This window comes from Notolepis coatsorum, assembly GCF_963971535.1.
Source record: "Notolepis coatsorum genome assembly, chromosome: 9".
NCBI lineage: Eukaryota > Metazoa > Chordata > Actinopteri > Aulopiformes > Paralepididae > Notolepis > Notolepis coatsorum.
Genome location: NC_140173.1, coordinates 132,407,808 through 132,551,986, shown reverse-complemented (window position 1 = coordinate 132,551,986; position 144,179 = coordinate 132,407,808). Strand labels below are relative to the sequence as shown.

The 144,179-nt window shown below is 43.3% G+C and overlaps 3 protein-coding genes across 3 annotated transcripts; 2 read left to right on the top strand and 1 right to left on the bottom strand.

The window, feature by feature from the left end:
* Positions 1 to 56,750: 56,750 nt before the first annotated feature.
* LOC311234874 (glutathione S-transferase P-like) lies at positions 56,751 to 65,563 on the top strand. Its single transcript, XM_084322129.1, has 7 exons — positions 56,751 to 56,970; positions 60,527 to 60,562; positions 61,444 to 61,550; positions 61,988 to 62,075; positions 63,460 to 63,563; positions 64,892 to 64,993; positions 65,209 to 65,563. Coding segments are annotated over exons 1-7 (627 nt in total). The 5' UTR covers positions 56,751 to 56,969; the 3' UTR covers positions 65,398 to 65,563.
* A 4,516-nt stretch (positions 65,564 to 70,079) lies between these two features.
* Positions 70,080 to 96,468, bottom strand: ctu2 (cytosolic thiouridylase subunit 2 homolog (S. pombe)). The gene is made up of 18 exons (XM_084322127.1): positions 96,422 to 96,468; positions 95,326 to 95,394; positions 93,773 to 93,847; positions 92,306 to 92,384; positions 92,018 to 92,077; positions 91,573 to 91,633; positions 91,248 to 91,357; positions 85,968 to 86,128; positions 84,079 to 84,237; positions 82,755 to 82,890; positions 82,108 to 82,239; positions 81,048 to 81,139; positions 78,936 to 79,036; positions 77,664 to 77,762; positions 74,814 to 74,934; positions 74,529 to 74,595; positions 73,554 to 73,612; positions 70,080 to 72,474 (listed from the first exon to the last, which is right to left on the bottom strand). The coding sequence occupies exons 2-18, from the start codon at positions 95,379 to 95,381 to the stop codon at positions 72,402 to 72,404; spliced, it is 1,641 nt and encodes a 546-aa protein (XP_084178253.1). The 5' UTR covers positions 95,382 to 95,394; positions 96,422 to 96,468; the 3' UTR covers positions 70,080 to 72,401.
* Positions 96,469 to 96,930: 462 nt separating this feature from the next.
* rnf166 (ring finger protein 166) lies at positions 96,931 to 133,038 on the top strand. The gene is made up of 6 exons (XM_084322128.1): positions 96,931 to 97,439; positions 116,307 to 116,463; positions 119,164 to 119,276; positions 127,419 to 127,533; positions 127,788 to 127,895; positions 129,478 to 133,038. The coding sequence occupies exons 1-6, from the start codon at positions 97,240 to 97,242 to the stop codon at positions 129,541 to 129,543; spliced, it is 759 nt and encodes a 252-aa protein (XP_084178254.1). The 5' UTR covers positions 96,931 to 97,239; the 3' UTR covers positions 129,544 to 133,038.
* Positions 133,039 to 144,179: the final 11,141 nt, after the last annotated feature.

Here is a 144,179-nt window from a genome sequence, read left to right as displayed (position 1 = left end):
CTGCTTTGTTGTTGAATCAATTCAAATCCTAGGTAAGCATATATTGTGCGTGTGAACGTTGACATGAAAAGAAAAAAGTTAAAAAAAAAAAAGTACAAAAAAAAAGATTTTTTTTTTCTCACTTGATTCGATACTCGGTAGTACCGACGTGTTTCGGTTCGGTGCCTCAAAAGTACAGAATTCGGTACCCATCCCTAACCGTGACTCGTGACTGGAGTCTAGTTCTGCTAGCACACATAGCCTACTGTGCACAGACGGTTTCAAACTGTATTTTAAATTAGAAAGCAAACAAAATAAATGGACAAGAGAAAAATAAATCTCAATTTGGTCAGTATTGTCATTTGGACAAGCAAAGCCATTACTTTAAGTTGCAGGCAAGAAAGACAAGTCTGTCCACTGTCTCTGGTTTTAAAACTGCCCTGTTGCAGGTCAAAAAAAAAAAAAAAAAAAAATATATATATATATATATAAAAAAACGATTTTTCGATTTTTTTTTATTTCGATATTCGATATCGATTATTCAAATATATCGCAAAATATATCGCGATATTTATCGTTATCGTTATATCGCCCAGCCCTAGGTCGCGGCCTGAAAAGTTTGGGAACCCCTGATCTAATCCAAAGTTATACAGTGGCAATCAGTTCAGTCAGAGCTTGCAAGAACAGAACAGCGCAGAACAGCAAAAAGAAACACAGATTCGCAAATGGCTCAAATTAATGGATAATAAAGCAACCCATAACAATCCTAAACAGTTGAATCCAGTGAAAACAAGCACACGATGCAGCCCAAACGTCATCTTGTCAGCACACAGGGTGCCGTGGATGACAGCTCACTAGCCGTGCAGCCAGCTGGAACCGCCCTGACAGCAGCAACCAGAATGTCTGCAGCTGTTCAATTCGACTGGCCGGTAGTAACAGGCAAGGGTGAAGGTGGTGTAACACTAGGGCTGTCTTAAATACTTCGAAGCTTCGTTCGATGGGCATGGGATTCGAATATGAAAATAAAATTCGATTATTAACACTTTGACACAATATCACTCATTAGAGTACACTGAATGCAAACACATTCAGTCGGAAAGGAGTAGGACAGCCACGAACAAGAACCATTGAAGTTCGTGCTGCGCCTGCAACAACTGCAAGTACCTCGCAGCAACAAACGCTAGTGTCTGCTTTTACTCTTTCACGACAAAAAAACGAAAAGGCACAAAGACATTACAAATGCAATAGGTTATTTTATCGCAAAAAAACATGATGCCAATTAGCACAGTAGAAAATATGGGATTCAAGAAGCTAATGAAAGTTATTGACCACAGATACTGTAACTGAGGGGTACAATTCCCTGACTGTATTACTAGATATGATACTTACTACCACTACCTTTGTACTTTATATTCGGCCACCCAGTACTCGGCATAAATATATTATGATAAACACTCTCACGTAGATGAAACGGATCCAACACAAATGTACGAATTAGAAGTAGGTCTTTATTTCTACACAGCGATGGTGTGTAGAGCAAGCACTTAATCACTTAATTACATTTATGAATTGAAATAGTATGCACTTTTATGGCAAAGAGTATTCGTCGGTATATCAATAGAGAATGTCCAATCTCTGATGGCGCAGGCGGTAAATATACGACCTGGAATAGTTAAGGAATAACAGCAATGATACTTTAATGATTATAAGACTGGATACACTAGGGGGGTTAATCCGGTCGCTTGTAAGACAACAGGAGTAGGAGGGGGGGGGGGTAGAGTCTGGCTGCCTCGTCCGGCTAAGGGTATCCTGGGTGAACCCACAGTAGTGCAGTTCAATGCGCCAGCGATCCTTGGACCACAGATGAAAGCAGCTGGACTCTCTGTGGGCCGGCTCTCTCCGGTCCACGGGGGAGAGACGTGAAGCGACCTCGTCTTGCAGAGCGTCTCCTCACCTTGCGTCCTCTCCAGGGGGGGGGGTTCCAACACACGGCAGTGTCGGGGGTCTTTATCCATGGAATAATCACTGTACACAAAGCATAATCCGTGCCTGGGAAGGCGGGCTGTCGTCGGTAGAATAATCCGGTATACAGGTCCACTCGCTCGTCGGCTCTGGGGCTCCTCGGGTGCAGTCTCACATGGGGTCGACCATCCTGGATAAGCAGCCAGTTCTCTGCCCGAAACGATGGGGTACTGACTACGATAGTATTCTCACCGCACGAAGCACTACATATGAATAGACTATTATTAGCTTAATAGACTACGTCCAACTCGACGATATAGTGCCAAATATGACTATTCAAATATTAATATACACGATGTCTCAATACCGATGGTAGGCCGAACTTGGCCTTACTCCCACACGTGGCGTCGCGGGGAGGCTTTACGTCTGTGACTCTCTTGGAGGGTAAGAAACTGGACTGAAAAAGGAAGTCCTACTTTAGTAGCGCAGTATATATACGCACTATGAACAAATAGTACCGTTAGTGGTGCGGTAGCCAGATTCCTACGCGGAACTAGGACTTGTTCGTACATGTTGAGCGGTACGTTTGAACTGGGTCTGGGGGGTATGGCAGCCTGGCACCAAGGTCTCGACCAATAGTAGAATGGAGACTATTATGGGATGTTCAGTAGGCTAGAATGGATATTCAATGCATATTGTTCAAGGAATACACAAGGGAATATTAGAGAATATACAAATACAATTAAATATATATATATAATAAATATATATATTCGGTTTAATCTGGCCCTTCACAACAGCCACCCCCTGATTGGTCCCAGACCTAATCAGTTAAGCAGAGACAGATTAATCGCGTTGTCTATTTACACATAAGGGTTTGCTGTAGGGGTCAGTCAACTTCACAAAGTCATAGGGTTATAGGGTCATGGTCATCATCGATTGTGTCTGGGAGTCGGGGCAGTTCTATGAGCCTCGCCACGGGACGGGTGTAAGTGCGACCCTGGACAAGCACTTCAGCTGCTCGGACCTTGCCGTCGGCACCGGTGATCACTTTGCTTACGCGGCCGGCCGGCCACATAGCTCTGGGCAGTGATTGATCAATAATCATGACGACCGTTCCTTCTGTCAAATTGTCTCTCTCCTTTACCCACTTCTGGCGGGTCTGTAGAGACGGTAGGTAGTGCAGTAGGAAACTGCTCCAAAACTTGTCGGCTAATACTTGGCTGTACCTCCACATTCGTCGGCCGTTCGCTTCTTCAGGCCGGTACATTGTCTGGGGTAACGCGGGATCTAGCCGCCCCATCAGGAGTGTGTTGGGGGTTGAATTGGATCGATATCCGCCACATCGCTGGAGACGTAGCCGAGGGGCTTAGAGTTCAATACTCCCTCAATCTCCATGAGGACTGTCATTTGTTGTGCACTCTCTATGGTAGTGCAATCATCTATGTTGGGGTCTGCGGAGATAACAGTGCTCAATCCACAGAACACAGGCTTCTTATTCTCAGCCTCCTCCTGACTGGCTTCCCTCGGGATAGGCGTGGGCCACTCTCCTTCCGGGAGCTTTAGGAATGTTGGGCCGTCACTGTAGACATTGCGACGGGTGAGGTCATCTAGGGGCATTCCCCGGGTGATGACGTCAGCTGGGTTCTGTTTTGTATCAACGTAGCGCCACTCTGTTTCTCCGGTTAACTCTTCGGTTAAGTCTTGAATCTCGGTGACTCTGACTCCCACGAAGACTTTGTACTTGCATGAGTCCGATTTGATCCAGGCGAGTACTGTCGTGGAATCTGACCACAGGATTGTTCTAGACACCGGTATGGTGAGCTCACGTTGGATGAGCGTGGCTAGGTGCGCTCCGGCTAGGGCTGCGCAGAGCTCTAGGCGTGGGATAGATTGTTGCTTGCGTGGGGCTATTCTCGAGCGGGCGAGGACAAATGCTGTGTAGATCTCTCCCCCCTCTTCTTGGGCCCGCAAGTAGGCTACTGATCCGTATGCGACCTCTGAGGCGTCACTGAAGACGTGTAAGTCCATTTTACATGTCTCTGGCCTCACCGTGGGTGGGAAGTAGCTTCGGCGCATATTAACGCCTGGGAGTGAGTGGAGTTCCATCTCCCACTCTCTCCAGGTGGATGCAAGGTGTGCGGGAATGGGGTCGTCCCAGCCCTGGTCCTTGTCCCACAATGCTCGTACAATCATTTTTGCCCTGGTGGTGTACGGTAGAATACATCCTAGCGGGTCATATTGTCGGGCGAGTGTTGTGTACACACTCCGTCTGGTGGTCGGCGCCGCCGCCGGCCTTCCCTGCTCCGTAGTCAGGGGCTTGTGTCTGTAGTGAAGCGAATCTGTTTTGAATCGCCACACCAATCCCAGGGTCATCTCCTGGGCTTCTCCCGGGATTGTAGCCATCCAGGTCTCGCTGCTGGCTGCCTTGTCCTCGGAGGAGAGGCTGCGCAGTACTTGCGGATCGCTGCTGGCCCACTGCCTGAGATCAAAGCCGCCTTTGATCAATGAGGCGCGGAGTTTAATCAGGAGAGCCTCGGCTTCTTCCTGGGTTGAAAGGCTTTGTAGACAGTTGTCTACGTAGAAGCTGTTCTTTACGCTGTGTCGGACCTCTTCGTCCGCTGCTGGGTCCTCTGCTACATGTTTCTGTAGTGCAAATGTAGCACAGCAGGGGCTGCACGTCGTTCCGAAGGGGAGGACTTCCCATTGGTAGATGGCTGGGTGCTCATCGCCTGGCTTCTCTCTCCATAGGAACCGTAACAGGGGCTTGTCCTCCTCTACTAATCTCACCTGCAGGAACATTCCTTTAATGTCCCCGCTGATGGCCACCTTTTCCTGGCGGAAGCGGAGTAGAACGCCGAGTAGGGAGGGGCCGAGTGTGGGACCGGGCAGTAACTCTTTATTCAGATTTTGGGATCCGATCTGGTAGCTGCAGTTAAATACTATGCGGTCTTTACCGTTGTGATGGACCTTGTGGTGAGGCACGTACCACGATTCAGTGGTCTGGTCAGCCTCTTTAATGTCCATCTTTGTGACGTGTCCCGCTGTGATGAGCTTCTCAATCTCAGCGCGGTATACACTCTCTTGGGCGGGGTTCTTGGCTAAGCGCCGCTCCGTGTTCAGCAGGTACCGTTCTGTGGCGTCTGTCTTGGCGTGGAAAGTAGGCATTCCTTCTCGCCGCAGGAGTGGCGTGGCGTATCTCAACACGCCGTTGACCGGGACTCTCTTGGTCCCTGTCTCGAGGAGGTGAATGGCGTAAATGTCATCTTTAGAGCGAATGTCTTTCTTTCCGTTCTTAAAGGGCATTTGTTCCAAGGTCCATAACCGCTCTACGTGTTGCAGGAGTGCGGTTTCTCCCTCTGTGACTCGGGAGTGGAGACATCTAGTGGCTGTACTTCGGTTGAGAGATTTGGCGAGCGGGCCTTGGAGAGTCCATCCCAAACGGGTCTCGACTGCTGCAGGACAGCCTCGGGGTCCGGTATGAACCCGGTCTATCGGGACAATGAGGTCTGCATGGTCGGAGCCTATCAACAGGGTCGGCATAGCATTGTCTATGAGCGGGATCGGTAACTTGCGCAGATGTGCATATTTCTCCATCAGCTTGGCGACGGGGTATGTGTACCGCGACAGTCCTATTTCTTGGCTGGTGAAAGCGTCTGTAATCTGGTACCGTCGCTCAGGCTGGCCGCTTGCTGCGATAGAGAATGAGACATTCTCGCCCTTTATCGTCTTCAAATCTCGTCTTATTGTCCGAATTGTCATTTGGGTTTCGCTTCCCCGCAGCCCTAGCTGGGCCGCAGCGGAGGCGAGCAGAAGGGTCTTCTCTGACCCGTCATCGAGGACGGCGTAAGTGTCCAGGACTTTATTCTGGTAGCTTAGTGTCACACGCACTACTTTTAGGAGTACTCGGGCTCCACTGCTGCTGGCGGGATCGATGTACATGACGCTCGCTTTGCTGCTGGATGGTGCGGGTGAAGGGCGCCGTCTGTTACTGTCGTGAAGTATGTCCAGATGGGCTCCATCGCACTTGGTGCACCTTTTCTTTAAGCGGCATTCGGCTGCCATGTGTGAGCGCGCACAGCGAAAACAGCGCTTGTTGGACTTTATCCATTGACTTGCTTCCTCCGCGTTCAGCTTGGGGAAGGAGTCACATTGCGCTAGCCAGTGTTCTTTCTCACAGTAGGGGCACACTATCTTCCACTTCTCCGTTCTGGAGGGGGTACTGTGGCTCCTGCTGCTCGGTACTGACTCCGATTGGTGCATCACAGTCACCGATCTTCTTCTATCATTTAGTCGTCTGGTTCCTTCTCTGGAGCCAGGGGTGCTCCGTCCGAATGTATCTAGCCGTAGGCTGCTGACTTCTCTCGCCAGGAAGTCTGCTAGATCGAGGAGGTTCGGTTCGGGGCCATTCGGGTCTCGGTGGTCTCTCTGCCGCCTAAAACGCTCCTGTCGAGCGGGCGGCAGCTTCTCCAAGATCCTTTCCACATTTGAGTTGGCGTAAAGTTCATGCCTCCCCTTCTCTCTCTGCGCTCCCAACATCCCTACCAGGGACTGCACTCTGATGGACAGGTCGTCCAGTGCTCGATTGTCTATTGCTGGGGGTAAGCGGTCGATGTGTCGGATCTCCTGGATCACGTAATCCCATATGCGCCCATACCTCTGGTCCAATGCTACCAGCGCTGCTGTGTATGGGGTGGTGGAAGTCGCGTAGGCGAGCGCTATATTATGTGCGCGGGGTACCTTTAAGTGCTTCAGTAGGATGGCATATTTATGGCGTTCATCCAATACATCCACCAACATGGTCTCCAGACACATGCGGAGTTCTGTATACTGGGCCCGGTTCTCTTGGGTGAAGTCGGGTACCATAGGCGTGCCAATGTATGACGCTGACTGTGGATACATCGGCGAGCGTTGGGGGAGAGGCCTCCTAGGCGAGTCTCCTCCCGCTCCTTGGTATGGGCTGGTACCGGCAGTGTACCATGGCCCGCTTGTCCAGGTGCTGTTCCTCGGTGCGGGTCGTGCGTCGTGCTCACCCGTGTATAGAGTCGGGGGTCTGTAGCGCAGCTCCGCGGGAGTATAGCCTGGGCTGTACCGGACCTCCTGGTCCGGTAGAGTACTGTGCTGTCGTCGGGCGTGGTTCTCCTCCTCTTCCTCTTCGTCTTCAGTTAGGTCATCCAGTGCTTGTAGTCTCTGGTTTAGCCTCTCCACAGGATATGCTGCTCCTTCCCGGTTGCTAGGTCTCGCTTGGACCGGTGGGGGGAGGTGGTCTGTGGGGGGTATAGACCTCGTCTGTTGGTCAAGTTCAGGGTTGTTTACTCGGCTAGGGGATGCCGCCCTGGAGGTGTGTCTAGACGAGTTCCTGGAGCCTCTGGCGGAGGGAGAGGGTGTTGTCCGTCTGATCAGCTGTTCTATTAGTTGCGCTTGCTGTCTGTCGCGCTCTGCGTCCCGTAGAGCACCAGCAGCTGCTCGCTGGCTGTCTGCTCGGTCTCGGGCCACATTCTCTTCCCTCTGAATGCGTCTTATTTCTAGACGTATATGCTCTTCTTCGCTCCGCTGCTGGATCTGCAGTCGGTCACATTCAGCAGCGGCGTTCAGGCTGATGAGGAAGGCCTGCTGTAGGGTCCTCTCTGCCTCGCTGGGAGAAGGCGATTGTGTAGGGGAGCCTTCCTTCGGGGTACTCCTTGCGGAGCCTTGGAGCTCTATCTCCACGGTGCTCTCCCCGTCTTCTTCCGTGCCGAGTTCTCTCTCGGTAGCGTTGTATTCCTCCCGGGACTCATCGGGGACTACTTCTTCAGTACTGGCGGGGTGTGAAGTCATGTCTGGTTCCCACTGGTCCCCACCGTGAACTTGGTCAGTTACATTAGAACCCGTAGGGGCCTCTATGGTCGGGGTAGTCTGGGCGTTGGGGTTAGACATACTTTTACTTTCTAGTTTTACCGCGTTTACTGTTAGTAGAAGACTAGGTTGTTGACTGACAGCGTAAGCCTCTAAGTACTGAGGGAGCCGTCGTTCGCGCTGCGGGCGTTGGTTAGGAGGATCGTTTCGTGGAGTGTTCATCATAGGCCATTTCAATATTAATAACACTATATTAATATTACACTAATTACCCTCCGGCTCGAAGGACCAATTGTAACTGAGGGGTACAATTCCCTGACTGTATTACTAGATATGATACTTACTACCACTACCTTTGTACTTTATATTCGGCCACCCAGTACTCGGCATAAATATATTATGATAAACACTCTCACGTAGATGAAACGGATCCAACACAAATGTACGAATTAGAAGTAGGTCTTTATTTCTACACAGCGATGGTGTGTAGAGCAAGCACTTAATCACTTAATTACATTTATGAATTGAAATAGTATGCACTTTTATGGCAAAGAGTATTCGTCGGTATATCAATAGAGAATGTCCAATCTCTGATGGCGCAGGCGGTAAATATACGACCTGGAATAGTTAAGGAATAACAGCAATGATACTTTAATGATTATAAGACTGGATACACTAGGGGGGTTAATCCGGTCGCTTGTAAGACAACAGGAGTAGGAGGGGGGGGGGGGGGTAGAGTCTGGCTGCCTCGTCCGGCTAAGGGTATCCTGGGTGAACCCACAGTAGTGCAGTTCAATGCGCCAGCGATCCTTGGACCACAGATGAAAGCAGCTGGACTCTCTGTGGGCCGGCTCTCTCCGGTCCACGGGGGAGAGACGTGAAGCGACCTCGTCTTGCAGAGCGTCTCCTCACCTTGCGTCCTCTCCAGGGGGGGGGGTTCCAACACACGGCAGTGTCGGGGGTCTTTATCCATGGAATAATCACTGTACACAAAGCATAATCCGTGCCTGGGAAGGCGGGCTGTCGTCGGTAGAATAATCCGGTATACAGGTCCACTCGCTCGTCGGCTCTGGGGCTCCTCGGGTGCAGTCTCACATGGGGTCGACCATCCTGGATAAGCAGCCAGTTCTCTGCCCGAAACGATGGGGTACTGACTACGATAGTATTCTCACCGCACGAAGCACTACATATGAATAGACTATTATTAGCTTAATAGACTACGTCCAACTCGACGATATAGTGCCAAATATGACTATTCAAATATTAATATACACGATGTCTCAATACCGATGGTAGGCCGAACTTGGCCTTACTCCCACACGTGGCGTCGCGGGGAGGCTTTACGTCTGTGACTCTCTTGGAGGGTAAGAAACTGGACTGAAAAAGGAAGTCCTACTTTAGTAGCGCAGTATATATACGCACTATGAACAAATAGTACCGTTAGTGGTGCGGTAGCCAGATTCCTACGCGGAACTAGGACTTGTTCGTACATGTTGAGCGGTACGTTTGAACTGGGTCTGGGGGGTATGGCAGCCTGGCACCAAGGTCTCGACCAATAGTAGAATGGAGACTATTATGGGATGTTCAGTAGGCTAGAATGGATATTCAATGCATATTGTTCAAGGAATACACAAGGGAATATTAGAGAATATACAAATACAATTAAATATATATATATAATAAATATATATATTCGGTTTAATCTGGCCCTTCACAACAGATACGATTTCCCTGGACGTATTTTTTTTCCCCAGACTGTACTCCCATGGCTGTATGCAGACTGTAGGGACATTGTCGAGAAGGAGCTGCAAACTGTATCGTATTTCGCTACGTCGGATATGTGGTCAAGTCGGACGTCTGAGCCTTATATGAGCCTGACCATCCACTTTATAGACAAAGAGTGGAATCTTCAAAGTAAATGCCTCCAAACGGCTTACTTTCCCGAAGACCATACAGGTGAAATGATTGCCATAGGACTGGTCGAAGCGCTCGACTCGTGGGGACTGAGCGAAGACCGACAAGTCTGCATCACAACAGACAGTGGGGCGAATATAGTGAAGGCAACTGGACTCAACAACTGGACACGCCTCCAGTGCTTTGGACACCGACTACATTCAGCCATTGGTCATTTTTCTTATTATTAAGATCTGATATTTGTGGTCACATATTTTGTTCCATTTCTAATTTAGTTGAATTCTGTATTAGCATGAAGTCCTGTGTATTTTTAAAGCTGTACTACTGTAGTAGCAATAATGATAATAAAATTAAAATGTTTAAAAAAATATTAGGCTAATAATAATTACAACATGTAATATTCAATATTGTAGAGGGAGAGACATGCTGTTATAATAGTACATATGCTTAACACTTTGGATGCCAGCCACGCGTTTTGTCAATAGTTCATGCCGACCATTGAGTGCCCGCCAACGACATATATCGTTTGTTTGCCGTATTTTTTTATTGGCGATTTGAATTCATATTTCATCAATCGAGCCTCGGGTTAGTGCTGCAGAGTCTCTGAGCTCAAATGGGAAGATACCGCCCCCTATCGTCTCTCCCTGTGGTACTGCACCCCATTCGTTTAAACTGATGCAGGGGGAGTGGTCAGTTTCCTCATTTTATTTTTCCCTCAAGGCATCTGAAGAATCGATTGAGCTCACCGGCCCGGAAAACGTGTGGATTATGTATTTACAGGACTCAACACTAATCAATAAGCGTGATCGATATTTGGAATGGCGATCAGGAATTGGAATAATCTTTTTGGATAACATCTGATCTCAGGTAAGGAATCTATTTTACCAGTCTTAGGATAATCAGACCTGTTTTCACGGAGATATAAGCTTTTTCCCTATGCGTGTGTGTGTGTGTGTCTGTGATCGCTGATGAGGAAATGAGAGAATCGATTTTTCAGCCCGCCTCTATAGCGTGCATAAGTACACATATACTATCGATAATCTAGCGTTTATTTGAAAACGATTCATAAATAGGCCGAAAATTACAACGTTTTTGTATATTCTAGAATATTCCAGTAAATGCCTTTTATCACGGAATCTTTATATTTTCCTTGAAAACTAGGGCTTTTCAAAATGCTATAAAACGAAAATGAACCGATAAAAAACAATCCGTTTCGACAATGTTGCCTACAAACAAGTCATTGATAAACGACGGGCAGATTAGACACATAGCCTTAAGAGAGAGAATATGCGTTCACAACGCTATCATTGAAGTGGGTGCTGGCATTTAACCACGTTTTACCATGTTCACCAGTGGTAATCAAAGTGTTAAGAACACGGTGCACACCAGTCTGTCCGATTTACCACTGCTCTTCTGTGCTTGTAAATCCTGCTCTTAGCTACGAGGGAATCCCCAAGAAGGAACCGTTCGTGAATGCCAAAGTCGGCCCAAAAAGGTCTTTCTTAAGTGGAGCTACGATTAAATTTGCTCTTAACTTTTGTATTAAGTCTGTTGGTGAATGAGACCCAATGTTTTAGCAGCAAACCTCTCTTTGCCATACAATGGAGATAATGGACAATTGCTTGCAATAATGTCATTGAGGTTGTATTATCTGTCCTTCAAACCATATATACATACTAGGCCTGTCCCCTCATTGTTAATTCATCCATTAATTGGTTGCTTTGGTCTTAACACATTGACCGCCGGGGGTTGTGCCCAGCGACGGCGCAGAGAATTGGCCTCGCGGGAGCTTTGGAGGGGCTGGATTGTTTATAGCAGGGGCTAATGAATTTTAATGCAACAAACAAAATACCGACTAATATAGGCTAGGGGTCGGCTATTAGGTTTGGCCACGGGCCATATTTTCCACAAGCCGTTTCTTGGCGGGCCAGGATCAAAAACAATGGCTAATTTAATATACTGATATTGAAAAAAAATAAAAACGTTTTTCTCTGGTCTGCATCCCCTTAACAATTGTGTGTATTGCGCCGTACTGTATTGTACCCGTTCTGCAATCTGTTTTTCATTCATTCATTCATTCATGAACAGCAGATCAGCTGTTGCAGTCAGATCACCGCGGTGGGTGACGAACAGATCAGAATGCATGCAAACACGACTCACCCTACCTTGTTTGTTGTTAAGTCCTCCAAAATCCCTGCTAATGTTTGAAACATGTCACATATCCACTCGCCGCCCTCCAATTCCAGATTGGCGTTGAATGCAGCAGCTACTTTATCTGCCAACTTGCCTCGTTGTTGTTGTTGTTGTTGTCGCCACATATTATGCAGAGAGGACGTCGGCTCGGCACGCAAGAATCACCGACCTGTTGCGATAAACCCGTATTTTATGTATGGCTCCTGTTTATTAAAAGAAGCGTTATATTTCCCCGAATCGTTCTTATTTATATCCAAAGATGTTTGTTTTGTTTTTTGAACTCGCACGCATCTCGAACGCGGAAGTGAAAGTGCGTTAGGGACTATTGGTGTAGTCCCGGTGGGACTATTCCATTGGTTCTCCCAGTCCACGTGACCATTTCTAGCATTTCAATTGGCTATAGTGACAGACATGCTTTTGATGACGTCCGGTAGATAGATACAGCTTCACAATAAAAGAGGTGGAGATACTCATCACGCAAACCCACGATAATGTTGCCGTCTCTCTGCCAAATTTCTCAGTTCTTCGCTAAAATACATTCGTAATGTATTTTATATATAAATAAAATAAAAAACATAACTGGGAGGGGGGGCTTAGAGGGGGCTAAGCCTTTTTCAGAGGGGGCTTAAGACCCTGCTAGCTCCTCCCCCCCGCCGCCCCTGGTTGTGCCCATCTCATACCCCTCTCTGCCACCGTTAAAAGCCTATGGAGATGTTTACCTTCTTTGCAGGGCTATAACTTTTAAAATTGTATTGCTATATTGACATTACTATGGCCCATTCAACATCGATTATCTATTGTTCAGGATGTGGGAACGTTATACTTTTTCATTCATACATTGTTGTTTTAATACCTTCGAGAATATAAGTATGTTTTTAATCTTTTCTGCTGTAATTCCAAAAACGCTAGTTATAGGCCCAAACGCATATGATAGATTATCGATTGGCGTTTCTTTCCCATACATGCTATTAGGGGTGGGACGGTTCACAAAACCCACGGTTCGGTACGTACCTCGGTTTTGTGGTCACGGTTTTCGGTTCGATATTGTTTTTTATTTAAAAAAAAATGTAACACTCAAAAATCTAAACATGCTTCTTACAAAGGGTCAGATTAAACCGAATATATATATTTATTGCTTGAGATCCCTTGTATAATATTTGTATATCGTTTGATATCCCTTGTATATTCTTTGTATATATACACGGAATGTCCCTTTACCTGGGTACAAACCAGACCATAATATTCGTTCTCCTATTGGACAGCGACCCCTAGGCGCCAACGACCATACCCCCAATGGCAAGTTCAAAGGCAACGCCAAGGCATGTCTCAACATGTCCAGGTTTGCGCAGTAATACGAGACAGAACTGAGGTTGGCACTAGATAATTCACCTTACGTATAAATACGGCGCAGGTGGAAACAGCAGCATTCGTTCATTACTAGTAAAGCCTTCACCACGAGACAACGTGCCGTGAAGTGGGCAACTTTGCCTCTGAATAGAGCCTTGAGAACCGCGTGCGAATAGATTGCTAAAGTGTCAGAGTTTAACGCAGTATCGTTGAGTTCGACTTATTCTAATGTGAAGTAATAGTCTATCATTTATAGTGTATCGTGCGGCTACCGTTCTTCAGTGACCAGCATTACCACCGGTTCGTCGTGTATATAGCTAGTGCACTTATCCAGGCTGGGCGGCCTAAACTCGTGCCACCACCCGAGGAGTCCTAGACGAGAACCGTTGGATATGTACACCGGAGAACCTACCCCGGCGACTGCAGAACCTTTTCTGGTTGGATTATATTGCTTTGGTACCGTGACTGCTGGAGCAGAGAACCGTCTACCCCACTATCGTGTGGGATCTACCCCAGTGAGGAGCATCCCTCGAGCCCGCCTCTAGGAGGAGGCTGGCTAGCTTTCATCCATGCTGTCGGGCATACTGGATTACAGCTGTTGCTTTACCGATCAAGGGAGTACTGCACTGGTTCCTGTATCTGGAACCTCGTTATTCCTCGTTGACCCAGACTTTGCACTAGGGATGCACGATATTGATTTTTTGACACCGATACCGATAATTTTATGCTCCTCAAGCCGATACCGATACCGATAACCGATATTTATTGTATTATAATATTTTTTTTAACTGTATATATATATATATATATATATTTTATCAATTTTTTTTTTTTTTTTAGTATTTATAAGCTCCGACGTCATCGGTACTGCTATCGGTACTCGAGAAATTATGGAGGTTTTTTTTGAGGAATTTAAACGTCGCAAACTAATCTTGTTGGCAGTTGTCTAGTATCTCTCCTGCCTGTGTGTCTGCCTGCGCGGGGATCTCTGTGCTCTCTGCCTGCTGTGCTCTCTCCTCCTCCCACACACACACACACACACACACTCACTCACTCACACACACACAGAGACGGGTGCTGCGCTGCCGAGTAGACAGCTCTGCTCTCATAATGGCGGATAGAACGAAATGTTCAAAAGTCTGGGTCTATTTTACTAAAGTCGACAAGACTTTACATTTGCCAGTAATGTATAAGCGCTGGTACTTGTCAATGTGGCTGGCGGGGAGATAACGTTAGCTCCGAGTAGAGTAATGGCTGACAATCCGGAGGTAAATAAACGAACAAGAGCTTCTGATTGGTGGTAAGAAGAAGAGGTGGGTGCAAGCCGTGGGACGTAATTGGCAGATCGACTGTCTGTCTCCGAATGTAACGTGACTACGTCACAGCCAAGACAGGGAGCGCTGGATTTGTGAAAAACTCCCTGTTCCTAAACCACACGCTATCAGTTTTACCACAGTACTGGCAAAACAGGAGGAGGCTATAATAAAAACAAGCGCCCTTCATCCAAATCCACCCACACCGGATTTCTTTTAACCAAAAAATGTATTATATGTTATCGGAGCTATCAATAACGTTATCGAGTTTATCGGGATGACGTCATAATTGCTGATATCGGCCCGATAATTATCGGCCCGATAATTATCGTGCATCCCTACTTTGCACCCGAACATTCCTCTACCCTGCCGGCTTACACCCGGAGGGAACCCCCCAGTGTCTCCAGCTGATACTAGTGTGCCTTATGTAATTGCTATGCTACAGGTGGCGTCAGTTTAGACCCATCTTACTATTCTCATTGACTTACGCTCTTGACCTACTTTACGTGTGTTCTTCGCCTTACAAGCACAAGTATAATTCTCAATCTGTAACTTAACGTTGCTTGCTCTGATAATAATAAATATCCTCTAAATAGAACTTTATGTGTCATTGCCGTATTCTTGTGTGGGTGTTCACCATATATATTCATGTACTGTATGGCCAGTAATTAAAGTACATAACTAAGTAGTGGTTTAATAATACCATACTCTCAATACAGTCAGGGAATTGTACCCCTCAGTTACACTTCTCATTTATTAAAAAAAAGGTTTACAGTGTTTACAGCCTTAAATAATGTTTGGCACACAAAGACCGAACTGACTGAAAAATATAGGCTACATTTGTCAAAGTATTAACTTAGTGCAAACAAACAGCACTCAGCCAGCACTAGACTTTCCTTTCAAAAAACAATGTCAACCATGTTTAAATTCCCTGATTGTCTGTTCTTAATGGAAAGATTCGTTTTCTGCTTGAAATTATTATGTATCTGTCTACATTTATTTAGACTAACATTATTTAAATATTGAGTGCAACTGTGGTGGATTACGTAATTCGGTGAGTTGGAACTATCTATGGGTTGGCGCCGGGTCCCCACGGACATTTTAGTGTCACGGACCGCCAGCTCAGGCAATGTTATCAACACGCTCCGCCAACGTTAGGAGGTGATGGCATGCAGTGGGAAAGCGGCAATAGTCCCGGTTGGAGTTAGTAAAACACAGTTGTATGTTAGCCTTCTTGGATGTTGAATAAACGCCTATCATTGTCTTTAAACACTCCGCCTCTCAGACTCCCATTTCCTCCTCTGCTAGCTAGTAGCTACGGTAACATTTCATTGACTCTATTAGCTAGCGGGCTACTATAGTTAAAACGTGCGTTGTGTTGTACAAACTGCTAACGCTATGGCAAGATGTGTGTAGGCCTATGTAATGTTAATGGCTATGTTTTTAAAGTCGTAATGAAGATTGATTTATATTGTGCTTGCCATTTTTACACAAACTGACTAGCACCTGGCTGCAGTGCTAGTCATTTTGTGCGAATTTGGACATACTCGATGGTGTTCTAAAAGTACCTCATATTTATTTTCCAAGCATACTCCTGCCAAAATGGTGATTTTATGTAATGGAAGATATCTTTAAAACTTTGATTCCACTCCTTATCTGGTATGTTTGTTTTCAATTCCTTCTGCCATTTATTTTTAATATAGCTTAAATCTTCAATTTTGTTTTCTTGAAGCATTCTGTAGATTTGTCCAGTTGTGTTTGAGGTTATGGCTTTGTTGAGTCTTTATCATGTATTTCAGAAGGGGGTGGAGATCTTCAAGAGTTTTAATTTGGACCTTTTCTCTTAAGTAGCTTCTTACTTGCAGGTATCGGTGAAAGTGATTACTAGGACAGGCATATTTATTAGCTACATTTTCAAAAGAATCCACTCCTTCAAGTTTCAAGTTTCAAGTTTCTTTAATAGTTGTCATACAGAAGTACAGAATACTTTTATACAAAATGCGTCTTACTGTTACGCTCCAGAGACTGTGCTAGACAAGATAAGTATCAATAACATAGTATAGCATGTAAATTAGAAGTAGAAAATGAGGTCACAGTGTTCAGTATAGACATATGTACAATGTTCGATGCAGAATAGACATAACTGAGTTACCATATAATATACAATACTATGCAGTGTACTAATATACAATACTATATAGTGCAAAGCAGAAATGGGATGAGGTACAATTTACAGTAAGGTGTACGAGTTGTAGTGCAATCCTTTATCAATAAATATAAAGTGTGGGGAGTGGGTGCTACAGTGTGTTTGTTTAAAGTGAGTGTGTGCTATAAAGTGTGGGGAGTGGGTGCTACAGTGTGTTTGTTTAAAGTGAGTGTGTGCGTGTGGATGTGTGTGCTATGTGCGTTTGATGGTTGTTGTGTAGTGTTCATTGTTCGTTGAGCAGATTCAGATTCAGATTCAGAATTTTTATTTGCCACATGGAAGCAATACAATCATAGTTTTCATACAAAATCATAAATAGAGTTCTACCATGGGCAAAAGGAGCAGGAAGAAGAATAAATCTTATGGTTACCTGCCCCCTATTTTTAAACTAAACTAAAGTATCAGTATCAGTTTCATTTTTTCATTTCAAACCATACAACCTATACAATACAAGACAACCACAAAACAACACTACAACCACCACAAAACAATAGACAACAGCAACAACAGACACCACCCATGGTCCGAAAAGTGGGATGGAAGAAGCCAATCCTGTGAACTTCCATTCCCCACACCCCGACCATCACCCTCTACATACAACATGTAACACAGCTCCGCTTCCCACATCCCCCGACATCTCAACAAGACATACATGAGTCTGACCCCGTCAATACATATTTTATATACATACTCCTTTTAATGCCAAACATCATGTTCACCCTCCTCCTTATACCTTTCCAATATTCCTTTTTTTAACTTTCTTTTAAACTGGTATATGTTTTTACTCAGTTTAACGTCCTCGTCCAATCCATTCCATAATTTTACTCCACAAACGGATATACACATAGATTTTAGAGTGGTTCTTACACCCGGTTGCTGGAGTTTCTGTTTCCCTCTAAGATTATAATTCCTGGTTCCTACCCTCTCAGTGAACCGATATTGGATGGGGGTTGGAAGAGTTATGTGAAGCTTTGAACATAATTTCGGCAGTTTTAATTTTGATCAAGTCCCATAATTTAAAAGCTGATGCTTGTAAAACAATGGGGTAGAGTGTTGGTTGTACTTAGCACTGTACACAATCCTTATGGCCTTTTTTTGCAGAATATAAAGAGGTGATATATTGGAACGATAAGTATTACCCCATACTTCCAGACAATAATTTAAATATGGGACTACAAGTGCATGGTAGAGGATGAGAAGTGACCTTTGGTTGACAAAATTCTTGGATCGATACATAATCCCCACACTTTTGGCCATCTTGGATTTTACATGACTGATGTGAGGTTTCCAGCATATCCTGTCATCTATGATTACACCCAGGAATGTGGTTTGCTTTACTCTTTCAATACATACATTGTCTATCATAACTTTCACTGTTAAATCACTATTTCGCTTTCCAAATAACATTAATTTAGTTTTACTCAAATTCAACAACAATTTATTCTCATCAAACCATTTTTTTAACTTTATCAACTCCTGTGTGATCACCTGCAAAAGATCCTGCAAATTTTGCCCTGAACAAATTATATTAGTGTCATCTGCAAAAAGGATGAATTTCATGATTGATGATACTCTACATATGTCATTAATGTATAATAAAAACAGTATCGGACCCAAAATTAACCCTTGCGGTACTCCGCAGACTATGTTCCTCAATGTTGACCTATGTTTGTCAATTTGTACAAATTGTTTCCTGTCTTCCAAATAACTTTCCAACCAATTTAGAACTGTTCCTCTAATACCACATCGATCCAGTTTTTTTAATAATATACCATGATCTATAGTATCAAACGCCTTCTTAAAATCTATAAATATTCCTACAGCAAATTTCTTATTGTCCATACATGTGGTGATTTCCTCAATTAGGTCTGTAAGCGCCAATGAAGTTGATCTATTTTTTCGGAAACCATACTGGCTGTCGGAAAGCAAGTTCTTTTTTTCAATAAAACTGAAAAGTCTTATTGAAAAGAGCTTTTCTAGAATTTTTGAGAACTGAGGTAGGAGAGAGACTGGCCGGTAATTTGTAAAAGTATGTTTATCCCCTGATTTAAATAATGGTATTACTTTTGCTATTTTCATTTTATTTGGAAATGTTCCTGTTTGAAAGGATACGTTGAAAATGTGAGTTAGTGGTTTTATAATTCCCCCAACAATTTTCTTAATCGTCTCCATATCAATATCATTATAATCTTTAGATTTTTTATTCTTACAGTTCAATACAGTGTCCATTACTTCATTTTCATCTACCGGATAAAGAAACATTGAGCTTGAATTGAAGTCTATCAGTTTATCCAGTGACCCAGTTGTGAATGTAATTTTCTCTGCCAATTCAGGTCCAATACGTACAAAGAATGTATTAAAACCATCAACCACCTCATCCATGTTGCTTATGGACTTTTCATTTACAATAAAACAGGGGTGTAAAGTACTTGAGTAATTGTACTTCGTTACAATACTTAAGTACTGTTTTGGGGGATTTGTACTTTACTCGAGTATTATTAGGTTTGTATACTTTTTACTTTTACTCCATTACATTTCAGAGAAAAAAAACATACTTTTTACTCCTTACATTTAAAATGCAGACCTACAAAGTACAAAGTACAAATCTCACAGGTCCAACCATTTTAATTAGTATATTTTAAATGTTTATCTGGCCTAACAAATGTTAACGTTATTAATCCTGCGACCGCAGGTAAACAGCCAATCAAATCCCCATCAATGGAAAATGAACCCGCCCATACCCATGCTGATCCTTGTCCAACACTAGAAAGCGGGGATCTTTGATTAAACACCTGCTATCAGAAGAATAGACACTCAAATCCGCATTATGCTGTGGTTAATATTGTGATATTATTCAGGGTACTCCAGTATTCTGTCTTTAATATTGTGATATTATTCAGGATAATCCAGTATGCTATGGTTAATATTGTGATATTATTCAGGCTGTGATGTGAATGCCGTCCATGTTAGTTTACCTTCAATGGAGAAGTGCATTAAATAATTTTTATGCAAAAAAAAGTGTCCTCTGTTCTTTCATTTCAGCATTGTCTAAACACCAGCTGATGATTTCACTAATTGGCTCACCTCTTCAACTAACTCACCTGGTGCAATGTATAGTTAAAATGTAAACTTGGCCCACGATGGAATGAGTTAGACCCCTGGTCTATCCCTTTAAAAAAAATACTTTTACTTTTTAGTACTTAAGTACATTTAAAATAAGTACTTTTTAACTTTTACTCAAGTGTGTTTTTAGAAAAGATACTTTGACTTTTACTTGAGTCATATTTTGAGACGGTACCCATACTTTCACTTAAGTATAATTTCTGGGTACTTTTTACACCCCTGCAATAAAATGATCTGGATAGTTCTCAGCCTGATGGCCTGGGGATAGAAGCTTCTTCTGAGTCTTTCTGTGCTCGCCTTGAGACTCCGGTATCGCTTGCCTGACCGCAGCAGTTCAAAGAGGCAGTTGTTCGGGTGACTGGAGTCCTTAATGATTCTCTTAGCCTTGCCCCTGCACCGCTTGTTGTAAATGTTCTGGAGGGTGGGGAGCCCCCCTCCAATTGTGCGTTCGGCTGAACGCGTCACTCTTTGTAGTCTGCTTCGGTCTTGTGCAGTGCTATTCCCAAACCAGGAGGTGATGTTGCCAGTCAGGATTCTCTCTATTGTACATGAGTAGAAGTTCTTAAGGATCTTCTGACTGACTTGGAACTTCCTTAGGCGCCTGAGGAAGTAGAGGCGTTGTCGTGTCTTCTTCACAACACTGTCAATGCGTGTGGTCCATGTCAAGTCCTCGGATATGTAGGCTCCGAGGTACTTAAAGCTGTTCACTCTCTCAACCGGTGCCCCGTCGATGCTGAGGGGGCTGTAGTCCTTGACCCCCGACCTTCTGAAGTCCACAATCATCTCCTTTGTTTTGCTGACGTTCAGGGAGAGGCTGTTTTCCTGGCATTTCATTGTACATTTGATAGAAACGTATGAGGCCCTTAGCTTCCCATGTCTTAAAAAAACCATCAATACTGTTTGGAGAAAAATCTGGGTCCCATGCTATTTGTCTTAAGCAGATCATTTCTGATCAGCACTTGGTCTGGTGCTTGCTGGCGGGTGTTTGTCAACAACACCGAAATAGAACTTTAGCTCTGCGCCCATGACGTCACCCGAGAGATAAGGTTCTAATTGATTGATTGATTGAAAACTTTATTAACAGATTGCAGAATGGGTACAGTACAGTACAGCTCAATACATACACTTGTTAAGGGAATGCAGACCAGAGAAAGACTTTCGTCTTGTTTACATCAGGGTCCCCCTGAAGCCAGGCGAGGCCCCACACACACGGACTGCAGTAATAAAAACATTACCATCATCTAACTTAACTGATAGCCAACAATAACCGCAATAGTAACTCTACTGCACAACCACAAGTAGCCAGCCAGCTGAGTGCCAGACAGGCCCACGGCGCGCGGTGTTTTCCTACTACAGCATAATAACATTGCACCACCAATAATGTAGCCTAGCTAGTTAGCCTGCTAACTTGCCATAGCATCCAATTGTTTGGTTGAAGAGAGAATAAATAGCATTTTTGTTTTAAACACCACGTCAAAACCATTGGACTCGGGGGGGGGGATCGTGTTTATTCCCGAACAAATTGCATGCAATTGTGAGCAAGTGTTGTGGCAGTTTAGAGTCCAGGCCTGCCCTCAGATGTTCCATGGGCCAGGCAACAGTACCATCACTAGCTAGCTAAGCTAAGCTAGCGGTTACATGGGCTAACGAGCGTTAGCTTTGCCGCAGAGTGTTGACAACTCAATGAAGGAAAATTACAATGAAATGAAGTCGTGTCCTCCTCCTTACCTGGTCCAAGTTATCATCACTGGCACTGTCGTCGGAATCGGAGTCTATTACGACCGACCTTTCCGTTTCTTTACGCTCACCATGATTATTAGCCAAAACCCAAAAGCTAGCTGCTTACTAGCTGCTCACTAGCTGCTGCCTCGGTGCCGTCTGCAGTGAGTGTTTGGTTGTGGACGTACTACGCACGCGTGAGACGGCGGTGTACGCCAGGCGTGTGTAGCTTATTGACAGCGGAAGAGTGCAAAAATGCTTCCGCATTCGTCACCGCACGCCAGTACGGTAAGCGTGTTGCTTATTAACAGCGGAAGAGTGCAAAAATGCTTCCGCATTCGTCACTGCACGCCACTACGGTAATGCGCCTTTCCTTTTCCTTCGCCCAGGTGCACCGGCGTGCACCGGCGTGCTCGCGAGGTGCTCGCGCCGCGCTCGCGCGCGCATGAGATCCCCGCTTGGTTCGACACATATTAACACGCTTTGGTTCAATTTAATCACGCTTTGGTTCATATTAATCACCATACACATGATGGACGCAGCAGGCGATCACTCCTACTGTTATTCAGCTGCGCCGAGGTACATGATTGATTGATTGATTGACATTTTTGTTGTTAATATTATTTATATTACTGGTAGTTCATACAAGACATTATCGCCTAAGCCAAGCTGCACTTTAACATAGGTCTGGGTTGTTTTTATTTCTGTTAGCGCTGCCACTCTGCAGTAAACAGACATCACTGATATAGAGTGTCTGGTCAGTAACATGGGTCTAGAACCCACCTCACCCCTGCCCACTTTGACAACCTAGGATGGCTTAGAGTAGACGACAGAGGCGTAGTACATTTTCCTTTTTGAAAATCATCTGACATGAAGATGGAACACATTTTTGTTGCTAATATTATTTATATTACTGGTAGTTCATACAAGACATTATCCTCTAAGCCAAGCTGCACTTTAACATAGGCCTTTCTTTGTAAAATGTGTCATAATGTAGCATTTGTGTGTAACGTACACTGTAAAAAATTAATGTTTTTTCACAGGAAATTCACTATTATTTTACAGATTACTTTTGTTTTTCTACTTTAAGTGTAAATGCCATACAAATATAGTAAATTACCTTTTATCAAAATATTAACCATTAAATAAAGGTTGTAATTCCTTCATAGTTAAAGACAGTAGAGGTTATACTTTATTATCTAAAGATGGTAAGTTAGAGTGCTGTGTTCACTCATAGTTAAATACAGTAGAGGTTGAGTACTTCATTATCTAAAGATGGTAAGTTAGAGTGTTGTGTTCACTCATAGTTAAATACAGTAGAGGTTGAGTACTTCATTATCTAAAGATAGTAAGTTAGAGTGTTGTGTTCACTCATAGTTAAATACAGTAGAGGTTGAGTACTTCATTATCTAAAGATGGTAAGTTAGAGTGTTGTGTTCACTCATAGTTAAATACAGTAGAGGTTGAGTACTTCATTATCTAAAGATGGTAAGTTAGAGTTTTGTGTTCACTCATAGTTAAATACAGTAGAGGTTGAGTACTTCATTATCTAAAGATGGTAAGTTAGAGTGTTGTGTTCACTCATAGTTAAATACAGTAGAGGTTGAGTACTTCATTATCTAAACATGGTAAGTTAGAGTGTTGTGTTCAGTCAGACAGTAGACAAGTAGAGGTTGAGTACTTTATTATCTAAACATGGTGAGTTAGAGTGTTGTGTTCATTCATAGTTAAAGACAGCCGAGGTTGAGTAGTTTCTTCTGATATCACTTTCAAACTCCAAGTGATTTAGATCCAAAACATTTTCTAACAATACATGTATATTCCATAGTAAAGTACACGTTAACGTTACAATGTGTTGTGTTCACAACACTGTTTAGTCTGTGACGACGCGTCGCGATAATATACATGTATATTCCATAGTAAAGTACACGTTAACGTTACAATGTGTTGTGTTCACAACACTGTTTAGTCTGTGACGACGCGTCGCGATAATATACATGTATATTCCATAGTAAAGTACTCGTTAACGTTACAATGTGTTTAGTCTGACGACGCGTCGCGATAATATACATGTATATTCCATAGTAAAGTACACGTTAACGTTACAATGTTGCGTTGTGTTCACTCATAGTTAAAGACAGCCGAGGTTCCAAGTGATTCGTCCATATGCATTTGTCTGAGCTGCGTGAAAGGAAAGGCGCATTACCGTAGTGGCGTGCAGTGACGAATGCGGAAGCATTTTTGCACTCTTCCGCTGTTATTAGACCACCGTAACACTTCCGGGATTCTGAAATCAGGGAGGAGATTGCGGGGGTGCATATGAATGAATGTGGACGAGAGCCGTGATGTAAGTGGTTGCCGATACGGCTGTGGGGGTGCTAGAGACATGATCGAATAGACGTTTATGCGCCTCGCTCTCCTGAACACGGCGTGACCCATAACTAATCGATCAGAACTAAATCGGCAGAGAAAAAGCCCATTTTAAAGCACCTATTCCGCTTGGACATGCGCAGAGTGCCCATGGAGTCTGGACGACGCGAGATGACGCTCGAATGAATGTGGACCGTTCTATCAGAGGGGGGAGCTTCGGTGGCCATGTAAGTGGCTACAGACCGCTGCACTTAAATATAAACATTAGTCTACCTAATTGTAGATGTCGCCATAAGACACGTCTGGCCATTTAGTGGGATCATTTTTTCATTATCCTGTTCGGCTGGCCACCGAAGCTCCCCCCTCTGATAGAACGGTCCACATTCATTCGAGCATCATCTCGCGTCGTCCAGACTCCATGGGCACTCTGCGCATGTCCAAGCGGAATAGGTGCTTTAAAATGGGCTTTTTCTCTGCCGATTTAGTTCTTATCGATTAGTTATGGGTCACGCCGTGTTCAGGAGAGCGAGGCGCATAAACGTCTATTCGATCATGTCTCTAGCACCCCCACAGCCGTATCGGCAACCACTTCCATCACGGCTCTCGTCCACATCCATTAATTTGACCCCCCCCCGCAATCTCCTCCTTGATTTCAATGTAACGCGGAAGTGTAGTGGTCTATAAGCAACACGTGGGCGGAGCTTCATCTGCAACATATATCCACTCTTGAACAATGAAAAACTCCGTTTTCTTCTATTTACAAATAAGAGCAGCTCTGAAGGCTCACGGAGATGAACGTTATTTCGATTGATATGAATAGCTAGTTACGTTAATATAGAGAGATGATAAATTAATGAAACGTAAAAAAAAAAAAAAAAAAATTAAGTGATTCGAACTTGTGACAATAGGCTCCACAGCAAGCTGGCGAACGAGTTGAGCTAAGTGCGTCGACGTTAAAACTGAGTGACGAATGTATAATTTACACTTGTGCCAATTGCGTGCGTTTGTCTAAGTATTATTATTCTACGTATTATTATTATTATTATTATTATTATCTACCGGCGTGGCGTCAAAACCTGCATTTCTAGGCGTGTTCGAGATTGATTTGGGCTCGCCTCGAAAGTAGACGAGAGTAGCACGAGTAGAAAATGGGAGAAAAGTAGATATTATGTGTCTGACTCTGGGCTGTGTGAAGTGTGCAGTGGCACAGGTTCTCGCACCTCTAAAGGGAATCGCGCTGTAATTTCAACACTTGCAAGTTGTTTTTCTGCCAGTTATCAAATGTACTGAGCAAATGTACTCCCTAGTGACTTGATTATGTTTCACACCATTGGTTGGCCTGTTATGCTGAAGTGAATCGCCTGGGCACAGGACACTCGAGTTACCTAGACGTGACACAGCTGTATTTACAGCGGGTGTAACTTTAAATAAGAAGATTACTAGCTATGACTAATGACTACTGTGTGTGAGCCATTTCTTAATCTGCCACTGCAGTGATATTTCTACACATCGATGAGGATGGAACGCAGCCTAGTGAGCCTATACTGGGGACGTTACATAGTGAGGTCAAACGTTCTGCCATAATGTGATCAAATGGGAGCTCTGCCCACAATGCTATTGAGAACGCAGTTTCGGTCCTTCCGTTTTCGGGAAAGTCATAGCCATAGACGATACTTTCAATTGGTAGAACAAACAACCACTCGAATTGTAGCCAACCCCTGTGCGTACACAATGGTGTTCGTCGGTTGATGATTTGTTGGAGAAATGCCTGTCAAAATGGCGTCTGTGTTTTTAATTAAAATGGTTACTCCCCTTAAAAAACTACAAGTTTTTTTTTATCCAAATGTTGTCCCAAATCTCGACTACAGCTGTGTGAAATCGGATTATTCTTTCTTTTTGGGACTTTTGAGTTTTTTTTATTTTTTTTTTGTTATCTTTCTTCCCCTCCTTTTTCCCGATTTTTCTCCCATCCCACCCTTCCTGGTTGTTGCATACTTTCCCCTACTGTTGGTCCGGGAGACCGGAGACTGTCACATGCTTTCCTCCGACGCATGTGCAGCCTGGGGCAGGCCAACCTGGCCGCGCAGGTTCTCACCGGGGAGAGTGTAGCGTGTGGGAGGCCACACTATCTCTCCTCAGATCCAACCCTCGCTGAGCAGGCGCCCCGACCGAACTGTAGGGGTCGCTGTCCACAACGCCCAGGACCCACCCTTCAGCTTCCCACCCCCTGATACAGCCAATTGTATCAGTGCGAGAGGACAGCCAAGCTGATAGCTTGAGTTTTTAACCAAAAGGATGATGGGTGTGCCATCACCTATTATGAATTATAGCCGGGTCAACGGTTAGATTTTTTTTATGCTGTAGAGACCATCTCACAGAGGTAGAATATGCTATATTGTCTCTATCACAGATTATCTTTTTTAATTTGGTGACTGCAGAAAAAAGTTCAGATTACTTTATTCACCATATTGTATATACAAATGGAACGTGATTCGACATTACAGTGCATGATCCCCCCCCCCCCCCCCCCCCACAAATAGGAATAACATAATAATAAATAAATAAGTGCAAAACAGGACAGAACAGTGAGACAACAATAAGACAGTAAAAGTGCAGTGGTTGGGGACATGGATACAGGAAATAATAGTGCGAAATATAGCCGCAGTCAGGCCACTTTCTAAGCGGGCCCCGGGGGGTCTGGGGGTGCCCCACCCGGAAGATTTTTGTTACAAAGACTTAATTCCCTGCATTCTGATGCAGGAATTTTAGAATTTCTACCCTTTAAATGCCAGTTTTTGTGATGGCATCACAAATTATTAAAATAAAAAATAAAAAAACACACAAATGGCAATATTTTCAATATTTTCTAAGTGGATTTTTCTGGGGGGGATTATTACAGGATAGCATACAGTATGTCAATGATTAGCAACAACACTGATTTAGATGGATTTAAAATGTTTTAGTAACGTCAGATTTAAAAAGAATACTCACACCATTACGGGACTAAAACGCCATAAAAATATATGCTGAAATTATTTCCACTTATTCTTTCATAAATCTTTTATTCAACTTCAGCCCTGATCATAACCGCCACATATTCAATTAATTTTAGAATTGTAACCCTTTAACTCAGTATACTCGTTATTTGCTCGTTATTTCTTTTATTCAATATTTCCATTCATTATCCATCCAGGGAGCCTGGTGTTATCATGGGGCTGAGTCTGGGATCGCTAAAGTGCAATACCAGCCGCATCCTACCAGGCGGCGGTATCGAGCACCATTTGAAACCTTGTGTATTGGGCTGTGCCACACGCTAAACGCTCCGGGCGCTCTTTTCTACTAACCTGAACCTAGGGCTTTACCCGATCGCATTGAATTGTTTTTTGGACCCCCGATTCATTATGCTGTGGTGGGTTATGTCGTGGGCCAAATGGACATACGATCTACTATATTTATTGGACCTCAGCGCAGCCTTTGACACAGTTGATCATGTGGTTATGGTGCGTAGGCTCAATGATGTGTTTGGGATCTCTGGGTCAGCACTGAGATGGTTCTCATCTTACCTAGCTGATAGAAGCTTTTCTGTGTCAGTGGGTCAGTTCATGTCGGACTCTACCCCACTGTCCTGTGGGGTTCCGCAGGGTTCTGTGCTAGGGTCAATGCTGTTCTCCCTATATATGTTTCCCCTAAGCCAGATTATTAAACGTTTTAATGGAATATTTTATCAATTTTATGCGGATGACATCCAATTGTATTGTTCTTTTAAGCCCAGTGAGTGTAATCGTTTTTTGCATTATTAATGAATGCATCGATGCCATCAAGAGCTGGATGGCTGATAATTTCCTTCAGCTTAATGCAAGTAAGACAGAAGCCCTCATTATTGCTCCCGACCACATCATCCCCATTATAAAAAATTCTATTGCACCCTTGGGTCAGTGTGTCAAACCTCATGTGAGGAACTTAGGTGTAATTTTTGATGACTCTGTCTTTTAACAGCCATGTCAACCAGCTCACACGGTCATGTTTTTATCAGCTCAGAAACATTGCCAAATTAAGATTTGTTGTTTCTAGAGCTGAAATGGAAATGATCATCCATGCTTTTATTTCATCACGCCTGGACTATTGCAATTCAATTTTTACCTGTCTGGATAAATCTGTGCTAAACCGCTTGCAAATCATTCAAAACGCAGCGGCAAGGCTTTTAACTGGGACAAGTAGGCGTGCCCAGTGCCCACATCACCCCTATTTTATCCACTCTACATTGGCTCCCCATTAATTATCGTGTCCATTTTAAAATTCTTGTTTTAACTTTTAAAGCCCTCCAAGGTAGATCCCCTGTGTACATTTTTAATTTACTGCGCCCCTACTCCCCCAGTCGTGCACTTAGGTCCTCCCACCAAAATTTCCTGGTTGTCCCACGGACCCGGTTAATAACAAAAGGTGACCGGTCCTTCCAATTTATGGCCCCTACCCTTTGGAACACCCTCCCCCTTTCTATGCGTTCACTTGACTCCCTATCCACTTTTAAGGAACAGTTGAAAACGTTTTTATTCAGACAGGCTTTTAAATAATTCCTGGTTGTATACGTTGTTTATTTATTTATAATTGTTGTTTTGTTTTTAGTTGCACTCATATTTAGTTATTTAATTGTAACTATGCCTATACTACAGCGGTGTTCTGTTGTGTGACTGTACTAAACTCTTCCACCACATGACCGACATTTGACATACAGTACACCTCCTATCTATGTTGGGATTATGTTTGGTCATGACAAAACAATAAAAATCGCTACTGTTAGTAATGCTGCCACCACCCACTTCAATGACAGAGCTCTCATATTTGCGAATGCATAAACTATATCTTAAATTATGGCGATGTGTCTAATATGGCTGTCGCGAAGTCATTGATAAGCGACAGCCATATTAGACACATAGCCATAATTTAAAATGTTGTCTAATCGTCACCTTGAGAGCCACTTCCGTATTCAGCGCCACCCCAAACCCATTCTAGAGATTCCCACTTTTTGCTGGGAGTGGGGCGTGGCCGTATTTGGTCCCAGACAATAAGAGTGGCTGCAATTGGTCACCGTGACGACGTCACGGTGACCAATTGCAGCCACTCTTATTGTCTGGGACCAAATACGGCCACGCCCCACTCCCGTCCAGTGGGTTCACTGGGTGCAATCTCCTGTTGTTCATGTTTCAAATAGTACGAGCCGATCCGAAGACAAGGAAGAAGAATCGCTGCAGAGACGATCAAGGAATACTTTTCTTTCTTTTCTTTTTCGTTTTTCAATACACTTTTTTCACTGGGAATAATATTGCTGAGGAATTACAATCAAATTAAATGGGGATCGCTCGGTGTGTGGAGTTGGGAGTTTTAATTGTCTTTCTCCAGGTAAGATTTTTGAAACTAACGTTAGTTTCAAAAATCTCGGACGATAAATAAGAGTGCACCAGTATGTATGACCGGAAGTGGCGCTCTGTGCATCTGGGAGAATCATCTGGCAGTAATATCTTGTAGCGTGGATCTAGATACACACTTGAGTGCATTGGGATCGCTTTTGAAACGCAATAATCAATATGATTTCGGCGTTTATTGCGTCATACAAACGGGAAATGGATCTAGAAGATCGACAACAAATAATTGGAATATTTTTCCTCTAGTCTCATCGGCGAACGGTAAGAGGAATCTAATGTTATTTTCAGCCCGATTGTTTATTTATTTCACGGCAATCCATCTGTTCAACATATCAACCCATAGTAAAAAAAATACGCTACTGACGATCAAGGAATTATAAACGCCCCCCCCCCTTTCCTTCACGCATGATGAAGCATAATGTATACCGATCATATACATTTGAATTTCTTTATATAGCGTGTATAGGAAAGAAACGCCAATCGATAATCTATCCCCTTAAAATGTTGTCTAATCGTCACCTTGAGAGCCACTTCCGTATTCAGCGCCACCCCAAACCCATTCTAGAGATTCCCACTTTTTGCTGGGAGTGGGGCGTGGCCGTATTTGGTCCCAGACAATAAGAGTGGCTGCAATTGGTCAGTCCCCTCCTCTACTCCCTGTACACACACGACTGTGTGGCTCAGCGGAGTAGCAATACAATCGTCAAATTTGCTGACGACACAGTGGTGGTGGGCCTGATCTCTGCCAACGACGAGAGGGCCTACCTGGAAGAGGTCAAGGTCCTGGCGGGATGGTGCCAGGAAAACAGCCTCTCCCTGAACGTCAGCAAAACAAAGGAGATGATTGTGGACTTCAGGAGGTCGGGGGTCAAGGACTACAGCCCCCTCAGCATCGACGGGGCACCGGTTGAGAGAGTCAACAGCTTCAAGTACCTCGGAGCCCACATATCCGAGGACCTGAAATGGACCATACACATTAACAGTGTGGTGAAGAAGGCACGACAACGCCTCTACTTCCTCAGGCGCCTAAGGAAGTTCCAAGTCAGCCAGAAGATCCTTAAGAACTTCTACTCATGTACAATAGAGAGCATCTTGACCGGCAACATCACCTCCTGGTTTGGGAATAGCACTGCAAAAGACCAAAGCAGACTACAAAGAGTGACACGTTCAGCCGAACGCACAATTGGAGGGGGGCTCCCCACTCTCCAGAACATTTACAACAAGCGTTGCAAGGGGAAGGCTAAGAGAATTATTAAGGACTCGAGCCACCCGAACAACTGCCTCTTTGAACTGCTGCCGTCAGGCAAGCGACACAGGAGTCTCAAGGCGAGCACAGAAAGACTCAGAAGTAGCTTCTATCCCCAGGCCATCAGGCTGCTAAACGAACAATGAATGAACACTACACAACAACAACCACCAAACACACATAGCACACACATCCACACGCACACACTCACTTTAAACAAACACACTGTAGCACCCACTACACACACTTTATAGCACACACCCACTTTAAACAAACACACTGTAGCACCCACTCCCCACACTTTATATTTATGGATGAAGGATTGCACTACAACTCGTACACCTTACTGTAAATTGTACCTAAAATTGTACCTCATCCCATTTCTGCTTTGCACTAGATAGTACTGTACATTAGTACACTGCATAGTATTGTGTATTGTATATTATATGGTAACTCAGAACATTGTACATATGTCTATACCGAACAACTGTGACCTCATTCTTCTTCTAAATTCATGCTATATTATGTTATTATGTTATTTGATACTATCTTGTCTAGCACAGTCTCTGGAGCGTAACAGTAAGAAGCATTTTGTATGAAAGTATTCTGTACTTCTGTATGACAACTATTAAAGAACTATCATATGCGTCAGGGCCTATAAAAACATACTTATATTCACGACGGTATTAACACGACAATGTATGAATGAAAAAATATAACGTTCCCACATCCGGAACGATAGATACCCGATGTTGAATGGGCCATAGTAATGTCGATATAGCTATAATATTTAAAAAGTTATAGCCCTGCAAAGAAGGTAAACATCTCCATAGGGTTACAGCGCTGGCAGACTGGGCCCAAGGATGGGTACAATGCATGGCGGACAATCTGTTAACACTTTCAGTGCCGGGCCGTGTTTTCCTTTTTACCCCCGTTGATGCCACGGTCCACGGCCCATGTCACATTAATATCGCCTAATCTATGTTTTAAATTAAGCTATGTGTCTAATCTGCCCATCGCTTATCAAATAATCATTTTCCAGTCAACATTGGCAAAGCAGATTGTGTTTTTATCGCTTCATTTCCTTTTTATAGCATTTTGAAAACCACTCTGTTTCGAAGAAAAAACAACACATTCCATGATAATCGCCTTTTACTGGAATATTCCAGAACATTATCATTTGTCGGTCTATTTATGAATCGTTTTCAAATACACGCTAGATGGTCGATAGTATATGTGTGCGCACGCTCGTGCCGTGCGCAAATCGCTGCTATTATTTCCTTATGGCTTTTACAGTGAAACAGCCATATCACATATAGTGGAAACGCTTATATCTCCATGAAAACGAGTCTGATTATCCTAACACTGATAACATAGATTCCTTACCTGACATCAGATGGTATCCAAATGGTATATTCCAATTCCTGATCACCATTCGGAAAAATCGATAAGTATATTGATCCAACGTGTGTACAGTATAACCCATGATCGCCGCGGCTCAGAGGCTCCAGAATGAACTCTGGTAACTCCGGCTGCATGGGTGAGAAGTAAAATGTGGACTGGAATTTTTTTTCCCCCATCCATTTTCATTGAGTGCATTCCAAAAGGGTGATTTACCATCTGGGAGACGATAGGGGGCGCCTTTTCCACATCTGATCGCCGGTGGCCCCTGGATCTCCAACGGTAGGCTCGCGTGATGCAATATGATTTCAGATCGCTAATAAATAAATAAATTCCGAGAAAAGCCGTGACGTGGCTTTCAACGTCACGATCGTAAACCCGAGATTAGCCGTGAGTGGCGCTCAAAGTGTTAATGTAATTATCTCAAAAAGACACAGTTCAACCTAAATTATTACTAGTTTGTGCCAGAGTAAACCCCAATGCTTATATTCACATTAGTTAACTTATTTCCATTCTATTGTATAAAGATTGCATTTCATCATTTGACTTACTCAAATTATTCACCTAGATTTCTTAAACCATGCCTTTCTATTTAACACCAGTTTAGTTAAGATACATATTTCAACATATTTTCGTCCCAGAGTTTTGAAATACAGTTAAACCACTTTCTTATATGTGTACTGTGGACATCCCTCAGTCAGACTTATTCTTTCATACCTAATACCTTGAAGTTACAATACTTTAGTTAATTTCCAATGAGATTTAATTCAACCTTTTAGCCACTTTTCTCTATTTCCATGATATTTTTGCATGTCTATGTTCCCAGGGTTCTATGTTCCCCGCTTTGATTGATTGATAGATTGAAAATGTTAGACCACCAGCCCTGATTACAAACTCTAACCTTAACCAGTTCGAACGAGGGCCTAAGCTTAACCGTTCGAAACAAGGCGGACATTAATAATTAATAAAATAATACAAATTTATAAAATGTTCAATCTATTAATCAATCAAAGCGGGGAACATATAACCCGGGGAACATAGGACCCGGGGAACATAGGGATGATCCCGGTTCCTCCTCTCAGCCGTTTTTGTTAACTCAGCTGTTTCATCAGGGAAGTTAGTAGAAGATCCCAAGAATCTGTTATCTCTAGTGCTGTCAGGCGATTAAAATTTTTAATCTAATTAATTACAGGTTTTGTAATTAATTAATCTAATTAATCGCATTTTAATCGCATATTTATATTTCATATTCATATAAATATTTAAAATTCAAGGACATTACATTATTGTAGCAGGTGACTGATCAATTAAATACACCAAGAAGAATGCTTTAGAAATCAATTTTATTAAATAAATAAAATAAATAAAATGAAAACATACCTCTCAATAAGGTAACATTTGTTGCTGATACAGCTAACAGTTTACACTAAGCTACAGTATCCTCAAATCAGGGTCTACTGCAGGGTCTACTGCAGGATCTAGTGCAGGGTCTACTACAGGGTCTACTGTATGCATGACATCTATTCCTCAGCTTGTTTACATTGTCTGAGTGTAAGGCTGCCCTCTTCTTTTGGACTATGTGACCTGCAAGTGAAGAATGCTTTAGAAATCAATTCTATTAAATTGAATAAATAAATAAATAAAATGAATGAAAACATACCTCTCAATAAGGTAACATTTGTTGCCGATACAGCCAATAACAGTTTACACTAAGCTACAGTATCCTCAAAAATCAGGGTCTAGTGCAGGGTTTACTACAGGGTCTACTGTATGCATGACATCTATTCCTTGAGCCAATTGCTAAGACAAACAAGCTTCAGCTTGTTTACATTGTCTGTGTGTAAGGCTGCCCTCTTCTTTTGGACTATGTGACCTGCAAGTGAAGAATGCTTTAGAAATCAATTTTATTAAATTGAATAAAATAAAATTAATGAAAACATACCTCTCAATAAGGTAACATTTGTTGCTGATACAGCCAATAACAGTTTACACTAAGCTACAGTATCCTCAAAAATCAAAACAGCCCACAGCAAGCTAGTGTCTGGGGGCATGACTACAGGGTCTAGTACAGTGTCTACTACAGTGTCTGGGGGCATGACTACAGGGTCTAGTACAGTGTCTACTACAGTGTCTGGGGGCATGACTACAGGGTCTAGTACAGTGTCTACTACAGTGTCTGGGGGCATGACTACAGTGTCGGGGGTCTTTATCCATGGAATAATCAAAGTATACAAAGCATAATCCGTGCCTGGGAAGGCGGGCTGTCGTCGGCAGAATAATCCGGTATACAGGTCCACTCGCTCGTCGGCTCTGGGGCTCCTCGGGTGCAGCTTCACGTGGGGTCAACCACCCTGGATAAGCAGCCAGTTCTCTGCCCGAAACGATGGGGTACTGACTACGGTAGTATTCTCACCGCACGAAGCACTATATATTAACAGACTATTATTAGCTTAATAGACTACGTCCAACTCGACGATATAGTGCCAAATATGACTATTCAAATATTAATATACTGACTACAGGGTCTAGTACAGTGTCTACTACAGTGTCTGGGGGCATGACTACAGGGTCTACTACAGTGTCTGGGGGCATGACTACAGGGTCTAGTACAGTGTCTGGGGGCATGACTACAGGGTCTAGTACAGTGTCTGGGGGCATGACTACAGGGTCTAGGGGCATGACTACAGGGTCTAGTACAGTGTCTACTACAGTGTCTGGGGGCATGACTACAGGGTCTAGTACAGTGTCTACTACAGTGTCTGGGGGCATGACTACAGGGTCTAGTACAGTGTCTACTACAGTGTCTGGGGGCATGACTACAGGGTCTAGTACAGTGTCTACTACAGTGTCTGGGGGCATGACTACAGGGTCTAGTACAGTGTCTGGGGGCATGACTACAGGGTCTACTACAGTGTCTGGGGGCATGACTACAGGGTCTAGTACAGTGTCTGGGGGCATGACTACAGGGTCTAGTACAGTGTCTGGGGGCATGACTACAGGGTCTAGTACAGTGTCTGGGGGCATGACTACAGGGTCTAGTACAGTGTCTGGGGGCATGACTACAGGGTCTAGTACAGTGTCTGGGGGCATGACTACAGGGTCTACTACAGTGTCTGGGGGCATGACTACAGTGTCTACTACAGTGTCTGGGGGCATGACTACAGTGTCTACTACAGTGTCTGGGGGCATGACTACAGTGTCTACTACAGTGTCTGGGGGCATGACTACAGGGTCTAGTACAGTGTCTGGGGGCATGGTCTACTACAGTGTCTGGGGGCATGACTACAGGGTCTGGGGGCATGACTACAGGGTCTAGTACAGTGTCTGGGGGCATGGTCTACTACAGTGTCTGGGGGCATGACTACAGGGTCTACTACAGTGTCTGGGGGCATGACTACAGGGTCTAGTACAGTGTCTGGGGGCATGGTCTACTACAGTGTCTGGGGGCATGACTACAGGGTCTGGGGGCATGACTACAGGGTCTAGTACAGTGTCTGGGGGCATGACTACAGGGTCTAGTACAGTGTCTGGGGGCATGGTCTACTACAGTGTCTGGGGGCATGACTACAGGGTCTACTACAGTGTCTGGGGGCATGACTACAGGGTCTACTACAGTGTCTGGGGGCATGACTACAGGGTCTACTACAGTTTCTGGGGGCATGACTACAGGGTCTACTACAGGGTCTGGGGCATGACTGCAGGGTCTAGTGCAGGGTCTAGTGCAGGGTCTACTGTATGCATGACAAATCTATTCCTTGAGCCAATTGCTAAGACAAACAAGCTTGTTTACATTGTCTGAGAGTAAGGCTGCCCTCTTCTTTTGGACTATGTGACCTGCAAGTGAAAATAGCCTCTCACATGGCACAGAGGTAGCAGGAGTAGCCAGATATTTGCGAGCAAGAGGAGACAGCTGTCCATAGGCTTTTGCGTGAGCTGCCCACCACTCCAGTGGACAGTCATTCATTCCGATGCTGGGCTCAGCTTTGTAGAGGTCTAATTGTCCTGACAGTACCCTGACTTCATCTGAATCAGAGTCTGAAGACAGCAGGAGGAGGGTCCTCTTCGCTGGTGGCTCGTCCTCTGTGGCTTGTGGAGCAGCTTTGTCTGCTTCTGGTCCTGGCAGCATCTCTTTAAGCCAGGTCCACACCTAATAAGAGGGACAATTAATTAGTTGCATAGGACTTTTCATGACAGCCTAAGGACTTAACACTGGTCTTCTCATTCACACACACACCTCATCCCTCTCGTCCTTTGGTACGCTCTTCAAGTCCTTGAATCGCGGGTCGAGGGCTGTAGCCAGCTTCAGCCATCTGTTGTTGAGGGTCGCTTTGCGTGCGTCCAGGTCCTTCGTGAAGCTGGCCTTGAACTTTACCATGTAGCCCGGATCCTCCTCGTTGAGGTCCATGATGCGGTTTAGGTGGCAGAGTGCGGGGAGCACCACAGAGCATGAGACGTAGGTTTCCCCTCCAAGGAGCTCAGTCACATACCTGCAGTGAAACAAGAGAGCGAGAGAGAAAGAGGTGAAGGTGTGTGTATGAGAGGGAGATAGGTGTGTGTATGGGGGAGAGAGGGGGGGTGAGGTGTGTGTATGGGAGAGAGATAGGTGTGTGTATGGGGGAGAGAGGGGGGGGGGTGAGGTGTGTGTATGGGAGAGAGAGGGGTGAGGTGTGTGTATGGGGGAGAGAGGGGGGGGGTGAGGTGTGTGTATGGGAGAGAGATATGTGTGTGTATGGGGGAGAGAGGGGGGGGTGAGGTGTGTGTATGGGAGAGATAGGTGTGTGTATGGGGGAGAGAGGGGGGGGGTGAGGTGTGTGTATGGTGTGTGTATGGGAGAGATAGGTGTGTGTATGGGGGAGAGAGGGGGGGGGTGAGGTGTGTGTATGGGAGAGAGATAGGTGTGTGTATGGGGGAGAGAGGGGGGGTGAGGTGTGTGTATGGGAGAGATAGGTGTGTGTATGGGGGAGAGAGGGGGGGGTGAGGTGTGTGTATGGGAGAGAGATAGGTGTGTGTATGGGGGAGATTGGGGGGTGAGGTGTGTGTATGGGAGAGAGAGAGTGGGGTGTGAGGTGTGTGTATGGGGGAGAGAGAGAGAGGAGGGGGGTGTATGGGGGGAGAGAGAGAGGGAGAGACACTTACCTGCAGGGCTCAAGTACAAGCTCCAGCTTCTTCAGTTTGTCACACTCTGTGGGGGTCAGCATGGACAGCTTGTGGTTCTGTTGGGCCAAAGTGGCAGTCACAGCCTCCTGGTTCCTCAGGTACCGTGAGATCATGGCCAGTGTCGAATTCCACCTTCCAATTCAATAAAATAACTATTAGTCCCACTGGGGGTTGTTAATGCAGCATGATGCAATTGTACAGAATACAAAGAAATAAACACACACACACACTAAATTTACCCTAAGCATACAACAGGTAGTTAAACAGTCTCACCTTGTGGATACATCTTGTATCATGGGCTCTTTTGCTTGTCCGAGGGCAGTCTGCTGCTGCTGCAGTTCTTCTGTACTGGCAGGGCTGTGCTTGAAGTGGCCTACAATCTTGCGGCACTTTGCCAGGGTGGTGTCAAGGCTTCTGTCCTCAAGGGAGACTGTGATGGTTCTTTGCAGCACGTGTGCAGCACATGGCATGTGCTGGAACGGCATATAGCGCGCTGCTGCTATCATATTACGGGCGGAATCAGTCCCAATAGATGTGACTTTATCTTTTATATTCCACTCCTCTATTACGGTGTTGAACTGTTCAGCACACGCATCGGCGAAATGGCGGCCCACAGTTTTGGTCACCGTTAATGCAAATGATTGCAGTTTCCACTCAGTATCGATCAAGTGCACTGTGACACCCAAATAATTATGATTGCCCACCGACGTCCAGTGATCACCCGTTAGGGCCATTGGGCCAGCCCGTGCCAACACTTCTTCCCTCGCCTCCCTCTCTGTGTCATACATGTTGTGGATCCTTTTCATCACTGTAGCTCTCGAGGGTAGCTTGTAATTTGGGTCAGACGACGCTATTCGAAATGACTCCGCTAAACCCTTATCTTCCACTATAGCTATTGGCCTACAATATTTTGCTATCCACTTCGCGACACTGTTGGTTAGTTTGTCTGTGGTGGATTTACTCAACCGTTTGCCTAACGGTAATTCTCCAAGAGTGGTTTGACGAAGCGTGCGAGTTGCTCTGGAGCTAACGTTAGCTACACTGGAGCTGCTCGAACAACTTGCCTGGACATGTTTAGCGTTCATGTGATACGTTAGACTAGAGCAGCTTCGGTGATACGCAAATTCTTTTTGACATAAGCTACATATTACAATGGTCTTGTTTACTGTCCCATCTATATTCTTTTTGAAATTGAACTTGCCGTTCATAGGTCCCAGGAGTATCGCCTCGGGTGATGCTGACATCTTGTTCCAGCTGAGCTAATTCCTTTGTGTGTTTGTTTTGTTTGATAGACGACGCATGTGTGAAGTGACGATCAAGTAGGCTACGGGTCATTCAATGGGCCAAGTTTAATACGCCCAACTCAAGCGTGGATTTCAAAATAAAAGCGCACCGATTTGCCACTTGTCTAAAGTAAATATAGGTCGGCTGTAATTAATTTTGCGTCAATTTTCATAACGCGATAATTTGCTGTGTAATTAATTAATCTAATTAACGCGATAAACTGACAGCCCTAGTTATCTCCTATCGTGTGTTCCTTTAAGCTTATAACCATTTTAGTTGTGACTCTGCCCCAAAATCATGGGGAAAGCCCTGCATATCAGTTATCATCACATAAATATAATAGCAGGCTTTTTCCTTTCTGCTGGTGTCTCATCTACTCTGTTTGTTATGAATGAGATGAAAGAAATTAAGGATTTTTGCTTTGTAGATATTTGAGTACTACAACGGCAAAAGCTGGTTTTGAATCACTTTTATAAGGTTAAATGGAATAAGCTGGACAAACTGCAGTGCATTGGAGTGTGTACAGATTGAGCTACGGTGATGACAAGCAGAGGCACTGAAATAGGTTGAGAACCGCTAACTCTAGAATGAAGAAGAAAGTAATATAGACAACATAGGTCCAGGACCATAGGAAGTATTGACATGACTAAGATATATCCTATTAACCTTTTACAGATCCCATTCTCCAAGTTCTTCCTCGCACACCGTGGGAGAATACAAGATAATCAACACCCCCTCTGGCTGGACAAGGTAGTACACACCAAGATGCTCTTTTTGATGTGCAAATTAGATTTCATTTCACAGCCATGCATGTAGTCGAACCTTGTAGTGTAGCCATAAATATGAATTTATTTATTTTTTGCACATCAAAAGTACCTAGCTTCTTTTCCTAAAACCTGACTCTACTCTCAACTACAAAGTACACTTTTTTCAAGCAATTAAAGTGTTTATTCAATATTGGAATACTCTTGTATCCACAGAACTTGTATTAGAGGCATTATACCCAGTGCTTGACTTGTGCTGCAGACTAGTGTGTAATACAGAGCACTTAACGTCAAGCCACTTTGTTTTTATTTACAGATTAACACAATTGGTGTTATGGTTTGTAACCGACCCCAATCGCACAACACAAGACAGGTATGAGAGTAAGCCAAAACAGGGCATTTATTCAATACAAACAAAAAGCGGCACTGTCCCTTTAAGGGAGAACACAAAAATACTGGAAACAAAGAAATAGGGAAAAATGTGGCACTGTGCCTTTAAGAGGCGAGCAGGCTAAGGGGCTAAGGCTAAAGGACAGGGCCAGGGCAAAAAGGTCAGGGCAGGAACAGGGGCACTGGAGAGGGGGAAACAGGGACAGAGGCCCGGGGAGGCGGGCTGGAGACAGGGACAGAGAAACAGGGTTAAGGCCTTGGACAGGGCGAGGGCCAGAGCTGCTTACAGGGATGGCAGGGTTCAGACGGCGGAGGCCTGGCAAGGAGATCCTCCTCGGAAGTGAAGAGACGCATCCTCCCGTGGGATAGGAAGCGATGCGCGCCGGCTTGAGCGTCTGGAGTAGGAGCGCGCCGGCTTGAAGAGACGCATCCTCCCGTGGGATAGGAAGCGATGCGCGCCGGCTTGAGCGTCTGGAGTAGGAGCGCGCCGGCTTGAAGAGACGCATCCTCCCGTGGGATAGGAAGCGATGCGCGCCGGCTTGAGCGTCTGGAGTAGGAGCGCGCCGGCTTGAAGAGACGCATCCTCCCGTGGGATAGGAAGCGATGCGCGCCGGCTTGAGCGTCTGGAGTAGGAGCGCGCCGGCTTAAAGAGACGCATCCTCCCGTGGGATAGGAAGCGATGCGCGCTGGCTTGAGCGTCTGGAGTTGGAGCGCGCCGGCTTGACGTCTGGAGTGGGACACTGGAAAACCTCCCGTAGAGGATTAGAGAGCGTAGACGGTGTCCCACTCCAGGCAAACGGCGACAGGTGGTGATGGCTGGCACCTCGTCTCACGCCGGAGACGCGGCAGGTGATGGTAACGTCCAGGACTCCATGAACACTGAACACAGAAAAGGATAAAGAGTCCAGAACAAAGAACCAGCATACAGAACGACCCGACGAGGACTGGAGGGGAGGTCCAGGTATTTAAAGCCCTCTGGGGCGCTAATCATAACTTATCACAGCTGTGAAAGGTAGTCCAAGGGTGGGGGCTGGTGAAGAGAGGAGACAGGGAATTAAAGGTCCAGGGAACAGGCGAACCTCACAATTGGATTCACCTTGGGCGATAAAGCAGACGGTCCTTTTCAACTGGAGATCGATTTCATTGGCTTATGTAAAGACTATGCCCACACGGAAGAGTTTGCCTACAAGCTATACAAGAGGAACCCTGAAGTCTGAAGAGTCAAGACTGCCCAAGCAGAAACAAGACAATACAAGATTTATATGTAGAACTCACTGAAGATTAATTGTCTTCTGATCCAAGAGCTGCATCATGACATTGCCAATAAACAAAGCTTCATTCATAAGGACTAAATGCATCCAAAACATGACATTAAATGCTTTGTAGCAGGATTCCTAATGGATTACGGTAATAACCTCCACAAGAACACAAGGGTTTTTATCCCCCCCTGCAACGAGGTGAAGCCTGAAGAGATGAGCTACGGAAACATGTCAAATTATCCATTTATATTATCTGTCCTGTTTGGTTTGTGTGTTCCGTTCTTCCACTGGATAACCTTTATTTTATAAAAATTAAAGCAAACAATCTTTTCCTTGTGATTTATTTATTTACAGTGCAAATCAGTTTAAACATGAGAACCAAAATTCAATAACAATCTCAATTAGTATATTTTTTACTGATTAAACCAATTGCACTGGGAGGGGGTGCCACGATTCAGATTAGAAAAAATCTAAACGAGCAAATTTGAACCATGAACTTAAAATCTAAAGTCAATTAATCAATTGGGAATAAACCGCGGTAGTTATTACATTCTAAGGGCCCGCGTCCACTTGGCGCATATTTATGGCCGCAAGCGTCTTTTTTCAATGTATTCCAATGGGGAGGGAGCGTATGCGGCCGCAAGTGCGCTGCGGTCGGCTTTTTTTTTCACCGCCTTCCAGCTTTTCTATGCGGCCGCACAAAGTTGAAACCAGTTGAACTTTCCAGAGCGGTGCGCTGAGCGCAGCTGAGCGCATATTCAGACAACCAATCACAACAGTGGCGCCAACTGTAGGGCTCGCGACACACGTAATCTTGTAACCTGAGACACCGGCGGGGGACCTCACTTCACCTCACCCGACATCAATATGGAGGAGATGTTGATTTTGGCTGTCTCCACCTACCCAGAGCTATACGATATGTCCGATAAACATTATCATAATAAAGACAGGAAAGCCCGTTTGTGGGACCAGATTGGCAGGACCATGAATGTTGCTGGTGAGTTATTTTTTTTTATATCATCCACTGTACAAAACTATATCTGACGTCGTTATATTGTTAGCATATCATTAGCTAGCAATGTCAATCTGATACCTTTTACATAATGTCATTATTTAATAATAATAATTGTCTGCTATCTGATTATAGGTGATCGTTGCCAATCAAAGTGGAAATACTTGAGGGACAAATATAGGAAGGATAGAAGGGCTGAGAAAGAGAAGAAGAGTGGAGCAGAAGCTGGAGGAAAAAAAAGATGGAAGTATTTGAGCATCCTGAGTTTTTTAGAGCCACACATGCAGGACAGGGAGACCAGCAGTAATTTCAGGGAGATGGAGAGCCAGCAGACTGTGGACTCCTTGCTCGCCTCCATGTCTCCATCACATATGTCACAGGTAATAATTGACTTTAGGGCCTGATCACTTCAGTGCAAGCAGGGAGTAGGAGATGAAGGTTGCTGTGGAATATTCCAATGAGCCAAACAGTGAAGCTGTAGTAATTCAGATCGAGTCAATTTGTATAAAAATATAGAACATAGTTTATTTCTGTTTCCATGCCCACAGAAAAGTGCTCAGTTCATCATCAGAGACACACCAGCGTCTGACCAGAATGTCATATCTCCTCAACCTTGGCTGTATATATATATATATATATATATATATATATATATATATATATATATATATATATATATATATATATATATATATATATATATATATATATATATATATATATATATATATATATATATATATATATATATATATATATATATATATATATATTAACTAGTCAAAAGCTGTACAGAGATTTAACACAGATGGATAGATAACATTTCCAGTCACAAGGTTTTTATTGTTAAACATTCTCAGAATGTGTGTGAGATACCACTGATGTAATCAGGTTTGTTTACATAAATGGCAAACTATATATATATATATATAGCTTTGGCATTTTGTGGAAAACTGGAAAAAGTGGAAACTTAATTTAATTATTCTAGTCATTTATCTCCAAAACTGAAATATTCTGTCGTCTGTCACCCAGATCAGAGGTGTTGCCTGGCCGTGTGGCAATAAAAGAAACTTGAAACTTGAACTTGAAGGTTTGAGCAGTGAGGAGGAGGAGGAGGAGGAGGAGGAGGAGGAGGAGGAGGAGGAGGAGGAGGAGGAGGAGGAGGAGGGCCCTGCTGCTCCACCTGCTGCACAGAGGGAGGTCCCTGGCACCTCCATCATCCGCCGGGGACATAGTGGCTCTACACCACCAGCGGAGATAGCTGCTCCACCTGCTGCACAGAGGGAGGTCCCTGGCACCTCCATCATCCGCCGAGGACATAGTGGCTCTGCACCACCAGCGGAGATAGCTGCTGCTCCACCACCACCACCTGCTGCACAGAGGGATGTCCCTGGCACCTCCATCATTCGTCGGGGACATAGCGGCTCTGCACCACCAGCGGAGATAGCTGCTGCTCCACCACCACCACCTGCTGCACAGAGGGATGTCCCTGGCACCTCCATCATTCGTCGGGGACATAACCGCAGGGCTCCTCCTCCACCACCACCACCCGCGGCCCCCCTGACTACTTACCAACAGGAGCTGATGGGGGTAATCAGAAATGTCCCAAAAACGGTCAACAGCAATGAAAATTTTTTATTGAGCCTGCTGCCAGCGCTGGACTCACTTGACGGTGAAAAGAATTCACTCGTCAAAATGAAATTCCAGCAGATTTTGCACGAGGCTCAGTTTTCAGTAGAGTTGTAGGGTTTCTTTGTTTTATTTTCATCAGTTCAATTGTTTTTATGTTTAATTGTTTTTAATGATTTAATTTAATTGTAATCAGTTCAATTGTTTTTATGTTTAATTTTTTTAATGATTTAATTTAATTGTAATCAGTTCAATTGTTTTTATGTTTAATTTTTTTAATGATTTAATTTAATGTGCCTTGTGTGTTAATGTGCCTTACCTGTGCCTTTGATGATCTGTAAATAAAATAAATATGCACTGTTCTAATAATCAATTCAATGTCTAAATGTATCTGTGCCCATATTGTAATATGTATATATATGCATTGGTCAAAGTCTAATCTTGATTTGCATCGTAATAGTTATTGTAGTCACCTTCCAACCATTTTGGATACAAGGACAATCTTGGTTGAGCATTGGAACAACTCTCTCAACACAAAGTTGGTGGCTCTGAAAAGAGCCTTTGGGTGGCTCTGAAAAGAGCCTTTGGGTGAATACGGGAGGTAGGAGTAGGAGGTCCTCAGATGATTTCATTCTGCCATGGCACCTGTCCTGCTGCTGAGAAGTACCCAGTGAAGGTTTCCCTGACAGTAATGGCCTCTCTGGTGGCGTTGTTGCTTCCCATCCTTCTGAGGGCCTGGGCCCCAAGGAGTGGCTCTGCTGGCACCGCGGGAGGCAGCGCTGGCACAGATCCATCGTCCCACCTGATTGATTGATTGAAAACATTATTAATTGCAGAATGGGTACAATACAGTACAGCTCAATACAAACAACTGTTAAGGGGATGAAAGACTTTCATCTTGTTTACATCAGGGTCCCCCATTTTCAATTCATCAGGACATTTATGACATACAGATATTTATATATAGCCTACCTCATGAAGTTGTGGAGCATACATGTTGCTTTCACAACTTTCTCCGCAAGCTCTGGAGACACACCCAGTACCCTCCTATACAGTCTCCACTGAGCCGCCATGATGCCAAAAGAGCACTCCACCATTCTTCTGGCGTGGGAAAGCCTGAATGAATTAATGACAACTTTATTTAACAGATTGCAGAATGGGTACAATACAGTACGGCTCAATACACACAATTGTTAACCCTTTTCACTGCCACACGACAGCAGGTTAACCCTTTCACTGCCACACTACAGAAGGTTAACACTCGGTTGTGTTATAGTAAAGGGTTAACCTTCTGTAGTGTGGCAGTGAAAGGGTTAAGGGGCTGCAGACCAGAGAACGACGTTTGTCTTGTTTACATCAGGGTCCCCCATTTTTAATTCATTGTGACATTTATGGCATAGGGACATACATGACATACAGGTATATAGTACCTGTAGTTAAAGACCCTCTTCTCTCCCTCCGTTCGCCCTGCGTAGGGCCTCATCATGTGCCTTCGCAGAGGGAAGGCCTCATCTGCCACAAAGACATGGGGGACGGGGCCCAGGTCCTCTGCGCCTGGGAGAGGGGTGTCCTCTGGCAGGTCCAATGTCCCTTCGCGTAGGGCCCTGCCGAATACGGAGGCAGACAGCGTTCCCCCATCGCTGCTTCTCCCATATGCTCCCACATCGACCATGCGGAAGCGGTAGTGGGCATCCACTATGGCGAGGAGAACGATGGAGAAGGTTCCCTTATAGTTGAAATACAGGGAACCGCTGCAAGGTGGGGCTTGGACTATGACGTGCTTCCCATCAACTGCACCTATAAAACAACACACAATAAAAAATTCACAATTATGCCACAACAATGTGGAACGCCGGCCCTACCCACAGCCGTAAAAAGATGTGAATCCCTACCCATGTATGTCCCTATGTCATAAATGTCACTATGAATTACAAATATGGGGACCCTGATGTAAACAAGACGAAAGTCTTTCTCTGGTCTGCATCCCCTTAACAATTGTGTGTATTGAGCCGTACTGTATTGTACCCATTCTGCAATCTGTTAAATAAAGTTTTCATTCATTCATTCACCTAGGCAGTTTGGGAAAGCCCAGAGGGAACTGTAATCTTGAGCTATTTTCTGCCAGTCTTCTTTCTTGGGCACAGGCATGTAGTCCTGTAGAAGACAGCTCCAGATGGCGGTACACACGTCTCTGACGATACGTCCCACTGTACAGTTCCCCACTCTATAGCTGAATGCTATGGTCCTGTAGGAGTCACCAGTGGCAAGGAACCTAGAATGTGAGACAAATGTTATAAAATATTTTCAGTATACAACTTATTATTATTATTAACCCCGTAGTTGAATAGGGTGTGGACACTGCAGCTCAAAAAGTCTTTCTCTGGTCTGCATCCCCTTAACAATTGTGTGTATTGAGCTGTAACGTTTTCAATCAATCAATCAAACTCACCGCAGACAGATGCACAGACACTCTGCAGGACCGATCGTCTCCCTCAACTTCGTCTGGGATCTAGCGATGGTATCGCCAACCTTGAATGAATGAATGAAAACGTTATTAACAGATTGCAGAATTGGATATAGACTGATAACAGGTAGTTACTGTAGGGATATAGACTGATAACAGGTAGTAGTTACTGACATACAAGAGATCATAAAAAAATATATACATCCGAAGGGGAAGAAAATGTACATGGGTGGACATTTACCTTCTGGAGGAGCAGCTCAAATTGGCATTTTGTTAGCCTGAAATTGTCTGCTGTGCCACATTTTGACGGGCCTCTTCCTCTATCTTCCTCCCGACTCCCTCCCTCTGCCTGCCCAGGTTCTCTACCTCCTCTTCCTCTGCATTATACAACTGCCGACGTGCTGTCTCGTTATATGCCGCCAGGACTTTCGGATAGAGATCCTGCGGGGTCAGTTTGGGGGGGGGTATCTCGCCTAAGGGAGGTCTCTGATCTAGCGGGGGTTTCTGACCTAGCGGGGGTCCCTAATTCCGTCTCCTCATATTCTCCTCTTATTGTCACAGTGCCCACCGGCAATTGCGTGACATAAGGTGGGGATGTTGGTTTCCCTATATCCGTCTCTCTCTGATTTAGCGCTAAAGCTTCCTGCCTGTATGCTCTCCCCTTCTGGGCGTAGAGCTTCATTACCCCCAACTCTTCTGTCCTCTTTTTCAACCTCTTTTTGCTGTTGTCGCCTGGCTTGTGGTTACGAATCATTACATTCATCTCTTCGCATAGGTCGAGATCAAAAGTACCTCCGGAAGGCCATTTTGTGTCCCCGGCCTTTGTACGCCTCTGCCAACGGACACCTACCTTGAGAATTAGGTTTTTTAGGAGTGGGTTCCGGTCTAACAGTATGTCTTCTGCTGTATGCATCTTGATTGAATTTAGGGCAGGTGAGGCACTAGTGAAAACAAACCGTTATGCCAAGTGTGTAGTTGTTCGTGTTTACTAACTTTGTATATGTCTTGTGTGTTTATTGCGTTGTTTAGTGTGTGTGTGTGCTTATTGTGTGTGTGTGTGTGTGTGTATGTGTGTCTGTGTGTGTGTGTGTGTGTGTCGGTGTGTGTGTCTGTGTGTGACTGTGTGTGTGTGCGTCTGTTTGTGTCTGTGTGTGACTGTGTGTGTGTGTGTGTGTGTGTGTGTGTGTGTCTGTGTGTGTGTGTGTGTCTGTGTGTCTTTGCACAGACGTGTGTGTTGTATGTGTGTATTGTATGTGTGTATGTATGTAATCAGCAGGTTTCTTATAAACAGGTGTTAACTCCACCCGCCTGCCTCACAACCCGCTGACTACTGGGACGCAGGAATGTGTGTGTGTGTGTGTGTGTGTGTGTGTGTGTGTGTGTCGGTGTGTGTGTCTGTGTGTGACTGTGTGTGTGTGCGTCTGTTTGTCTGTGTGTGACTGTGTGTGTGTGTGTGTGTGACTGTGTGTGTGTGTGTGTGTCGGTGTCGGTGTGTGTGTGTGTAATACGCCCTCAGCAGTATCACAATATGTGTGTAATCATCATCCATTGGAGTGCAGAGCGTAACAGAATGAGATTGAGTTTAGAGGTGGGACGGTGGACGGTGACGCTAAAAGAGGCAACGAAGTTCTGCTCGCTACCATCTGCCTCTAAATACTACTTAAGATCCGTTTCATGTTGGGCCGCTGAATGCACGGTGCGCATAGACCGTCCTGAGAGGCATATAGTGCGTGCATATGCCAACGCTACATTGACGGAGGTAGTAAACGTGGACGGGAGAGCTGACGTCTCCATTTGCGCAACTGCGGTGGGGGTAGAAAGGAGGGTTGAGCCTGTCCCAAACCAAGCACAGGGGACAGGGGTGAGGGGAAAAAGGGAGGTCAAGGACACTGAGTCGGAAGAGGTGGGGGGACAGGATATGTTCCAGAGGACAGCCGGAACGTTGAGGGACTCAGTGGGCTCACTCTGGGCCAGGTTGAGGGGTTTGCTTCCTCCCGGGGAACAAGATGGGGGCGACTATGACTATGACGAGGAAGACCCGGAGGCTGACCCGATGTATAGGGCGGCTTTAGGGAATGAGTGGTTTAAGTGGGTCCAGTACACGAGCGCGCAGAATCAGATAGAGGATTGTTATGTCTGCTCCAAGGCACGTCCGGATAGGCTGCTGGTGAAGGGCACGAAGTTCAGTTGGGCTCAGTGTGACAGGGACGCAGAGGCATGGGAGGGGCCCCATAATAGTCGCCCTTGGTGCGAGGCAGAGTGTTTGGGGTTTCTCGGCTCTAGTCGTTTTAAGGCGGCAGGAAACGTCACGGATTTCAAGGATGTCACTATGCGGGAACGTTGTAGGAAATTGGATGTACGTGTGCAGGGGGTAGCGACGGGGTTGCCAATACCCAGAGGTGTCAAACTATGGCTGACCAAGGATTTCGAGTGCTTGCAAAAGGAGGGGACCCGGGACGTAGGGGAGGTGGCAGAGGGGCGGTGCACTACTATTTGGAGCATCACAACTAACTGCACGAAAGAAGGAAAGTGTGGACACAGGGTCGTGTTAAAGGGAGTGGATACCAACCCACGGCCTGTAGCTTGCCCTTTTCATGTCCAGGATATAGCACTGGCGGACCAATACTGGCTCTGCGGCGGTAGGAGGTTGAGGAATACACTTCCTTTAGATTGGTCAGGTAGATGTGCCCGGGTTCAGGCGATCATGCCAATGGTGGTCCTACCATTATCAGTGGCGGAAGGACCTTCTGAGTCTCCTATCTCTCGAACGAAGCGTAGCTACAAGGCAGACCCAAGGGTGTATCTGGACAGCATAGGACAGCCAAGGGGCATTCCAGCCGAGTTCATGGCTAAGAATGAGATTGCGGCAGGGTTTGAGTCTATTCTGCCATGGATATCGGTCAATAAGAACACCGGGTGGATCAACTATTTGTTTTACAATCAGCAGCGGTATCTCAACTACACCGAGGAGGCGTTGGATGCAATGGGGGACCAGATGCACGCGACCAGTACGGTGGCGTGGCAGAATAGACAGGCTCTGAACTGGTTAATGGCGGAGAAGGGTGGAGTCTGTTCCATGTTTGGACAGTACTGCTGCACATTCATTCCGACGAATGTGGGGCCAGGGGGAAAGTTCTCCGAGGCCATGGCTAAGCTGAAGGATTTGAGGGAGGAGTTGAGGGGGAATTCTGGCCGGAATGAAGAATGGTGGGGGAGTGGGGTGTTTGAAAGATTGGGACAGTGGGGAAGCATAATGATGCAGACGGGGATATCCATTGGGGTGGCAGGGTTGATATTGGTTCTCCTTTTCTGTTGTGGTATGCCTCTCTTGGGTAGGCTGGTAACTTCACACGTAACGAGCCGAATGCTGATGGTGGGGCAGAAAGAGATTGAGCCACCAATCGGGCCATGCCCTCAGCTCTATGCTGCCTTAAAGGGAGACGAGGGGATGGAGGATTAGGGGTATGGTGAGGAAGGGACATTTTCTTTTTGTTTTGTTCAGTTTTGTTTGTTTTATTCCTTTGACTAGGCGTATGGTGAGGAAGGGACATTTTCTTTTTGTTTGGTTCAGTTTTGTTTGTTTTATTCCTTTTTACTTCAAAAAAAAAAAAAAAAAAAAAAAAGAGAAAGAGAAAACAACATGTAAGGTTTTTTTTTTTTGAAGACATTTTGTATTGGTTCTTTCCTTTAAGAGTGACGGGGGATGGTCTGAGTGGATGGTTTATTTTTTATTATTTTGGTTTATTTTACTCATGGTCCTGGTCAAACCGGAATGGGAAGGGGCATCGGTATGGAATGGTACGGAGTGTCGGTTCTGAGCCTGAGGAAGCATTGAGAAGAAGTGTTCTGGGGATCGGTTCTGGGGACTGAAGGGTCAAAGGGGGGGGCTGACGCAGTGGGCAAGATGGGCACCTCCCGTCCTGGCATGTCGTGACATGTTTCGACAGGCCGGGAGGTGTGAAGATGGGGGGGACACGTTGTGAGGTCGGGACCAGCGCCTCCCGTCCAGGCATGGGGACATGTTTCTACGGGGACTGGAGGTGTGGCGTGGTGGTTGCTGTATTGGCAAAATGTGACTTTTGGCAATACGGTGAAGAGACTATGGCGTGGGCATGGAAGGGGGGCTGAGCGATGGACACTAGGATTCAATGTTATGGAAGAGACAATGTCATTTTTTTGGGGGAGGGATGTTCTATGTTTAGTTCTGACGGTCAACTTCTCCTTTCCCTGATGAGAGTCGCGGTTTCCGGCCGGAACTGTGGCTCATTTGGTAAGCGGTGGAGGTTGGGGGGATTTGTCTGTCAGGTTAGGATTATAAGTTGGGGTATTTTTTTGATGTTTTAAACTTTTATTATATAAATATGGTTTCTCGTTTAGTTAGACGTTCACATTTTCTTGGTTATATGATTTGGGTGGGACTAGGGATAGCCCCAAATGGGGGAATGTTGTGGAAAATGTGTATATGGAGTGAACTAGTTTAATATAAGTCAACTAGCAGTACTGAAAGACACTAGGGCGACGGTCCGGCTGATGTTCTTAAAACAAATTGGATAGGGACAGATAGACATTTCAGTACATCACATCTTGTCTTTTTATCTTGTAACATCTTGTTCTCTCTTTCACACACACACATATACACACACACATCTCACTCACTCACATACACACACACATTTACTCCAGACTCTCTCTTTCACACACACACATATACACACACACATCTCACTCATTCACATACACACACACTCATTTACTCCAGCTTTATCTCTCTTCGATGTTCTTAATGTTTTTATCTCTCTTCGATGTTCTTAATGTTTTTATCTCTCTTCGATGTTCTTAATGTTTTTATCTCTCTTCGATGTTCTTAATGTTTTTATCTCTCTTCGATGTTAAATCTATGTGTCATCTTAATGTCTTTATCTCTCTTCGATGTTAAATCTATGTGTCATCTTAATGTACGTCATGTCATATCTGATATAATATGTCACGTCATCATATCTGTCATGTGGGGGCAGGGCTAGGAAGGTATTATCTGACAAGCACAGGGGTTGAGAGGTTAGTGTTTTTGTTCAAGCTGTGGTGATTGTCTGCTAGATCCATAGCTCTGCTGTTAAAACTTTCTTTCATTAAACAAATTGCCTGTTGAAATTGGAAATATCGTCTCCTGCTGTGTTAACAACCATCAGCCACAACAGTATATTTCAGTTAGTTAGATAGTAAATTATAACACTACCTTATGCATACTACACCTTATGTGACACTGTGAAAATATATTTCAGTTAGTTAGATAGTAAATTATATTGACCTATTTATTTACACTGCTTGTGTTGTTTTCACTACCTGTACCCCCCCCCTTCCCCCATGCTGCTATGATGCCTGAATTTCCCCAAGGGGATCAATAAAGGAATATCTTATCTTATCTTAAAAGGAAAGATGAAATTACCTACCTGGGTTCCATCCTATAGAGGCAAATCTTTCCTGTGACAAAATGGGATCCAATGTAATAAAACTAAGTCAACCAACAAACTAGATTCCTGTACCGGATCTCCTCTCTGGTAAACAAGAATACCTTGAAGACTCTAACAGGAGCACTCATTCAAGGGTACTACGACTATGCTTGCACCTCATTGATTGATTGATTGAAAAGTTTATTAACAGATTGCAGAATGGGTACAGTACAGTACAGCTCAATACATACAATTGTTAAGGGGATGCAGACCAGAGAAAGACTTTCGTCGTGTTTACATCAGGGTCCCCCATTTTCAATTCATCATACCATTTTCAATTCATCAGGTGAGGTACCTTTGTACCTCAAAGGCACTAAAAACAAGATTACAAACATCACAAAACAAACTGGTCAGACTACTGCTTGACCTTACTCCTAAAACCCACCTCACCCCTGCCCACTTTGACAACCTAGGATGGCTTAGAGTAGACGACAGAGTACAGCAACTTGCAATGGGCCTGGTCTACAAGATACACTACACCACTAAGATACCCATGTGCATGTCAAAATACTTCCCAAAGGTCAGTGAATACCACGACCACAACACCAGAGGGAGTTCCACAAATCATGTTCAACCCAGATAAAATAATTTAAAACGTTTAAAAAAAAAGAAAAAATTATAACTTTTTTTTTAATAAAAGAAAAATCGGCATAACTTAGAAATGAGATTGCATAGGTCTATGAATCGATATCGCGATTCTGTTTCGATTAATTGCCCAGCCCTACAGTGTGTACAGTAAGTTAGCTTGGTGATCATCATTGTGATGTAGGCTAAGCTGGCTAGCTACTGTTAGCATACAAGCTTTTACAAACACTGTAGCCTACTTACTTTTTCATCCACAACTTTTTTTCTGATCCAGATGCATAAGTCCACTTCTTCATGTTGCTCAGTTGCTGGTTTATACTTCGGTCCTAATGTTGGCGCAAAGTTTAATTTAGCCTGTGTTGTTATAGCTGTACAGCTTACTAAACTACTAGCTTGCTATGTTTCACACAGTCAAAACGGGTCCAGCTGCATGTTCGGAGGTTTAGCTCGGGCCAATCTCAAGTTTCTCAAGTTTCTTTATTAGTTGTCATACAGAAGTACAGATACTTTTATACAAAATGCTTCTTTCTGTTACATTTTGTATAAAAGTATTCTGTACTTCTGTATGACAACTAATAAAGAAACTTGAGAAACTTGAGATTGGCCCGAGCTAAACCTAACCTCCGAACCTGCAGCTGGACCCGTTTTGACTGTGCGATGCAGCAATCTCTGATTGGATTTTCAAGGCTGCCAATCATTCATCCTCCGTGTATTATTGGATTGTCAAGGCTGTCAATCATTCAATCCCCCATTCAATTGCAAGAGTTTAACTGCACAGACCGTGCTTAGATGAAGTTAATAGCCTATTTTGATTGGCTATTATTTATTATTTATTTAAATTGGGTCAACCTGTGCAGATATTCTGCACGAATATTACTGCAGTCATTACTGCAGTGCAGGCCTGCTCAGAGCTGGCAATTTTGGCCATTTTTGAAGAATAAAAAATTCACTGGCATTTTTTTACAGATGAAAACATTTATAATAAAAAAATTATAATAATAATAATTAAAAAAAAATATATATATATATATGTAAATTAATAATAATTATGAATTATGAGTGAATTTGTGTTTCACGTGTTGTCATAGAGAAGCCTTCACTGGTGAAAGGTCACCCCTCCCATGTTTTACATGCCGAGTATGAGCTACTGCCCTCTGGGAGGAGGTTTAGAGTTCCACGCTCAAGACTAAACAGGTTTAAAAACTCCTTTATCCCGATCTCAGTTAAACTTTTAAATAGTGCCAGATAAATGGCCCAATCCCCAAGAAAGGAGACCTCAGGGAATGTAAAAATGACAGAGGAATAATGCTACTTTCAACACCGGGGAAGGTACTCAACCACATCCTGCTGGAAAGGCTCCAGAAGTGGGTTGATGAGAAACTGAGGGAAAACCAGGCTGGCTTCAGGAACAACCGATCCTGTGGAGACCAAATCGCCACCCTTAGGATTATCATCGAACAGTCTATTGAATGGAACTCTTCTGTCTATGTGAATTTCATAGATTTTGAGAAAGCCTTTGACAGCATGGATAGGGAAATGCTGTGGAAACTGATGGCCCACTATGGGTCCCAGCAAAGATCATCAACATCACAAGAAACACCTACCAAGGGATGAGATGTCAAGTCCTCCATGAAGGATGTATATCAGAAGCTCTTGAGGTCCTGACTGGTGTGCGGCAGGGGTGCCTGCTCTCACCCTTTATTTTCCTCCTCTGCATAGACTGGGTGATGAAAGAAACAACTAGCAACAGAAAAACCGGCACACAATGGAGCTTGACAGAGCAGCTAGAAGATCTGGATTTTCGCTGATGACCTGGCACTACTGGCTCACACACATCAACAGATGCAGAAAGAATCTGGAAAACTGGAAGAAACTGCTGCTCTGCTCGGGCTCAAAATAAACTCATCCAAAACCAAAGTAATGCGTATCAACAGCAAGAACAACACACCCATAACCATGGAACAAAACCCATTAGATTAGAGGATGTAAACAGCTTCACTTACCTTGGAAGCATCATTTCTGTGGAAGGGGGTACGGAAGACGATGTCCAAGCCAGGATTGGAAAGGCAAGGACAACATTCAACATGCTAAACATTATCTGGAAGGCAAAAAACCTGTCACTCAAGACCAAGCTACAGATCTTCAACTCAAACGTAAAGACCACTCTACTATATGGCTCAGAATCTTGGAAAACCACCACCACCATACTCAATAAGCTACAGACCTTCACCAACCGGTGCCTCAGACGCCTCCTGGGAATATACTGGCCCAACACCATCTCTAACGCCAACCTGTGGGAACTCACCAAACAGGACACAATAGAAATTCAAATCCGGAGGAGGAAGTGGATAGGTCACACACTCAGAAGAAAGAAATCAATCACAAAGCGGGCGCTGACATGGAACCCACAGGGCAGGAGGAAGAGAGGCAGACCAAAAACCACCTGGAGAAGAACCACAGAACAGGAGATGAAGAAAGAAGTGCTGTCCTGGCAGCGTGTAGATCTGGAGCGGAGCCGGAGGGCACAAGACCGAAGAGGATGGAGGAGCTTCGTCGATGGCCTATGTTCCTTTGGGAATTTAAAGGCCTAAGTAAGTAAGTAAGTAAGATAAATGGCCGGCAATTATTGAATAACCAATATTTGGTCGTTATATTATAGATATTCGATAATCGACATTTGGTTATACTATTACTATATATATGTGGTGTTGCCAGACATCTTGCTGTGCAGGTACTTTATTGTATTTTTTATATTGTTTATCTCCTCTGGTTGGAGTCAGTTGCGTCATGTCTGTATGTATGTGTCTGTGGCTGCAGTATGGGTGTAAGCGACTCTTGACTTGACTTGAGAGCCTCCCCCTCTGTGGCCCCTAGGCTCTGGAATGAGCTCCCCCAGGTCTTGAGAGCCCCCCCCTCTGTGGACTCGTTCAAGGGGCAGCTAAAAACCCACCTGTTCAGGTTGGCGTTTGGCCACATACATACGTGATTTCGTTTCTCCTGTCTTTGTCCGTGCCTGTTTTTATATTGTATGTTTTTATGAATTGACCTGTTCTTTTGTTTTGTAAACTTGTGAAGCACTCTGTGCATTCGTGCTGGGAACGGTGCTATACAAATAAAGCCTTACTTACTTACTTACTTACTTACTTACTTACTTACACACACTGTGGGGGCTACATAATATTATATTATAGTATTTTATATAATTTACATTATATTTACACTTATATTCTTATTTGACATATTTACCAAATGCTATGCTCTGTCTTTTACTAAAACTGCTTCGTCAACATTTGATGCAGAACACTTTTTACAATGAGATTGCAATGGAAACCTTTATTTTGAAAATGTTAGTCAATTTCAGAGCGGAAAGAGAATTCCTTAATTACCTGACGTGCCGAGTAGGGTATATCTGCAGAGCCGCAAGCCCAATGTCTGGGCGGGGCTTCGGGGCTTGTACTCTGTTTGACTGTGCGTGGGCGGGGCGTCGGGGCTTGTACCTTGTCTTGTTTCCTGTAAAACCCGGAAGTAGTCAGTTTGTGCTGTTTATTTTTAACCCTAACCCTAACCCTAACCTTAACCTTAACCCTAACCATAACCTTAACCTGCAACACGGAACACAGAAATGCAAATGCTGTCGAGTCCTCACTGCTTGTAAAAATAAACAGCACAAACTGACTACTGCACAGTCAAACCGAGAGTACAAGCCCGAATGCACAGTCAAACTGAGTACAAGCCCCGAAGTCCCGCCTCAAACCGAGTACAAGCCCCGAAGTCCCGCCTCAAACAGAGTACAAGCCCCGAAGCCCCGCCCGCGTCAATATTTTAGGCAACCAACTTGTGTTTAGCTTTTCTCTGATTGGCCACTACGCCCATGTGACCACGGCAGCGCGAGAGAGCTGCAGCGCGGAAATAGGCTGTCTATTGCCATTCTCTAAGACAAACTCTAACCTTAACCAGCTCCAAAACAGCGCCTAAACTTAACCCTTCTAACCTTAACCAACTCCGAAACAATGCCTAACCTTAACCCTAACCTTAACCAACTCCGAAACAATGCCTAAACTTAACCTTAACCTTAACCAACTCCGAAAGAATATTGCCATTCTCTAAGACAAACTCTAACCTTAACCATCTCCGAAACAGCGCCTAAACTTAACCCTTCTAACCTTAACCAACTCCGAAACAATGCCTAACCTTAACCCTAACCTTGACCAACTCCGAAACAATGCTTAAAGTTAACATGCCTAAACTTAACCGGCGAAAGAATGCATGTTAAAAAAAAAAAAAAAAAAGAGGAAGAAGGGAATCGAACTTGTCACCAAGGATCCACAGCAAGGTGGCGCTACCAGTTGAGCTAGTTGTCAATGTTAAAAGAGGGGGGATTACTGCTACATAATGCTGCCGCGACAGAGCTCCGCGGCAGAGCGCCGCTGCGCTCTGCTCCTGCCGCGTCGCCGCGGGGGCGTGGCTAGACGCAAGTTGGGCGTGGCTAGACACAAGTTGGTTGCCTTTAATATTTAGGCGCCCCGCCCAGACGTTGGGCTTGCGGTTCTGCAGATATCCCCTATTGTGCTTGCGGCTCTGCAGATATTCCCTATTGTGCTTGCGGCTCTGCAGATATACCCTATTGTGCTTGCGGCTCTGCAGATATCCCATATCCATATTGGACGTGCCGCGTGACTCGTGGAAAGGTACAGTGACTCAGCGGAAACCTGCAGAACGATATCGCTCTAATAACCCCCGGTGTGGATTCATTCACTGCAAGGGAAGTGGTCACTTTACTCGGGTCTTGACTCTTCGCCGGCAGCAGCAGCAGCAGCATCTTGTCGTTGTGCAACTACTTGGCATCTCTTCACAGGGTCTTAGCTAAAAAGCTACAGTTACGTAAATACAAGTAAGTAATGTCCTCGTCTTCGAATTGGAATATTCGCCGCACTGATGATTCTGATATTCAACTATTTGTCACTCTCTTGCTGTCTTATCAATCATACCATTGCATAATAATACTACCAACAATACGAGAACTGAACTGAACTTGAACTTGAATTGGTGGGGGGACAGATTCACTGGATGAGCACATGGTCCGCTATTGACAATTTGCGGCACATTTTAGGAAGTAGTCTAGACTCTAGACGCCAGAACGGCTCAATAGCCTAAAGTCCGTTTCCGTGTGCTCCAGCGAATCTTCCCCCGAACCCCCCCCCCCCTCTACCCAACCCCCCCCCCCCCCCCCCCCACCCTCTACCCAACCCCCCCCCCCCCCCCCCCACCTCCAATGTACACCCCCACCCACCCAACCTCCTCCAATGTACAGTTTCTACGTATACACTCCTTTTCTGGACACTTTTGTATCACAAACAGTACTGTATTTGCAAATCTGATGTCATAAATGTAGCAGTACTGTATCTGTATGTCATGTATGTCATATATGGTACTACGACTATGCTTGCACCTCATGGTACCAAAGCACCTCAAAGGCGCTAAAAACAAAATTACAAACATCTCAAAACAAACTGGTCAGACTACTGCTTGACCTTACTCCTAGAACCCACCTCACCCCTGCCCACTTTGACAACCTAGGATGGCTTAGAGTAGACGACAGAGTACAGCAACTTGCAATGGGCCTGGTCTACAAGATACACTACACGACCAAGGTACCCATGTACATGTCAAAATACTTCCCAAAGGTCAGTGAATACCACGATCACAACACCAGAGGGAGCTCCACAAATCATGTTAAACCCAGATTCGGCTCAAATAAGGGACTAAACGCGTTTCGCAATTATGCCACATCAATGTGGAACGCCCTACCCAAAGCTGTAAAGGAATGTGGATCACTACCCACTTTCAAAACCTCTCTCAAGGGACACCTACGGGAGACTGCAATTCAACACTGGCCCCTGTAAATATCCTAACCCAACCCCCTCCAATGTACAGTCATTTACCTAGTATGGTTTTGTCAATAGTCCAATGTACAATTTTGTTTGTTTGTACAGTGTCTCCCCCCCCCCCCCCCCCCTCAATGTACAGTTTTGCTTGTATATACAGTGTGCCCCCCCCCCCCCCAACCACCTCCAATGTAGATTACCCAGTATGGTTGTCAATATCCCAGTGTACCCAACCCCCCCCACCCAACCTCCTCCAATGTACAGTTTCTACGTCAAATGTATATACTCCCTTTTCCTGACTCCTTCTGTATCACAAACAGTACTGTATTTGCAAATCTGGTATGTCATAAATGTATAGATGTAGCAGTACTGACTATCTGTATGTCATGTATGTCATATATGTCCCGATGAATTGAAAATGGGGGACCCTGATGTAAACAAGACGAAAGTCTTTCTCTGGTCTGCATCCCCTTAACAATTGTGTGTATTGAGCTGTACTGTATTGTACCCATTCTGCAATCTGTTAATAAAGTTTTCAATCAATCAATCAATCATGTCCTGATGAATTGAAAATGGGGGACCCTGATGTAAACAAGACGAAAGTCTTTCTCTGGTCTGCATCCCCTTAACAATTGTATGTATTGAGCTGTATTGTACGTACCCATTCTGCAATCTGTTAATAAACTTTTCAATCAATCTGTTCCTTCCTGAGAGGCACGGACGCGTGTATATTTTCCCTAACGGAGTTGCACTTCCGCGTTCGGTTTGCGCGATCTGAAAATATGCGTTATTCTTTTTTCCTAGCCGCATTTCTGGCAAGACGCTCTCTGATTGGCCGACGCCTGTTTCTACACCGGTTAAGCTTAGGCACTCTTTCAAAGTTGGTTAAGGTTAGAGTTTGTCTTAGAGCATGGCGATAGAACGCCAGGTAGTTTGCAGGCTGTTCGACACGGAAATGGGCAAAGACACAAGCTCGTCACGCGATTGGGCAAACATGTCGGTGGCCAATCAGAGAGCGTCTGCCAGAAATGCGGCTAGGACAAAAAAAATAACGCGGCAGCGGCGGCACGGGCTGCCTATTTAAAGGAAAACTCCAATGTGTTGGGAAATTAGCTTATTTGCCATCTACCCTGGAGTTAGACAAGAAGATGCATACCTTTTTCTTCTCTGTGCATGCAGTAGGAGTAGGAAGGTGTGCACCGTTAGTCTAGCTTAGCGTCCTACTGCATGCACGGAGAAGAAAAAGGTATGCATCTTCTTGTCTAACTCCAGGGTAGATGGCAAATAAGCCCAAAATGTTGGCGTTTTCCTTTAAACTGATGCTTGGTGGAATCTCCTTGTTGCCTGTTAAATTAGTGCGGTCCAAACTTTTTTTGTAATAATCCGACGTAACAGCAGTTAATTCCAGCGAGTGAAAAATTGTGTGTGTGGGCTAAACATGCGTAACCATTGTGTAGAGCCATATGGAATCCGCGATCACGGAATCGCGGACGGAATCGCGGAATTGAGCAATAAAAATGGAATCCACTATAAAAAAAAAAATTAAAAATTAATTTTTTTTTTTTTTTACTTTTTTTTTTATGTTGTGGAACTTGTACAGCACTTTGTTCAACTTTGTCAGTGCTGTAAAGTTTAAACCTTTTAAAATCTTAGACAAACAAAACACTTTGCTTTCATGAAATATTGTAAGCCGTCATTTGAGGCTTTATAAAAGCAGCACAATGAACACAAATCTGTCAGTGCCGAGTCCGACCTCATCTTAAATAACAAACAGCATTGCTTGTTGTAGTTAACAAAGAGAGGCAGAGTTGATTTTGCAAAAATATATATAATTTTTTTTTTTTTAAATAATCAAATTTTATTTTCATATTCGAATCCCATGCCCATCGAACGAAGCTTCGAAGCTTCAAAGTATTTAAGACGGCCCTATTAAATGGACTGTTATATCTTATTAAATTGTGGACATTTATTAATTCCCACTTATTAGACACTATTTCTGATGGTAACATGAGCGTACAAAGCAAAATACAGAATTCTGAAATATTAAAACGGAAAAAACGGAATTTGGAAAAAAATTAAACGGATTTCATATGGCTCTACCATTGTGTGGTGTGTTCGGGTCTGTGGGACCCGCTCAATGTTTACTACAATGTTTGAGCCGTACTGTATTGTACCCATTCTGCAATCTGTTAATAAAATGTTCAATCAAACTAGAAGATGAGTTAAACGATAACGATGTTTTAACACGAGACGCCTTGGCTCATTTTATTTTAAGAACGTAAAATAACCACACTTGAGTCATTGAGTGCAATGTGCACCCTCCTACACTCATTTGTGGTGTTCTTCAGTTTTTTACATTGTTATGGCTTTGTTTTATAATCCCAATAATGTTGTGGGTCCGCAACATTGGGTGAGTAACAAAAGCGGGACCACACGCGTGTTAAACATAAACGTTTTCTTTAAATTTTCAAAAAAGAGGACATCTTCCATTCTAGAAATAAAAGCTTCATCGTTTAGCAAATTAAGGATTTCTTTCCTTTGTGTATTTGTCTCTTCCCTCAGTGCCTCCATACACCATCACCTACTTTGCAGTCCGAGGTATGTAAAAAGCATTTAATCTTGTATGCATCTTTTAATTTTTTTATGACTTCTTTGAATATGTGGATGTTTTTTGTGGCACGCCTACTTTTGGGGAGAAACGCAGTATTTTATAGCCTGTAAAAAAACTGTCTTCAGGACGCTTACATTGTTTGACAATTGTGTGTTTAATGCATAATGTTAAGTCAAGCTTTTCCAACACTGGCTGTCATTGAGCGTTCACGCCATTGTGAAAAGATTTTGCTAGTCCATCGAGCACAAATTGTTGTGAGGTATTGCAACCACGCCTGTGTTTGTCTGTCTGTGACCACATCAGCCATAACTCCTACAGTTCTGATCCGATTTATTTGAATTAATTTCCACCATTGCCCATTGGAATCAATATAGCTGACATTACCCATATGGGAGAGAGTGGTACTTGCTAGCTTTGCCCACTTGGGGCAGCGGTGGCCTAATGGTTAGAGAAGCGGGTTTGTGACCGGAAGGTCGCCGGTTCGATCCCCGGGACCGGCAGGAAAAATCTGCCGCTGAAGTGCCCTTGAGCAAGGCACTTAACCCCCAACTGCTCCAGTGGAGTTGCTCAGTGGCCAATGGTGTCAGACTGTGGTTGTACTGGGCAGCTCCCAGGTATGAATGGAACTGGAATAAAGGTTAAACAAACAAAACTTGTGAGTGGGTGTAAGCATCCTGAGTGCCATTCCAGTTGTCATGTTTCCCCCCCCATGCTGAATGAGTTGGGTCTATTTCCTGAAACATGATCGCTTTGGTAAGCACTATTAGGTTCTTCTGCATTATCATATGTGGGAAATACCATTGTGGCCATACATTATTGTGTTTGGCCACAAAAGGGATTGTGATGTGTTGTCTCCTCTGTGCAACAGGGCGCATTGGTGCCACAAGGATCATGCTGGCTGACCAGGGCCAGGAGTGGAAAGAGAATGCGGTCAACTTTGAAGACTGGACAAAAGGAGATTTAAAAACCACATGTGTGAGTTAACGTTGTTTTTTAGAGGTCCTTTTCCTGCTCGTTTGTTTTTGTTGCTTGTTTGTCTAAAGTGACTACCGTATATCATCTCTGGAATGTCAAATGTTTCATTGTTTCTAGTGTAAAATGTTTTTCTTATAGTACACATTAGGCCTGTCCCAGACTAAGGGTTTGTATATTTGATTTTTGATTGGCCAACATTCCATTTGGGCTGTGGGGGGTGCTTAATGTCTGATTTAACTGAACTTAAATCAGACATTAAGCACCACCCACAGCCAAATCAGACATTAAATCTTTCTTTTTGCATTCGACTGAGAGATTGGCAGTCGACTACGGCTCCTTTTCGATCGATTAGTCGAGGTCGGCCCTAGTACACACATGCAGCTTCTAGGAATTCATTTGACTACAATAACTGACCCAAGTTTCTAAATTGACTCCAGGTATTTGGCCAGTTGCCCAAGTTTGAAGATGGAGATTTGGTCTTGTTCCAGTCGAATGCCATTCTGCGACACTTGGGTCGCAACCACGGTAATTTCTCCAATGATATTCCTAACGTAGGGAACATTATTCCTCATTCCTAATTGAACCTTTCAGTTGAAGAAGATGTCTGTTTTAAAATGTCTTGGACAGCTCCTCTATTTGGGAATGTGATACATTACTCAAAAGTAGGGATGCTCGATATTGGCTTTTTTACCTATATACCGATATTGTCCAACTCTTAATTTCCGATACCGATATATGCAGGGTTTCCCCCCCCAAAAAATTGAATAATTTCAGGTAATTAACATTACATATCTCTTGTTGTAGGCGGCTAGGTGGTGTAGTGGGCAAGGCACTCGCCACCAATGTTCGAATCCAGCTCTCCACATTGTTTTCAGTTTGGCTGGTCGTCCGTACTAATACAATTGGCAGTATTAGAGGGTGGGAAACTGATGGGTGGGGATCGGGCGTTGTGGACAGTGACTCCTACAGGTCGGTTGGTGCGCCTGCGCAGTAGAATCAGGAAGTGTCGGGGGCAGCGTGAGCCTCCCACGCGTTACTCCTCGCCACTGAGAGATCGAGCTGCGCAGGTGAAAAGATGCGACTGCTGTTACCTCAAGTACCGGAGGGGACTTGTGCTATGTATGACTTAGTCCACATTGCAGCCGGCTTGTGGGAGGCAAGAAACAGCGTTCATGACAGGGGAGGGTTGAATTGGATGATACGAAATTGGGATGGGAGAAAATATAGAAAATGGGAGAAAAAGTGGATAAAAAAAAAAAAACATATCTCTTGTTGTAGAATTAACGCAACATTATGCATACTTTTGTCAATAAATAAAATCAGAATTTGTTCTTGCTTGCTTGCCTGGGTAAATAAAGGTTATAGAAATGTAAAAAAAATAATAATAATAAAATTGAAAACCGATACCGATATTTTCCGATATCACATTTGAATGCCGATATCGGCCGATAATATCGGACATCCCTACTCAAAAGGAAAGGAAACATGGTTCATCTGAAAACTTAAAAACGAACTTGTATGTTTCTTTGTCTAAAGGATTACATTTGTGGTTTATAGAGTTTGGTTTAAATCGATATATTGCAGGGCTCAGTTTCTAGTTCTATGTGTGAAGATGGGTTTAGTTTCTTTCGTATGTATTAACTCGAAGGTCTCACGCATAACGCTTCTGACAAAAGGTCTTCTGATCTAGGATCAGCCGTCTAGTCACTTGATCTTCCCTTCTCTGGGACTTTAAAAGAGGCACATTGTTCTCAGATTAACACTCTGTTCCAAGACACTTCCTGCATACAGGCATGAGTGAAGATGTTCTAGCAAAGAGAAATATTGCTTTAACTTTGTTCCCAAAGGGAAATATTGCTTTAACTTTGTTCCCAAAGGGAAATATTGCTTTAACTTTGTTCCCACTCAGGAGCTTATGGGAAGGATGCCACGGAGGCATCTCTCATTGATATGATGAACGACGGTGTTGAAGACCTGCGTCTCAAATATGGAAAGCTGATTTATGTTGAATATGTAAGTCTGAATGTGTCAAATATTGGGCTGTCAATATTATATATTAGTGACTATAAAATAGTGAATATTTTCAATTTAATTTGAAAACCATAATGCATAAAAGAAAATAGCATTTCCCTTTTTGACCCCAACTATCTGTCATAGCTTTGACACTCACCGGGTGGCTGGTGTGTTTACGTTTCTGGATCACTCTTGACATGCAAACCAGAAGTATAATCCATGACCAGGCATCCCCTGAATGACTTTTGAATTAATTGTATAAAACATGTAGTAGTGGCGATTGGTCTTTCCCAGCAGAGCAACAAGTACTAAGTAACGTTACACAGGTCCAGCTACTCTATGCTTGCTAATTATTCTTGGTAGCAGTCATGTTAACTGAGATTGTCTGAAGGAACAGTCTGTCAACAAAGATGTTACATGGGGAACACATTTATTCACAAAATGGATGTTATTGACGACTGTGACCGATGGTAGGGCTGGATATTGGTTTGAAGATTTGATACCGTTGCCAAAACAAAACCTTTTTTTATGTGTGATTGTAACAAACATGCTTATTGGCTCACTGACACTGATGAAATTTAACTCTGGCAATTCAACCCAGATTCGGCTCAAACAAGAGACTAAACACGTTTTACAATTATGCCACAATAATGTGGAACGCCCTACCCACAGCCGTAAAGGAATGTGAATCCCTACCCTCCTTCAAAACCGCTCTCAAAGAGCACCTACGGGTGGCTGCAAAACTGGCCCCGGTAAATGTCAAAATCCCCCCACCCACCCAACCCCCTCCAATGTACAGTTTCTTCCCCTTCGGATGTATATATTTTTTTCTTACACAGTAGTACCGTGTATTTGTACGTCATAAATGTCTTGATGAATTGAAAATGGAGGGTTCTTATGTAAACGAGACAAACGTTTTTTTCTGGTCTTTATCCTCTTAGCAGTTAGTATTGAGCTGTACTGTATTGTACCCATTCTGCAATCTGTTAATAAAGTTTTCAATCAAACTACTTAGGTATTGAAATTTGGTATCGAATGATGCCAAATTTTGATACCATACCATTTTTCAATACTATAATATTGAAGCAATTGGATCAATGCCATAAAAGTATCAGATTTCAATACACAGCCCTATAAGTACTTATGATTACTTTCCCTAAACATTCTTTCATGCATTTCTTTATGACTGCAGCTCATTGTAATTGATTGACGGCCCTATAAAATACATATGATCTGTTGCCACATCTGTAACCATTGTCACAACCATCACGCCAAATAACCAGCTGTTGATTCTCATCATGACTTCACTGCATTGTCTCTGTTCCTAGGATACTGGCAAAGATGCATACATTAAAGACCTGCCCAACCACCTCTCCAAATTTGAGGCTTTCATGTCCAAAACCAACACTGGATTCCTAGTTGGAGACAAGGTAAACTGAGCTACATGGTTATAGGGGAAAATGTGCACGCTTACGTAAGCAACTCATTAATCAACCAATGTTAGAGGTAACTTGAATGCCAGTAGTGTCTGGCAAAATGCGTTCCCTAATATATGGTTGCTTTGTACTGTGTGCATTAGCCTTTCAGATGAATGTTTGTTGTACTTTCTTCCATCATCAGCTCCATGTGTATCTTACCTTTCCAGGTGTCCTTTGCTGACTACTGCCTGTTTGAGCTTTTGCTCAACCACCTGGTGCTGAGCCCACCCTGCCTGGACGCCTTCCCTACCCTCACGAGTTTTGTGGAAAAGATGTCTGCACGTCCCAAAATCAAGGCTTTCCTCGACTCCGATGCCTATAAAAAGGTGCCAATCAATGGCAACGGCAAACAGTGAATTCCTGACAGATAATCTGTAACTCATCACAAGGATACAAGTCTTTCACATTTGAAATCTGTCCTTGTTAATGATGTACAATTTTCACCTGCACTTGTTTTGCCTATGACCTTTATAAAAAACAATAAATGGGAGTTACTGATATACAATAATGTGCATTATTTATATATTATTGATCTATATTTAACCCTGATGAAGGCATGTTGGTGAAACGTGTTGGTTTTAATTGTGTCAACAAAGAACATTATTTGTAGAACATCCATTGGCCTCCCAACAGTCACTGAATCTTAACCCCTTACTAGTTGTTTCCAGTTCATGCACTTTGGTTGAAAGATGAAGTTGTGGTGATTTCTTTTCTTATTTATTTAAATACGGGTCCGAATCTACAGTCTAGGAATACATTTGTCATGTAAATGTTTGTGCAGTATGCATTTATAGGTCTGCAGTATGGTCATGTTCTGTCATCCAGACCAATAATTTGATTCTTCCAGTACTTGTGTTTGATGCATTACTCGAATGCCAAACGTCAATGTGGATCAACGTTGATTCTCTTGCCACATACATAAGAGCCAAGAATTTTAGGAATTCAGAGCGCCTGACCTGATTGTTATTCTACACAGTGTGATAAAGGAATTTCTAGCTTTGCATATCCTCCTTAGAGACAGACACATGTGTAACCAATGTGATGTGTTCAAAGCTAATCACTGATGAAAAGGTGAATTTTCCCCTCAAATCTATTATTTAAACATTACTGTAGCAGTAAGATTGTGATGTGAAGACCATGGACGGGCAACTTTCTGAGGCAAATGAAACAATCTGGCCTTCGGTAATGATGGGGGTTGGTAGCTAACCAATTCAATATGATGATTACATTATAGCATTGGTTCTCAACATTTATGTCAATGACCCCCAAATGTACATGTCATGTCAGACCCCGTTTGATACGATTTTGTCTCAGGGACCCCATCTGTGCAGTTGTTTAATGTATAATGCACTGCATTATAAAACTTTGGTCATGGACACAGTGCGATAGAGGGGGTTAACAAGGAGTGCACAGAATGATTTGTACCAACAAGACCGATGTCATCCCCCACCCCCTCTGAAACACATGCAACTTTCATGTGTGTGTGTAAACGTGTCAGCAGAGGGGTCAAAGTTCAGGGTCAGACAGGAGAGTCTTCCCTGGAGCAAGTGGGGTTCAGTGTCTTGCTCAAGCCAAGGACACTTGGGGCAGGGATGGTTGCTGGTTGCCATGGGGATCAAACCGGTTTTGGTCTAACCAACTCACTGCTGCTACTCTCCCAGTGAATACAGATGGGGGTACCTACATCTGGGTATTTCTTTGTTGGTGCATGTTATGATTACACCCATGTGCGTGAAGCGCAAGTGAGGAGGTATTGCAATGACTCCTGTCCGTGTTGTGTGTCCACCTCCATCAACCATAACTCCTACAGTTCTGATCCAATTTGAATGAAACATAACAGGTTGACAGGAGGCCAGAGCTCTCAAATATCTTTCTAATCAGTTGACAAGTATTTTATTTGAATTAATTTCCACCATTGTCCATTGAAATCCCTTTACCTTTATCTTTTTATAACTTTTCTTTTATCCCTTGTGTTGTACTGTGACACCATTTATATTTTGTTTTGAGGAATATAAAGAGGTTCTTATGTTGTATTGTTTTGGGGAATGTAAGGAAGTTATTTTGCTTTGGCCTTGGTGAGTTTGGACCTTGTATTCTGCCCTCGTTTTCTAAATGTAATCTAAGTTAGTTATCTTTCTCTGCATGCAGCAAGGGATGGTCAGCTGCTATCTATCATTTATTGGTGAGAAAACACAGGTGAATAACTGCTGGCTGTGACCTTCACCAATGAATCAACCAATGGCTGGTGGACTGATGAATGAGTGACTGTTTAAGCATTGTGGAACATATCAAAGCAATGAGATTCCCCCTTGCCTTCCAGTGTGTGGGTTTGCAAGCCCAGTGAGGGCATTGAGTCTCTTCCGTTATGGATGTTTATCGTAAACGCTCCATGAAGCTCTGTTGGTATTCACACAAGTGACTGTATAGCCTATATTGGGCGGGCAGCCTAACAGACCAAGTTACACTATTGATTGGACTCTTCATGTTATTTGATCTGAGGGATAAAGAAAATGTCTATTATGTTATTCAATAATGTTACAAGCTCACTCATGTATTGTTGTGTTTTTTCTGTGTGGACCCCAGGAAGACTAGCTCGCCACTTAAGTGGCAGCTAATGGGGATCCTTTTAAACAATACAAGCTTATTCAATTCCCTACCTCATAAAACCCCTATCTTACCTACCTTTCACTCGCAGTTTGACAAAGTTTTAATGAATCCGATCTCCTTTGATTGATAGGCAACTATCTTTCAAGGGAGATTGTAAAGTCGAAGCCCAAGGGCATGCAGACACGCCTCCCAGTGCCTCTGGTAAATCCGTGTGCACATGCCAGAAGAACACGTGATACACTATTTCTCCTAGGTTATAAATAATATAATGCAGGACCTGTTGCAGAGGTCTTTATTCGGCATGCAACGACACTCAATGTTTTTTAGCGGTACACACAGCGGTTAGTTTAGCACACACACCGGAACACACACGCATGCATTGTCTCTTTAGGATCGCCGATGCGATTCGTCTCTGCGATTAACCCATCCCGTCGTCCTTCCCCCCCAAGGGCAGCCGGGAGCAGACAGGCGTCAACGTGAGCCGTGCCAGGGGACCAATCCAAGTGCTCCTGTCCGTCTTCGTCAAGGACGCCACAGCGTTAGCGATCTGTTGTTGTGCATGTTTTTCCATTGGGTTTATCTTATCGGGGGGAAACCCTTGCGAGCATGGGGAGAACATGCAAACTCCACAAGGAAAGGCCTGGGAGATACCCCACCTGGGTACCTGGCATCATGGAAACCTGGTCCCCAAGCGGGAATCGAACCCTGGACCTTCTTGCTGTGAGGCGACAGTGTTAACCACTACACCACCGTGCCGCCTTAACCTTCTGTAGTGTGGTAGTGAAATGGTTAACAGCGCCAATTTCATCAACTAATGGTCAAAACATCCTCTCTGCCTGCCTTTAAAAAGAACATTACTTTATTGTCAATTAAACTAGCAAACAAGCTCATTAATATAGTTCAGTGAGCTATGCCTCCAGAAGCTTGTAACGAATATTTACTTGAGTCAAATCATGGAATTAATGTAAAATCAACACAAAGAAAGTATATTTAGATTCAAAGACTATTTTAATAGCTTTCTTTGAATAGTTTCTCTCCTGTGAAATACAAATGTTCAACAAAACCATCAACATTGACTCAGCTAGACCTCTTTCTTATATCCGCAGCGCTAACGGAAATAAAACCAACCCAGGCCTATGTTAAAGTGCAGAGTGGCTTATAGAGGACGATAATGTCCAGTAATATAAATCATATTAACAACAAAAATGTGTTCCATCTTCATGTCAGATGATTTTCAAAAAGGTGCCTGAGTCAATGCAAAAAAAGAACAAGCAAATATATACTGCTGAAAGTTCAGAACGTTGAACATTTTTCACTCCATAGATAAATTAATCTAGATACATTTTCTTTAACGCTTTAAATAATTAAAATTAATCTCCAAAGTTAAAGCATTAACTTTGACAGGCCTTCCACTCCTACAACTACAAAGCCATTCGGTGCCAAGAGTAGAACAAAGATAAGAGTCTCCTCTGCCAGCTGGCCCTGAAGCTCTGCCCACACACACACCCGGGCATATATCAAATATGGGAACAAAATCACAAAGTAAATTAGACTTCTATTGAACCCTAAACAGAGTACACAGTGGCAGAATACTTGACCGCCACAACTGATAAGAAAACTAAGAAAATGTTGACAATTTATAGACAGCCTGGCCATAGAAACAGGGCTACCCAGGGAGGCCAGGCTGTGTTCACTTTGTAGTCAAGGAGAGATTGAAACAGAATCTCACTTCAACCTCATTCCTTGGCCATTTGCAATTGACAAGCAACACCCAGTGGTAGAATTACAAAAGATGAATAATACATGGCGTCATTCATCCTTCTGCACTAAAAGGTGCGTTTGGAACCTGGCTTAGACCACTAAAATGGCATTTTTATTTAATTTTCTTTACCCCACTCCATCAATAGCAATGTGATCAAAAAGCCATTCATTTGTGACCATAAAGTCCTTGTGTGTTTACAGGTAAACCGGTGTATGAAATATTTGATTCACATCGCGACTGGGCACCATTCCTTACACTTGGGTCACATTGAAGTCAAGTCTACACAGCCAGAGCGGCTTGCCAGATGGTCAAAGTGAGACTAGCAAGGAGAGACTGCAGAAACAAGAGCTTCAGCGTCAGCTGAGACGACCGTCAACACACCAACACAGGAAGAGGCTGAGGAGGCAGCGGGTGGAACAGCCTGATGCAGAGAGGGAGACAACCACGTGTCATTTGTGTGACACTAGACACCAAAATCAACCACTTGTAGGCAGAGAATAAGGCACTGCAGAGAAAAGCAGAATCTGGAGAGAGGGCCGACTGATCTTTGTAAATGGTGCATTTATCCAAAGTGCTTAAAAAATGAATATCCACAAACCTTTGAATTATTGTGACCCATCAAAATCAATCTGTGGTCTGGAGGCTAAGATCAACACAAACAGACAACTCTGATCTAAAATATACAGCTTTATTCTGAACAGATACAAAAACAGACAAACTCAATATTAAAGCATGATCATTAACGGAGTAAAAGCAATAAAATGTTGACTGAATTTAATTATTCTTAATTTGCTATAGTAACAGAGACCACATCAGCATCTAAGCAGAGACCAGTATGGGCCCATGTATTGAGCTATATCAATATCATAGTGTAACCTCAATTGACTAACTCAAGTTCTACCCTTGATTGATGGTCAAGAAAACCCAAGTTCTACCCTTGATTGATGGTCAAGAAAACCCAAATAAACTGGCTGTCCAAACAGGCATAACAAACCATAATTTATTTATTATAATACTATTATTATTATAATAATAAATTGTATCCATATTTCAGTACTGTAAATGATAGCAAGTTCCCACAAGGCCACAGTAGTAATATGTTTCAATGAGACAAAAAGAAAATATCATCCCAGTCTTGAAAACCATCTTTTTCAATGTCATTGCATTTAAAATATTTTCTTTTTAACAAAATGTATGTTTGGGCGGCTGGGTGGCGCAGCGGTCTAAGCGCTCGTCACCAACACGTTTATCCGAATCCGGCTGTCAGCGTTGCCTCCGGCTTGGGCCGGCCGTCATACTGACTCAATTGGCAGTCAGCGAGAGGGGAGTCGATGGGTGGCAATCTGGTCGTTGTAAACAGCGACTCCTACAGGTCGGTCAGGGCGCCTGCACAGCAAGGACAGGAAATGTCGAGGGTAGTGTGAGCCTCCCACACGTTACACCTCGCCAATGAGAGTCCGCGCTGGCAGGTGAAAAGAAGTGGCTGGCTGACTCCGCATGTATCGGAGGGGACATGCGATATTCTTCAACCCTCCCTACGACCGACCAGTGGGGGGGCACATGCGAGCAACGATCAAGACAGAGGAGAGGGGAATTGGCTCGACTAAAAAACAGAAAAAGGAGAAAAAGTGGATACATTTTTTTAAATAAAAAGGTATGTTTGATGGGTACTGTTGATGTGAAAATCATGACTAAAGCCCTTGGATCACAATCCCCCTGGATATCAAAATAATCAAACAATTTCAGATATCCACAAAGAGATCTTCCTCGAAGAGATTGCATAATCTACTTGGGTTACCCTGATTGGCCCATCAGTCAGTCTGTCGGTTATCAGTAGTTGTAATGTAAAGGGTAACAGTTGACTACTAGCCCACAGCAATGAAACTAGTTTGCTACAATTTAGTTAACTAGTGCAGTGCTCGTTTGGAGTGCATGCCTGTTTGGAGCGGGCCAATCGCTTGAACAGAAGGCCACGTCTCCTCAAGATACTGACAGTTGGCTGTGCTCAGAGAGGCTGCACTAAAACAGTTATAACAAATCAAATGATATCTGAAGCTGAAAAAAAAATTACACTCCTGATATTGACATTCCACAATAAGCTTTTACTGAATGAATTTACATCCTTGTACCGGTTCTTTAAGAAAAGATGGTCTAAACCATCTCCATTCCCCATGGGTTCAGATAAGTGAGACATGTGTGACATAAGTGTGACATTCCGTTCAGCTCGTTTACTTCGCAAACCATCTTTATTTCTTTTTATCTACTTTTTCTCCCCATTTTCTATTTTTCTCCCTTCCCCAATTTCGTATCGTCCAATTCTACCCGTCCCCTGTCTCGAACGCTGTTAGGCCATGCCTCCCACAAGCCGGCTGCAATGTGGACGAAGCCTTGCATCACGTGTCCCCTCCGGTACTCGAGGAGGCAGCCATCGCATCTTTTCACCTGAACAGCGCAATCTCTCAGCGGCAAGGGTCTGCGTGGGAGGGACACGCCGCCCCCGTCGCTTCCTGATTCTACTGCGCAGGCGCACCAACCGACCTGTAGGAGTCGCTGTCCACAACGTCCGATCCCCACCCACCAGCTTCCCACCCCCTAATACTGCCAATTGTATTAGTATGAACGACCAGCCAAGCTGGTCGCAACGCAGAGAGCTGGGCTCGAACCCAGCATCTCCTGCGTTGGTGGCGAGCGCCTTGCCCACTGCGCCACCTAGCCGCCCTGCCACCATCTTTATTTCTGTAGATCGCCGTGAACTCATTTCAAAGATCTGATGACTAATTAACTTCTATGCATATATTCCGCCTGCCGCTTTGATTATTTTGGTTCTTGGAAGTGGGTCGTTTTTATAGTATTAAGTTCCAACACTGAAGTGAACGGGTACTTCCACACCTGTACCCCTTGTTGCATTAAAGTCGAGCAACACGGTGGAGAAGTGAATAAGGTGAATAAAGACGAGAACAGAACAGAACACACAGCGATGGACCTTCAGCATCAGGAGGGCTTCGCCTCTTCCTCCTCATCTTCATTCAGGAGGAACTCGCTGATCTCCTCTCTCATCTGAGACCTACACAGGAGAAAATAATAGAATAGGATTTCAGCAATAGTGTTGGAGCCAAAATGCCCTTCTGTTTATTTAGTTTTATTTTAACTCACGGTGCAGAGGTTTGGCATCATCAGTCACCATGGCAACCACCACAGGGGGTGGTTACCCATATATACTGATCAGTGGGTGACGAGCCCCAGGTGCGCAAGGGGAATAGCCATACAGTTTTTGACGTGTCTTGTCGTGTTCGTGTTGATGTGCCGTATAGGTCGGCGTTCAGTGTTATTAGTAAAAAGAGTTTTTGTATATATCTTTTGGTTGATAATGGTCAATAAAAGGATTGGCATATAGAAAATGATACGAGCACTCTGGACATTGAATTCTTCAAGCACGCGTCTAACTCAAGCCAGCCCAAATGCCCCTCGCAGTAGGCTTATAGGTAAAGGCTCTACAAATAGAATGCTTGAATAGAATTAGCCCTTGTTTCACCGCAGCAGAGGAGCTTTCAACAGGGTATTATATTAACCCTAACCCTAACTAACCGTACTGTCATGCACTTGTCCTAATAAACTAACCTACACTGTAGCACTCAACACTTTGATGAACATTGTTGCTCAGCTGATAGAGTTGTGCCCTTCCTGATGGCTTGTCGTACAGAACTTGTAAGTCGCTTTGGATAAAAGCGTCAGCTAAATGACTAAATGTAAAATATTCAAGCATTGGTACCACAAACGTTTGCGCTAGGCGAGATTGAGTGGCCCCGTGCCATAAATTATGTTGTGAATATTGACTTAATTTACAATAAATGGGACTGCATTTCTATAGTGCTTTTCCAAAGAGCTTCACAACTTATGCCTCACATTCACCCATTCACTCACACACACACCGACAGCGGAGTCAACCATGCAAGGTGCCAACCTGCTCATCGGGTGCAGTTAGGGGTTAAGTGTCTTGCTCAAGGACACTTCGACACGCTGCCGGGAGGAGCCGGAATCAAACCGGGAATCTTCCGATTACCAGACGACCAGCTCTACCTCCTGGGCCACTGTCGCGCCCCACAATACAATTTAACACGCCCGAATGTAACTTATTTAGAAGACCTTCTCTCCCTCTTCTGGGCTTCTGATAGGATGTACTCTGGGAGAACCTCCACTGACGCCTGGGAAGAGAAGAGATAGAAATAAAATCTAAAATCATCAAAAACAAAAATGTGAATTCTACACATCTGACAATATCATATCCATAATCATTGATATTATCTTTAGGTGTCTCATGCTTCTAGTGTATTTCTGAATATATGCTTCTCATGCTTCTCATGCAAGAGGTCAAAGGTCTGTTAGTTCCCATCTAACGAACTGTTGAGAAATAGGAGACATGGACATGAGCAGTTATGTGTTACATTAGTTTATATCCCAAAGGTTATTACTGTATTACTGTCCCTGTTATATTAAATGGGAAGATAAAAACTAAGTTAACATACAGTATGTGTTCTCAAATGTGATGCTGTACATCTGCTGTTTGCCATTGCACACATTTAAACCGGTGCTTCAGTGTTTGTATGGTATTTATAAAAAACAAAGAAAAGAAAAAACATCGATTTTGGCACCATTTGGTAACCGGTGTTGGTTTTTTAAGTATGGGTTTTGGCACAGAGATTGAAAAAAAAACTACAAACGATACCCAACCCTAATTGTCAGTCAGCTGTAATAAGAGGCTGTGTGTGTGTATGGTGTGTACACATGTGTGTATCCATGTGCATAGGCAGCATAGAAGCTTTAGGATCAGGCGGGAACCCACCACGACACAGCTCGACTAGACCCTGGAGATCTCCATTACTTGGTTTATGTCAGGAGCAAGGTTTCTTCTACGAGATGAAAAATGCTGCCAGTGAACATCTTTCTGTGTTGGTGACGTGCCTGGCACAGTACGTGCATATTTTGTCAAACCGGGGTGCGTTTGCTTTGTCAGTCCGGGGCACTGCCAGCAGGTGGGGCCTGTTTCAATTGAAATGGGTGAATAGATATAGCTAAGATGTATAGACAAAGACCAATGTCTGTGTGCTGCTTTCTACGCACCATGTCTTTGATGGTCAACCGACAGCTGTAACACAACAGGCTTTTCAGTTCCACTGTCTCTGGGGATCTGGAAAACAGCAACAATAACAAACACACACAACATCATAACCCTATTCCTTGTCAACAACAACAACAACAACCACCACTGTTATGATATTATACAAAGTGCAATAGCAAGAGGAGCACTGTTGCCTAGAGATCGCCGTTTGATGGCATTACAGATTCTACCTTGTAAGGTATTACTTACTTATATAATGAAAAATAACAGTGTAGATAGACACTTACTTAATCGTTGAACAGCAACCACCTCCACCTCCTCCACCACAGCCTTCTCCTCCACCCTGCTCTCCCCCAGAAGAGCAGCATTGTCCTCTGGCAACAGAGGTACTTGTAGCAGGCCCTGGATCTGCAAACAACACAACAAGGAGGTAAGTAACAGTACAACCTATAACAACCTCCTCTATGGTGTACGCTCCATTTACACACAACTAGAAAATGGTGTAATGGATGGAGGGAGAGAGAGATGGGGGAGAGGGAGAGAAAGAGGTGAGGGGGAGAGATGGAGGGAGAATAATGGATGGAGGAAGAGAGGGGAATGAGGGGGATAGAGGGAGGGAGAGAGAAAGGTGGGAGAGAGAGAGAGAGAAGGGGATAGAGGGGGAGAGAGAGGGGTGGAGAGAGAGAGAGAGAAGGATAGAGGGAGAGAGAGAAGGATAGGGCATAGGGGTGAGGGATGGAGAGAGAGAGAGAGGAGGAACTAGTGGTATCTTGCTGTGTCTACCTGTAGTCTTGGAAGAAAGTTCAACTCACTCACCTGGGCCCTCATTCATCAACGTGACGTAGAAAATGTTCTATTTCCACACGTAAGCACAGAATTTAGAATGAGTGCACGCACAAAAGAAACGGGATTTACCACACGTGCGTACGCAGGTTCTATGCACACCTGTCATGATAAATATCACCTTGGCCCTGCGCCGAGGCTCGTGCACACTTTCACGTATTTGCATACCAAAACCGCCCCGATTAACCATATACGGTAATGGTACCCCCCTGAAATGTGGAAGAATGGACTAAACCGAGGGTGTTGTACACTGTCGGATATTATATCTATTAACTTCCTAAAAGACCATTGCTGCCTGGACACCGCAAACACTAATAAAGACCATTAACCACTGTTTTGCCGTTGCCCGTTAGTGTCATTAATGCATGCTGGAATAAGAATGCCTTTCTTAATTTATTTTTAATATTAATAATTATTATAATACAATAAAAGACAGCTCCGTCTTTTAATACACATATATTGTACAGTAACGTCAAATAAATACTACAGTCCCCGCTGAAATAAAGGTTCTGCACGCACATACCAGCAGTGATCTACAGCATAAAAGATAGCCACTTTATAATACTATTCTGAGTAGATAATTCATCTGTATCGCAACAGAGTCACGGATCTGGTCGGGGCAGGTAGCATTATGCCGGGAAAATCCTTATGAAATAAACAAAAGTGAATTAAAGAATTTAAAAACAAAGTTTAGCATATTAAATCGTTTTATAAGCTTTCTGAGTAGATCATTCATCTGTATCGCAACAGAGTCACGGATCTGGTCGGGGCAGGTAGCATTATGTCGGGAAAATCTTTATGAAATAAACAAAAGTGAATTAAGGAATTTAAAACGAAGTTTAGCATATTAAATCGTTTTATAAGCTTATAGCTTTTTTCGTGCTGATTTGAGAAGGGTCCAGCTGCAGAGCCGGAAGGCAACTCTCAGGGCCAAGATAGCACTTATACTATTTTGAGAGAGACAGCAGAGAGACAGACAGACAGACAGACACTGTTCCACAGTGTGTGTGTGTGTGTGTGTGTGTGTGTGTGTGTGTGTGTGTGTGCGTGCGTGTGTGTGACTACTAGTCTAATAGTAGAGACTCAGCCCCCCCCCCCCCCCCCCTCTGGACCACCTCCTAGTAGAGACTTCTCTAGGAAGAAGGCGAAGATGAGGATTAAGGCGAGACACTGCAGGTGAATAGGCAAATATACTTTTTTTGTTGATTTTGAGATTTTGTTATATTTTGCTTCCTAAACATGTCTTCTATGAAACTAGTGACAATAAAACGTCAATAACACACATTTAGTTGTTCATTTTACTTCATTTTGCCTTATTGCATCCATAAATGTCCACATATTTAATGGGGAAGTGCCTCATTTGCATATATAAACATAAATTTCAGAAAACTTGTCTCTACTAGGAGGTGGTCCAGAGGGGGGGGGGGGTCTCTACTGGGAGGTGGTCCAGAGGGGGGGGGGTCTCTACTAGGAGACTAGTGGTCACACACACACACACACACTGTGGAACAGTGTCTATCTGTCTGTCTCTCTGCTGTCTGTCTCTCCGGCTCTGCAGCTGGAACCTTCTCAAATAAGCACGGAAAAGCTTTTAAGCTCATAGCTCCAATTTGGGTCCCAAATTGCGGTACAAATGAAGGAGGTGTCTTGGGTAGTGGACTCTAGTTAATATTATGTTCTCTCTGCAATTAGACTGCCCCTCATTCATTCATTCATCCCTATCTGATGCTATCTCTGAAAACAGTTCCTGCGAGCGCAGTCAGTGCACCCGATAACGCTATATATATAAACCTGCATTCATTCGGAGAGAAAGACCTATTCCACATGCTATTTAGGGTTTGACAATAATTACACTAATATCGCTATTTCACAATGAACTATAATGAATTACGGGGGTCATACAGAACACGTCAGTCAAGCTTATTTCCGCCTTAAAACTAATGCATGCAACTGATCTATGCCGTCCGTCTGCAGTCCCCATATTCTACCACTCGGCGTCAGCTACGCATGCTCCGAGCTGTGCGTAAATATAAGCACGAAGTCAAGTTCAAGTTGAAATTGATGAATCCCACACTTTGCTTAGAAATGGTCGTACGCACAGGTTAAGCACATATCTGTGTGTACGCCACGTTGATAAATGAGGGCCCTGGTTTCTATGATTAGAAAACAACTGTGGCGTTTAAGACCAGTGGAACATTGTAGTCAAACTGATAAAAGCCCCCCCCCCCCCCAATGTAGATAAAACTCATACACTCAGGCCTTCTTCAGTGTACAGGCTGTAGCTGTAGGCTTACCTGGGGTCAGTGTAACAGCTGAGGTAGATCCTGGGGATAAGACTCGTCTCTGAGAGAGCTGCTCCGAGATCAGTGTGGCCTGGAAGGCTGAGAGCTCTTCTACAAGCAGGAGAGGAGGAAGGAAGGGAGGGAGGGAGGGAAGGAAGGAAGGAAGGAAGGAAGGAGAGAGCCTTGTTCAATCAACAGCATCATTATCATCTATCTACGCGACCACATCGCAATGACATTATGATAGAAAAACGCTGCTTTCAGTTATAAGAAGATTGTGCTAGCAAGGCAGTGTTATGTTTATATGCAATGTATTTACAATGATAACATTTGTCAAAACATTGTTTCTGGAAATCATTCGGTGGAATTCTAACTCCCACGTGCTTACTGGCTGAAACCCTATCTCGTCTCCCTGTGCATTCAAAATGACGTATGTTGAAAGTCCAGGTTGTATCAGAAAGGATAGTTTATTTACAAAACAAAGGTTCTCGTACAGAATGAAACAAATTGAAAGTCAGAGTCTCTCTTTTATCTCATGTTATGTTACCATAGAGAAGATTCACTGTTGTGCTATTTTGACCTAGTAGTGCCCCACATACAGTAACTTGAATTGATTGATTGGTTGAATTGATTGAAAACTTTATTAACAGATTGCAGAATGGGTACAATACAGTACGGCTCAATACAAAACAAATTGACAAAGAGGATGCAGACCAGAAAAATACTTTAGTCTTGTTTACATAAGGGTCCTCCATTTTCAATTCATCAAGACAATCTTTCCTTGTGACAATATTGTCACCCAATGTAACAGAGGTCCAGCATGACCATGCCGCAGTATTTGCCCGCGTCCACCTCGTGTTTGATGTGGTCGTTCAAATAGAGAAGGCATGCGTCAGTGGAATGGGATGTTCTGAAACCAGATTGGAATTAGTAGATTTGTTTTTCTTTTCGCAAGGTACTTTTCGACCTGTTCGTAGACTATTTTCTCCATAACTTTCGAGATGGAGGTAAGAATAGAAACAGGGCGGTAGTTGCCTGGGTCTAATTTGCTGCCTTTTTTGTGCAGGGGGGGTCACTCTCGAATAGCTAGGACCACTAGAACTACTCTAATTGTAACCTAGTAGTGTCCCACAGAAATGAATGGCTAGGACCACTAGAACTACTAACATGAATGAAGGTTCTAAAACGCTGGTCCTATGTCAGTTCATGGGAGTTATTTACCTTGACAAAAATGGCCTAGGCTCTATACATACTGTGGACTATACTATGTCATCCTATACTCACCCACAGTAGTATCCAAGGCACACATGCAGAGCAGACATTTATGAGAGTGTTCAGCGCTAGAGGTCTGAGAGGGACACGCTGTCTGGAGCTTCTCACTGGTCCTAGACGACAACACACACACACACACTTATTTTAATCCACAGATCAAATCAAATGTACATAGGTTCAATGTGCTTTTAGGACATCTATGGATGCAAAACGCATCTTCTTTGCTACACTGTCTGGTTACCTATTACAGCGGAGATGGGACAAACTAACCAGCTATTTGGCTTTTCTCTCGACAGGCCTGCATTCTTCAGACCATCAAGACCATCGCTGTCCACAACGTCCAATCCCCACCCATCGACTTTCCACCCGCTACCTCTGCCAATTGAGATAGTATGACGACTGGCCCAAGCCGCAGGCAATGCTGACTCCGGGAGTCGAGACCGCAGCCTCTTGCATTGGTGACGAGCGCAATCTCCGCTACGCCACCCAGCCGCCCTCCATTTTGATCATTATCAAAATCATTTGCCTGCAGTTATAGCTAAGGCCTCTGATTTGTGTGGCCAACGGCTGATACCGTTTACCCAGGAAGGCTCGTTCCATATAATCGCACAACCTGTCTCAAGGAGAAGCACCTTCATTGATAAACGTGGTATTTGGAATGTTGTAGAAAACATCCCAAGTTACATTAAACCATTCAGGCGTCACTCATGAATGTTTGTACATGCATGCTTATGTACACAATAGTGTATGCAATAGATTCTAGATGTTGATATGAATCAAGGTGCAAGATATATATTTGGATGATGGCTTTCAGGGCATCATAAAGCCAGGATGTAATTGGTTGTTAGGACACACATGAAAGCTCTTTATGGTTTTTCAAGCATCTGCCATCTTTTCAGATAATGCTTTTTGTGTGTGTGTGCCCATGTGTACTCTGTGTACATGTATATGCTTCTGTGTGCGCAACACTGTTTGTTTGCAGGGTAGAAACACCTCTGAAATAGTATTTAGCCCAATTCACAGTAAAACCATCCTTTATAAGCAGCTCCAGTGAAATTCTACTCAGTATATATATACAGTATATATATGTACTTGTATGCACAGTGTGCATACACCTCCAACCACCTCCAACTCAACACCAGTAAGACCAAGGAGCTGGTGGTGGACTTCCGGAGGGGCAAGAAGAGCCCCCCCCCGCCCCCCCCGATTCCCATCACCATCCGAGGGGAGGAGGTGGAGGTGGAGGTGGTGGAGTCATATAAGTTCCTTGGGGTACACCTGAACAATAAACTGGACTGGTCGGACAACACAGAGGCCCTCTACAGGAAGGGACAGAGCAGGCTGTTCTTCCTGAGGAGACTCAGGTCCTTCAATGTTTGCAATAGACTGCTGCAGTCATTTTACCAGACTGTAGTGGCCAGCATCCTCTTCTATGCTGTGGCATGCTGGGGGGGGGGCTACACCAACTCGAGGGACACCAACAAACTCAACAAGCTGTTGAGGAAGGCTAGCTCCGTGGTGGGAGTCGAGCTACCTAGACTAGAGGTGATGGCAGAGAGGGGGATGAGAAGGAAGCTGGCTGCTATCCTGGAGAATCCCTCCACCCCCTCTACGAAGAGCTAGTCAGGATGAGAAGCACGTTCAGCCACAGACTCATACCCCCCCCCCCCCCCCGACACTCAACTAACCGCCTCGGACAGTCCATCATACCAGCGGCCATCAGGCTCCACAACAGTGGGCAGGGACTGCTGCCAGACATCCAACTAGAACTAATAGGAACCCAAAAAGGACAATAACACTACCTTAGGCATACTGCACCTTATATGAATACTATGATACTGTGAATACTGTATATTTCAGTTAGTTAGATAGTAAATTATAACACTACCTTATGCATACTGCACCTTATATGATACTGTGAATACTGTATATTTCAGTTAGTTAGTAAATTATATTGACTTATTTGTTTACACTGCTTGTGTTGTTTTTACTACCTGTACCCCCACCCCCCCCCCCCCCTTCCCCATGCTGCTATGATGCCTGAATTTCCCCAAGGGGATCAATAAAGGAATGTCTTATCTTATCTTATGTGAATGATTGAGTGAGTGCAATACACATACTGACCTGTAGATGGTGCTGACAGTAGAGGGAAAGTCAGCTTGAAGTTTAATAACAAAACTCTCAGTCAGTCGTTGAATGCTACCCTTGTCTGGAGTCTGTGGGATGGACAGAGAAACATGTTGAGTCTGTGTATCATGTCACACACAAGGAGGGGCGAGGCTGAGTGTTTACTTCCGGTTACTCCGTTACCTGGAGAGAGAGAGTGGGAAGCTGATCGAGAGAAACGATCGAAGTCAAGTCAAGTCAAGTAATTTATTTATATAGCACATTTAAAAGCTCAAAGAGCCGACTAAAGTGCTGTACAGTACACTACAAAATAAAAAACTATAGACATAGTCCCACAGTGGAACAGAGGACAATACAACATGACAAAAGACAGGATGGTCAGTCAATACAGTAGGACCACAAGACACTAGGAGTATACAACAGACGATACAGTATGACATAGGACAGTAGACAATAAGTTACGACACAAAGACTATACAGCAGACAATATAGTAAGACATAGGAGACTAGACGATATGTTATGGCAGTAGGACTATGCAACAGACAGTACGGCAAGACATAAGACACAGGGAAGTGCAATAGAGTAACTGGACACTGTACAGGGGTATCAGGGAATGACCAGCCCACTGTATTTTCTTTTATATAATTGATGAAACTGTCAAATGCAGTGCTGTGGCTGCTGAGCCAAAGTAACATACAGTATTCCTCATAATGTTGTTATATTTAGTCTGTTGGGAGCAGCCATATTAACCAGAGGGACGTCTAGCCCATATCTCATGGCAGAATAGCTTTAGGTAGCCTGAAAAAAATCTTTTTTTTCCAGGCTGTATACTAGTGTTACCTTTAGTGTCCAGGCTGTATACTAGTGTTACCTTTAGTGTCCAGGCTGTATACTAGTGTTACCTTTAGTGTCCAGGCTGTATACTAGTGTTACCTTTAGTGTCCAGGCTGTATACTAGTGTTACCTTTAGTGTCCAGGCTGTATACTAGTGTTACCTTAGTGTCCAGGCTGTATACTAGTGTTACCTTTAGTGTCCAGGCTGTATACTAGTGTTACCTTAGTGTCCAGGCTGGGGATGAAGACAGAGGAGATGTTGAACATGTGGTTGTAGAAGGAGATTTCCTTAGCAGAGTAGTCTCTCATTGGTCTCACTATCACTACATCACCATATCTAGGGTCTGAGAAACCCTGTGCACACGCAAAAAGAAACACACAGCAACATTACTGAGAAGCAACCGCCTTCATTTAGAATCCTGACCTTCTTGTGAACAGTTTCACTGAGAACTATTTTCTACCGAAGTACACCCACCATATATTATTATGGGGGATGTTATTATATGAAACTGTTCACAACAAGGTCTGTGGGTTATCTTAACTGTGTCATGATTTCTGGAAAGAAAGACATTGCTGTTCATGCCATCCAGCTCCACTGTGTTGCAGTGACGGCAGATATCTCTGTGGCAGATGTATATACAGCAGATATCTCTGTGGCAGATGTATATACAGCAGATATCTTCAAAACTCTGCAAATCACACCACACCAAGCTGGATAAATAGATAGCACTCCAGGTAATAGGAAATATATATATCCGTTTTTATTTTGGGTGAACTGCCCCTTTAAAATAAACAGGACCAGCATATCATTGTAAACTTTAAAGACTATACTAGGGCACACACACACACATACACATACACACACTCACCGTGTCCATAGCCAGTTGTGCTCCTCTCCCTAATGCTATATTAGCCAGTAGTTTAACAGCCAGTCTGGTGCAGCTCTCTCCTAACATCACTTTACTGTAGCCTTCACAGCGTGCTGTATGGACCAGCAGGTGCTGCCTACAGGAACAACAGACAACACATTAGTCACTCTGTGTTAAAAGGGGAACACAACAGCGTCACCTTGCTGTTTTTTCTTTTTTGTTCGGATCCAGAGCATTGCTGGCGTCTCCGTTTTGACTGCCACTTCTGTCCGTGTTTGTGAACTTTATACCAGTCTCTGTTACCCGTTTCCCAAGTCCATTTCTTGTCCTTTCTATTGCCGCCGCCACCGCAACATCCACGAGGCCCCCGCCTTAATCGAAACCGGACCCCCCACCTCCCTGACGGCTCAAACATCCCCTCATTCTGGACTACCTCTCGCCCCCCTGTCACTTACACCCACCGCACCGCTAACCTCAATCCTCCTTCCTTCCCCCCTGCTCCCCCATCCATCTCCCTTGCACTGCTAAACACTCGCTCTCTCTCCAATAAATCACCTCTGATCTCTGATCTAATACTGGACAACAACCTTGACCTACTCCTCCTCACTGAAACCTGGCAACAACCCTGGGACTTCTACTCCCTCAACCAAGCTACCCCCCCCCCCCCAAACTACAGTTTCATTGCCAAGCCCCGCCTCTCTGGCCGAGGGGGGGTCTTGCAGTTTTTCACAAACACTCCCTATTGTGTGTATTGAGCCGTACTGTATTGTACCCATTCTGCAATCTGTTAAATAAAGTTTTCATTCATTCATTCACTTGCTTTTGAGAGTTGTACAGACAATAGGTTGTTGACAAATTGACCTCTTAGATTATAACCCCCATCTCTGCCCATGAAAATGTTTTGTATGTAGCCAGGGAATTGTGCAGTTTTGAATTTAACCAAATCTTTAAATTTCAGTTTGACTTTTAACAAATAAACAATTGGTATGTTCTCTATAACCAGCATGATGTACAATCCGTATAGCTCTTTTTTGCAGTGTGCATATATTTTGTAGGTTGGTTTTATATGTATTTCCCCAAACTTCAACACAATATGACAGGTAGGGTACAATGAGTGTGCAATCAGGTCTCCTGATGTCCGAGTGCATTTGTAATGTTTATGTCCCATGTCTGTTTATGAATGTGTGTGTGGATATAAAGAAATTATTTGTGTGTGTGTGTGTGTGTGTGTGTGTGTGTGTGTGTGTGTGTGTGTGTGTGTGTGTGTGTGTGTGTGTGTGTGTGTGTGTGTGTGTGTGTGTGTGTGTGTGTGTGTGTGTCTGACCTGAGTGTGTGCAGGAGATCCTCCCTTGCTGTCAGGGTTTTCACAGAGCCAAACAGCCTCTGTAGCGATTGGGTGAGAGTCTCATCAATCACCAGAGGTGTGGGCCCGCCCTCCTGGATGTTGAGCCCCGATAGGTCAGCCTGGTTCTCTGGGTTGAGGCTAGAAGCAGGGTAACAACAGTAGACTTTTCAAATGTAAACATTTATCATGGGAACACGGCGTCATCAAACACAGGAGAGTTATGGTAGCAGTTGATCAAATCAAGTGTCAAGTGTCACTCAGATATTCATGAACCACTTAAAGAAACACACCAACATTATGGGAAATAGGCTTACCACGATAGCTAACTAACGTTAACGTTACAAGCTCAAACACCTTATAACTACTACCATTGTCGTGTCCATAAGTTCCCTGGCAAAATACTTGTGAGGACAAAGGTATACAAAGAGGAGAGAACCATTTTAAATCGGGCATTGTTAGGAGTTTCGAGAATGCTGGCTACCAAGCTAAGCTACGTTAGCTAACTTAGCTACTAACGTTATATACACAACATGTACAACGACACAATGATATTTCTATTCATTACAGGCCCACTGACTCGGGGTTAACATTGGGAATCGCATTGAGAATGGCTAGGTGCAATACCGGCCGCATCACGCTAGACAGCGGTATCGAGCACCCTTTTTAACATTGTATCCTGGGCTGTGGGATGGCCAAAGGTTTCGGGTTACATTTGTCCTTGTCGGGCAAGACGAACGGTTCTGCCGGTTACATTGAAGCCCATCAAATATGCCTGATCCATATGTTATGATGGATTATGCCGTCGAGCAATGGATGTACCAGATGGCGATCAAGAAATTGGAATATTGTTTTTGGAATACTCCCGGTCGCAGGTAAGGACGATTTGACGTCAATTTTAGCTTGATCCTGCAAGGCTTTTGTACTGATCGGGCTGATAAGCGTTTTTAGTGTTGAATACGAATGCCATTACCGACAATCAAATAATCAGAAACTACCCCCCCCCCCCCCCCCCCCCCCTCATGATGGAACATAATACCTATGATGTAGATTTTATTCCGGAACAATAGCAGGTTCAGGCAAGAAACGGCAACGTCTACAATGGTATCGACGTATACTGCCATAACTAAGCATTTTATGAATTACCCTAGACCGCTCTAAAACCATACTTATATTCACCACGGTATAACACGGGAACGTATGGATGGAAAAATGATCTCTTTTTTGCATCTTGACCGGAAGAAACTCAATGTCAAATGACTATAGTATTGTATCCATGGCTATAATATAGAATATAGATTTAGTTCTACAAACAAGGTGACTAACTCCCATCGTTTACAGCGTGGCAATACCACCACAGGATAAAGCTAATCCCCGGCGGTCAATGAGTTAAAGGTGCTATAGATAGCATCTCTATGTAGAGTACATTTGTTTCTTTCTTTCTTTATAATTAATACATCCACAGAGCTTTTAGAAAGGTGCAGAATAAAAGTACTGCGTTTCGCCCCAATTCTTTTTTTATTAATGATTACAACATTTGAAAGAAATTTGGCAGGTCCAAAATGAATGTTGTTGTTTACATGTTGCAGGCATGTATCCCCTCCCTACTTCCCATTTCCCAACATGGAATGCACCAGATTGGATAAATGACATGCTGGTGCTCTAGTGTGACATCTAGTGGCTGAATGTTATCGATAGCACCTATAAATTAACTGAATATTAGCTAGTTGATATTCATCATGTTGATGTTAAGATTTCATATTTTGATGTCTCACTGACTCCTCTTCTTTCAGCACGATAGTAGTTTCATGCAGAGGACGCACTTTGCATGAATGAAGCACAAAGCATTGTGGAATACAAGCACTAATGACCTTGTACTGGTTTGGATGAAGAGGTCCACTGCAGATTTGTAGTTGGTTTCTGCTGTCTGACGGTCAGCGCGTGAGGAGGCTGCTGGTTCCAGGACTCCTGTCTGACGGTCAGAGCGTAAGGAGGCTGCTGGTTCCAGGACTGAACTGGGAAGATTAAGGACCTGAGACATGAAGGGAAGAACAACAAGGATCATTGTGTATCAATATCAATTTACTTAAGATGTTAAATTAGGTGTGTATGAACAAATGTGTTAGCATATAGTGTGTACAGTTAAGTATTCTTAGTTACAGTATCTCAAATAGTTGATTATTGTATATTGTATATTGGAGCTTGTCTTGTGTGTGTGCGTGTGCATGTGCGTGTGTGTGCACTAGTCCTTTGTCCTGTTTACCTGTTTTTTTTTAATTTAATTTGATTTGATTTGATGCTCTTTTTCGTTTATCATATTTAGTCACCTTCATTTATTTTTCGTTTAGTCAGTTTTAGTCAACTACAGGTCTGAGCATTTTAGTATTCGTTTAGTCTCGATTTAGTCTTTTGTGTTTAGTCTCGCCACTCAGTTACAGCCTCATAAGTAGGGATGGGTATGGTATCTTTAGGATTGCATCGATACTACCTACTACTCTTATCGATACTGCTTAACGGTTCGGTACTTTATCGATACTCTTATAGGTTCTTTTAAATTATTATTATTAAAAAAAATATATATACATTTATTATTTGAACGGCTTAAGGCCATATCTGTACTTGATGTTTGTTTGTTGTGTTGCATATTTGAATAAACTTCAATCAAATCTAATCAAACCCCCCCTCTTAAAAACAAAAACCTGTGTTTAACCTAGCCATCTATAAAACATCATGCTAAAACTGTGAAACAAATGTCCTACTCCCTTAAAGAAATAAATGCATAGCAAACATGACTCAGTTATCCAATAGTGCTGCTGCTTTTTATTTTGTTAAAATCTTTTAGTTAATAAGACTAAAAGACTACAATGCTTCCTGTCCTTGCGTTTCCGGTGTCCGGTGCTATGCACGGAGATTTTTAACGTCACATTTTCAACAACAGATTGCTGCTAATTAAATACTTCATGGAAACGGAGTAACGTTAACGTTATGTCGAGTTCATACGTGTAGTGTAGTATGAACTCGGCATAACGTTAACGTTAGTCCGTTTCCAGTGTTGCTGGCTGCCACCGTTGCATCGCAGATGGATGGTACACTGTTAGCTCCGTAGCTAATCCGCTCCTAGACTACCGATAGCAGTACCGATAACGTCAGAGCTTATAAATACTCCGTTTTCTTCTCATTTAGTACCGGTTCCCATCTAGAACCGGGTTTCGGGGGCATCCCTACCGATGGGATCATTGGAATTATTATGTTTGGATTACCTTCTGGCTAAGGTAAGGACCCCCTATGTCTATTTTACTGAACCTGAAACATGTTTATGTAACGATCACTAGGGATGGGTACCTTTCACATTTGAACCGATACCGGTACCTGTGAATCGATACCGGTACCCAACGGTACCTTTTTTCGGTACTTTAGTCTCAAGAAATTTAATTTACCTACCTCAGTCGTAAAAAAAAAATCCAAACTTCAAATAACTACAATTTCGACAGTTTTCGGCTTGTCATTGCTCCGACTGCTTTGTTGTTGAATCAAGTCAAATCCTAGGTAAGCATATATTGTGCTTGTGAACGTTGACATAAAAAGAAAAAAAAAAAAAAAGGGGGAAAAAAAAGGGAAAAAAAAATTAATACAAAATATTTATTTTTTATTTTTTTTCCGGTTTCTCACTTGATTCGATACTCGGTAGTACCGACGTGTTTCGGTTCGGTACCTCAAAAGTACCGAATTCGGTACCCATCCCTAACGATCACAGTGTCTTACTTTACCGGACATAAACCAAGCGTTTTGTAACGATCGCATTTTCGTGGTAAGACTCCCCCCCCCTTGATAATTTTGCGAAGGGGCTGAGCCCTTTATGGTAGTGTTTCTTGCGTTCTTTTGGAACTGTCCTTTGCCTACTATGGGACATAAACTCCCTTGGTGGAGGTTTATTGTTTTATGTTTTCTACAATACCTCTTTATTGAGTGTCGTCCTGTTTTTTGGACTTTACTTATTTTCTTAAATACTCACTTTGAGACTTGTTTTTTTTTTGTTGGTTATTTTTCCCCTTCTCCTTAACACTGGCACGGTCACCATGTAGGTTTTTTGCGAACCCCAGGAAAAATAGCTACTGCAATTCTGTAGCTAATTGGGGATCCTAATAAACTAAACTAAACAAGGAAAGATAAAGTCATTTTGAGTCTGTTCTGTTCTGGGGTTGCTGGTTCTATTCCCTGACAGCTTTTTCAGGATTGCACTCCAGTTGTGGGAAAGTTGGTTGTCCCAGTTCACTGTGCTGTTCTGAAAAAGCTGTTGATGAATGGTGGCTCATGTATACTATATATATATTAGTGCTGTCAGGCAATTAAAAACATGTATCTAATTAATTACAGGATTTGTAATTAATTAATCTAATTAATCACATTTTAATCGCATAACCATTTTAGGCCTGATATTCTATATATTCTATATTCTATATGGCAGAATTCAGTACTGTATCTACAGTATAAAACCTTCTGTTTAACACTTTCAGTGCAGTTGATTAACGTTGATTAATGTCCTGAATCTGAATCTGAATCTGGATGCCAGCATCCACTTCAATGATAGCGTTAAAAACGCATAATCTAGGGCGGTCAGGTGGCGTAGCGGAGATTGCGTTCGTCACCAAACGCCGGAAACGCTGGATTCGCCTGTTCGAATCCAGCTCACAGCTCCGGCGTTGTCACCAGCTTGGCTGGCCGTTCACACTAATACAATTGGCTGTATTAGAGGGTGGGAAAGCTGGCGGGGTGGGTCCGGGTCGTTGTAAACAGCGACTCCCACAGTTCGGTCGGGGCGCCTGCTCAGCGCGGATAGGATCTAAGGGGGGTAGTGTGATCCTTCCACACGTTACACCCTCTCAGTGAGAGTCCGCGCTGCCAGGTGAAAAGAAGCGGTTGATTGGCTAGACGTGTGTCGGAGGAAGCACGTGATAGCCTCCACTCTCCCAGACCGACTGTGGGGGTGGGGGGTAAGTGCGCAGCGACCAGGAAGGGGATTGGGAATTGGCATAACGACTAACATTGGGATGGTAGAAAATCGGAGGAAAAAGGAGGGGGGAAAAAGATATAAAAAAAAAAAACACGCATAATCTATGTTTTAAATTATGGCTATGTGTCTAATCTGCCCGTCGCTTATCAATGACTTGTTTGCAGTCAACATTGTCGAAACGGATTGTTTTTTTTTTTAATCAGTTCATAGCCTTTTTATAGCATTTCGAAAAGATATTGTTTTCTCGAAAATTTCAGGAAAATAGAAAGATTCCGTCATAAACGGCATTTATTGGAATATTCTCGAATACAATAGACACGGTGTCATTTGTCGGCCTATTTATGAATCGTTTTCAAATAAACGCTAGATTATCGATAGTATCTGTGTATTTATGCACGCTATAGAAGCGAGCTGAGAAATCGATTCTCTTATTTCCTCAACAGCACACACACACATAATACACATACGGGGCACGCTGTTATCTCAGTGAAAACAGCTCTGATTATCCTAAAACTGGTAACATAGACTCCTTACCTTAGATCAGATGTTCTCCAAAAAGATTATTCCAATTCCTGATCGCCATTCCAAATATCGATCGTGTTTATTGATTGATTATTGGCTGCTGTAAATATATATTCCAGGCTGCTTTCCATCTCGCGATCACTTCCCTCTTCATCAGACGGCTCGCCAGCATAGTGGAGCCAGTAGGCTCCCCCCCACACATCCACCAGTGTAATCGAATGGCCTGCAGTTACACAGGGATAGACGATAGGGGGCAGTATTTTCCCATCGGAGCTCCTAGAGGGGCTGCTGTACCAACGGGAGACTCGGTTGATGAAATATGAATTCAGATCGCTAATAATAATAAAAAATAACGACAATTAGCGTCATCGGCATTCAACGGTCGGCATGAACTAACGACATAACACGTCGTCGGCACTCAAAGTGTTAATCATCTTCCATTTATTAATTTGCTTCGATTTTTCAGGTCTGGTCAATTTTAGCATGGTGTTATTCACAGTCAAAGATTTTTTTTTTTTTTATATTCTCATTTGGTTCATTACAATTAACTCAAGCCTAGTAACAGACACAGTATTTCTGACACTGGGAATACATTCCCTGAGATCCATAGATGTCCCTAGAATCAGATACCAAGAACATGCAAATGGACCATATTAAAAAAAAAATTAGTCTGTAAATGTGTATTCTACGTTCTTATGGAATGAATGAGCGACTTTGGGTCCTTGAAAAGCGCTATACAAAATAAATGAATTATTATTATTATTATGAGATTAAAAAATATTTAAAAAAATATAAAAATATGTATAGATTTTTTGTTAATTTTGATAACGAGATAATTTGCTGTGTAATTAATTAATCTAATTAACACGATAAACTGACAGCCCTAATATATATATATATATATATACTTTATGAAAGCATAATTTGTATGTAGGTATAATAAAGTAGGTATACTAAAGTTTAAACCACTTAAATTGTACTTACTTATGTGTTAAAGGTTGTACTTAAATATATTGAAATTATACTTTTTGTATTTTTGGTTACCTTTGCTTACCAAAAATAGTACTTTTAATAAGTTAACTTAAGTACAACCTAAGTTTGGTAAACATCTCAGTTTTTTTAAGTGTAGTAAGATCACACTTACAACATATTAATGACTATCAAGGAAACAAGACAAACGTCTTTCTCAGGTCTGCATCCCCTTAACAAGTGTGTATTGAGCCGTACTGTATTGTACCCATTCTGCAATCTGTTAAATAAAGTTTTCATTCATTCATTCATTCATTCATTCATTCATTCATTCATTCATTCATTCATTCATTCATTCATGTGCTTTGAATTAGTACATAAAAGCAAATAAGAAGTCCCAGAAATACAGTGCAAGTATACTCTCAGAAAATGTATCAGTGTGTCTATGACATCCATCTATTTTCATGATTTAATTTTTCATTGTGGCAATGCTGTTGTTATTCCTGTGTGGAATGCGTCCTTGCTAAATCAAATTACATGGTAAACAGTATTGAGATAAAAGAACAAACTTACTAGAGTTAAAAAATTATAATAATAATAATAATAATTTTTTTTAAATAGCCACTGAGAGTGATCTGTGTAAACTGACCTGTTCAAGGGGCACTATGTGGAAGGGGAAGCCTGTGGCTCTAAAAACAGACTCCACCTCAGCTACTGTCCTCTGTCTCTCCTCCATAGACAGCCCTATAGCACCACCCTCTGGGGGGGGGGAAGAAAGAGAGAGCGAGCGAGCAAGCGAGAGAGAGAGAGAGAGAGAGAGAGAGAGAGAGAGAGAGAGAGAGAGAGAGACACGCATATATGAAGGTGCAGCTACATGCCATCTGGCTAAAGGAGAATAAGTTCTACAATGTTTGAAATCAGACAAAAGAGGAGCTTCGCCTGCATATAATCGTTTGCCCATAATATCAAATTACCATCAATATAAACAATCCCAGGTGTGAATCTCAACTTCTTGGGAGCAAAACAACTCAAACCCTAGGGGAAGGTTCAGCAGGAAGAACAATACAAGTCAAAACAACAAACTAAATACTAATGTTTTTCAGCAATCATAATTTTGTTTAATACTTGGAGAAAAAAAGATAAAACCTTGTTGCCACACACACACATACACTATAGGTTCTGCAAGTCACTGATACATCTAAGCTTATTTTCCTTGTTAAATATGTACTGTATTGTATTGTTCATATTGAACATTATGTAAAATAAATATGTATGTTATTAATACCATGCATTGAGATAAAATTATGAAGAGTGTGATACAGTATATGACAGACAGACAGACAGGACATAAGGATGGTTAGACGGACAGATAGACAGACAAACAGACATAGAGATGGATAGACAGGTAGATATGTTTACCTCTTGCACCTGATTCAGCATGGAGCAGGAGGCGGGCCCTCCAGACACAGCCAGCAGCACCTAAAACACCAATCACAGCTATGGTGCGGTCTCTACAGTATGCTGTGCTCTTGCTCTTTAAAATTATCACAAATATATGGGGTTCATTATGGATTATCAGAGAGATATTAGCCATCAAGTAAAGGATACAAAAACAAGCATAGACACAGCTCTACACTTACGTTGTTGGCTTTTTATCTATCTTCCATACACAAACATACACACAGACACACACACATACATGCATACCTTCTCTCCAGGGAAAATGACCCTATTCTTCCCAAGCATGGCACGGAACTTGTGAATGAAGTAGTCCTTGAAGCAGCCCCTAATAGCAGAGATGTACTTCATCAGACAAAGAGACAAACATCCCAGTTTAGTCTAACAGTTTAGTATAACAGTATGTGTAGTTCCAGAGGCAGGGGATGGATGGGATATGTGGTGATTAAAACATTAAAGCTCACCTGGACAAAGTTTTGTTTGAAATATGGTTTCATTATATGAATGTGGATTTATCTTGTCGGACACTTAAACTCAAAGTGGACAAATTACGTGTGGCAAAAAAGATAAATGACCTTCAGGTTTCTTTAAATATTCAAATTATATTCAGCTAACTACTATTTCGCACAGGTCACTCTCATCTGCATTAAAGTGTGGAAATGTGAAATGCATACATTATTTACATTTAGCCTAGTCATTTAGCTTTTAGCACTTTTATTCAAAGTGACTTTATAATTTTTGGCTGGTAAAAAATCTGCCTGGCTGGTAGTTTTTCAAATCTACCAGCCGAATGGCTGGTAAGTCAAAAAGTTAATTCCCTGGCCCTACCCAAAGCTGTAAAGGAATGTGAATCCCTACCCACATTCAAAACCGCTCTAAAAGAGCACCTACGGGAGGCTGCAATTCGAAACTGGCCACCGTAAATGTCCAAACCCCCCCACCCCCTCCTAATAGACAGTATCCTCCGCTCCGTATGTATATATTCTCTCCCCACCGTATATATATTTCTCTCCCACCCCCTCCTAATGTAGTCTCCTCACCACAGTATGTATATATTCTCTCCCCACCGTATGTATATTTCTCTCCCACCCACCCCCTCCTAATGTACAGTCTCCTCCCCATCATATGTATATACTCTGTCAGGATCTATGGGTAACAGTACTGTATATTTGCATATCATATATGCCACAAATGTAACAGTACTATATACCTGTATGTCATGTATGTCCCTATGCCATAAATGTCATGATATCATGTATGTTGTGTATATGTCATAAATGTCTATGAATTGAAAATGGGGGACCCTGATGTAAACAAGACAAACGTCTTTCTCTGGTCTGCATCCCCTTAACAATTGTATGTATTGAGCCGTACTGTATTTGTACCCATTCTGCAATCTGTTAAATAAAGTTTTTCATTCATTCACATTGGTCACTAACATCATTAGGAAATACACTAGCAGAGCTATACATATTATAGGGATTATTTGTAATGAATAAATCAATCAGAGTCGTTTTTCAGGGCACTTTGTATTTGGGCGAGTTGGGGAATCAATATAAGCTGCATGAAATTCATGGAATGATGACACATCTACAGTGAAACAAGACGAAGACGGTTGATGTAATCACATGTGTAATAATCATACCCCTCTGATTGGCGGTGACACACTAGCTAAGTTAGCTCCTCTCTTCTACTAGGGGCCTCCTGTGGCCTTACCTGCAAAAAGCATCTCCTGCCCTGATGACAAGAGCTGCTGTGGCCTCTTTGCATTTCACACATTTCTTGGAGACACTGGAAGATGGGAAAACAAAACATGTTGGGCTGAATACCAGTAGGTATGTTACTTGTAGTAAAATACTGTATATTGAATAGGGCTGCACGATTAATCGTTTTTTAATCGAAATCGCGATTTGGAATGATGCAATTATCAAATCGCCAAGCCTGCAATTAAAAAAAAAATAAAAAAAAAAAATTTTAACCAGGAAGTCCCATTGAGATACAAGATCTCCTTCGCAAGGTAGACCTGGCCAAGATGACAGCAATAACATTTGCAATACATCACACAGCAATAAAATGTGCGATACATCACACAAGAACATAATAAATGTGCATGTATACAATACATCACATGTAAACACAAAGCAGAATAGTCTACATGATAGTAAAAGTGTATAATACAGGGTAATACAGTAATTTTGCAGTTGGCACCCGACTACAGAAAGCAGCAACATGCTTCTTGTAAAAAAAAATTAAAATATGTTATAATCGCATCGCAAATCGCAATCGCAATATCTGTCAGAATAATCGCAATTAGATTATTTCCCAAAATCGTGCAGCCCTAATATTGAACAACATCGATCTTATGATACAAAAAAGGTCACACACAATATGGTTTGTGATGCTAAAGTACTAGCCCCTTTCGTGACTGTGATGCAAGCCTTGCTTGAATACGCAATTAAAGCAAGGCTTGCATCACAGTCATGAAAGGGGCTACTAAAGTACATGTACTGCTCTGGGTAACATAATTCCCAAGTTAATATCAATCAATGTCGTAACGACAACACAAGTTCCTTATGTAACGTTATGCCAACAGAGTGTAACATGACAACTGAATTACTTTGAGTAACTTAAACCCTGTCTCTATCTCCGTTGGACCCAGAAACCCACCTACCCTGGCCGTGGAAACCAAGCTAGCCAGGTTTGACCCTGTAGTGACCTGCACTGGCTCCCCATTGCTGCACGAATCCGCTTCAAGGCCCTCGACCTAGCATACCGTGCGGCAAAGGGAACCGCTCCCGCCTACCTCCGGTCAATGGTCTCTAACTACACACCCTCAAGACCCCTACGCTCTGCATCTTCTGGCCGCCTCAGACCTACTCCTATCCAAGCTCCGGGAGGGTCATCAAAGAGAAGTCGCCTATTCTCAGTCCTTGCCCCACAATGGTGGAATGAACTACCCACCCCAGTTAGGACAGCCGAATCACGTCCAATCTTTCGCCGTCGACTAAAGACGCACTTCTTCAACCATTATCTGAATTAAAAAAAAAAAAAAAAAAAAAAAAAACCTAACTAACCGTACTGTCATGCACTTGTCCTAATAAACTAACCTACACTGTAGCACTCAACACTTTGATGAACATTGTTGCTCAGCTGATAGAGTTGTGCCCTTCCTGATGGCTTGTCGTACAGAACTTGTAAGTCGCTTTGGATAAAAGCGTCAGCTAAATGACTAAATGTAAATGTAAATGTAGTGGAGACTAGTTACTTACCTCGGCCCCTCTCGCTGTTCCAGTTGACCATTGTACTCTTCATCCACTTGACACATGGTAGACCAGTTACTGTTGGTAGTTACAGGTATAGCATTATAGGTCTGAAAATAACACAGTAACAAGCCCAGCTGACAGAAACAGCTGTCAAGAACGTGAATTCCAGTCAATCAATCAAACACCTACGGGAGACTGCAAGTCGAAACTGGCCCCTGTAAATGTCCTAACCCAACCCCCTCCAATGTACAGTAAATGACCAAGTATGGTTGTCAATATACCAATGTACAGTTGTACAGTGTCCCCCACCCACCTCCAATGTACAGTCCCCCCCAACCCACTCAACCCCACCCCACCTACCCAACCTCCTCCAATGTACAGTTTCTACGTCAAATGTATACTCTCTTTTCTGGACTCTTTTTGTATCACAAACAGTACTGTATTTGCAAATCTGGTATGTCATAAATGTATAGATGTAGCAGTACTGTCTATCTGTATGTCGTGTATGTCATGTTATGATGAATTGAAAATGGGGGACCCTGATGTAAACAAGACGAAAGTCTTTCTCTGGTCTGCATCCCCTTAACAATTGTATGTATCGAGCTGTACTGTACTGTACCCATTCTGCAATATGTTAATAAAGTTTTCAATCAATCAATCAATCCGATAGCATAACGTTAATGTTAGCTCAACTGTTTAAAATGATGTAACGTTAGCTACTAATGATGCGATACTCGCTGTAACTGTTAGCTATTCCTCCATCTGTCCGCGTGGATTGATTGATTAATTGAAAACTTTATTAACAGATTGAAGAATGGGTACAATACAGTACAGCTCAATACACACAATTGTAAGGGGATGCAGACCAGAGAAAGACTTTCGTCTTGTTTACATCAGGGTCCCCCATTTTCAATTCATCAGGACATATATGACATACATGACATACAGATAGACAGTACTGCTACATCTATGACATACCAGATTTGCACATACACATTATTACACAGATTAAAATCCACATTACACTTAAGTCATAAATCCATAACGCTTCTTATAAAGAGCAAATTATAATTTTGAGATTAAAAAGCGAACATGAAACAACCTCCGAGTCCTCGGCTAAATCCAAACATAGGGAAATGTGCTTTCAGTGGCCCTTTTTGATGACGTAGATAGCAGATCTGTCAACATCATTAGGTCGGTGGGCAACATCATAGATATATATATCTATGGGCAACATGCTCTGCATATTTTTCCCAAGTTGAATTTGAATATTTAGCAGTAATTTTTTGTGGAAATCATGAATAGTATTGGCAGGGGCCATTATCTAAAAACAAAATAGGCATATTTGGTGCAAGTAAACATAATAAAATAAAATAAAAACCATCGCTCCATCGGCCTCTGGGATTTGTAGTTTAAAACAATCTTGAATTGTTAAATTGTAGGGTCTATAGGACTTCAGTACCCAGAAAGCAAATCGTGTTTGACGTAGTTCTCACGTTTGTTCGCAGGTGTGTCGACTGAACTCTGCGCAAAAGCACTAATTTATAAACTGCCAGAATGGACTAAACATGTTTAGCGGTGGCCTATGTATACTTTACAGATCAGCTTCGCAGAGCAGCTTGCCAGTATTCCTTTCGCCAACGAGCACTATTTCCAATGTTTACTTCTCCGTCGCGCCGCCCGCCCCTCACACGGGGATGCAGATGTTCTGACAGATATATTTTAATTTTACTCTTCAACAACAACAAGACAACCATGTCTATGGGACGGGTATTCACTAGACTACTGTACACACATAATGTACTAGTTATATATCTAGGTAGCGGCGGGCTAAATAGGTAGATAGCTTCCTCTCTTCTTGGCAAGCTCGCTGTTGTTGTTGGAGAAAAAAGCAGACCGTCCTGCCGCTGCGAGCGCTTCATGATGGCGATGTTCCGGAGCCTGGTCTCGGCGAGCAGCGCCCAGCAGCTCAGGCACCCGCCGCCGCCTGCTGCAAACAACGGGGCAGCAGCAGCATCGTCTGCAGCCCAGGCTGAAAGCAGCGTTGAGAGTCAATTCTCCTGTTCCATCTGCTTGGAGGTCTATCACAAACCCGTCAGTATCGCCAGCTGTTCCCACACGTACGTTGATATTGTTATTTACTGGTGGTGTTAAGTGTTTTCAGATCATGATGTAACGTTTCAGCTGTTTTGCTCGACAAAACAACACAACACGTGACATTAGTTGACGGGACATACAGTCCGGGTTTATTGGATCGTTATTGTTTTTTTGTGTGCAGAGATTTGAGATGTGACACACTCACTGGCTCACTTTTTCTTAGGAGACAATGCTTTATATTTCCTTGTTTAGTTTAGTTTATTATGATCCACAATTAGCTACAGCATTGCAGTAGCAATTTTTCACGGGGTCCACAAAAAACCTACATTGTGTGTGACCGTGCAACCAGTGGAGGCTGCTGACCAAATTTTTAGGTGAAGCACAAATTATTATATTATATTATATATTAAATAATATTTTTAAAACATCCCCCACTGTGTGTCAGTGGTCATGGACACAGATGAAAACATATTAACATTAGGTGACAGCGCACCTGACCAGATGAAATCATATTAGGTGACAGCACACCTGACCAGATGAAATCATATTAGGTGACAGCGCACCTGACCAGATGAAATCATATTAGGTGACAGCGCACCTGACCAGATCAAAACATATTAGGTGACAGCGCACCTGATCAGATCAAAACATTTTAGGTGACAGCGCACCTGACCAGATCAAAACATATTAGGTGAAGGTGACAAGGAAGCCACAGACTCATCCACAACGTTTTTTCTGATCCAGATCAAAATGCTTTTTTATGTTACATTTTGTATAAAAGTATTCTGTACTTCTGTATAGGGCTGCAACTAATGACTAATTTGGTAGTCGACTAATCTGTCGATTATTTTTTCGATTAGTCGACTAATCGAAAACCAATTATGTAAATAAAAAAAGGATGATTTTTTTTTTATTTTTTTTTTAAACTACCTATCTTTGTGAAAGTGGCTTCTCAGCTCTGGGCCAGCTGAAGACAGAGCAGAGGAACAGATTGGACATTGAGCATGGCCTCAGAGTTGCTTGTCTACCATCACCCCAGACTTTGAGACTCTTGTCAGGACCAAACAACAACATCATAACATGATGATCCCATAGCAAATTAAAATAATGACTCATGAAACATTTGAATTTGGATCTTAAGCCACTTTAAATGAAAATGTATTTGAAGAACAATACAGCAATCACTCATAACAAGATAAATAAATTAAATAATACAAATTAAAGTGGAAGTGTACTTTAAATAACTAAAAAAATAATAATAAAAAAGAAAAATAACTAGCAGTATCTGCCCCCAGCACCGCGGCTGATGGGGCTGTAACTTGGTCCAGGACCAGGAGGGTGACGTGGAACAGCTGTAAGGGGAGAGGGGGATGAGTCAGATCAGACAGACTTCTAGGTCTTTTGTTTGCTGTGTGTGAGAGGAGTCCGTGTGTGTATGTGTGTGTCTTACTCTGATCGCTGTGTGAGTGAGAGGTGTGTACTGTGTAATTTGTGTATGTGTGTGTGTCTTACTCTGATCGCTGTGTGTGTGTGAGAGGAGTGTGAATGTGTGTGTGTCTTACTCTGATTGCTGTGTGTGAGAGAGAGGAGTGTGAATGTGTGTGTGTCTTACTCTGATCGCTGTGTGTGAGTGAGAGGAGTGTGTATGTGTGTGTGTCTTACTCTGATCGCTGTGTGTGAGTGAGAGGAGTGTGTATGTGTGTGTCTTACTCTGATCGCTGTGTGTGAGTGAGAGGAGTGCGTGTGTAATGTATTGTGTGTCTAGTCTGATCATCATCTCCTGCAGGGGAACAATGTTTTCAATGTCCAAAATTTGCTATGGGATCATCATGTTATGATGTTGTCTGGAACCCTGAGAAGCCACTCTCATAAAGATAGGTAGTGCACAAAAAAAAATAAAAAAAAATGACTAATCGACGCAACAATTTCTCGTCAACGATTTTTTATAATCGACATCGTCGATTATGTCGACTAATCGTTGCAGCCCTACTTCTGTATGACAACTAATAAAGAAACTTGAGAAACTTGAGATTGGCCCGAGCTAAACCTATCCTCCGTACCTGCAGCTGGACCCGTTTTGACTTTGCAATGCAGCAATCTCTGATTGGATTTGCAAGGCTGCCAATCATATTCAACCTCTGTGTATTGGATGTCAAGGGCTGTCAATCATTCAATCCTCCATTAAATGGCAAGAGTTTAACTGCACAGACCGTGCTTAGATGAAGTTAATAGCCTATTTTGATTGGCTGCTATTTATTATTTAACATTGGGTCAACCTGTGAAGTATTCTGCACGAATATTACTGCAGTCATTACTGCAGTGCAGGCCTGCTCAGAGCTGTCAATTTTGGCCATTTTTGAAGAAGAAAAAAAATTCACTGGCATTTTCTTTACAGAGAAACTTTTCTAATAAAAAAATATAAAATAATAATAATTAAAAAAATAAAAATTGTATATATATATAAATAAAAATATATATATATGTAAATTAATAATAATTATGAATTATGAGTGAATTTGTGTTTCACGTGTTGTCATAGAGAAACCTCCACTGCGTGCAACATAATACTAACATGACATTACAGGTAAACTGGACAATGGACTAGTACACGTGTCATGTATGTTGTGTATGTCATAAATGTCACTATGAAATGAAAATGGGGGACCCTGATGTAAACAAGACAAACGTCCTTCTCTGGTCTGCATCCCCTTAACAATTGTGTGTATTGAGCCGTACTGTATTGTACCCATTCTGCAATCTGTTAAATAAAGTTGTCATTCATTCATACACACACACACACACACACGCACACAAGACAAGCTCCAATATACAATAATCAACTATTTGAGATTTTGTAACTAAGAAAATACTTAACTGCACACACTATACTATATGCTCATATTTTTTCATACACACCTAATTTAACATCTTAACTGCATCTATCGCCACAGTTTCAGTTTATCCTCAGTACCATGACCATCATAATAAACCAGTCATTCATTTAATGAATGTCGTCTTTTGCTCTTCAAGAGGCGTTCCATTTAGGAAGAGAGAGAGAGAGAGACAGAGAGACAGAGAATCAATATGCAATATGCAATATGCATGTTGAAAATAATTTTGCCTTGAAGTTATAAAAAAAACTTGCCATAGGAAATGACACATGATCAGGGTGAAGACAAGTAGAGAAGAGAGGAAGTTAACTTTGAGAACATTATTATTATTATATATTTTTGTATCCTCTTTTTCTCCGCCTGATTTTCTATGCTTTTCCTCCCATCCCAATTGAGTCGTTATGCCAATTCCCCCCCTCCTCTACCTGGTCGTTGTGCACATGTGCCCCCTACTGGTCGGTACAAGGGAACCCTGAGGTCTACCACATGCTTCCTCCGACACATGCGGAGACAGCCAGCGGCTCTCTTTTCACCTGGCAGCGAGGACTCTCATTGGTGAAGTGTAACGTGTGGGGGGTCACGCTGCCTTCACCACTTCCTGCCTTTCGCTGAGCAGGCGCCCAGACCTGACCTGTAGGTGTCGCTGTCCACAACGCCAGATTACCACCCACGACTTTCTTCCTTCTAACTCAGCCAAACGAGTTAGTATGACGATCGGCCCAAGCCGCAGGCAGTGCTGACTCCGGGAGTCGAGACCGCAGCCTCTTGCATTGGTGACGAGCGCAATCTCCGCTACGCCACCCGACTGCCCCAACTTTGAGAACATTTACCAGACAATATCCTAAAATGGGCAAAATAGAATGGTTAGAGGCAAGTACACTGGTTAGAGACGAGTACACTAAACATTAATAATCTTCTTGTAAAAAGTATTAATTTGGTTTTAAAAGATAAAACTAGTACAATGGTGACCCACAGGAAAGAGGCATGTGACCCATTTTGGGTCAAGTATCACTACCATATGCCATTAGATTATGCAGACTAAAGCCCTCTGCAGACCCGGGGTGGAATTGTAAATAAGAAACCTGTTCTTAACACTTTGAGTGCCACGGGTCCGGTGCCCCGGAACCCTGTTACGTGCCACCACCCACTTTAATGACAGAGCTCTCATATTTGCGAACGCATAAACTATATCTTAAATTATGGCTATGTGTCTAATATGGCCGTCGCTTATCAATGACTTGTTTGCAGTCAACATTGTCGAAACGGATTGTTTTTTAATCGGTTCATTTCCGTTTTATACCATTTTGAAAAACGCTTGTTTCTTGAAAGTTTCAGAAAATTTCAGAAGATTCTGTGATAATCGCCCTTTACTGGAATACACTGGAATACACAAAACACGTTGTCATTTTTCGGCCTATTTATGAATAGTTTTCAAATAAACGCTAGATTATCGATAGTATATGTGTACTTATGCACGCTATAGAAGCGGGCTGAAAAATCGATTATCTTATTTCCTGATCGCACACACACACAGACACACATACACACATATGGCACACACTGATATATAGGTGAAAATAGCTCTGATTATCCCAAGACTGGTAAAATAGATTCCTTACCTCAGATCAGATGTTCTCCAAAAAGATTATTCCAATTCCTGATCGCCATTCCAAATATCGATTGCGTTTATTGATCCAACGCTGGGTACTGGAAACACATTTTCTGCTGTTCTGGTGGTGGGAGATTACTTGGATCGTCTCCGGTTACGTGTCTGACAAGTAAAATGTGGAAGCAGGACTTTTTTTCTCCATGCGTTTCATTCAATCCAATCCAAAGGGGTGCAGTACCATCCGGAGAGACGATAGGGGGCAGTATTTTCCCTGTTCGAGTTCAGACAGATCCCCACTGGTAACGTGAGGCTAGATTGATGAAAAATGAATGGAAATCGATAATAAAAAAAATAACGATCAAAAACGAGATCTCTTGTCTCTCTGGCACTCAACGGTTGGCATGAACTAATGAGAAATCTCATCGTTGGCACTCAAAAGTGTTAATGTTTTATCTGGCTAAATAAAGGTAATAATAATAATAAATTAATGATCAATCAATTTCCACTGATGTTCCTTATCCACCTTTTTCCCTGTATGGTCGTCTTTACACCGTAGAGGAGAATCCACTGGGTTTTCTCTGTTCAACAGCTGTCTTCATTAAGTTGTGATTATGAACTAGCTAATTTTGTTGCATTTGCCAACTTTCTGTTATTTGAAATGTGTTCGTTGGTAGACTACCATCAAAATGTAAGAATGGTGCAGACCTGGTGTAAGGGGATATGCAGCCCTGTTTTATTTGTTTTTGTTAATTGTGAAAGTCCGAAAATCATTTGCCTTATTATTAAGTTCAACCGCAGATCACATATGGAAACACTAGCCTAGTTTTAATATCTGTGAACATAAACCCCACTTGGCAGTGAACAAAATGGTCAACCGTGACTTTCTTTCGCCAATAATTTGGTGACATGGTAATTTCCTGAGCCTATTCAGGCTGCCCTCTAGATACTCTGCCGTCCTCAGAGCAGCAGGCGGAAGCTGTGTCCGCTATAAATAAGGCTGTCCAAAGCAGGACACGCATCTTTCCGAAATGTAATCACCATTATGAATACAATGATGTCTGGATTGTCTGCCCCTATTTCTCTTTCTCTCTCTCTCTCTCTCTCTCTCTCTCTCTCTCTCTCTCTCTCTCTCTCTCTCTCTCTCTCTCTCTCATTCTCTCTCTCTCTCTCTCTCTCTCTCTCTCTCTCTCTCTCATTCTCTCATTCATTAGAATGCGACCCCTGCCCTGGTGCTAAAATTAGGAATAGTTTTCTCTTTTGTAAGTGCAGGTGCAGGTTTTCATAAATTGTGGCTCCCAAGGTAGGCATTTTAATGTAGAAGAATGGCTCCTATACTGTCAAGAAGGCTGCCCTAGGCTTATCACTATATGCAGATTTTCTTGATTGGAACAAGAGGCTAGTTTAGACTAGACTATGATTGATTAAAGCTCTGGATACCAGAGCTGTCACAGGTGGGTGTGAGCCACTGAGCCCCTGTGAATGTGGTGCCCTGATCATTGACATGTATGAATCACGGTCACACATGCATAGCTGCTACAGTAAAGCTTCAATAATTAGCCCAGCCTTTTATTTGTATCATTGAACACAACAGCCTATACAGTGGTTCCCGCACTGCAGCGGGGGGAGGCCTAAATGGCCCTCTTCAAAAACACCACATTACAAATATTATATGTTGAAATAATTTTCCACTTTTCTTTTCATAAATCTTTTATTCAACTTCAGCCCTGATCATAACCACAAAATATTCAATTCATTTTAGAATTGTAACCCTTTAAATGCCAGTGTTTGTGATGGCATCACAAATTATTGTAAAGAAAAAAAAACACAAACATTTAAATATTTTCAATATATTAACACTTTGGTTGCCTTGGGTTAAATTAATGATATACCATAGATTGCCAGCGCTATTTGTCTATGGAGAAAGTCCCCTTTTTGCAGGGCTATAACTTTTTAAATTCTATTGCTACATTGCCATTATTAGGGCCCATTCAAAGTCCTATATGTATTGTTCATTGTGTAGCAACGTTAAACTTTTTCATTCACATATTCATAGTAAAGTATGGTCTAATGTATAAGTATGTTTTCATCTCTTTCTGCAGCTTTCTCCAGAACGTGATATATAGCCCCAAATGCATTATATTGATGATGAAATACAGTTTGATGGCAATCAGCGCGATATAAAAAATTCCAACTAGACGTACTTCTAGAAGTTACTACACGTCATCTGATGTTGACCGGATGGGCGAGGGGGCGTTTATAATTCCGTGGGCAGCGTTATACCAATCATCTAATGTGGGTCAAATGTTGATAATAGCAGTTAGTATCTAAGACGGTAACGTTACACGCTAAAACTCACCCCAGTCTCCGCGCGCCGTTGGGCGATCATCGTCGAGTAGAAATTTTATCATTATGGGATATATTTTTACCCGGTCCATCTCCAGCTTGTATAATGGTATATACGTCCAAATCATGTTGTTTATCGAGTTATTGCCAATCGATCACCGTGTAGCGTGACGAGCCAGAGTCCCATGAACCATAGCGAGCGCCCGGAAGTACTACGGTCGTCATGACAACCTCTATTCAACATCCTGTGTGGCGATTGCGCCGATCGGCCACCAGATGGCGCTCCTGAACCGCCAGAGAGCTCAGTGGGTCCTGCTGGTGGATCTCAGGCCAGCGGAGGGGGAATATGAATCCGATCGCAGATTTTTGAAATATTGATATAAGGACGCTGTACAGCGTCCCCCGGCAACTTTAGCATGGCCAGCAAAGACGTGAAAAGACGTGTCCCGGCAGTCAAAGTGTTAACTCATTCTGCGGCAGTCACGAGAAAAGTCGGGTTAACTCGCCAACCGCTCAGCGCCAATCACGAGAAAACTCTGGTTTTAATCGTTGTTTCTTTTATTAGCTATATGCTAGGCCTGCCACGATAACACATTTTGCTGGGCGATTAATTGCCCCCGAAAATATCGCGATAAGCGATATTATTGCGACCGGTTAGAGAATTTTTTTTTTTGGAGAAATTTATTCCCCAAAACTTTTATTTTGAAGCCCACCGCTCCGTCTTTTCCTGTGTTTTAGACTTTTATTTTGAAGCCCACCGACCGGACCGGAAGTATTGTTGTGATTATCAGGTACTTTGGGTACCAGAAAAGTCACGTGAAACACTGCAGACCACTGATTGGTCAGAATAGAGACGCGTCTCTAGGATTTCATAATCATTATGTTTGCAGCAGGCACAAGTGCAATAAACAAAGGATACAGTCACTGTGTATTCTGCCTCATTTATTGATTAAACAAAACCGACATCAACACAATTTGCCACCGAGCGGAGAGTTTAGTCTCGCAAAAAGATCGCTGACTTGTTAAGGCTTGTTGTTAGGTTAGGTGCTAATGTTGTGCTAGCGTTTTAGCATGGCTATCGTGCATAGCGTGATCAATATAACTCGCTATTGATTGTTTGTATGAGTAACGTTAATGCTAGTAGAATAGACACAACGTGAGGTAATCACCATCCATTTTAAACCGGTTATTACCTAATGCTAACGTTAGCAAATAGACGCGACTGGTAACGTTACAGCTTGTTAGCCTAATGCTAACGTTAACGTTAGCATAGACAGCCTAGCTAACGTTAACGCTTGTAGAATAGACACAATGAGAGGTAACGTTAGCAGAATAGACACAACGAGGGTCTCGTTAATGTTGTTATTGATTGATTGATTGAAAACTGTGTTTACTCTGTTTGTATGAGTAACGTTAATGCTAGTAGAATAGACACAATGAGGGGTAACGTTAGCCCCACGGAGCTCCTGTGCTGTGCTCTGTAGTAAAGCCTGCGGCCCGCCTCCCAACACGGACAGTGACTGACAAGGGGCACTGGGTCCGCCTCATTAAAACAAACGCGCAAATAGCAATTAATCGCGCCCGTCAAAATCATTGCATTCATTTTAATTATCGCGGCAATTAATCGATTTATTGCTTATCGCGGCAGGCCTAGCTATATCCATAAATGTTTCATCTAGGGGTGGACGGTATAAACGGTATACGGTATAAACGGTATTAATTTGCTCTACGGTATGGATTTTGACTATACCGTGTAACCGGTAGAGTACAGTAGCTCTAAAATAGCAATGACGTCATGTAACCACAGTGCGACTATTTCAATCGCATTTGCCCCTAAAAATAGATAGAATTAGTCATAGATAATAGATATGTGCAAACTGGAAAAAGTTATTTAGGAGGCTTCGCGCAGTGGGCGTGTCAACACACAATTGTCATTTCATAATAAACACATATCACCGCGGCGCACAGCAAGTTTCAATTTCAGTTCCTGGCATTTTTAACCAGTGGAGAAAGGTAAGAGATGTCCCTATCGTTTTTCTTATATGAATTATTCTACGTTAATAAAACATACCTGGTGATCAACTACAGTTTGCTGTAAACATTATGATATGCGTGTAGTGTTATGATAACGACGGCTGCAGCGGGAGCCGGGAGGACGGCGGCAGCAGTGGATTTGCGAATAGCATGCAGCTGCAGAGCCGCAGAGCCAGCGGCGCTTTCAGGTCAGGTCCGCTCAACAGCGCCCCCCCCACCCAACGGCTGAAAGCTGTGACCAGACCTGAAAGCGCCGCTGGCTCTGCGGCTCTGCAGCTACATATGCTTCTAGCAAAATCCAGCATCCAGCCCGGCTGTTTGCAATGGGAGCAGCACGGACTCGGGACTTATTTTATTAGGAATATAATGACTTTATATGCAAAAGTAGCCTAGTTTATTATTATATTAATATTAAAATATTATAAATCTACATGCCTTGAGGATGTCATTCTTTAGCCTGCCTATCAGGCAAAAAAAATTATTCTAACGGAAACACTGATACCGTGATATATACCGTTACCGTCTATGCTTCAAATTATACCGTGATATAAATTTTAGACCATACCGTCCACCCCCAGTTTCATCCATCCAGCCTGATGTTATCATTGAGAATGGGTCTGAGCTCGCAAAAGGGCAAATACCGCCGCCTATGCCTTCCAGCCGGTATTGCACTCTATTAGAAATGGTGTCTTTCTTTTCTGGGCCGAGCCGTGCGGGCGGGGTTTAAATACTCCGGCAGGACGAGCGTTTACAACGTTACATGCTGCCCCCCCCCCCCCCCCCCCCCCTTCATATGCAATGCCGGACAATGTGAGACCGACCTCCACGAGCAGTATTTGGAATGGTGATCAGATAATTGGATTATTTTTTTTGCATTACATCAGATACCAGGTAAGGACTCTTCACTCTATATATCCAATCTTGCGTTGATCTGATATTTCTTTCTACCGTGATCGGAGCTGTCTGTGTGGACTGTGTGTGTCTTTTTACCGTTGGCTGCGGTGGGGGGGGGGCGAGCGAGCGCCGTCCTACAATCTGTTTTGTGCATGTTGATTGGAAGCAACTCACTGACAATCGACGGGTGTATTAGACCCATAGCTATAATATAAGATATATTTTAAGCACTCGCAAATCTCGCAGTCTCCTCATTGATTAAAGTGATGGCGTTCTGGTGCCCCGACCCCTGGCGCTGATTGAGTTAAATGCAAAGTGGATTTTTCTGGGGGGGATTATTACATGCTAGCATTGTGTCCATGATTAGCAACAACACTGATTTTGATGGATTTTCAGTTTTTTGTAATGTCAGATTTAACAACAACTCTTCAGAAAAGTGGGAGTATTTCATTTTTTATCTGACATTACAAAAATGTTGCATTTCATATATTGAAAATACTTCAATTTGTGTGTTTTTTTAACAATAATTTGTGATGCCATCACACACTGGCATTTAAAGGGTTAACATTCTAAAATGAATTGAATATATGGTGGTTATGATCAGGGCTGAAGTTGAATAAAAGATTTATGGGGGGGGGGGGGGGGAAGTGGAAAATTATTTCAACATATAATATTTTTATGGCGTTTTTGAAGAGGACCATTTAGTCCCTTAATGGTAAGAGTGTAACTTTTAATTTTACAGGGTGAATGAAAGTGGGAGTAAAAAAAATAAATAAAGTAAAACAATTCCACATATATTGGCTACAAACATAACTGAGTGCAAAGTTATCAAAAATCAAGAATCTGGTCCTTATCGGACACAAGTTTTCCATGCCTAAAGCAAATGTAGGCCTAGATATGGACTTTTGTTCTTTTATGAAAATGAAATAGAGCAGCAGGACAGCGTATCTGTATTAACTCACTGTCCCGTCAACTCCCTCAACTCACTGTCCCCAGTAGGGATGCACCGATCCCATATTGGTATCGGTATCGGCCGCCGATATCAGTAAAATAGCTGGTAAAAAAAAAAATCAGATTTTTATTTTTTATTTAATTTAATTTTTTATAAATAAAATAAGATAACCATTCAGTAAATTTATATCTGTGTTAATTTGTTACATTTAGTTTCACTAAGTTAGGAAAGTAATGTTTTAAGTTAAGCCTGATGTTGTTGCCTTGCACAAAAGAATGATCCCAGTCTCTTCCACACAGTGACAGTGAGGCATACAGTTTATTAATTTAATGAATGAAGTTTATTTTCTGTCTTTGTTTACAACCAATCAAAAACACACTTGTGATCCTTTACAATTCTTAAAAACAAAATATATTTTAATATATAAAAAAAAAAACGTGGATAATTTCTTTTTAAACTTTTTTGGGAGAAAAAAATAAACGTCCCCAGTTGTTGCCCCTCTCTCTGTGCGTTCAGTAGAAAGCTATCTGGCTGCACGTTAGCCTAGCTTAGCACAATTAATGGAAGTGAACATGGTCGGTTAGCCTAGGCATTGTCCAACTAACACCTCTCCCTAAGGCTAACTGGCCATGTCCGCTTCCATTCATTGTGCTAGGCTAACATGCAGCCAGATAGCTTTCTTCTGAACACAGAGAGGAAACTGGTATCTATCTTCTTGTCTCTCTCTGGAGAAGACGGTAAGCTAATTTCCCAAAATGTTGGCGTGTTCCCTTAAATTCAATGGTTGTAGTATACTTTGATATGTGGTGTTTCTTGGCAGTTCAGTCCAGAGTAGCAGGGCAGATATTATTAATGGTGTTTACTCCCACACACAGCTGCTACATGGAGACAGAGGAGCTCAAGGGAATTCCGTTGGAATAAGCACAATATTGTGTTGTTATTTAGTCGTTGAGTCTGTGTGGGCATCATTGCCGGACTGTGTTCAATGAGGACTGTGTAGATTCAACCACTAAAAGTGCTTATTCCATTTTGAGAGTCTCGGAGAGAACACAGAAGTCCCTCTTTCAGTGCTGACATTGTTCGCTCCTACATGTAACACCAGAGTCTCGGCTGGAGGGACAGTTGGCAGCCTGCGTGGGAACATATAGTTAATGTCAGCCACCGTAGCACCTGAGCGGCACATAGTTTTACAAAGCCTCACATCAGACATACCAGCGTTGCACATGACTTGCCCTGCAACAGACCAGCAACTCTGAGACATTTTAGTAACATTTCTGAACCAGAACTCCAATTTTTTTTTAACACAGAGTAAATCATCAACCTGTAATCTTGACCCTGTCTCCACAAAGTTTTTTAAAAATGTTTTTAATAGTCTCTCTAAATCAGTTCTTAAAATAATTAATACATCCCTCGAGACTGGAATTTTTCCTAATGCATACAAAACGGCTGTTGTGAAACCGTTATTAAAGAAATCTAATTTAGACTATAATGTCTTAAGTAATTATAGGCCTATTTCCAACTTACCCTTTATGAGTAAGATACTTGAGAAAGTCGTTTTTAATCAATTAAATAATTTTTTTAATAAATGGTATCCTAGAGAAATTCCAGTCCGGTTTTATATCTAATCACAGTACTGAAACAGCTCTGATTAAAGTAACAAACGATCTAAGACTTAGTGTTGCTGATGGCAGGGTCTCAGTTCTCATCCTTTTGGACTTGAGTGCTGCGTTGGATACACTTGACCATAGCATATTAATTCATAGATTGGAAAACTGGGTTGGATTAGCCGATTGTGCATTGAACTGGTTTCGAACATATCTTATAGAGAGGACATTTTATGTTAGTTTAGGTGACTTTGTTTCTGAGAAACACGACATGTCCTTTGGCGTTGCACAGGGAAGCTGCCTTGGTCCTCTTCTTTTTTCACTATACAATGTTACCTCTAGGTGATATTATTAGAAAACACAATGTTGACTTCCATAGCTATGCCGACGACACCCAATTGTATATGTCTGTCGAGCCAAAAGATCCAAACGCTTTATGCTCCTTGACTACCTGTTTGTCTGCAATTGATCGATGGATGAGCGATCATTTTTTAAAACTAAATGAAGCCAAGACAGAAATTCTTTTAGTAGGCCCTAAAGCCAAAAGGGAAGCACTTTTTAATGGGTTGGAAGTTTGGCTCACCAGAATAAACCGGAAGTAACTGGCCTAGGTGTAATTTTAGACTCTGATTTAAGTTTTAATACCCACATAAATAAGGTGACCAGGACGTGTGAATATTAAAGGCAACCAGGACAGCCTTTTCCCATCTAAGAAACATGGTTAAAGTCAGATTGTTTTTAACCCAACAGGATGCTGAGAAATTGATTCATGCTTTTATTTCAAGCAGACTGGACTATTGCAATGCTCTTTTTACTTGTCTTCCAAAAAAATCAATAGACAAGCTACAGCTAATTCAGAACTCTGCTGCTAGACTTTTAACGAAAACAAGGAAGAGAGAGCATATTACTCCAGTTTTAGCAGCGTTGCACTGGCTCCCTGAATCTTTTTGAATTGATTTTAAAGTCCTTCTACTTGTTTTTAAAGCTCTTAACAATTTAGCACCATCGTACATTTCCGATCTCCTGTCCTTTTATGTCCCGTCACGAGCCCTAAGGTCCTCCACAGCTGGTCTTTTAATTGTTCCTGGGGTGCCCCAAAGGAAAATTGGGGCATCTGCTTTTAAATTCTATGCACCACAGCTGTGGAACACAATCCCAAAAAATATTAGAGAGGCTGGCTCAGTAGACATTTTTAAACGACAGTTGAAAACATACCTTTTTAATATTGCTTTTAATTAGCAACTCTTTTTATTATTTTTCTTTAAATACTCGATTTTATCCATTTTCTTTACTTGTGATTTTGACTGTGTGGTTTACTTTATGTTCTTTTGTTATTATTCATTGTTTTATCTTTCTTTTATCATGTAATGTGAAGCACTTTGGGCTGCATCTTGTATGAAAAGTGCTATATAAATAAAGTTATTATTATTATCAACATGACGCACAATGGAATCCCCAACGATCAGGCAGGCACAGTTGGGGGTTGTTGTGTCACCAGCCGCCTTACTCCTGCACCGTCGCCAGCCGCCTTAAGGCCCTCCCATAGTCGAGCAGACTGTACGCGGACTGGACTCAGCGGAGGTCCACTGGACTCTTTGAGCTTTCATAGTCGAGCGGACCAATTTCCTACATGTCACGCGCCAGTTTACACAATTGTCCCCACGCTGTTCAACTTCTGTCATGTCGTCGTCATCCGATGTCAAAATAAAGAGTGTTATCTCCGTTTCCAATATTTCGATAATAAAACGGGCAGTTTTACGCACTTGAATAACAGGTATATAGGCTTGAGGTGGACAGCGCGTGGTGCTGAAATGACAAACACGCATTGCATGAAATAAAAGCACCAGTTTTATTTCAAAATATTGGAAACGGAGATATCTCCGTTTCCAATATTTCGAAATAAAACTGGCAATTTTACACACTTCATTTAGAAAAGCCATTCAAACATCTCTCTTGGCACGGAGCGAGTGGTCAGAGTAAAATGCAGATCGATGTCAACCAAAACGCCGAGCAGCGTTTTGTGTGACACCCGGACGTCCACGCGTCAGAAAATAGGAGCTTCGCACTTGCACTCTGCTGTGGGTCTGCTGTCCGCTGAGATCAAAGCTCAAGAGTCCGCGCGGACCTCCGCGGACTCTGCTCTGTGTACAGTCTGCTCGACTATGGGAGGGCCTTTACTCCTGCACCATCACCAGCCGTCTTACTCCTGCACCATCTTCCTCCTGCACCGTCTTACTCCTGCACCATCACCAGCCGTCTTACTCCTGCACCATCTTACTCCTGCACCATCTTACTCCTGCACCATCTTCCTCCTGCACCGTCTTACTCCTGCACCATCAACAGCCGTCTTACTCCTGCACCGTCTTACTCCTGCACCGTCTTACTCCTGCACCATCAACAGCCGTCTTACTCCTGCACCGTCTTACTCCTGCACCGTCTTACTCCTGCACCATCAACAGCCGTCTTACTCCTGCACCATCTTACTCCTGCACCGTCTTACTCCTGCACCGTCTTACTCCTGCACCATCAACAGCCGTCTTACTCCTGCACCGTCTTACTCCTGCACCATCTTACTCCTGCACCGTCTTACTCCTGCACCATCTTACTCCTGCACCATCTTACTCCTGCACCGTCTTACTCCTGCACCATCTTACTCCTGCACCGTCTTACTCCTGCACTGTCTTACTCCTACCATCTTACTCCTGCACCATCTTACTCCTGCACCGTCTTACTCCTGCACCATCTTACTCCTGCACCGTCTTACTCCTGCACCATCTTACTCCTGCACCGTCTTACTCCTGCACTGTCTTACTCCTACCATCTTACTCCTGCACCATCTTACTCCTGCACCGTCTTACTCCTGCACCATCTTACTCCTGCACCGTCTTACTCCTGCACCATCAACAGCCGTCTTACTCCTGCACCGTCTTACTCCTGCACCATCTTACTCCTGCACCGTCTTACTCCTGCACTGTCTTACTCCTACCATCTTACTCCTGCACCGTCTTACTCCTGCACCGTCTTACTCCTGCACTGTCTTACTCCTACCATCTTACTCCTGCACCGTCTTACTCCTGCACTGTCTTACTCCTACCATCTTACTCCTGCACCGTCTTACTCCTGCACCGTCTTACTCCTGCACTGTCTTACTCCTACCATCTTACTCCTGCACAGTCTTACTCCTGCACAGTCTTACTCCTGCACAGTCTTACTCCTGCACCATCTTACTCCTGCACCATCAACAGCCGTCTCAACTTCAGTGGGAATGGTGACGGCACCACTTTGCTCTGCAGGAGCACGGGTACCGTCTGCCACCCCTGTGTTTGTGGGAACATCTTCATCATCTTCACTATACCAGCGGCAGTGAACCCCCGTTTTGATAAGAGTTTGCCTTAGGGACCCACATCTGGATAGACTTTTGATGTTAGACATGATTAGCCAAGTCCAGAATTCCACAACTCTCTATGCTGTAGTTGTGTCAATACTATCACTCATATAGGCAATCAGGCACATGTTCTCTCATTGGGCAAACCTTCCTAGTTTTCTGAAGCCCCCCGGGCCCTTCAAGCACCCCTGGGGACCCCCACATTGAGAGCCACTGCTCCATACTGCATGGGCTTGCTAATAATAATAATAATAATAATAATAATAATAATAATAATAATAGAACATCAATGCACAACGTAATGTAATCTTAAAACAATAATTGGTTATTTAAAATCATAAACAAGTCATAAGGTTTTGAGTGAACTTCAGTCTCCAGGTAAAGGAAGACGTGATGACCCATTTCCTTTTAGTTTTCCCCGCCTCCCCCCTTGCCATTGGCTTGTCTGTCTGTCATGCCTTCCTAGCTTGTCATCGGTCAGTTAATCGGTCTTTCCTATTCTGTACTCTCGATGTGCACCTGCTAGCACTGCTAGTCATTAGGAATGTATAATGGATTATATTTTATAGTGGTAATAATAACCATAGGCAGCACAAATAGGCATTGAGATTATAGCTCATTAGTCATTACTGAAGCCAACAAACAGTTGTTATGCAGAGAGAGAGAGAATGCCTGCAGGAGGGAGCAGTGGGGTGGGGGAGGAATATAGGCCAGTGTTGTCGGAGGAATAAAAGACCCCCCCCCCCCCCCAAAGAATTCTATAATCTATACTAGGGCTGGGCGATTCTTGCTCAAATGTGAATCACGATTTTTCTCTCAAAGAATTGAGATCACGATTCTCTCACACAATTCTTATTTTTTCAATAAAATCATTTATTGCACTCTTTCTTAATTAAACAGACGACATAACATATCAAAGTGCTTGACTTAAACTTAAACATAACATAATATGAAAGTGCTTGACTTAAACTTAAACATAATATATGAAAGTGCTTGACTTAAACTTAAACATAACATAATATGAAAGTGCTTGACTTAAACTTAAACATAATATATGAAAGTGCTTGACTTAAACTTAAACATAATATATGAAAGTGCTTGACTTAAAAGTCTCTTGTAACATACACTACCGTTCAAAAGTTTGGGGTCACCCAGACAATTTTGTGTTTTCCATGAAAACTCACACTTTTATTTATCAAATGAGTTGCAAAATGAATAGAAAATATAGTCAAGACATTGACAAGGTTAGAAATAATGATTTTTATTTTGAAATAATAATTTTTTCCTTCAAACTTTGCTTTCGTTAAAGAATGCTCCCTTTGCAGCAATTACAGCAATGCAGACCTTTGGCATTCTAGCTGTTAATTTGTTGAGGGAATCTGAAGAAATGTCACCCCACGCTTCCTGAAGCACCTCCCACAAGTTGGATTGGCTTGAAGTGCCTTCTTGCGTACCATACGGTCAAGCTGCTCCCACAACAGCTCAATGGGGTTGAGATCTGGTGACTGTGCTGGTCACTCCATTACAGACAGAATACCAGCTGCCTGCTTCTTCCCTAAATAGTTCTTGCATAATTTGGAGGTGTGCTTTGGGTCATTGTCCTGTTGTAGGAGGTAATTGGCTCCAACCAAGCACTGTCCACAGGGTATGGCATGGTGTTGCAAAATTGAGTGATAGCCTTTCTTATTCAAAATCCCTTGGATCAAATCTCCCACTTTACCAGCACCAAAGCAGCCCCAGACCATCACATTACATCCACCATGCTTGACAGATGGCGTCAGGCACTCTTCCAGCATCTTTTCACTTGTTCTGCGTCTCACAAATGTTGTTCTGTGTGATCCAAACACCTGAAACTTCGATTTGTCTGTCCATAACACTTTTTTTCAATCTTCCTCTGACCAATGTCTGTGTTCTTTTGCCCATATTAATCTTTTCCTTTTATTGGCCAGTCTCCGATATGGCTTTTTCTTTGCCACTCTGCCTAGAAGGCCAGCATCCCAGAGTCGCCTCTTCACTGTAGACTGCCGTTTTGCGGGTACCATTTAATGAAGTTGCCAGTTCAGGACCTGTGAGGTGTCTATTTCTCAAACTAGAAACTCTAATGTACTTGTCTTCTTGCTCAGTTGTGCACTGGGGCCTGCCACTTCTCTTTCTACTCTGATTAGAGCCTGTTTGTTCTGTTCTCTGAAGGGAGTAGTACACACTGTTGTAGGAAATGTTCAGTTTCTTATCAATTTCTCACATGTAATAGCCTTAATTTCTAAGAACAAGAAAGAATAGACTGTCGAGTTTCATATGAAAGTTCTCTTTTTCTGGCAATTTTGAGAGTATAATCGAACCCACAAATGTGATGCTCCGGATACTCAACTAGCTCAAAGGAAGGCCAGTTTGGGCGGTCAGGTGGCGTAGCGGAGATTGCGCTCACGGCACCAACGCAGGAGATGCTGGGTTCGAGCCCAGCTCTCGGCGTTGCTACCAGCTTGGCTGGTTGTTCATACTAATACAATTGGCAGTATTAGGGGGTGGGAAGCTGGTGGGTGGGAATCTGGCGTTGTGGACAGCGACGCCTACAGGTCAGGTCTCGGCGCTTGCTCAGCGGGGGCAGGACTTGGTGGAGATAGCGTGCCCTCCCACGCGTTACACTTCACCAATGAGAGTCCTCGCAATTGTCATTTCATATTAGACAAGAGCCGCGCGGACCTTCAATTCTAGAAGCTATGACATCTAGCTATTCAGCCCTGCGTTTGACAGCTCTGTAACAACTCATCTCGCGAACGCTGTTTCTATGTGCAACGAAAACTCTGCGAGCAACAGGTCCAATGGTCTAACATGCTTTGCATCCTCGCCATACCTGTATACCCAGGTCGCGCTAAAACCATAACTAATGTTAGCTGTGCCACAGTGATTCAGAGAGCTCCGGCCGAGTCTGTAGAGCGGGGATCAAAGGAAAAAGATCAAACGATCTAATAACGAGTATACTCGTTATTAGCACTCAAGCGTTGGCGAGCAATGACGAGTATACTCGTTATTGGCAAAGAAAGTGTTAAAGAAGACATGTCCGGCCCATGGGGACATTAACGTGTGTTGTCGGGCCTTACAAATACATTTGATTTGATTTTGATTTGATCTGTGTGCCGACTGCTGACACAACTTTTCTTTTTTTGTCTCCCTTTTTCAGGTTCTGTGGCGAGTGTCTCCAGCCGTGTCTCCAGGTGACCTCTCCACTCTGCCCTCTCTGCCGTGTGCCCTTTGACCCCAAGAAGGTGGACAGGTCGTCTAGTGTGGAGAAGCAGCTGGCCTCCTACAAGGCTCCCTGCCGGGGCTGTGGCAAGAAGGTAGGAGCGGCACGTACCAAGATGGCTGGGTGGTCCACCTAGGAGAGACGTATTTTCAGTGCCGGCTGCTTTTTACACTTTGTTTTTCGGTTGACCTTATCTCAAAACCCTGCCCTCTTCTCTTGATCCTCCAATCACAACTGTTGCTTTCCTCTTGACAAACGGGAAAGCAACAGTTGTGATTGGAGGTGGCAGGAAAAGATGGCAGGGTTTGAGAGATGAGCAGGTTTTTAGCACTCAGGGATAGAGCAAAAGAGCGACGCACTTCCTACTATTGAGTATTCACCTAGCAACACCAGTATTCACCTAGCAACTGTCGTCCTGTCTCTCTTCTCTCCTTCCTTTCTAAAACACTTGAACGTGCTGTATCCAACCAACTTACTGCTTATCTCTTACAGAATGACCTCCTAGACCCTAATCAGTCTGGCTTCCGGACTGGCCACTCCACAGAAACGGCCCTCATTGCGGTCACAGAGGCACTTCACTTAGCAAAAGCGAAAGGCCTCTCCTCTGTCCTGATTCTCCTAGATCTATCTGCAGCCTTCGACACAGTCAACCATCAGATCCTCCTCGCGGCCCTCGCAGGAATGGGAGTGGCTGGCTCTGCGCTGACATGGCTGACATACCTCAATGACCGCTCCTACCAAGTGTCATGGAGAGGGACCCTGTCGGCCACCCGCCCCCTGCGGACGGGTGTCCCCCAGGGCTCGGTCCTAGGACCCCTTCTCTTCTCCCTCTACACTAAATCACTGGGTAACATTATCACGTCTCATGGCTTCTCGTATCATTGTTATGCCGATGATACTCAACTCTTCCTCTCCTTCCCTCCCTCAGATATCCACGTCTCTGAGCGGATCTCGGCCTGTCTGTCCGACATCTCCGTCTGGATGATGACCAACCACCTCAAACTGAACCTAAGCAAAACAGAATTGCTTCACCTGCCGGCCAAATCCTCCCCCCTGACCGACCTTTCCATCACAGTCGAGAATGCAGCTGTGACCGCGTCCCCGACCGCCAAGAACCTTGGCGTTGTCCTCGACGACCAGTTGAACTTCTCCGCTCACATCGCAGCGACAACAGAACCTGCCGATTCCTCCTGAGCAACGTCAGAAGGATCCGCCCCTTCCTGACAAAAGAAGCCACCCAACTCTTCGTCCAATCAACAGTCATCTCCCGGCCTCGACTACTGCAACGCACTGCTCGCTGGCCTCCCGGCCACTGCCACCAAGCCTCTTCAACTCATTCAGAACGCAGCGGCCTGCCTGATCTCAAACCTACCGAAGTCGGCCCATGTCACCCCACTTCTTAGGGACCTGCACTGGCGCCCCAAAGAGATGCCGCTATTCTCAGTCCTTGCCCCACAATGGTGGAATGAACTGCCCACCCCAGTTAGGACAGCCAAAACCCATCCAATCTTCCGCCGTCGACTTAAGACTCACTTCTTCAACCATTATCTGAAATAATAATATATAAAAAAAATTAAAAAAAAAAAAAACGTACTGTCATGCACTTGTCCTAATAAACGAACCTACACTGTAACACGCAACACTTTGATGAACATTGTTACTCAGCTGATAGAGTTGTACCCTTCCTGATGACTTGTCGTACAGAACTTGTAAGTCGCTTTGGATAAAAGCGTCCGCTAAATGACAATGTAAATGTAGGGATCTCCCTCACACACAAGGCAGCCGACAGCGCAGCACCATTATGCTGAGGAAGGGGGGGTGGGGTGGGAGTGCACGAGACAAGTCTTGGCTCCCCCCTGCGTGGGGGAGAGGGCTGGGGGATGGGACGTCGCACACCAATCCTTATCTTCCTTCGACTCCAGCAGCTCTCTGGTTCGACCTTACTTGGTGAGTCGTCCGGGAATTTGTTTTGGCTGACATTTGGCAACATTTCTTCCAGCCACGTCGATTTAAATTTGATTTTGAGTAGAGTGAATTATAACTCTTATTGATTTGAGTGGAGTGAGTTTTAACAACTCCGTCCAAATGACTGAACGCATTAGTCCAAGTGTCTTAGTCAGTTCATTTTTTGTAGGTCCTGTGCGCGGTAGACGGATCCAAAATCTTCTTATTGCAATCCAAAAGCTTCGATAATCCAAATGTCCACGTCTTCAAGTTGGTGGCCCGATTTGAGAGAAGGTTAGCCTTATTCTGCTTTCTTGACAAAAATATGCAATCCACTGATTAGATCCATTTCGAGTTGATTTGGGTATAGTCCGACAAACGGCACAGAGCACAGCAGGGAGGCTTCAGGGAGGCAGTGTGAGGCAGCGATGGGAACGGCCTTGAGGCCTTAGGGAGAGAGGAAAGAAATGCGACTTGTCTCTGCGAGAGGTGGGAAGGAATCTCTCCCAAAACACACTTTTGGTAAATCAGAAGTTTTCAGCACCATGGAGAGTGCGATGTGCCATATATAGGCCATTTGAGGAATTTATATTTCTTCTGCACTGCCTTCTGACAAAGAGGATGTTTATAAAAACGCTTGGCATGTCAAAGAGAAATTAGCTTTGACTTGAATTTCACTCTTCCACGCTGCATCAAATTCTCTGGTCCGTTCACACACCGATCAGAGCACATCTTCAGCTGTATTCTCTCTCTCTCTCTCTCTCTCTCTCTCTCTCTCTCTCTCTCTCTCTCTCTCTCTCTCTCTCTCTTCTATACACTCTCTATCTCTCTCTCTCTCTCTCCACTCTAGGTGGCTCTGGTAAAGATGAGGTCTCATATCATGTCCTGTTCTAAGGTTCAGGAGCAGATAGCAAACTGCCCCAAGTTCGTCCCTGTGGTCCCAACCTCACAGCCCATCCCCAGGTATATACACACACACACACACACACACACACACACACACACACACACACACACACACACACACACACACACACACACACACACACACACACACACACACGCCAAGGATGTAACTTTTGAGTCTGGTTTTACTCTTATGGATCTCAGGGTTGTTGAGTTGGTGAAAAAAATCAACCACTTTACTTTTACTTTTATTACGGATCCCCATTAGTCATCACCGCAGCAACAACTAGTCTTCCTGGGGTCCACACACAACAAAACAGTACATACATAACATTATAGTAGCATACATTTAAAAATATATTCCAATATTCCTACATACAAATAATTCCAAATAGCATTACAGTACACAAACAGTATCAGAGTATCAGATCACAGAAAATACAATAAAAGGGATTAAACTCTCAGACAGTCAGTCATATCTTTACAGTGTACACTACAGTATCTGTGTTTTTCTTTAATGTAAACTAATTTATTTTTCTCTCAATGCTGTTTTCAAATTATTTGTAAAACTTATCTTACTGGTTATCTGTGTAAGATGTACTGGCAGTTTATTCCAATATGACATGGCTCTATATAACAGTTTTCTTTGCTGCATTGGTTTTTGGTAGTAGCACTGTGAAAGTTTCCCTACAGGCATGCCTAGTACCATACTTGTGTCGATCATGTGTACATGTTAGCTGTGAATACAAACAGATAGGTTCTCTTGAGATATATATATTCCTCATGAACAAGATCAGGCTGCAATCCAGTCTGTCTTCCACTTTCAACCACGACAGCTTGGTATGCACCCCCTCCACACTGTTTCTCATTGAGCAGTTCAGGGCCAGACGGGCCACTCTGTTCTGAGTGAGCTGGATCTTATTGAGCTCTTGTCTTGAGGCATTAGACCAGACAGCTGGACAGTAATCAAGGTGAGAAAGTACTAATGACTGTATCACTTGCTTCAATATCAGATCGGTTAGAAAATAACTCCACCTTCTGATAATTGAAATACCTCTGCTCATTTTGGCAACCACATTGGTGGTGTGAGTTGACCTTACTGTCATGCACTTGTCCTAATAAACTAGCCTACACTGTAGCACTCAACACTCTGATGAACATTGTTACTCAGCTGATAGAGTTGTGCCCTTCCTGATGACTTGTCGTACAGAACTTGTAAGTCGCTTTGGATAAAAACATCAGCTAAATGTAAATGTAAATGAGTGTTCCATCAAGTGTGACACCCAATAGTTTTGCCTCTCTAACTTGCTCAATAACTGTTCCGTCTAAAGATATACTTGCTTCACGTCTTTTCTTATAGCATGCTTGGATCCCAATATTAGACTCTTGGTTTTTGAGATGTTTAACTTCAGCCTGTTTTCAGACACCCAAGTGGACACTAAGTTCAATTCTCTCTGAAGGACTTCATTAAGCTCTTCTGTCTTGTCTGATGATGCATACATTGTAGTATCATCGGCGTACATAATCATACATGTATTTTCTAATACCCATGGCAAATCATTTGTAAAAATGCCGTAGAAGTGGGGCCCCAGGCAGCTTCCCTGTGGAATTCCACACTGTAGTGATTTAAAATGGGACAGGGTACCATTAAACACAACACATTGCTGTCTATTACATAGATAGCTTTTATCCAGTTAACAGCTGCAGTTCTGAATCCATATGCAGTTAGTTTGATGAGCAGCAACTCATGATCTATGAGGTCAAAAGCTGCACTGAAATCCAGTAGTACAGTGCCCACCATTCGCTTCCTGTCAATTTGTTGTAGCCAATCATCTGTTAATTGTGTTAAAGCTGTACATGTAGAATAGTCCTCCTTATATGCATGTTGGAATTGAGAATTGATACTGTTTTCTGAGAGGTAGTGCTGATTTTTTTTAAAACAACACCTTCCATGATTGTGCTTAAAACTGGCAAGATACTAATAGGTAGACTATTTGCTCCATTAAAAGGCTGTTTAGCATTTTTGGGAAGTGGAGTGACCTTAGCTATCTTCCACATTTGAGGAAAAACACCCTCACTTAGACATAAAAATATGACACAGTGGCTTTGCTACAATTCTGGCTACCAGCTGGAGCAGTTTACCATCTCTAAGTTATCATGACCACAAGGTTTATCACACTGTATGGACAAGAGAAGCTTTTCCACTTGCTCTAGATTTATATCCATAAAATAAAATTCAAATTATTTTGTATGCATAATATCCTGCTTAATTATTGATTCAGACAGCTTACCATCCACCGGCAACATTTGATTCCTTATCATCTCCACCTTATCAATAAAATAATCATTAAAATGATTACCGGTAGCTATATCTCGAGGTTTGGTGATAAATCCACCAGCTGCTTCTATAAATGAGGGCATGGTTTTCGTTTTATTCTTTCCCATGACCTCATTTAATTAAGGTTCTCCATAACTTTTTGCTGTCACCTTTAGTCTCTTCAAACTTGGATTTATAGTATTGTTTTTTCTTCTGTGTATTCATTTTGGTGACTTTGTTTATCAGAAAACGGTAGGCCTGCCAAATGTGCCAATCATCAGAGCTACCGGATGCAATGGCATCCTTTTTCAATTGATCCCTCTCTTTCATACAGCTTCTCAACTCCAAATCAAGCCAAGAGGCTTTAGTTGTTTTGACCGTTAATTTCCTCATAGGGGCGTGTTTGTCACAGATGGATGACGACAGTTTCATAAATAATTGTAAGGCATTCTCTGTACTTGTTAGTTCAGTCACATTATCCCATTGTATCTCATTCAAGTCTTCAACGAACACATTTTCATTGAAATTATTGTACATTCTCTTGTATATAACTTTAGGCCCAGCTTTTGGCACCTTAGTTTTCCTTGCTACTGCAATGATGTTATGATCACTAAAGCCTACTGGCACAGATACTACTTTTGAACACATCTCCACAGAGTTTGTGAAAATGTGAGCAATGCAAGTTGAAGATCTTCCTGTGCACCTGATGTTAACTCTGGTTGGTGGGCGGCTAGGTGGTGTAGTGGGAAAGGCGCTCGCCATCAACGCTGGAGACGCTGGGTTCGAGTCCAGCTCTCGGCGTTGCTATCAGCTTGGCTGGTCGTTCATACTAACACAATTGGCAGTGTTAGGGGTGGGAAAGCTGATGGGTGGGTCCTGGGCGTTGTGGACAGCGACCCCTACAGTTCGGTCGGGGCGCCTGCACAGCGAGGGTAGGATCTGGAGGGAGGTAGTGTGACCTTCCACACGTTACACTCTCCCGGTGAGAATCTGCGCTGCCAGGCTGGCTGCCGGCTGGCTGCACATGCGTCGGAGGAAAGCATGTGACAGTCTCCGGCCTCCCGGACCAACAGTAGGGGGGAGTGCGCAACAACCAGGAAGGGGGTTGGGAATTGGCATAACGACTAACAGTGGGATGGGAGAAAAATCGGAAAAAGGAGGGGGGGAAAAGATAATAAAAAAACTCTTGTTTTGTCTGTGATAGATTGCAAACATTGGCCACATCACTTAATTTCTTTTTTAATGTACATGTTTTGGAGAACCAGTCGAGGTCTCCAACTAAATATATTTCTCTGTCAATATCAGTGACTGTTTGTAGCATCTTGAAAAATATCTTCAAGGTACTGTATGTTTGAGCCCGGTGGTCTGTAGCAGCAGCCTATTAGAACTGGTTTAAGGTGAGGTAGATGAACCTGTAGCCATAGCATTTCCACACCAGGTGCACTTAGATCTATTCGTACTTTGACAGGTATATGTTCTTGAATATAAAAAGCAACACCTCCTCCATGCTTATTCCTATCAAGCCTCAGCCTGTATAAATTATACCCCTGTATTGCAACCTGATTGTCATCTATTGATGTGTCTAGATGTGTCTCTAGAGAGTGACCCCTCTGCACAAAAAAGGCAGTAAATTAGACCCAGGCAACTACCGCCCTGTTTCTATCCTTACCTCCATCTCGAAAGTCATGGAAAAAATTGTATACGAACAGGTCGAAAAATACCTTGCGGAAAAAAATCTAATCTACGAATTCCAATCTGGCTTCAGAACATCCCACTCCACTGACACATGCCTTCTCTATTTAAACGACCACATCAAACAAGAGGTGGACGCGGGCAAATACTGCGGCATGGTCATGCTGGACCTACAAAAGGCCTTCGACACTGTCAATCACACCATTCTGATTGACAAGCTAAAAGCAATTGGTTTTGATAGTCTATCAGTGAGCTGGATGCAATCCTACCTGGAGGGGAGAGAGCAGATGGTGGAGGTAAACGGTACCCTATCCCCCCCCCTCACAGTAAACTGTGGTGTTCCACAAGGAAGCATACTAGGTCCGCTACTGTTCCTAATTTATGCAAATGACATGTCGTCAGCTTGTGACTGCAACTTGTTCCTGTTTGCGGACGACTCAGCCCTGCTGGTCTCTGACAAGAACAAGTTACAGGTTGAAAAAACCCTCAGCTCAGAACTAGGCAAAATTTGCATATGGCTCGCTGATAACAAACTATCATTACACATGGGCAAAACAGAGTCCATTCTCTTCGGTTCAAATAACAAACTCAGCAAGACCGACGGCTTCTCAGTTACAGTGGGTGACAATATTGTCACAAGGAAAGAAGATATTACCTACCTGGGTTCCATCCTAGAGGCAAATCTTTCCTGTGACAAAATGGCATCCAATGTAATAAAAAAAGTCAACCAACGAACTCGATTCTTGTACCGGATCTCCTCACTGGTAAACAAGAATACCCTGAAGACTCTAGCAGGAGCACTCATTCAAGGGTACTACGACTATGCTTGCACCTCATGGTACCAAAGCACCTCAAAGGCGCTAAAAACAAAATTACAAACATCTCAAAACAAACTGGTCAGACTACTGCTTGACCTTACTCCTAGAACCCACCTCACCCCTGCCCACTTTGACAACCTAGGATGGCTTAGAGTAGACGACAGAGTACAGCAACTTGCAATGGGCCTGGTCTACAAGATACACTACACGACCAAGGTACCCATGTACATGACAAAATACTTCCCAAAGGTCAGTGAATACCACGATCACAACACCAGAGGGAGCTCCACAAATCATGTTAAACCCAGATTCGGCTCAAACAAGGGACTAAACACGTTTCGCAATTATGCCACATCAATGTGGAACGCCCTACCCAAAGCTGTAAAGGAATGTGAATCACTACCCACTTTCAAAAACACTCTCAAAAAACACCTAAGGGAGACTGCAACCCGAAACTGGCCCCTGTAAATGTCCGAACACAACCCCCTCCAATGTACAGTAAATTACCAAGTATGGTCTTGTCAATAATCCAATGTACAGTGTTGTTTGTACAGTTGTACAGTGTCCCCCACCCACCCCTCCTACCCAACCCCCCCCCCCCCCCCCCCACTCCTAACCAACCCCCCCCACCCACCCAACCACCTCCAATGTACAGCAGTCCCCCCCCACCCCCACCTACCCAATCCAATGTACAGTTTCCACGCCTAATGTATATACTCTTTTCTTTCTGGACTCTTTTTGTATCACAAACAGTACTGTAATTGCAAATCTGGTATGTCATAAATGTATAGATGGAGCAGTACTGTCTATCTGTATGTCATGTATGTCATATATGTTACGATGAATTGAAAATGGGGGACCCTGATGTAAACAAGACGAAAGTCTTTCTCTGGTCTGCATCCCCTTAACAATTGTATGTATTGAGCTGTACTGTACTGTACCCATTCTGCAATCTGTTAATAAAGTTTTCATTCATTCATTCATTCATTCATTCATTCATTCTCAGATAGGGCTGTAACATGTAAAGCATTTTCTGAAAGCATACATAATATTGCTTGCATTTAATTTTATATTTCATCTTTATTTCTTTAATAGAACTCCATCTATTTAACCAAGCGTATGATTGGTCAGAGCTAACACCAGTATTTAAACATGTTTAATCTGTAGTTTAATTTTCTTGCCCAATACACCACTGCCATATTCTTCGAGTGTATCTAAAAAAAGTGTCTTAAATCAAATCAAATTTATTTATAGGGCCCGACAACACACGTTAATGTCCCCATGGGCCGTACAGGTCTTCTTTAAACAAGTCAAGAAGACAACATAACAATAAGTCAAGAACAGAACAAGAACACCATAGGGTCCAAAAATTTTTTAGATTAATGCAAATAAATGAAAGAATGCAAGCACTCCCAGACATACCCCACGCGAAGGTAAGGAAAAACTCACTAAAACCTAACAATAGGGGAAAAAAGCTCCACAGGCAATGTGGAGGAGAGAAACCTTAGAAGGGCCGTTCAAGGGGGGATCTCCCTTCTTAGATGTCGGTGATAGTAGTGTTGCAGACGGACAGTTGGTAAGCATGCACTCATGTGTGTGGTGAAACACAGATGAGTGCATGCAATAGCAACTGTACATTTTGAAAAATTAAAGATAGAGCTAATAGCGATAGCAACTGAACATTTTGAAAGATTAAAGATAGAGTTGATAGCGGATCTATTTGAGGCACAGGGGCGGCGCAAGAGGGTCACGTCCTCCCCGTCTTAGTCACGGGACATTCAACACTCCGGTCGTTGCTCAGGGACAGCCGGAGACAGGGGGAAGGGGGGTGGCGCAGAGAGGGTCGCGAACTCCCCGACATCATCGCGGGACATCCGGCACTCCGGTCACCACTACGAGACCTCCGAAGACAGGGGGGCACGCAGAGGGGGTCGCAATCTCCCGGCCTTCGTCACGGGACGTCCAACACTCCGGTCAACACTCCAGGACAGCAAGTCATAGGAAGACAGGGAGACGGGACAGGCGTTAGACAGCTCATGAGATTGTAGTAGGCGGACATAGCAATAGATACAAGTGGTAGGCATATATGTGAATGGAGTAGATATATGAAGTAAGCGTATTATGTGAATAGAATAGAAGTACTTAACCCAGCAATGAAACCGCGTTGACTGTTAATCTGTTAACAGTCTGTTAATCAGTTGACAGGACCACGGACAGACGGCGGTGAATAACTGATCCAATGCCTCGGAGGTGCATGTAGAGCAGTCACTACAAGCTTGGCCAAGACCCCGAGGCATCCATCACCTTGGTCAGCGCCAGGAGACGGGTACTCAGAGAGAAGGGGGGGGGGGGGGGGACCTTATAAACCTGTTAAAGTCACTGCATTAGACTAAAATGTCATGCTGAGGTGCATTTATTTTCCTGAAAATGTGCTTTTTGTGCCTTAATACAGTCTCTAAAGAATTAAGAAAATGTATTCTTCCTCGGATACTGTATTACATAACAATGGCAACACTTTGTCTGAAAACAAGTGATTTTGGTGTGGTGTTTGATGTGCATTTGATGTGGTGTTTAAACATAATGTATTCACACAGATACTTGGTCAAATAAAGGTTAAAGGTGCACCAGATAGTTTTGAGAGGGGAAATAACCTCTGAAAAGTCTAAATAAAGTATGATATAATATTTGGTATTGAATACATAAAGTGTTACAAGAGAGAAACTGGAGCCCTGAATCACTGTTTGAAACTATAAATGATCTGTTTGGCTGTGGTGCGCCACCTTTAACATACAAAGAAGCTTCCTCTATGCGCAATGTTGGTTCACTTTGTTTCAAAGGGTGATTTTTTTTTTTTTGGCGGGGGGGATTTGTGTTGAGATTATAAACAAGCAAACAAGCATTACTTCTCAACCACCTGGTGCAGAACAAATAAATATATATATATATAAATGAAAGTACACACACACACAAAATGCATACTCTGTCATTGTGCCAAATAAAGGGGGTAAGGTAAACACTTCACGGGGGCGACAGTGGATCGGGATTCCCGCTCCTCCCGGGCAGCGTGTGTCCTTGAGCAAGACCCTTAACCCCCTAATTGCTCCCGATGAGCAGGTCGGCACCTTGCATGGTCGCCTCCGCCCGGCAATGTGAATGTGTGAGTGAATGGGTAAAATGTGAGGAACAAATTGTAAAGCGCTTTGGATAAAAGCGCTATATAACTGCACCATTTACCATTTTACCATTTACTTCACGCTCCACATTATCATGCATGCACTCACACACAAACAAACCGTTGCAGTAGAATTATAGAAATATGCTACCCATTAATTGTACAAACCATTTTTTATTTCTCCTTTGGTGTGTGCGTAGCAATATCCCCAACCGCTCTACGTTTGCGTGTCCATTCTGTGGAGCCAGACACTTGGACCAGCAGGAACTGGTCAAACACTCTATGGATAACCACCGTAATGACCTTAATAAAGTGGTAAGAGAATATTCTCTTCTCTTCTCGTCTGGTTAAGATTGTTGTGCCCTTATATTTGATCAGTTTTGCATGTACAACTGTGAAACATGGGAAGAGCTTTTATAGTCCAGCGAAAATCTGAAAGAAATGCAAGACTGCCATAATCCCTTTTGTGAATAATCAGTTATTCAGACATGACTGGTTGAGGGAAACGGGTGAAAGAAAAGTAGGACAGGGATGGACTTGACCGTGTGTGTGTGTGTGTGTGTTGCCAGGTGTGTCCAGTGTGTTCAGCCATGCCATGGGGAGATCCCAGCTATAAGAGCTCTAATTTCCTCCAACATCTACTCCACAGACACAAGTTCTCCTATGATACCTTTGTGGTGAGTATCTGTGCGTGTGTGTGTGGGGGCGTGTGTGTTTGTGGTATGGCACACTGTATGTGCATGCACTTAAAACGTATATTTCTGTCACTACTACGTACAAAATATGTTGCCGTTTGCATTCAGAGTATTTTATCGTGCATACAGAAATCATTCTCTACTTGTGTAAATTATTTCACTATAATACTGCATTCTTTTCTCTGGTTAGGCTGTCCAAAAGGGATGGCATGTCTGATGTGTGTGTGTGTTTAATGTGCTGTAAAACACTGGTATTGTCTGTAGTTAAGCTGTGGTAACCACCTCGAAGATGGCTAACATCTTTCTCGCTTTCTCCTGAATTTCACTTTTAATTACATAAAACAATATATATCTTTTAGCAGCCCATGTGATGGTGACTGTTGTATAAAAGCATTAAAGGAACACTGCAACATTTTGTGAAATTAGCTTATCGTCTTCTCCAGAGAGAGACAAGAAGATGGATACCAGTTTCCTCTCTGTGCGTTCAGTAGAAAGCTATCTGGCTGCACGTTAGCCTAGCTTAGCACAATGAATGGAAGCGGACATGGCCGGTTAGCCTAGGCATTGTCCAACTAACACCTCTCCCGAAGGCTAACCGGCCATGTTCGCTTCCATTCATTGTGCTAAGCTAGGCTAACATGCAGCCAGATAGCTTTCTACTGCCCATAATCACACTCACAGTACTAGGGGTGTAACGGTACACAGAAGCCACGGTTCGGTACGTACCTCGGTATTGCGGTCACGGTTCGGTACGATTTCGGTACAACAGGAAAAAAATATTTATAATTATTATTATATATTTATTATAATAATTATTATTAAATATAATAATATTCTATAGGCTTGCCGTAGTAGTCAGTGATACTGGTGTAATTCTGTGTTCAGGCATCCACGAGTAAATTAATTGTCTACTGCACCTTTAACAACAACTTAGTTTCAGTTTCACTTATAGAGTGGATTTAACTTCACGTGAAGCCGAGACTGAAGAATACTCGAATACTAGCGAACAGATGACATGTTACACAACAATGGCAGACGATTATCAATATTTTGGATTTAAACAGTAGCAGGCAGCAGCAACTGGAGAGGAGCTCAGATGATCTGGTGGTATGTTGTGCTTTTATTTTTTCTCCGATCAGCTGTGAGACTCCGCGGTCCGCCGGAAAAGGTTGACGTGTGTGTCTTTTGGTTAACATTATTGGGCGAACAAGAAAACTAAATAAAACTGCTAAATTGTAATGACCCTGCTGTGTTAAACATTTAATTAATTCATCATTGTTTTGTTTTAGGGACAAATAGGCTGTAGTAAACAGGAGAAGAGGAGGGGAGAGCCGAGTGCAGATGTCAGTGCGCGCTGTTGTTAATTCTGTCCGCTTGTCATCTGAGACGTATTCGGCGTATATGGCTGGATGTACCGCACCGTGACGGCCGTAACGTAAATTCACGGGACGAATACACGTACCGTTACACCCCTACACAGTACATAAGAACACCCTCCCACTCCAGCTGTTATCACTATAACATGGTTTGGCTTTGCTAATGGCTGGCTTGTCTGTTATTCCAGGATTACAGCATTGATGAGGAGGCAGCGCTGCGGGCAGCACTAGCTTTGTCCCTGGCTGAGAACTGATTCAGTAGTTCTACTACCACCCACCACCCTGGCTGAGAACTGATTCAGTAGTTCTACTACCACCCACCACCACCCTGGCTGAGAACTGATTCAGTAGTTCTACTACCACCCACCACCACCCTGGCTGAGAACTGATTCAGTAGTTCTACTACCCACCACCACCCTGGCTGAGAGCTGATTCAGTAGTTCAGACCAGATCCTGCAATTACCGGTCTGCCTCATCACATGGAACCATTATGAGACCAAACCACACCCAAAACAGAACATTACCTATTACTCTGACCTACTGTATTCTGCCCAGCTCTACACAACCACTACCCCATGCTAAAGAGTGCAGAAATAGATGAGAGGACTACAATGCGAATGAAGAGGCAGGCGGGTCTGGCACTCTCCACTGGCATAGAATCACTAGTAGTTACTTAGTAATGGCCATGGAGCAGGATTGTGGAGCCCATGAGAGACTGCCACTGGGAACTGCAATGTCCAAACTACAGCTCTGATTACAGGATCAGTATGTCTGCAAGCCATGATCAACACGATTCAGCTCTCCCCTGCTCCACCCTGCTTTGCTGTGTTCTACCCTGCTGTTGTGTTCTACCCTGCTGTGTTCTACCCTGTTGTGTTCTACCCTGCTGTACCCTGCTCTGTTGTGTTCTACCCTGCTCTGTTGTGTTCTACCCTGAGGAATGAGGAAACACCCTCTCCAGGTCATGAATCAAACTCACCTTATCAAGAGAGAGGTGCTTCAGGGTGGAACTCCGCCATCATTGAGGGAAGCAACATCCATTTTTCATGAGTTGGAAATGCAATCAGCTGGTGCGTTGAAACAAACCCACCTAATCAGAATTCATTCAGAATTCATCAGGAAGGAAGAGGATCAACCAGTAAGAACGATTTTGAGTGAAGATTGACAGCTGCACAGCACAGCCCATGGAACACAACAGCATGAAATACTATTATTTCCATGGAAACATTATTGTCTTTTTGACCAACAAAAAAACAACAACAATGTGCTGATTGTACGTGAGGAAATGGGTTGTTTCTACTGGTCCCTGGAGGTCTACTTTAGATTACAAGTTTGTTCCTTTGGTCCCTCCTTGCTTCCTTGTCTTCTTGTCTCCCTCCCCTAATGCTAGTAATAAGAGATTAGATTCCAGGGCAGCGTTCAATACATTTTCAATTCAATGAATTCAGGAAATGGATTTTTAGAAATTCAAATACACAGAACTTGCCCGACCTGTTGATAATGGAGAAAGATTACTCCATCATTGGTTTCTGTGTAAATGATGAAGGAACTGAATTTGAATGAAACTGACCCTGGCTCTGCTTTGATGAATGGGAACACAAGGACTACGAAGGAGTCTTCTCTCCTCCAATGAAGAAAGAGAAAACTCCTGGGATGGGAATAATGACCTCAGTTGATCTGAGTTTGATTGGATGAGTCTGCATGGGCTGCATCCTGCTCTAGGCATGACCAGTAGAGCACGGAATGAGCGAAGGATGGATCACAGCCCACGCATACTCCACAATACCAAACATTTTACAACAGACATTATCGCTGCTTTCACAGTCCACCAAAAACAAAGCAAACCGATTTCTTTTTAAATACTTTTTGGAATACTTCCACTCGTCACATTTTTTTTCCTACAGCATTCACCAATATTGATTAAAAAAAGAAGAATCTACAGAATGGACGAAACTATTGGACTGAGTTCAACCTCCCTTTCCTGCGTATCCAACTTTACTACAAGGAATATTTTTTATGATGCATCTGTCACGATAAAAGGAATAAAATAAATCTATATTTTTGGAAAATAAATATGGTGCGTTAATAACAAATATAAACTCTTAGGTATTTTAAAGCCAGTTTATTGTCTTGGTAAAGCTCCCTGGAGAGGGACTGGACTGCTGCCACAGTGCAGAAACAAAGAAACATGGGATGTGGTGTAATACACCGTTACGGACAGTAGAGGGCAGATCTGTTTCAGAAGTGATGGGAAAGTACCATAGTAAAAACCCAACAGTACGACCACACACACAAAGTCTGCTAATTGTCAGTTCTATTTTCTAATTTGACTGGAAGCACACACATTATACTAGTATGGTGACCTTTGATCTGAATCTGAAGAACAGGGTTTTCCAGAGAGTAAAGAAGCCTTTAGCTCTGGTCCCCGTGGTGATGGATCAGATGTTTTTTGTGTTTTGTCATAACAACTTTTCCACAGAAGAATGCATTGATCATTTTGCACTTTAATTCATTCAAAGACTCTTTGAAGAATGGTAGGACTTTTGTTCCAATTATTTAGTTTTGTAAGTCCAATGACTTGGCATATACATTTCATGGTAGATGAAAACATTAGTGACTGTTTTTGTGTATAAAAAAAAATATAAGTTGAGAATCATCTCGGTATTGTTAAAATAATGTCTTAGGTTAAAAAGTAAAAGACCAGTTTGTGACAAATGCGTTGTACATTCTTTTTAGTTTTTTACTAGAAAAACCTGGTTTGTGAACAGAAAATATACTCTTAACTTTGATTAGGGGCATCTTCCAGTCTATATTTCTCTCATCCTACATGTTAGTCACCTGAAGTTCAGTGTCCTTAAACATGGAATAAAAGAGGACCTACTGATATGATGTATATTCTTCACACAGGTTTTGTTCATTCAGTCTGCCAGACCATCCTAGTGCAACAAGCCTCCCCATTAGCTTCATCCTCAGGTATAGATATTTTACTAACTCATTAGCCCCTTTTCAGATATTCTTAGTCCTGGCTAGTGGGACTAACCAGATTATGAATGGTGTTATGATGCCAGCCAGATAACCCTGCCAGGCCTAAAACCCCTAAAGGGATAGTCCACATTTTTTATTTATTTTTTAACGCTTTCTGATTCATCACAAACTGCACAGGGAATAATTTCATGCCAAAAGCATTCTCTTGTTATCACTGACCCGTCCTCTTGTTATCACTGACCCATCCTCTTGTTATCACTGACCGACCTGTCCTCTTGTTATCACTAACCTGTCCTCTTGTTATCACTGACCTGTCCTCTTGTTATCACTGACCGACCTGTCCTCTTGTTATCACTGACCTGTCCTCTTGTTATCACTGACGACCTGTCCTCTTGTTATCACTGACCTGTCTTGTTATCACTGACCTGTTCTCTTATCACTGACCCGTCCTCTTCCTATCACTGACCCGTCCTCTTGTTATCACTGACCTGTCCTCTTGTTATCACTGACCTGTTTTCTTATCACTGACCCGTCCTCTTCCTATCACTGACCCGTCCTCTTGTTATCACTGACGTGTCCTCTTCATCACATCACAACATGCATTTCATTTTTTGCTGTTTATGGTTTACTATGACTTTTTTTTTTATACTTGTGCTATGCGAATAAGGCTATTTTGTAAATGTGTGTAAGGTTTTGTTTGGAACAGCATTCATATAACCGCTGTACCATAATTCATAGATTCACAATAATGTATTGCTGTTGTTTTCCATCATGCTGTATTTATTTGCTCCTTTTTAACTGTTGAGTATGGAAGATGTCCCCTTGAAATGTAAAAAACTAAATTCTCTCTCGCTCTCTCTTTTTTGTACTGTTGCACCCATACATCATTATTTCATTGCGCATCACACAGATCGCTGCACTGCATGCACAGATTATCCACTAGGAGGGGATCGGTGAATGACAATTCAACACAATTGACCATAATCGCATGCCGACCATTTTGCTCTTATGTCATGCTCGGGTTGGGATTTATTTCCACCCCTTTTGGAAAGAAATCCCAACCTGAGCATGATGACATAAGATCAAAATGGCCACCGTGTGAATATGGTCAACGCTCAAGCTCCCAAGTAGTCTACTGTCTGAAGTAGATGAAGCAGACGGCGTGTTTGAGTCTAGCAGCTCTCCACTACTTTACGGTCGCAGACAAGTAGACACACATACACACCAAGTGGGCTGTAATGGTCCAAGCATCCCATTGTTTGTGTTGAAGAAACGGCACCTGAATTTGCCTGAAAACAGTGGTGTGTGTGAGAGAGAGAGACACCAGGACAACATTTTTACTGAATTTTTATGGACAATAAAACTGTATTGGGAACCACTGCAGTTGAAATGGAACTGATGAGGACATTATAATTTAAAGTCATGGGACATTCTAATGGAACCTTTTCTATGCAGGAGATTCATATTCTTGGCTCCTGAGTGTGTGTCACTGCACTCTGTGGTGGTAAAATTCCAACATGGCGTCCACACAGTCACCCTAAGCCACCCCAACCTGGAACAAGCATGCAGCCGCCTTAAAGGCACATGCCAACATTATGGGAAATGCGCTTACCGTCTTCTCCAGAGTCAAGATCTTGATACCAATTTATTCTCTGTGCGCTCAGTAGAAAGAAAGCTATCCAGCTGCACACTAGACCTAGCTTAAAACGCCGGGAGAGGTGTTTTTGGCCAACATCAAGGCTAGCTGGTACGTATCCGCTTCCATTCATTTGTGCTAAGCTGGGATAGCTTGCAGCGGGACAGCTTTTTACTGAATGCACAGGGAGGAAATTGGTATCTAGATTCTCTTCTCTGACTCTGGAGAACGCAGCGAGCACATTTCCCATAACGTTGGCATTTTCCTTTAACGCAGCTGCATGCTTGTTCCAGGTTTCAAATGTAGAACTTAGTGGCTGTGTGGAGGCCATGCTGGAATTTTACCACCACGAAGTGGAGTGAAGTCAAGCTATAGCGTGTCGACCAAACTCTAAATTCCCCAAAGGTACAATATTCTTTACTCTTAACACTTTAAGTGCCGAAAACGTGTTTAGGCGTCCTTCCCCACCATGCTCAAGTTGCCGAGGACGCCGTAACTCGTCTTTAATATCAATATTTCAAAAATCTGTGATCGGAATCATATTTTCCATCCGCAGCCTTCACACACAGTTCTGAGCTCCTCTCAATCCTCTAGCGGTTCAAGAGCGCCATCTGGTGGCCGATCGGCAGAAGCGCCAAACAGGAAGTTATGTGGATGAAGTGCTGATCACCCATATTACTTCCGGGCACTCGCTATAGGTCCCGGGACTCCATCTTGATACACTGGACATCGATCGGTTGCAAATAACTCGATAAACAACATGATTTGGACGTATATAGTATTATACAACCTGGAAATGGACCGGGTATTTCGACATCCCATAATGGAAAACTGTCTACCCCACGCTGATCGCCCAATGGCCCGCGGAGACTGGGGTGAGTTTTAGCGTGTAATATTACCGTGTTCGACACTAACTGCTATGATGAACATTTTACCCACATTAGATGAATGGTATAACGCTGCCCACGGAATTATAAATGCCCCCTCGCCCATCCGGTCAACATCAGATGACGTGTAGTAACTTCCAGAAGTCCGTCCAGTTGGATTTTTTTATATCGCGCCGATTGCTATCAAACTGTATTTGATCATCAATATAATGCATTTGGGGCTATAAATCACGTTCTGGAGAAAGCTGCAGAAAGAGATGAAAACATACTTATACTTTAGATCATATTTTAGTATGAATATGTGAATGAAAAGGTTTAACATTCATACACCCTGAACAATACATATAGGACATTGAATGGGCCCTAATAATGGCAATTTAGCAATAGAATTTAAAAAGTTATAGCCCTGCAAAGAAGGGGAACTTCTCCATAGACAAATCGAGCTGGCAAGGGATGGTATATCATGAATTTAGCCTTAGGCAATCAAAGTGTTAAAATAAAAAATTACTTCAAATGTTTAGAAAATTTATTTTGTAATTTACAGGATTTTGAGTCGTTCTGCATGTTGCTGATAAGTGTAACCTGACTTCTATTTTGTAAAAGTTAAGACTTTAAAAGGTATCTTCATCCTGTAGGTCTCTATGTTCTGAGAGGACGTGCCTCAACGTCATGTTGGAATTTCTGTCTCGATAGGTTTGGGGGATTGAACTGAATGCCAGAGGTCCCCTAATCAATGCACCCTATGCCCCGCTCCATAGAAATACAATGATTTAGGATGCCAGTTTTTAAACTGGATTGCTAACCAACAAGGGTGCTGTGCAAATTCTCCAGCTAACAAAATGTAACTTAACTTTTTCAATCCAAATATCAAATTAGTAGTCTCACCCTGGGACCCATGGTCATCAAAACATCTCGTAGCTTGCTATGCTGCCTGCCTGTTTTGGGTCTCAGCCCTTAGTTTAAGACTCACTAAGCTACTGTTATGGCATTTTGGGATGATGTGACAGATGTAACCAGAGGCAGTGATGATGTTTTGCCAGGTTCTGCCATCAGCACCATACTACTGTTCTGTAGAACCGAGACGTGTCGGCTGTGAATATGCTCTCATGTCATTAGAGAGAGACCAAAACATTCTGAACATCAGCAGCACAGAGTCCCGTTCGCTTGGCAACAGCCACAGAGTAAGACTGAGGCACTAACATGGCTGTGACTGAAAACTGGCAAGGCCAAAATCTATTACCGGCACGTCCTGTATATGGGTTGCAGTTTAGGATTTTTCAGATTCCGATTGTAGGTGTCGGTTTGGGACGAGAGTGACGATATTTCTTTTTTTTTATCTACTTTTTCTCCCCATTTTTCTATTTTTTCTCCCATCCCAATTTCGTATTATCCAATTCTTCCCTCTCCTGTCTTGAGCAGTGCGATCTCTCAGTGGCGAGGAGTAGCACGTGGGAGGCTCACGCTGCCCCCGATACTTCCTGATTCTGCTGTACAGGCGCACCAACCGACCTGTAGGAGTCGCTGTCCACAGCGTCCGATCCCCACCCACCGGCTTTCCCACCCCCTAATACTGCCAATTGTATTAGTATGAACGACCAGCCAAGCCGGAAGCAACGCCAAGAGCTGGGCTCGAACCCAGCATATCCTGCGTTAGTGGCGAGCGCCTTACCCACTGCGCCACTTAGCCGCCCGAGTGATGATATTTCAACAGGATATGAGAGTTTTGACCTTGTATGACCCAGATCTGATGGTTACCTCCCCCGTATACTGCAATGGAAAGATCAGATCTTGCTCACAAGATTGCTCACAGCCTGTGTTTGTTCATTTGAGACTTTTAATATGCATTCTTTATAAACATAGTAATAATATCAAGAGGGACTGCCAGCAGATACACTGCTGATGTGTGGGATTTACAGTTGTTACACATGTTTGGGTTTTAATAAGACAATACTATACATATTGTATTTGTAGCAGCCCCCCCCCCCCCCCTTCTCCCTCAATAAAAGAAAAACACTGAGCTGTATTGTCTATATATTGTTTTTGTTCATTTATTTGTTGCTCTAATCTCGCAGCTATCAATTTGTATATGGCATGCACAGGCCAGAGTCCAATATTTGAACTGTGTGAAGTCTGATTGATTTATGTTGTCGGACATTTCCTCGCGAGATTAGTAAAATCATAAGTAGTTAAAAAAAATAAAACAGCAGGTTTTAAGGCATCAGACCAGACCATGTTTACCTTGTCTGACACGTATTCTGTAACACCAGTTGCTTTTGAAAAGTGGATGGTGTGTCTTGCTTTTCAAATATTCTAAATAATAGGTGTTCAACTGTGTTTAAACCAGTTTAAACCAGCTAGTTCCTTTTCAATGTGAAGTGGTCCATCGCCATGGCAATCAGAGGAGGCCAATGGTTCAGGGGGCACAACCTGTGACTGGGGCCTAAAGAGCAGGATGTCTTTCATTGGACAGAATCAATAACACTGAACTTTGATTGGTCTATATATCGATAACGGCAAACTTCTGTTCTGCACAGCTCCTCACAACCCCAGTGGTATTCAGACACACACACACACCTCATTATAACTCACTCTATTGATGTTTCTCCTTTTGCTGGTCTTATAATGACACGAGAGTATTGAAAACACACTTCACAGGCCCTACACACACAGACGCACCAGCACACACTCCACAAACCCTCCATACACAGCACAATGACCTGGCTTGTAAAGAAGCTTTGTTAGTTTTGTCTGATCACTGTTGGTTTTTATCACAACTGGTGAATGAAGGTTGAGGCTGTGTGGTTAATGAATACATTGTTACATTTATTTAGTGCAAGTAAATACGTGGCTTTATTCATTAGCTGCTCTCTGATGTAGCGTTGCTCATAATGGGTCTGCCGCGGTTGCAATTATGAATAGCTGGTATCGGTTTTGTGGCAAAGAAGAGGTGGACAGAAGACACAAGTGACTGAAAGAAGAAGGGATTAAAAGATTGGCAGCTCGTGAGAAGGAGGCTACTTTTGACGTAGCCCTTCCATAGCCAATCAAAGCTGTGGAATTCTGAAATAGTGCATTTTCAGTCAGGCCTGGAAAGTCTGGTTCACAATGGGACAACATCGAATAGTTTTTGTTCAACTGAACAAAAGTAGAAAATGTGTTTTTCTGTTCAAGTATAAATCCACCAAATGATGGAGTGTAAATGATTTGGTATTGATCTTGAAGCAGAAAGGTGATGGGCCTCCACCATGGCAGTTCATATTCTTTCTCTCTGTCTCTTTCTGTCTCGCTCTCTCGCTCTTTCTTCACTGTCTGGCCCATGGACACCGGCCCCCTTTAGCGCCAAGCGCGCACACACACACACACACACACACACACACACACACACACACACACACACACACACACACACACACACACACAGGGCCTGGGAATCAGAGGGGGTCAAAGTTGATGAGGTGTAGACATGTCCTCTGCCTTTCTATCTGACACAGTCTTTGCAAAATATAGAAGGCACACCGAACAGGATAGATAGATAGATAGATAGATAGATAGATAGATAGATAGATATATGCTATATGGAAAATATGTATACAAATCTAGCAACATTTGTATATGTTCTTTGTAAGAATATGTAACAATTGTGATTAAAACATAGCAGATAATCCACATATCTATCTATCTATCTATCTATCTATCTATCTATCTATCTATCTATCTATCTATCACGATTCAAGTTCAGTGCCCCTGCTGACCTGTATAGGGGGTTATAGGTCAAGGGTCAAGGTACGGAAAGAGACAGTAGTGAGTGGGCAGCACAGTGACCAAAACACACACACACACACACCCTCTGATGGAAAACGGGGCGGGGGTGTTGCGGGTTGATTTGGAAATGTTAGTGCTGCCGCACCTGTCGCAGCCTTTGCTGAACTGCTTTTCCACAACAAGTGGACAGATATAATATCTCCACCCGTCCCTCTGTTCCTCCATCTCTCCTCCATCCCTGCCCCCCTTCTCCACCTCTCCCACTCTCTATCAATCCCTCCACTGCCCCCCTGTGACCTCTCTATCCTGCCCCTTTACCCAGTGAGAGAGTTGATGCAAGAAAGGGGCTGAGGTGGCAATCAGGACCAGCTGTTACAAAGGGGGAAAGAGTGGACATTTTGTAATGAGGAGTAATTTGCACGTCGACGAATGGCCTCGTTGTTTTCAATAGGATTGTATATTATCTTCTGTTGCCACCATCTTTTTTTCCACATTAGATAATTTTAAATATATATATATATATATATTTTTATAAACAAATAAGTTAAATATTTAAGTGGGAATCCCTATCTTTCTACTCGCCCCTCCTCCTCCCACCCTTCCTCCCTCCTCGCCCTCTGTCCTTCTTCTCCTCCCTCTCTCACCCCTAATTATCCCCTTACCCCCCCCCCCCCCTACCACACATACCCACATCCACACACACCCTACTCCGCATAGTGGCAGATGTCTTGGTAACAAGTGTAACGCATTGCGCTCATACGCAGTGTGTCAGGGGGCTACTGCGAGAGTATTTATATACACTCTGACACTCTCTGTGGAAAGTATTTCCTAAATGTGTGCGTGCGTGTGTGTGTGTGTGTGTGCATGTGCGTGTGCGTGCGTGTGTGTGCGTGCATGTGCGTGTGCGTGTGTGTGTGCGTGTGTGTGTGCGTGTGTGTGTGTGTGTTCCTGTAGGCCTGGGGTCACAGTTGGACCAAGATAACCCTCTTTACTTACAGTATCTGTTGTTGGATAACCTAATAATAGGCCCCTGTGTCCTGACAGGAGCTAAAAGCAGCTAGTCCTGGATTGTATTTCTGAGGTGCTACGCAATGAAGTACAGCCCCCAGCCCCTAATATAACAGCTTTCCATGTATTTATAGGCCTGGAGGGGTTAGAATAGCACCCATCCCTATTGAAAATGAACCTGGCTGTCTGCTTGGGGATATGCAAACCTTGTTCCATGCATAGTTGCTATTCATAGTATTCCATGACATCACCACCATATTGGTGGGCAAACAACAGGTGTGTGTGTAATCAAAGTACAGGTGTCAGTCACACCCGGTGTCTGTTGCCATGCACCACATTAGCCATAAACTGACTGCAGCAACTATATCTGATATACATCTGATAAGCGTTTCTATTTCTCATGCATGTTCTCCTGGCTTTCCATATATAGTGTTATTGTCATGGCAACAGAGGGATGTGGGTGTGTCTCTGTGTCTCTGTGTGTGTGTGTGTGTGTGTGTGTGTGTGTGTGTGTCTGTGTGTATACTATAGTGTACTGTACAATTGTGTATCCCACATGCAGCCATGCAGAATGACCTTGACTCGAGCAAACATGCGTGTTTTCTTTTTCAGGTATTCTGGGTGAATCTCCCAGAGTATTTCTATGGAGTTCGTGTTCGGGATGGCGAGAAAATAGCCGTAACGTGGATTTGATCCCCCGCTGCGCGCCGCGCGTGTCCTGCGTGACTGTGGCCAGCAGCACCCTTTGGAATGGTCGCTGAAATTAAACAGGTGCCATTCAGCATTCGTGGCGTGTCTGTTCCATTCCCGGCGTCGGACCAACAAATGAATAATCTTTTTCTTATAGAACGTGTGAGGCTCAACTGTCCTATCAAAGTCTCATGGCCAGCAGGGGTCCTGGTTCACCTTGTCTGGCTCTTTCTCATTCGTTAACCTACAGTATAGTTTCTACTGTAGGTACAAACGAGAATACTGTAGGTCTAGTATTCACTCATGTTTATTTTATAAAAATGTCTACTTCATTTCGCTGTGCTCTGTACTTGTACTTGTGTAACGACAATCAATTTAATCTATTCTAAATTTTCACTTTTGTTTTAGGGCAAAGTGGGCAGTACACCCTTTAGTATGCTTTCATTGGGACAGAGGGACAGTGGGAGGCCTGAGAGGGAGACAGGGCCAGCAGAGGGAGAGGGAGGGAGGCCTGAGAGGGAGACAGGGCCAGCAGAGGGACAGTGGGAAGCCTGAGAGGGAGACAGGGCCAGCAGAGGGACAGTGGGGGGCCTGAGAGGGAGACAGGGCCAGCAGAGGGACAGTGGGAGGCCTGAGAGGGAGACAGGGCCAGCAGGGGGACAGTGGGAGGCCTGAGAGGGAGACGGGGCCAGCAGAGGGACAGTGGGAGGCCTGAGAGGGAGACAGGGCCAGCAGAGGGACAGTGGGAAGCCTGAGAGGGAGACAGGGCCAGCAGAGGGACAGTGGGAGGCATGAGAGGGAGACAGGGCCAGCAGAGGGACAGTGGGAAGCCTGAGAGGGAGACAGGGCCAGCAGAGGGACAGTGGGAAGCCTGAGAGGGACACAGGGCCAGCAGGGGGACAGTGGGAAGCCTGAGAGGGAGACAGGGCCAGCAGAGGGACAGTGGGAGGCCTGAGAGGGAGACAGGGCCAGCAGGGGGACAGTGGGAAGCCTGAGGGGGAGACAGGGCCAGCAGAGGGACAGTGGGAGGCCTGAGAGGGAGACAGGGCCAGCAGGGGGACAGTGGGAGGCCTGAGAGGGAGACAGGGCCAGCAGAGGGCCAGTGGGAGGCCTGAGAGGGAGACAGGGCCAGCAGGGGGACAGTGGGAAGCCTGAGAGGGAGACAGGGCCAGCAGAGGGACAGTGGGAAGCCTGAGAGGGAGACGGGGCCAGCAGAGGGACAGTGGGAGGCCTGAGAGGGAGACAGGGCCAGCAGGGGGACAGTGGGAAGCCTGAGAGGGAGACGGGGCCAGCAGGGGGACAGTGGGAAGCCTGAGAGGGAGACGGGGCCAGCAGAGGGACAGTGGGAAGCCTGAGAGGGACACAGGGCCAGCAGAGGGACAGTGGGGGGCCTGAGAGGGAGACAGGGCCAGCAGAGGGACTTGTGCTTCCAGAGGAGGAGGTCATAACCACTACACCATCTCTGGACACACAGGGCTATTGTTGAATGAAAAAGAAAGTCAAGACAGTGCCACTGACATGCTGTTAGGGGTGTTTCTGGCAGGTTGCTGAAGGTTCAGAGCTGCCAACCTGTGTGGAATTGAAAGCTGACTGAACCCAGGCTGTGGAAACTGTCTCTGGCTTCAGACTTCCACTGTTGTGTGCCAGAAGCCCATTAGAGAAACTTGAACTGATTCATGGGTAAAAGAGATCTATCAGATATAGATATCTATCTATCATAACCTATGTCTCTATTGTCATGCTCGCTCTCACCACCATCCCTCTCCCTCTCCCTCCACCTCACCAATTTCCATCCCACCCCATTTTATCTCTATCTTTTTCTTATGCCCCCCCCCCCCCCCCCCCCCCATCCTCTCAGTCTTGTCAGCCAGGAAACTGATTTGCCAGTGAGTCAGGAATATCTAGTCAGGAGTGTCGATAACTGTCGCAATTGGCTGCTGTGTTGGAGTTAAGACACACACACACACACACACACACACACACACACACACACACACACACACACACACACACACACACACACACACACACACACACACACACACACACACACACACACACACACACACACACACACACTGCTTCTGTAGAGTGCGAGTAGCTAAAGTTAGTATGAGCCGGTAGGATAGGTCAGCTGACAGCAAATAGGAGAGGTCAGCAGGTCAAGATCACCCTGTCTGGTGTGTGTGTGTGTGTGCGTGTGCATGTGCGTGTGCGTGTGTGTGCGTGCGTGCGTGCGTGTGTGTGTGTGTGCGTGTGTGTGCGTGTGATCATGTCGTTATACTTCTTGGAGCCTGGTGTCTGTCAGGGTGAAAGGTCAGATCCATGGTAACATAAATTTAATTCTATTCTGCTGAATTCTATTCTATAGACAATTCTGGCAGGTGAAGATACCCATAATTAAAGGAGATGTCAACGTTGTAATAATAATTTTAAAATAAAATGATAATAATGAAAAATTTGTTGAGAGTTATGGGAACATAACTATTGTGGCGGCAGAAGTACTGTTCCTTTACTTAAGCAAAAGTTTAAAAAAAAACTGATAAAATAGTAGTTCACTTTGATTACATTATCTTAAAGTTGGCAGGCTTCAAATTGTAAGTAGCCTACATTCTTTTCTTAAACCTTTTCTATGGAAAACCCTTTTCTTCAAAGTAGCTAGTAACTGATTCAGATTTAATGTAGTAGAGTAAAAAGTGGTCCAGAATTACAGTCTAAAAGTTAATTCCTTTGATGTCCTGTAATTGGTGCTATCAATTGCCGAATGCTTCTAACTAAATGATGAGCTGTGGCTGTGGAGTTTCAGTCAGGACCCAAAGGAAGATTAACTCAAATATTAAAATGAATTCTGTCCCGGAGAAAATCATCATAATCAGATATTAAAACTAGTGCTGTCAGGCGATTAAAAAAAGTTATCTAATTAATGACAGGATTTGTAATTAATTAATCTAATTAATCGCATTTTAATCGCATAACCATTTTAGGCCTGATATTCTATATTCTATAATCATATTTCAAATTGCATGTGTCCGTCCGGATGGCAGAATTCAGTACTGTATCTACAAAACCTTCTGTTTAATCATCTTCCATTTATTCATTTGCTTAGATTTTTCAGGTCTGGTCAATTTTAGCATGGTGTTATTCACAGTCAAAGATAAAAAAAAAAATAAAAAAAAATGTAATTGATATTCTCATTTGGTTCATTACAATTTACTCAAGCCTAGCATACATATTTCTGACACTGGGAATACATTCCCTGAGATCCATAGATGTCCCTAGAATCAGATACCAAGAACATGCAAATGGACATTTTAAAAAAAAAGTCTGTAAATGTATATTCTACGTTGTTATGGAATGAATGAGATATATATTCTTTTATTATACAAAATTTTATACATTTTCTTTTAATTTTCTTTTTATTTTCAGTTAATTTTCATAACGCGATAATTTGCTGTGTAATTAATTAATCTAATTAATGCGATAAACTGACAGCCCTAATTCAAACACAATGTAACTCAGATCTTGTGCTTTCTATTGAAGACTAAATGTGGACTCTACACTATATACAGTATATCTGATTTTGCTTGCAGTAAAGATGCACTAAGATTTGAGCCGTGTAGACTCAACCACAAAATGACATGCCTATCCCACACAATTGCAGTTGAGTCTATACAGTCCTCACTTAAAATAATCATAATTTCAGCTATAGTGCATCTTTAGGAAAGAAGGTTCTGCACAATTAGGTCCATGCAGGTTTATTTAACGAAACAAAAGCCTAGCGTTCTGTCATAAGACCTTCATTTGGGCAGGTCTTCACCTGCCTCCACTGCTAGATCCACTAGGAGCGTTTCCACCCTGGGGAAACATCATCCTTTTTATTTAGACCAGGGCTTCTAATGCCATGGCTCAGGGGCCAGCTAGT

Coding starts and splice junctions, on each gene's coding strand:
- LOC311234874 (XM_084322129.1), top strand. Junction 60,563..61,443: donor CACCTACTTTGCAGTCCGAG/GTATGTAAAAAG, acceptor TCTGTGCAACAG/GGCGCATTGGTGCCACAAGG. Junction 61,551..61,987: donor GAGATTTAAAAACCACATGT/GTGAGTTAACGT, acceptor AATTGACTCCAG/GTATTTGGCCAGTTGCCCAA.
- rnf166 (XM_084322128.1), top strand. CDS start 97,240: ATGATGGCGATGTTCCGGAGCCTGGTCTCGGCGAGCAGCGCCCAGCAG. Junction 127,534..127,787: donor GTAATGACCTTAATAAAGTG/GTAAGAGAATAT, acceptor GTGTGTTGCCAG/GTGTGTCCAGTGTGTTCAGC. Junction 127,896..129,477: donor TCTCCTATGATACCTTTGTG/GTGAGTATCTGT, acceptor CTGTTATTCCAG/GATTACAGCATTGATGAGGA.
- ctu2 (XM_084322127.1), bottom strand. CDS start 95,381: ATGTGTCAAGTGGATGAAGAGTACAATGGTCAACTGGAACAGCGAGAG. Junction 91,358..91,572: donor TGGGATTGTTTATATTGATG/GTAATTTGATAT, acceptor CCCCCCCCCCAG/AGGGTGGTGCTATAGGGCTG. Junction 74,935..77,663: donor AGCTGTTACACTGACCCCAG/GTAAGCCTACAG, acceptor TGTTGTTTGCAG/ATCCAGGGCCTGCTACAAGT.